The 137380-nt window shown below is 43.5% G+C and overlaps 3 protein-coding genes across 3 annotated transcripts; all 3 read left to right on the top strand.

Moving 5' to 3' along the window:
• Nucleotides 1-22167: 22167 nt before the first annotated feature.
• LOC306977937 (putative ferric-chelate reductase 1) lies at nucleotides 22168-101572 on the top strand (the record flags this gene model as incomplete). Its single annotated transcript, XM_079576375.1, has 16 exons — nucleotides 22168-22357; nucleotides 24519-24655; nucleotides 28881-28969; nucleotides 29043-29190; nucleotides 34564-34758; nucleotides 44127-44228; nucleotides 64564-64720; nucleotides 68770-68877; nucleotides 83544-83659; nucleotides 83802-83888; nucleotides 83998-84089; nucleotides 97786-97844; nucleotides 97931-98074; nucleotides 101069-101170; nucleotides 101374-101393; nucleotides 101464-101572. The coding sequence occupies 16 exons, from the start codon at nucleotides 22168-22170 to the stop codon at nucleotides 101548-101550; spliced, it is 1833 nt and encodes a 610-aa protein (XP_079432501.1). The 3' UTR covers nucleotides 101551-101572.
• A 10819-nt stretch (nucleotides 101573-112391) lies between these two features.
• Nucleotides 112392-124165, top strand: LOC306977936 (protein ITPRID1-like; the record flags this gene model as incomplete). Its single annotated transcript, XM_079576374.1, has 7 exons — nucleotides 112392-112501; nucleotides 117699-117896; nucleotides 121681-122171; nucleotides 122867-122924; nucleotides 122995-123107; nucleotides 123733-124044; nucleotides 124145-124165. The coding sequence occupies exons 2-7, from the start codon at nucleotides 117704-117706 to the stop codon at nucleotides 124163-124165; spliced, it is 1188 nt and encodes a 395-aa protein (XP_079432500.1). The 5' UTR covers nucleotides 112392-112501; nucleotides 117699-117703.
• A 658-nt stretch (nucleotides 124166-124823) lies between these two features.
• On the top strand, nucleotides 124824-134107 carry LOC306978153 (uncharacterized protein). Its single transcript, XM_079576644.1, has 5 exons — nucleotides 124824-125283; nucleotides 129446-129573; nucleotides 132376-132487; nucleotides 133014-133250; nucleotides 134057-134107. The coding sequence occupies exons 1-5, from the start codon at nucleotides 124834-124836 to the stop codon at nucleotides 134078-134080; spliced, it is 951 nt and encodes a 316-aa protein (XP_079432770.1). The 5' UTR covers nucleotides 124824-124833; the 3' UTR covers nucleotides 134081-134107.
• The last annotated feature ends 3273 nt before the right edge of the window (nucleotides 134108-137380 follow it).

Here is a 137380-nt window from a genome sequence, read left to right as displayed (position 1 = left end):
TAATAGTTTTTTTTCTCAAATGTCCTGCCTATTTGCACACCCTGTGTGTTTCTAAGAGCTGAATGTAATAAGTAAATGACTCCATTGTGAAATCTATAAAGGCGATCTTGTCTCATAAGATCAGTTTCTGCACGAAAACAAAGCCGATTTTAGGCCGAACAGAGATACGGTGCAGTATTGCTGTTGGTACAAGTGAACATTGGCCATTTTACACAAATCAATCTACTAAACATCAGATTTCTCCATTTAAATGAACGGGTTTGCGCTCGACTGGAAGTGTCAAGACAATGGAAGTGCTGAGGCAAAGCAAAAAGAGGCAAAAGTGGGTGGGGCGAAATAAGGTGAATATTAACTGTAATAGGATGTTACAATCCATGTTGTATGTGACAGTTGGCTTCCCAAAGAGTTGTTTGGCAATAGACACAATGCCAGCTCTCATTTTGGTGGAAAACCAGTCAGCAAGGAACCAGCCCGGCTCCAGCACCAGCTCTGAACCAGCACCTTTGTGGAAAAGCCCTATTAATGTCTACATAAAGGACTTTTTTCTGTACTTGTTATCAAATTTAACTTTTTTTCTTTATGCCAGTTTGCACCTCAAAGCTGTCGCTGTAGTAACTGAACTGCTCCACTGACTAATAAAAAAAAAGTATATTCTCGTTGGGGGTCCAGCCCATCTTCCAAAAGCTGCCTGCATGGATATTGAGAGTAAAAGTGAAGCATAAAAGTATAATTTCAAATCAATACCAAGAAATGTGTTTTAATGGACCAATAATTAACAACTGCAAGTCTTTTCAGATATTTGTATTTGATTAAGAACATCCATCCATCTTTTTCCACTTGTCCGTTACCGGGTCGTGGAGGCAGCTGTTGGAGCTGCCCAAATCACATTGCACCAGCCCCTAAGGCTCCTCCTGCAGGTGGTGGGTCCACAGAAGGACGGCCTCACGATGTAACAGGCCTGTCTGTCTCTCATAAGAGGCTTCTGAACCGCTCTTTGTCTGACCCGTCACCTACGACCTGTTTGCCATGGGAGACCCTACCAGGGGCACGAAGCCCCCGACAACAGAGCTCCAGGATCATGCGGGTGCTCAAACCCCTCCACCATGTTAAGGTGGCGGTTTAAGGAGGGGTGACTAAGAACATATATTTAAAACAAAAACTGCAAAACTATATACAATAAAATACAATAAAACTATACAACTATACAAATTCCAGTGGCGGGAGGAACCCAGTATATTCCCCGTCTTCTGGGAATTCGAGCCTGATCCTGGTCACCGCACAGGAGGGGATGACCACGCAAATGTGCTGCCCTAAATAACCCCAGCACCACCGGACAAAGTTCCTGTATGCCATGTGCCTGTACAGCTGTAATAAAGATGATACATGTGTGTTTTTTATTTATTTAATAATGAGCCAACACATTGTCATGCTCTAACTCAAACTAACCTGTTGATCACGGTCTCTGGCATGTCTCCAAACAGCTGCACATAGGTTGCACACACTGCTTGGAGAACATATGGATTTAGAGACACTGGCTCAAATCCGGGGTGCTGGGTTATGCAGGTGGCATGACCCACCTGCTGACATCTGCGTCTGACAGACAACATTAGAATAAATAAGTCAGGGCTAAGACTTTAGTGTAGTGTAGTCAAGATGTTTGAGTGTGTGTTAAATTCATGTTTCTTTTGTGCACATCATTTCTATCAAAAATACCTTGGGGTACTTTTGGGGTCTTCTTGCAGCACACGTTTTCCCTTGGGGACAAACGGGTGCAGTGGCCGCAGGTGCACCTATTGAGGCAGAGTCTACAATATTATAACTATATAATAACACAACATATAGTTTATCTTGGTCTGGGTTCATTTATTACATTTAAAGGCAAAAAGGTCAAGCAAAGGACCGCAACATGAGGGGTTACTTTATAATTGTACGGGAATGTGTTAGGCTATATAATTGCCCACTCTTGTCAAAGGTTCGATTCAGACAGGTTAGCATTTCGGTGTCCGGATCCCTACAGGATAGCTCTTCAAGACCTGTGACAAGCAGTTTGTACTTTTTATTCCACTCTAATATATATATATACCATTCAGAAACAGGCCCCATTCTGTGGCCCTGCGCTGCCTCCTCTCTCTCAACCACCGGTGAGGACAGTGGAGAGAAGTCCTCCACCTCCCAAGACCGCACAGAAGCTGTAGAGCTGGCGACGCTGTGATCCCCCTCCATCATCCACTGCCAATGTCAAGTGTCAATCACAGCCTTGACCCGCCCAACATTCACCCCCCCGCCTGTCCCCTTTAGTCCTCCAGGCTACGCCCATTTGGAGAGAGATTTGAAAAGAGAATGTGAGTGACGTAAGCCTCGAGCAGCGGGGGTGAGAACTTATTAGAGACTTATGGGCTATATGCACAGTGAGACGTGACGTATTTCCGGTTTAAAACAAGCCAGACGACGTCTTTCCGGTTGCCGCGACGCTAGCTCTCGGACCGTCAAAACAGTGTTGTTTTTTGTGTGCCTGTTTGTGTGGTTGTGTGTCTACACGATGACATCAAAAAAGACGAAGTTTACCTTCCAATCAAGAGAAGATAGCACATCAAGAGAATCCTGTTGTGTTCCTAAGTGTCCAGCTTCAGCCAGATGTAGCTCTGCTTTGAGTTTTTTTACGTTCCCACAAGAGGAAGAGCTGCGAAAAAAGTGGGTTGTCAACATCCGGAGAGATCATTTTCCGATTACAAACCATACTCGGGTCTGTAGTCGTCATTTTTTGCCAGCTGACAAAAAGGAGCCATCACATCCACAAGGGCGTCGGCGTTTAAGAAGTGGAGCTGTCCCCGTTCTTTTTGAATGGAATAATTTCTCCCTTCCTGCCCCTCGTCCTGGTGTTTGGGAGCGAAGAGAGCGACCGGACTCTCCCTCTGATGACCCCGAGGAGGAAATGGATGTACGACGTCCTGACCACGACTACTGCTCCTCTGCTGAGCCGTGTGCGTTGGACTTAGCCCTTGGTGTTATTGCGGAGGTCCGGGCAGAGAACGCTGAGCTCCGGAGACAGATGGAGGAGATGGCCATCAGCAATAAGTTTGGCTTGGAACGCTTTGCTGCTTCAGATGAGGACATTAGGTTTTATACAAGGTAAGGAATGCTATCAACACATAACTGTAGCTATTAAAGTAGCATTAGCGCCTAGCTAATCATAAAACAAGAGGAGCAACTCTGAATAAACGAGGAAAGCTGTTTGTCAGTGAAAGGCCAGTAGTTTATGCAAATGTCTGAGATGTCCTCTGCAATTTACTACTGTTGTTGAGTTGCGTGAGATAAATATGAAAACTGTAGTCATATGTCATAATACCGTAGGCTATGTTCTTATTTACTGTCTTGTTTGCTTGAGTCAAAATACTGCAGTGTACTCTTGACAAGTATTCAAAAAATGACGATCAAATATGTGGTGTCAACACAGAAAAATACTATATATTTTTTTTCCATTACTCTAGTTATTTCCTTGTGTTCTGAAATCCTAAAGTATACTTTGAATGTTTTTGACTAAGCATAGTATTTTTTCCATGAACAGGTTTGCAAGTTATGCCCACCTGATGTCATTCTGGAGCCAGATTGAACCAGCCACACATGACATTGTGAGTGTTACCAGAGCTCAGATTATCCGCCCTTCTCTACCAACGGTAATTTTTACATCATTTTTATTTTTTTATTTAAAATCACAAGCTACACTGTAGCCATAATCTTGGAACAGACTAATGCAAAATAAATAATCCTATATTTTTGTATTTTTCTCGCAGTCTCTTCAGCCAATGAATGAGTTTTTTCTCTTCATGATGTACTTGTCATTGGGCCCAGCGCAGAAAGACCTGGCTCAGAGGTTTAAGATTCACCAATCCACCGTGAGCCGCATCATCACCACCTGGGCCAACTTTCTATACACGGTGCTTGGAGCAATTGGCATTTGGCTGGATGAGACGACCATTAAGCAGAATCTGCCTGAGGTCTTCTCTGACTACTCCGACACACATGTCATCCTGGACTGCACTGAGCTGCGCTGCCAGACCCCAGACTCCCTCCTTCTGCAGAGCGAGATGTACTCCAACTACAAGTCCCACAGCACCTTCAAGGGACTCATTGGGATGGCTCCTCATGGTCCAGTGATGTTTGTCTCCCCACTGTACCAAGGCAGCATCAGTGACAGAGAGATTTTAAAGCAGTCAGGTCTGGTCCCTCTTCTTCAGCCCTCAATGGCTATTATGGTGGATAAGGGATTCCTTGTAGAGGATCTTGTTCCCTGCAAGGTCTACATACCTGCTTTCTTGAGGAAGAAGCAGCAGCTGTCAAGAGAAGAGGTCAGGGAGACTCAGTCCATTGCGAGGCTAAGAGTCCATGTGGAGCGTGTAATCAGAAGGGTGAAGGAGCACAAACTGTTCAGCACTGAGATCCCCTTGTCCCTAACTGGCTGCATCAACCAGCTTTTTGCTGTGGCCTGTGTCTTGATTAACTACCAGAATGGACCCCTTGTCAAAGCCTGGGCCAGAAAAGAACTTTGAAGATTCACTCTGTTTTACTTAATTTATCCATTAATGATTTGTATGTAGTAAATGTCTATAATCTAAAAGCTCCCACACACTGTATCACCCTTTTGGTCAATTATTGTTACAACATTTCGATCAAACTGACCATCATCAGGCTTCAGGGAAGCCCGACAAAAGTCAGTTTGATTGAAACGTTGCAACAATAATTGACCAAAAGGGTGATACAGTGTGTGGGAGCTTTTTTCTTTCTTTTTTTAGAGTTATGTCTATAATGAATACAATCATTTGTATATAGTTGTCTATAATGAATAATCATTTGTATATAGTTGTCTATAATGAATATAATCATTTGTATATAGTTGTCTATAATGAATATAATCATTTGTATATAGTTGTCTATAATGAATATAATCATTTGTATATAGTTGTCTATAATGAATACAATCATTTGTATATAGTTGTCTATAATGAATACAATCATTTAGAAATGTAGATGTCAAGACAATTTGTGTGTAGTGTAATTAAGACCAACAATAGTGTGTAAATAAAAGTGCTTTATTTGTAATTTGATCCAATGAAACTTGGACTGTTAAAGATTTGTTGTTCAATATTTTTGGTTTAACTATATACATTTTATTTACAGAAACAAGTCTATCAACAATTATTTGGGGATTTTCCAAAAACAACAATGAAACCCATTCTCAAACATGAAATCAGTAAATACAATTACAACCAAACGTGACATAAGTTTCCTTATGATGCATATTGAGGATCAAACAAGTTTTACTTTCAAATTGGATAGTTGTTAAAGAACAAACAGTAAGAGTAAGATTAATTGCATTGTACAGTTTTAATTTGTGGACAAGTACTTCAGGAGGTATGTATAAAAGAAAAACAAATCACACTTCTGTTTCAGAGTGATCAGAAGTGCCTCATCCCTATGAATGCGCTGCACAAACATATCATCATTGGCACACACAACAAAATCACACCATGCCATTCCAGTGATTAAGAGTTGCCCCTGTACCTGCCAATAGTAGGAGTGGCTCTCCTTTAGCTTGTGCTGGCCTTGCTGTGCTGTAAGGTACGCACAGTCAACAAAGCTCTGAACATTGGGACACTTCACTTCCACCAGGCCGAACACTGGCCTCTCCAGCGGATCATACACCAGCCCATCAGGTGACGCCCCCAACCATGGCGCATCTGGATGCACAACCAGCCCACATTGTGTGAGGTTGACATTTTTCATGGTCGCATAGTCTTTTAAAGCTCCTGCTTCCATGTCAAGCCCCCTCTTCATGTGTGCCGTTTGTCTCACCCCCTGTATGATCCTCGCAGCCAGGTTGTCAGCAGATCGGTCTCCTCTCACATGACACACCTCTCTGAAGTGAGATGCAGTCACCCTCTCCTTCCTCAGAAGATGCCACTCAGGTGCTGCACTTTGACCTCTGGTTGAGGCTTCAATGAGGCGAGACTGAGACAATGTTACACACAGAGAGTGCAGATGAAGCTGTTCCTGGCTCGTTGGTACAAAACTACAGTCAGTCGATGTCATGTGGTAGTCATCCAGTGGTAGTTTTGGAAAAGGCGGTGCATCCTGATGTGTGGTCAAAACATGAGGAGACGATGGAGGAGGATGGTGATAGGACAGAAAACTACCAGCCTGCACTTTTCCAAACTGAGACTCAACGAGGGGTTTGTCGCTCGAGATGTTCATGCAGCAGATCAAGGGCAAGACGCTTGGGTCAAATGCAGCATAGTGAGCTGAAGGGTTGAGGGTGGATGGGGCTGGAAGCTCACCACTGTATCCCTTGTAGAGTGAGGATCTAAAAAAAAAGCTGAATGAATATTGCTGTTTATACATTTCAAAGTACATAAGATTTTTTTCCCCACCAGTTTTAATGACAATACTGTACAATACTGTACTACTTGTACTGCTACTTTGTCTAATCAAGCGGGGACAATTGAGTAACTAAAGTGTTTCAACTATTTCAAAACTACTAAAGTCTCAACATAAAAAAAAAAATCTCATGTCTTCTAATGCGTGATATTTAGTTCAGTAAATTTGATAAATTGTATTTTTTCACACCAAGTGCTATGTAATAAAACATACAGCTTTTTTGTATCACCAGAAATTTAAACCATTTAAAACGTAAATGTACTACAACTAAAATATAACAATATAGTTGATAATAACTCAACTTATATAGCGCTTTTCTACCTGTATCAGTACATAAGATACCTCTATTTAATACTACTTGTTTGCTGTTGCTTTTCACCCTCTGAATGTTCTTGAGAGCCAATGTAACAAGTGAATTTTTCCATTGTGAGATCAAGTCCTATCTTATACCTTATTCCGCTAGTTGATGTAGTTCCTGCTTTGGCCTTGACAACAACCATGCGGTCCACAGGTCCAGGCTTTACTCCCTGCAAAGTACATGGAGAATGACTGATGACAAGTACTATGGAACAACAAATACTGTATGCAAAATAAAAGAATGCAAACCATAGTTCGAGGTTTGTGCCACTTTTGCTCAGTTTCAGTGCATGACAGGACAGGTGGCACAGCTGACATCCCACACTGAGAGTAATGAGCAGTTTGGTATAGGAGTGCAACCAGATGGTTGCACATTGCCTTCCCAGCTACACAAGAGCAGGAACTCCTTATAAGCACCACTGGTAAAGAATCTCGTAGCGTAAACTGAAACATACAGAATACTGTTTAAGATGAGTTTTACAAGACAATGGTGTATATTTTTGAATGAATTGTGCTAAAAAGTAGAGTAAAAGAGAGCCTAATTGGCAACATAGCTCCCAGGATCATTCGGGTACTCAAACCCCTCCACCACGTTAAGGTGGCGGTTCCAGGAGGGAGTCTGTAGGTTGGAAATCTAAATTTCGAATATGCATGTTGCACAGGAAAAAATATTGTATACACATGATAGGTGTCAAATAGTCCAACTCTCCTTTTATTAGCTGCCACTGCTTACCGCTGTTTCAGCTCGCTAAGCTTAATTTACTTTTTTGAGACAGCAAGTGATTTGCTGCAAACTGTGCCCAGCTACAAAGTAAGTATCTGCCCGACTAAATGCACCGTGGAACCATTTAATCTTAAAACAACTTCCAAAGAACTAGGAACAACAGAACAAATCTGACAGGACTGAATGTGATATTTAGAAACTGTCCCTACACTCAGCTGGTGAGGAGCTTCGGACTTCTTCATGGAGTGGTAGCACCGAGCTCTTACTGTCACCTCTCCTGACAGACAGCTTTTACCTGACACTGGAAATTACAGACATAACATTTGAAACACTACCCTACACTAGTATGTCAACCTGCTACAATAAGGTCTTAAGTAAAAACAGCAAATGCGGTTCTATCACGGAATTGTGATGCTAGTTACAAGTTAGCATTGGCATAAGTGACTTACCTTCAAAGCAGGTTATATAGGAACAAACATAAAATTTGAAGCCTTTCTCCATTAAGCTCTGTGGAGTTGAGCTACATGAACGAACTATCCGCCGTATGTCATTAATGGATAGTTTGGGAAGTTCCAGCAAACAGCGCGTAAAGTCGAGAGACTCAGCCATCGTCATCTGCAAACAGTGCTCGGCGTTGAACCGGAAGTTCTTTTTCTGGCTTGACTAAACGCGGAAGTGAAGCGTGCATATAGCCTATTAACCTCTTAACCCCCACCTGAACCAAGCACATTTTCTCCAGTTTGGCTTTATCCAAAACCTAAATGCTTCAAAAAAAAGCATCAAAATAGCGACGAAAATGCAGCAAGAAAGCAACGAAAGCAAGCTATGGAAAAAAGCAATGGAAAAGCAACACAAAAGCCACAAAAGCGTGACGAAAACATAACAAAAAGCAACAAAAAAGCAATGAAAAAGGAACCCAAAAACAAACAAAAAACATGACAGAAAGCCACAAAAAAGTGATGCAAAAATGTGACGCAGAAAACAAACAGAAAGCAACAGAAAAAGCAGTGACAAAGTAGCAAAACACAACAAAAACGCTTCAAAAATGTGCCAAAAACGTGGCGACAATGTGACACTTTTGTAGGTCTTAGCTTTCAAATGAGGCATTACACTGTTGCTCTCAGTCCAGAAGCTTTTACATTACAAAGCAACTACTGAAAAAGCTTCACACGCATGTTACTGCCAGCGTCTCGTGCCAAACACAGCGTTCAGTTGCACATGGGTAAGGCCGCGCACATGGACCACGCTCTCGCCGTATGTGTCCTTGCATGTTGGCGTCTCCACCTGCCGTCCCCGCGGGCTGTGGCGTGGGGGTTCTCCTCGCTTTGGACGAACTCAACTCAACTCAATTGACCAGGATGCGAGGAGTGCGGTCCTCACTGGTCTCACAAAGGACAACAAGGCTCTCACCATGGTAAATGGCAGAGGTGGGAGGAAGTCACTAAATGCAAGTTTCGAGTCAAGTCCAAGTCGTGAAGGTCCAAGTCCCAAGCAAGTCCAAGTCAATCGGTCATGGGCTCAAGTCAAGTCAAGTCAAGTCATAGCTTTTGTCAAGTCAAGTCAAGTCTTGCTTTAGCCGGCAAGTCACCTCAAGTCACAAACGCCAGCGTGTCGACTTTTCATGTGTTTAATCTTGAAAATAATAAGTGCTTTCTCAAGATAAAGCGATTTTGAAAATTTAGGCTAAAATCAAACTCATCAATCAATCTCATGGATTTGGATTTAAAGTCTAATTAATATTTAACAACCATAAAATTCAAACTATATATATTTTAAATGCTCCAGTCTATGTACAAAATCACTGGGACAGCATTTTAAGGAAGGGGGCCCGGGGGGGGGGGGGGGGCGACTTAAAAAGAAAAATGAAACAGTCTTTTAAACATGAGCTGCTTTTCCTTGTAGTATGAAATATAAATATAAAATAATATTTTTATTTTTGTTGGTTTCTGACAGTTCTTCTGTCAGTGGTTCCCCTGTAATGCCCCAGCCCCTGTATGCTAGGATTCGCCCCTGCTCAAAGTAGATTCCGCGTAGCCTTCAGTCCCGCTGTCACTGGGCTGTGTGCGGATGTGTAAAATAACTTCTAAGAGATAAGATAAGATGGTACTTTATTGATCTCACAGATGGAGAAATTGCATTCGATGAGAGAGCATCCGGCAGCAGCACCATTCAGTGCGCACCACTCTTTTTTTTTCTTTGGTGAAAGATGGTTGTGTCGCGGCCGCCATCTTCACTGTTTTGGTCACAGGAGGAGCACTGGTTGATGGGAAATCCGTAGACGATGACCACGGCGGTGGAGCTCTTGCGCTTGGCCACGATGTTCTTGTCCACACAGGTGTAGTTGGCCGTGTGGGACAGACGCGCCTGCTTGATGATCAGGTTGTGTCCACGGTGATGTAGAAGTTCCTGTCCTCGGCCGGGTCCATGATCTCGTTGTCCTTCAGCCACTCCACCCGCATGACCTTGGAGGATGGAGAAACTGTAGCTGCCCTCTGTCTCCTCTGATCATCTGAAACGGTGCACCACCTCCTGGGCTTGTCCCCGTCTCAGAGCGTGGTGTCCTGCACTGGTCAGCTCCACCTCGTCCTTCCTCTTCCTCCTGCACAGCTCCCTCCACAGTCTCACCATCTCCTGGTTGGTCCCTTTTGTTGTTCCTGTAGCTCCTCTTGTGACGCCTCCTCCGTGCTGCAGGTGTGGGGGCTCTTGGTGCCTCTTCACTGTTCAGTGTCTCAGAAGAAGATGTTTGTAGATCTCAAATGGGTTTAGCTGATAAGCTAGCAGTTTGTTTACCTTCAAAAAGCTGCTTTCTTCAGGACCATTTTGGACTCTCAAAGTAAACAAATCCACCAAACCTCCACAAAAACACGGTAAAGACGTACAAAAGTATCCAGAAAAACAACGTGGTTCGCTGAAAAAGGCAAACAATTCACTGAAAAAGGCAAACAATTCAGCTGCACCAGGAGAGAGGGAGGTCACTTCCTGTTTTCATGTCGCCATGGCTTAAGAATGCTGTAACTTTCGTGTGAACGCCTTAAAACATCGGAAAAAAAACCAAGATTCCTGTTGATTAATCCGCTCTTACATGGTGGTTCTGGAGGCTCCGTCTGAGCTGTAGGTCCAGCCCATTGTTTCAAACGTTTTCCTGTCTGTAAATCTCCTCCTCTTCACTGTCGTTAGAAAACTTTTAATGCATCCAAAGAAACACGTGGTATTTCCTCCTGCCTTTAGCGCTGTATTGATCAGACGCTCCGTCTGGAAACCGAACACACATGTGGATAATTACCATATGTAAACATAGATGCACCGCTTTTACGAAATGAATCCTGATCTTTCGACAGTTTCACTCAAATAATTAATAAATATAAAGTCACAGCGAGTCATTGAGAGTCATTGGCCTCAAGTCCAAGTTAAGTCTCGAGTCACAGCAAGTCCCAAGTCAAGTCAAGTCTTTTTGCAGCTTTGGTCAAGTAAGTCTCAAGTCCCGAAAATTGCGACTCGAGTCTGACTCGAGTCAAGTCATGTGACTCGAGTCTCCCACCTCTGGTAAATGGTAAATGGTCTCAACTTATATAGCACTTTGCCACCTACATTAGGCACTCAAAGCGCTTTACAGCAAGGATCCACTCACCCATTCATACTCTCATTCATACACCAGTGTACACAGACACTGGGGGCAATGTGGGTGAAGTGTCTTGTCCAAGGACACACGACAGTGTGCACTTTCAGGAGGTGGGATTCGAACCCCCGACCTTCCAATCATGAGATGACCCGCTCTACCATCAACGTGGCCCTTTACGCAGCGGCTGCTGTAATATTTCACTCCAATCCTGGTCTCCACAGAGAGCTCGGCCCTGATGCCACATTGTGTGTGGACTATTGTTAGAACATTCTGGTGTTTTATTTTATTCATTGTTTCAGTGGATGTGGATATGAATGAGTGTGAAGGCGGTTGTGTGTGAGTAACAAAAGATTCGAGGTTGTCCTCAATGTCTGCTATTGTTCCTTCTGGGAGTGAGACCTTCTGTGTGGACTACCTTCCCTCTCCTAGTCACCATCCGACCACACTTCTCTAGTCGGTATCCATAGCCAGTCTTGTTGATTATTTGGCTGAGGGGGTTCAGACCTATGCAGAACAGCAGTGGGGACAGGGCGTCTCCTTGGAATATTTGATGGAGACTTGTGCAAGTGGCTTGCCATTGGCTTCAAGGGTGGTTTTCCACAACCTCATCGAGTTTGCAATGTGCTCCCTTCGGTTAACCATTCAGGGTGATTCCCATCTCTCAGCAGCTGGTTCATTTGTGCTGCCAAGCGCTCATGGGCTGTTTCCCAATTGCCAGGATCCTCGGCGTCTCGACCACATCGGACGTAATTCACGTCATCACAGCGCCGCCAAGTGGTTCCATTTCACTCGGACCACTCGCCCCCTCGCAGCTCGACTCCTCCGTTTGGCTCATTTACGAAGGATACACCTGTGGATCCTCCGCTGCCTCGGAGAGCTGAAATTACCATGATGCACTGCAACATTGATTTCTTTTTTCTTTTCTCGCAAAATTGTATTATTTTGAACTCACTTTTAAAAAGTTTTGTTCCACATTTGTGCAAACAAGTTATTGTAATAATAAAATCATTGGTAGAAGTGTTGTAGGCAAGTAAAGATGTAAGAAAGAGGTTTATATAAAGTTATTGAAAGGCCTCATAAATAGGCCTTATTGAGAAAATAGTCGCTTTGGCCGATAAACTGGACCTGCTAAATATATTTAATATTTGAATTGAATTTCTTAATTTCTTAAAATGTTATTATTTTATTCTTTTTATTCGTATTGTTCAAACAGTAAGACATCCAACCAAAACCAATATATAAACAGTTTCCTGGCCTCTGTGATTCATAAAACAGTTGTAAGCATTGATTGACATTTTATTATATGATTTGACACGTGACCTGACGCAGCCGCTCGCTCCGGAGGCCGTTCCGTCTGAGCTCAAATGCGACGGGAAGACACTCCGCTCCGTGTTGGAGGAGCCGCCACCGAGGACGTCAACGAAATGGCCAAACGGAGGACGGATCCTCGCAATTGAGAAACAGCCATGGAGTGCTGTGAGTAGGTGTGTATAGTGTCAGGGCCTGGTGCTGTCCAGTTTTTCATACCTGAGGCTCTTTCTTGGACGTCTGTGATGCTAACTGGATTGTGTTCAGGGAGGTTGCTGTGGTCCTCTCTCAGAGTCACCTGTGCATCACTGTTGTGCTGCCTCCTTCTCCCATATGCCTTTCCAGTACTGTTCAGTTTCCAGCCTTGGTGGGTCTGCTTTGTTATTGTTACCCTGCCACTGAGCGTACACTTTCGCTGGTTGAGTTTCGAACAGACGATTTACTCGTCTGGCTTCGTTGTCTCTCGTGTACCTCTTTAGGCGGCTGGTCAAGGCTGGGAGCCCTTGTTTGGCAGTTTCCAATGCTTCAGGTATGGGCATCTAATTCTGTGCCACTTTTTAATCCTGGACCTTAAAGGGACTATAGGGAGTTTAAAAATGTAAAAATTATGTATTTTCCTCCCCCTACATGTTCCAGCCATGTCCTAATGTGTAGAATGAGCTCAGACCTGTTCACCACAACTGCCTCTAAAATCCTGCACTGTCACTCAGAAAGGTGTCACTTTGGGTCCGAAGTGCCGTCATGCACGAGCTTCATATAGAAGGTGCAGTTACACATATGGCCTGAGGTGGCAGTAGTGAGTATAACATGGCGAACTTGCATCCAGCCCCTTTAAGCCTGACTTCATGTAGGTTTCATTATGTTAACATAATGGAGGTCTGCTGAAAAAGTAAAACTATGATTTTCTTCAATCTTTATTTATGTATATAGCACTTTTCAAACATTTCATGTAACACAGAGTGCTTTACAGATTTCTAAACATTCTCTCACACTCACCTCCTCCCACAAATACAAACACATTGTCGCATTCACACTCCCCCCACCACCTCCCCAGAGACACACCACACAAGCACCACACACACTCAAGGTACAACAATGGACATAAGGCTGAGGTAACGCTGGGTACCCGTTAAGGAAACACCATCTAAAGGAGCCGTCTGCATCGGGAGCGGCACCGGGGCCGCGAAGGTTCATAAGGTAAAAGCAGTTCTGAAAGATAAGAAGGACCAAGACCATTAAGACATTTAAAAACATTAAAAGAACTTTAAAATCGATCCTGAAACACCCGGGGCCAATGCAGCGATTCTAAAACCGGTGTAATGTGGTCCCGCCTCCTGGTCTTCGTCAGGACACGAGCTGCTGAATTTTGTAAAAGTTGTAAACCTGAGATCCTCTTTTTGGGAAGACCAGAAAGCAGGGCATTACAGTAGTCGATACGACTGGTGATAAAAGCATGCATGAGTGTCTCCGTGTTGGCCCGAGAGAGAATGGGGCGACTCTGACTATGTTCTTTAGATGTAAAAACCTATCTTTGTGATATTCTTAATGTGTGGAATAAACGCCAGCTCAGAGTCAAAGATCACACCCAGGTTCTTCACCTGTGAGGAAGGATTAAAGACAGTGACTGTAGTTTGGGTAAAAGTCTCTCTCTCAGGGCCGATGACTTAAAACTTTACTTTCATCCTAGTTAAGCTGGAGAAAGTTTTCTGTTCTTCTTGCCTTCTTTAAGCTTTAGCTTTTTATATATGCATGTATTTGAGCCTTCAGTGAGCCAGCGGCTGTATGGGTGGTGCCTTTATCACCCCTCCAGGACGCTGTAGAATTGTTATTAGAGGTTTCTGGTAGGTTTTCACTGCCGATGGAAGCATTTCCATGGTTACGCATATACATTCTATCCAGAAAACCTACCAGAAACTCTAACACACAAGAGTATTTCGTGATTTATTTCTGATTGTTATTGTCTGAGACACAGAAAATGTGTCTCAACTTGTCCAGGTATGATCGGTCTGACCAACATGATGAACAAGGTCCGCATTGTGAAGCTCACCACCAAGGACCAGTTCATCACATTTATTTATGAGAGATATTTTTGTAATTTAATTGAAAATCAATAGCTCACCTCTCCTCAGACCTGACAGTAACTTTACTGGGATGTCTCCAGCTCGTCTCCGTGGAGATGCTGACTAAAAGCAGCCAGATATGAGATTTCTATAGATTAGGTCCATAACAAAATCCATAGTTTGATTACCCACTGCAGTCTAGTATTGGTTGTAGCATCCAGTCAATGTAAGAAGGCCAGAACTGGTGGTGAAATGACTTTTTTTTCCCGTCCTTGTTGTCATCAACCAACGTAAGAGCTGAATAAACAGTTTGTGTGCTTAGTGTACTTTTCTCACCTCTGGGTCTCCTATTGGAAGATCGATTGTTTCTTTTGTTGGAAGCTGTATTTTCTTTTCCCACAGGAAGTGAGGGCATGTGAGCCAATTAGATGAAAGCAGTTCATTTACAGATGTGACCCTGGATGCCACATCTGCTGGGTTTTCGCTGGTAGGCACATAATACCATTGTTCCTCGACATTATCATAGAGTAGTTCCTCTCTTAGCATGATACTTACGGCGACTGATACTGCGGCTGCGGTAAGTTCTAACCTTGGGATTGTGGTGATCTTTGTTGGAGAGACGCGTGCTTTGCCCATGACGAAGGTACAGTGAACGCCTTCCCTTTTGTTTACGAGTCTGAGATAAGAACACTGTCCACATCCTGTGGTGCTTGCATCTGAAAAGTGGATTATTTCCCTTTTTACCACTTCTCCAAAATCTGCACTAACATAACATCTGCTTATTTGCACAGTTTTTAAATTGTGTAGATCTCCTTTCCAGCACTTCCACCGTGGCTTGAGAAGTTCAGGTAGCGGGTCGTCCCAGTCTGTTCCTTGACGACATACGTCAAGGAACAGTCCTTTAATGTGATGTTGAATGTAAAGCAATCCATCTCCACAATCCATTAAACGCCAAGTCCTTTGTTTTTGTATCTGTTGCATGCTCTGAGGCTGGAATGCTTTTAAGATAAGATAAGATAAACCTTTATTGATCTCACAAAGGAGAAATTCACTTGTTTACAGTCGGCGTTCAAGATGAAGAGTTAATAAAGTGCAGCTGATACATAGATTATTGCACATGTTACTTTACAGTCCTATTGTACAGTCTGACAGCAGTGGGGATGAAGGCTTTGCGGTAGCGCTCCGTCCTGCACTGAGGGTGTCTCAGTCTGCCACTGAGAGAGCTGCTCAGCTCCTCTACAGTCCCGTGCAGTGGGTGGGAGGTGTTGTCCATGATGGAGGTGAGCTTGGCTAACACCCTTCTGTCCCTCACCTCCTCCACAGAGTCCAGGGGGCAGCCCAGGACGGAGCTGGCCCTCCTGACCAGCTTGTTCAGTCTGTTCTTGTCCCGCTCTGTGCTGCTCGGGGCACACGGCAGCGTAGTGGAGAGCAGAGGCCACCATAGAGTCATAAAAAGTCCTGAGCAGAGGCCTGCTCACTCCGAACGACCTCAGTCTCCTCAGACGGACCTCAGTCTCCTCTGAAGGTGGAGGCGACTTTGGCCCTTCTTGTACAGGGAGTTGGTCCAGTTTATTGTTGAGGTGAACACCCAGGTGCTTGAAACTGTCCACCTCCTCAATGTCCTCCCCCTGGATGTTCAGCGGTGTGTGCGGTAGTGGCTTCCTCGTGAAGTCGATCACCATCTCCTTCGTCTTACTGATGTTCAAGCACAGGTGGTTGCGCTCACACCAGTCCACAAAGTCCAGGATGACTGACCGGTTCTCCAGGTCGTTCCCCTTAGACACACAGCCCACGATGGCGGAGTCGTCGGAGAACTTCTGGAGATGACAGCTGTCCGTGTTGTATGTGAAGTCCGATGTGTAGATGGTGAAGAGAAACGGTGAGAGGACGGTGCCCTGAGGGGCCCCGGTGCTGCAGACGACCACCTCAGACTCACAGCTGCGCAGCCGCACATACTGTGGTCGGTCCGTGAGGTAGTCGATGGTCCATGCGGTGAGATGTTCATCCACTCCCGCGTCCTCCAGCTTCCCCCGCAGCAGCGCCGGCCTGATGGTGTTGAAGGCACTGGAGAAGTCAAAGAACATGACCCTCACAGCGTTCCCGGCGTGCTCCAGGTGCGTGAGCGCCCGCTCCGACAGGTAGATGACAGCGTCCTCCACTCCGATGTTGGGTCTGTAAGCAAACTGCAGCGGGTCGAGGGTGGGGCTCACCACAGAGCGGAGGTGGGTGAGGATGAGCCGCTCCATCGTCTTCATCAGGTGGGAGGTCAGGGCGACTGGTCTGTAGTGGGCCGGTTCCCTGGCGTGCGCTGTTTTAGGAACCGGGATCAGACAGGAGGTCTTCCACAGGACGGGGACCTTCTCCAGGCTGAGGCTCAGGTTGTAGATGTGGCAGAGGACCTTGGAGAGCTGGTCTGCACAGGTCCTCAGCAGCCTGGGACTGATGCCATCTGGTCCTGCAGCTTTCCCCCGCTTCAGTCGCCTCAGCTCCCTCCTCACCTGGTCCAGTGTGATGGAGAGGGGGGAGTGAGGGGGGGACTGGTGTGGGGGTGGACTACCGGGGGTGGGGCAGGTGCTAGAGGAAGTCCGTATGGTGGGGTCTGGAGACGTGGGTGCAGGAGGCAGGTGAAGGTGGCTGGGGGAGGGAAGAGGAGGGAGTGGGGGTAGAATCAAACCGGTTGAAATGTTGGTTGAATTCATCCGCCCCGCGCTGGTCTCCATCAGCTGTCCCTCTGGCTCTCTGTCCAAAACCGGAGATGTTCTTCAGTCCCCTCCACACGTCCCGTGCTTTGCCTTGCACCAGCTTCTGCTCCAGCTTCTCGCCATAGTCCTTCTTGGCCTTCCTGATCCTCCACTGGAGTTCATGCTGGACTCTCCTCTGCTCCTCTCTGTCCCCTGAGTTGAAAGCCCTTTTCTTTTGGTTCAGGGGGGCTTTAAGTTCAGGGCTCACCCAGGGGTGGTTGTTGGAGAAACACCGTACCTTCTGGGTTGGTACAGTGTTTTCCACACAGAAGTTGATGTAGTCTGTGATGCAGTGGGTCAGGCCGTCGATGTCATCTCCATGAGAGCTGCAGATCATGTTCCAGTCTGTGGTCTGGAAACAGTCCCTAAGTCTCTCTTCAGCCTCTTCACTCCACACTTTCACAGACCTCTTCTGTGCTGGCTCCCTTCGCACCCTGGGTGTGTAATCCGGCCGCTGTAGGACGAGATTGTGGTCTGAGCGTCCGAGCGGGGGGAGGGGGGCAGAGGTGTAAGCGCCCTTCACGTTAGCATACAGAAGGTCCAGGGTCTTATTGTTCCTTGTGTGGCACTTAACATCCTGCGTGAGTGTGGGGATAGTGGCAGAAAGAGAGGCGTGATTAAAGTCACCGGTGATGAGCAGCAGGGCGCGGGGATGACGCATCTGGGTCTGGGTCACGGTACTGTGGATGCGCTCACAGGCTGCGGGGGGGGATATACAAGCACAACACCACCATGTGTGAAAACTCCCTCGGTAGATACCTAGGCCTCATGCTGACGACGATCATCTCCAGGTCCCGGGTGCATATCTGTTCTTTCACGTGCGCGTGGCCGGGGTGGCACCATCTCTCATTCACAAACACAGCTACTCCCCCGCCTTTCTTCTTCCCGCTCCCCTCCACACACCGGTCTGCGCGCGCCAGTTTAAATCCGTCCAGGGAAACCACAGAGTCCGGTATATTCCCGTTCAGCCACGTCTCCGTAAAGCACATCAGTCCACACTCCCGATAAGCCCTCTGATGGCGGGTTAGTGCGGCCAGCTCCTCATTACCCAGGATGACTGAGGGTAGCCATCTTCTCCTCTTGCGTCCACCTCTGCAGCCTCTGCGTTTTCTGCGTATCTCGGCGGGGATCACCGGCCTCTCCACATGCATGAGAGCTGAGTCCTTGAGTCCAAGAAGCTGCTCCCGTGAATAAACAAGAGGACCGTGTGTGTCACCGTGGCAACGAGAACAACAAGAAGGAAATCCTCTTAGAGACGCGGATCCCAAAAGTGCAGAAGACATCACAAATAAAAGGGAAAAGTGCAACAAAAGCAGCTTCCCATGTGCAAATGCACAATGTATAGTCTACTTGAAGAAAATTTTAAAAACACGTCTATAAATAAAGATAAGAGCAAAAAGTAGGAGAGAGGTAGCTGAGCCGAAGTAACTTGCAGCCAGCAGGGGCTGGCGCCATAGCAAGATACCTGGCCAGCCCTCACACCTGTCCAACAGAGCCGCACGGCCTGATGACATCATCACACAGCGCTAATGTTTTTATGTAAGACCAAAGCCTGAGCCTCTAGCATGTGAAATACGAAGGGAACAGAAACAATCATCTCAGCAGCGTGAAGTAATAAGCTTGCTTTGAGCTCCGTTGATCTGCTCCTGAAGAAGTTTTAGACTCTTCTACTAAACAAAACCAGGGCCTGGACCAAGGAGATCGAGGCTTCTAAACAGCTGTTTTCCTTCAGCACAAGGTGAGCAAAAATGATTAGTATGATATTATTAACAGTTCTATCACGCTGCGCTGGTATTTCAGCTGATCAGACGCGTCACACAAACCTTTTGCGCTTTGGATGGACGAGCGGGAGGGCATCCTTAATAATCGTTTTTTCTCTATTTTTCTCTATTTTTGTGATCATCTAGTGAAATAATCGAAATCATCATTGAATTTCATCCCACACTCTTGTCCATTGTGCTTACATTCCTAAGGACACTTTTGTTGTGGTGCGGTCCCATGGTGATATCGACCTATAAAGCAGAACTAAGTAACTCATGCCCCTAGAGGCCATAAGTGCAACTGCAGGTGTCATAGCCTTTTGCGTTTTTTAAATCATTAATTGTCCATGAGTGTAAATACTACGCTGACAGAAAAGACAAAGGGACAGAGGGATATTGTACTTCCAATTACACATTGGATCATTTTTTCACTCACACTTGGCTGTAAATACTGTTTAAGTGGTGCTAGCCTGCAGTTAGCTTTGCCCGCAGTTAGCCGTTTTCTTAGTGATTCCATTAGTATGTATTAGTGGCTTTAACCCAGAGGCAGGGAAGTTGCAAGTGTGGTTTTCTGGCCACACACCAGGGGCAGATGAAAGACCCCCTAATCATCCCTTTAACACTTGTATTAGGGGAGCGCGGGGTAATGTGATACAGTTTTTACATTCGCTGAGCTTAAGTTATTTATCAGTATAATGAACACATTTCCCATTATTTCAGGATGTTTTCCAGCTATGGAAATGATCAGCAAATCTTCAGGACAAATGCAATGAAAACATGATTGTTCCTAAAACAAGTGTCCCTCACTTTACCTCACCTGTGGGGTAAAATGAGACAGACAAGAGAAATCAGTGGGGTAAAGTGAACCACTTTAGAAACACCATAATAACACATGTTATAGCAATAAAACACACATTCACAAACTAATGTTCGACGAATAAAAGAATCATGGGGCCTGGTCAAATAAGCATTTTTAATATGTTTGAAGGTGATCAAAAGTGGCTACCACATCACAGTGTGGGGGTCAGAACAGTTAGTGTGTGGGGGTCAGCTCAGGAAAATAGTAGTAGCTATTGTAACTAATACACAGTCTCGGGGTCACATTTTTTTTGAAAAGTGATCCAAAGTAGGCGACTTTAAAAGTAAATGAAATACAACATAATGTGACTCAAATGTATTAATTAACATTCACAGTGCGGTGGTCAGAACAGCTGGTGTCTGGGGGTCAGCACGAAGAGCTTGGACTCAGGACTCAGGACCATCAGAACCAGCTAGAGGAGCCTGGACTCAGGACACAGAACCATCAGAACCAGTTAGAAGAACCTGGACTCAGGACACAGGACCATCAGAACCAGTTAGAAGAGCCTGGACTCAGGACTCAGGACTCAGGACCAGTTAGAGGAGCCTGGACTCAGGACTCAGGACCAGTTAGAAGAGCCTGGACTCAGGACTCAGGACCATCAGAACCAGTTAGAGGAGCCTGGACTCAGGACTCAGGACCATCAGAACCAGCTAGAGGAGCCTGGACTCAGGACTCAGGACCATCAGAACCAGTTAGAGGAGCCTGGACTCAGGACTCAGGACCATCAGAACCAGTTAGAAGAGCCTGGACTCAGGACTCAGGACCATCAGAACCAGCTAGAGGAGCCTGGACTCAGGACTCAGGACCATCAGAACCAGTTAGAGGAGCCTGGACTCAGGACTCAGGACCAGTTAGAAGAGCCTGGACTCAGGACTCAGGACCATCAGAACCAGTTAGAGGAGCCTGGACTCAGGACACAGGACCATCAGAACCAGTTAGAAGAGCCTGGACTCAGGACACAGGACCATCAGAACCAGTTAGAAGAGCCTGGACTCAGGACACAGGACCATCAGAACCAGTTAGAAGAGCCTGGACTCAGGACTCAGGACCATCAGAACCAGTTAGAAGAGCCTGGACTCAGGACTCAGGACTCAGGACCAGTTAGAAGAGCCTGGACTCAGGACTCAGGACCATCAGAACCAGTTAGAGGAGCCTGGACTCAGGACTCAGGACTCAGGACCAGTTAGAAGAGCCTGGACTCAGGACTCAGGACCATCAGGACCAGTTAGAAGAGCCTGGACTCAGGACTCAGGACTCAGGACCAGTTAGAAGAGCCTGGACTCAGGACTCAGGACCATCAGGACCAGTTAGAAGAGCCTGGACTCAGGACACAGGCCAGGCCCACCTGGATTACTGTCTCACTTTACCCCACAACCACCATTTTAGAAATAATGCATTGGTTTTATATAGTGCTTTTCTGGACACTCAAAGACGCTTTACATTGCACTATTCATTCGCTCCATACTCGGTGGTGGTAAGCTACTATTGTAGCCACAGCTGCCCTGGGGTAGACTGACGGAAGCGAGGCAACCAGTCTGCGCCATCGGCCCCTCCGACCACCACCACTCACTCACTCACACACTACATTCGCTAGGCTTCCTGGTGTTACTAAACGGTCTCCCATCCAAGTACCGACCAGGCCCTTCCCTGCTGAGCTTCCACGTCTGACGGGACTGGGCAGAGAAACGCGGTATGGCCAGCTATGAACTATAACTAAAATGTTGGTTGAAACAACAAAGAATACATGTTTTTGTTATCATTAACACTCAGATGGTGATCACTGTCCTATTCGCTTCTGTTAAAGATTTGATTGTTGTCCAAAGTTTTACAGGATTATACACTATACGTATTTTTGATGTTTCACATAGAGTGTGAAGATTTAGTATTTTGAATATTCACAGTGAAAGCTTTGCGATATATGTCTATACTTAAGCTAATCTGAATCAAGCCTTGTCTTCCCGAGTTGATAAGTAAAAGGTCAGACAATTATAATAAGCTTGCAAAGCTAAAATGTCCCTGGACTTTCACCAGGTCGTACTATCCTTGACCCAAAAAAGAGAAAAGAAAAGAATTATGTTAATTATATCATATCCACCTCTGATTCTGACTGGCTTGTTTTCTGTTTTTCTGCAACGTGACCTGATGCACTAATTCCTTGTTTCTCCAAAGCATTCCCCTCGCAGGTGTCCCAGGGGAAAGCCCCGGGCTCAGGTGTGTGCTAATCTCCTCCCTCTTTGTTTGGCTGAATGCTTTCATTGTGCATATACGTGTCGGCTGTGGGAGCGAAGCGGTCATTCTTGAGCCATGCAGAGTGTCCGGCTGCTGCTGTTGGGCTGCTTGGTGATGCGTGCTGAGGGCTACAGTAACGGGAAGGTGGTGACCAGCTGTGTGGACATGAAACCAAGGCACACCGGGAGCAGCCCCCAGACGAGTGAGAGCCCGTTTATGGTGAGCACGGAGCGGACCAGCTACAGCGCAGGGCAGGATGTCACAAGTAAGGTTCATTATGATACATCTTTATTGACATAACTTTACAAACATTATTTTTCTGGAGAAATGAGGGTGAGAGGTTTATAACTCAGTCGTCTACAACCTTTTTCTTTCAAATGACAGTTAATTATTTCCGAAAGTACTGTATGTTACTGGTGTAACGGGGTTAAAATGACGCCATTATTAAATCTCTGAAAATGTGACCTCGTCGACGACGCACATGGTGAGAGAGCAGATGGAAGATCAGACAAGTCAGCAGCCAGGACCAGGAGAAGAGACTAAATTGGACATTTTTCTTATTTTATATATTTCACTGCTGAATAAACAGTGTCAGTGCCCTTGCCTCCTCCAATTGTACACTGTGTCCTGCAAGTTCCTATTTTTTAAACACAACGCAGAGCGAACACCACTGTTACACTGGTAAGATCCAAAAACAAATTTAAGTATATTTATTGTGAAAATTAAACCAGGGCTAAACAAAGGTCCAACAATTTCTTAGATTCTGTCTTTCACTACAGCCCAAGAGCCACTTTATAAACTGTTTCACCATATGCCAATAATATTCATCGTTGTTTAAATGCCTTTTTTTGTGTGTGTGAAAACATTAGTCTTGGTATTCCCATAAATTAGAGGTCCTACGCTGAAGAGGAAGCTGCTAAATTAAAATGGTAGTTGTGGTTATCCTCATTCCTTACACATTTGTAGCCACCCAGTTGTTCACATGGACGGGTTTATAAGCTCGTTTCCCAACTTCCAACTTCCCAACAAGGTCACTTTTCAGGGTCATGGTCACAGAAACACTAGTAGACTAGTCTGCAACTTCAGTTAACAGATAATAGTTAGTAATAATAGTTAATATAATAATATATATTATAATTAGATACACTAATTGGTATGGTGGCGCAGTGGTTAGCGCTCGTGCTTCACAGCAGGAAGGTCGATCCAAGCTTTGTGACTCTGTCTGTGAAAGGTGCTAATCTTCTGCCACGAAAAACATGTACAATAGGTCAGAATGAAGGACAGTGCATTTGTAAGTGTGTTTACATGTATGAGACTCATGTGTCCCAACTACATAAATATAAAAGTGTCCACACATATCTGCGTTTACAACACAATTTATTTATTAATGTATTTATTTCATAGGGACAGTGCATATTATTGAACAGATTACAAGACAAATGCTGGTTTCCATCTGTAGTCCCTAGGTTCAAAGGGACTAGATGGAAATTGACATTTTTATGCTCACTACTGCCACCTCAGGTCTTACGCGTAACTGCAGCCTCGATATTAAGCTAATGCATGACGGCACTTTGGATTTAACATCTGTTTGGGTGACGGTGCAGGATTTTAGAGGCAGTTGTGGTGAACAGGTCTGGGCTCACTCTACACATTAGGACATTGCTGGAACATGTAGGGGGTAATTTTCACATTTTTAAACTCCGTCTAGTCCCTTTAAGGAGAACAAAACAAAAACTGTCCCACTGCTGTTGCTGGAACATACCTCTTGGACGTTCTGCACGGTGCAAAGTCAAAGTCATAACACAGATGTTTGAAGGTCAGCCAGGATCTGAACAGGGCTGTTAGTGTATGAAAGTACTGCATGATCCAGTAATGTAATTGCAGTTTATGTTCTTAAAGTGAAGATTCAGTCCACTGTTGATGTTTTACCTACAGGAGCTCTAACAGACTGCCTCAGGTTAGCACTGTGCCATACCTGAATCTGATCAATACCAAGTAAATACTGAGCTGGTATTTCAGATTCTGACAATAATACTAAGTACTATTGTGTTAAATGGGAATAAGCACTTCTGTTCTGTGTGTTTACCATGATGTGTGCACCCAATGGAGCACGCCAGATATGACCCTTCGCCGTCACTGCACACGCTCCATGTTTAACACAAGCTGGTGTCATTACTTCAGTGATACTAACTTTGGTATCAATTCTATCAATACTTGGATCAATCTGCACAGCCCTATCCCTTCCTGCCTGACACACTGAGGGAGGGGAGCAGTAGACCATCGAGAGTGTGCTCCTCCTGCAGTTGGAACAGAGCCCTGACGCTGTAGTGACTTCAAAACACAGAGCAGGATTACAATGATCGGACCTCAGTCAATGAGGGGCACATGTTTTGAAAATGCTATGAACTTGTCTCTCTGTGTTGCAGTTGTCCTGAGCGCTCCCTCCTCTCGCTCCTTTGAAGGTTTCCTATTGCAGGCCAGAGAGGTGGGCAGTACCACTGCTGTGGGCTCCTTCATTACCAAGCCGAGGCTGACCCAGACCCTCAACTGTGGGGGGGCAGCGGTCAGTATGGTGCACCCTACACCAAATACGTACATTAACCTCTTAAACTCTTAATGCATGTTGTGAGCGGGTTCAGCTGATGTTTTCTGCCCTGTTTCACAACTGTCTCCTCAAACATCTCCAGCAGAGCACAGGGAGAGGGGACCCAATCATCTGCCCAACAAGTCCTTATCCTATTCCACAATTTGTTTAAGTCTCTCCCGGTCCTATTGCCAGTCAGGTTGCGTAATATGATGTCCTGACTGTAGTATATCTACATTATGTTAAGTGCCATTTGGTGCATGAATCTGTAAGTGAAGTTCGAAATGTACATAAACTCTGCCACAGAGTGTGTGGATTGTGCTGTTTGATGTACCTGTCACTGTGTTCTTGTTTGTACCTGCTGTCTGGTGTGTCAAAGACAAATTTCTCCCCAGTAGAAAATGAATATTCTCATCTAAATGTCTCCCCCTAACCACATCTCTATAATTGCTTCCATGAGATAACAAGGCCATTTTACTAAGACAATTATGGAAGAATGATTGAAGGTTTCCATAGCGTGACATGATCGCTCTTGTGGATGCTGTGGCCAAGAAAAATGCCAAGAAAAATGCTAAAAGCAAAGCAGTTCTTAGAGCCTTTATTAGCACAAGATGACAGCGTGCTGACAGTCGCAGAGAGTCTGCAGGTTTAAAAGAAGACCCAGCTTATAGGTCTACATCAAAGCATTCTTTACCAAACAGAAAACAAATGAACATCCTGCTTCAGATGACTACTATATACATTTACAACTACTGTATAAGTTTACAACTGCAATTGCCTAGTTAGCAACCTCCTGAGTTCCATGGTCACCCAGAAGGCCAACTTAGGTCAGCAGGAGGTCACAGGAGATAGCAGAGAAACAACTGTTATTTCACTTTAAGCTAAGAAATTATATTATTTAGAAAACAGAAGACAAGAAGACACATATTTCCAAACTCTGCAGAAATAGACGCACGAGGTGAAGCTGGCGTCTTCTTTGAACTGAGTGGCGCTAACTGCTGAGTCACCTTCCTCAGTCACGCTCTAAAACCTGACCCTATCCACACATGCTGGTTCAGTTCGTACTGCCCACACTCTGTTACTGGCAGTGGATCATTTTGCAGTCAACATTGTAGTATGCCGGTAACAACATACAGGTGCTCGTCATATAATTAGAATATCATTAAAAAGTGCATTTACTTATGTTATTCAACTTAAACTGTGAAGCTAATATATGATTACGTGCAAAGTTATGCAGCCTTTATTTGTTATCATTTTGATTATTATGGCTCAGCTTGTAAAAACCCATCCATCCATCCATTTTCTTCCGCTTTATCCGGGGCCGGGTCGCGGGGGCAGCAGTCTCAGCAGAGATGCCCAAACTTCCCGATCCACACACACCTCCTCCAGCTGTTCTGGGGGGACCCCGAGGCGACACCAGGCCAGCTCGGAGACATAGTCCCACCACCGTGTCCTGGGTCTTCCACGAGGCCTTGTCCCACAAGGACATGCCTGGAACACCTCCCGCGGGAGGCGACCAGGAGGCATCCGAAACAGATGCCCGACTCTACTCCGAGCTCCTCCCGGGTAACTGAGCTCCTCACCCGATCTCGGAGGGTGCGCCCAGCCACCCTGCGAAGGAAACTCATTTCGGCCGCTTGTATTCGTGATCTTGTCCTTTCGGTCATGACCCAAATCTCATGACCATAGGTGGGGGTGGGAACGTAGATCGATCGGTAAATCGAGAGCTTTGCCCCGACTCAGCTCCCTCTTCACCACGACAGACCGATACAGCGACCGCATCACTGCTGACGCCGCACCGATCCGTCTGTCCATCTCAAGCTCCATCCGTCCCTCACTCGTGAACAAGACCCCAAGATACTTGAACTCCTCCACTTGAGGCAAGGACTCCCCACCGACCTGAAGAGGGGAAGCCACCTTTTTCCGGTGGAGAACCATGGCCTCGGATTTGGAGGTGCTGATCCTCATCCCGGCCGCTACACACTCGGCTGCAAACCGCCCCAGTGCGTGCTGAAGGTCCTGGTTCGTTGAAGCCAACGGAACAACATCGTCCGCAAACAGCAGAGATGAGATCCTGAGGCTCCCAAACCGGACACCCTCCGGCCCCTGGCTGCGCCTAGAAATTCTGTCCATAAAAGTAATGAACAGAACTGGTGACAAAGGGCAGCCCTGGTGGAGACCAACACGCACCGGGAACAGGTCTGACTTACTGCCGGCAATGCGAACCAAGCTCCTGCTGCTCATACAGGGAACGGACAGCCCTTAACAGAGGGCCCCGGACCCCATACTCCCGGAGCACCCCCCACAGGGCACCACGAGGGACGCGGTCGAACGCTTTCTCCAGATCCACAAAACACATGTGGACTGGTTGGGCGAACTCCCACGAACCCTCGAGTACCCGATGAAGGGTATAGAGCTGGTCCAGTGTGCCACGACCAGGACGAAAACCGCATTGTTCCTCCTGGATCCGAGGTTCAATTATCGGCCGGATCCTCCTCTCCAGCACCCTGGAGTAGACCTTACCGGGGAGGCTAAGGAGGGTGATTCCTCTGTAATTGGAACACACCCTCCGATCCCCCTTTTTAAAGAGAGGGACCACCACCCCGGTCTGCCAATCCAGGGGCACTGTCCCCGACCGCCACGCGATGTTGCAGAGACGTGTCAGCCAAGACAGTCCTACAACATCCAGAGACTTAAGGTACTCAGGGCGAATCTCATCCACCCCCTTGCCACCAAGGAGCTTTCTCACCACCTTGGTGACTTCAGCCCCGGTGATGGGCGAGCCCACCTCAGAGTCCCCAGCCTCTGCTTCCTCATTGGAAGACGTGACGACGGGATTGAGGAGGTCCTCGAAGTACTCCTTCCACCGCCCGACGACATCCCCAGTCGAGGTCAGCAGCTCCCCACCCGCACTGTAAACAGTGTTGGTGAAGCACTGCTTCCCCCTCCTGAGGCGCCGGATGGTTTGCCAGAGTCTTCCTCCATGGCTTCTCCGAACTCCTCCCAGACCCGAGTTTTAGCCTCCGCGACCGCACGAGCTGCAGCACGCTTGGCCTGCCGGTACCTCTCAGCTGCCTCAGGAGTCCCACAAGCCAATAAGGCCAGGTAGGACTCCTTCTTCAGCTTGACGGCATCCCTTACTTCCGGGTGCCACCACCGGGTTCGGGGATTGCCGCCGCGACAGGGGAGGGTAAAAACCCTAAATTAAAAAATCTCAGAAAATGACTTTCAGAATATTCTATAAATGGACTGTAAGCCATAATCATCACAATTATAACAAACAAAGGCTTGACATATGTCACTTTGTGTGTTGTTCTGGTGTTTACCCTTTCTTGCCTCAATGACTCGGCAGACTTTGTGTATCTCAGCAGGTTTATTGAAGCTTCAAAATGGTAAAACAATTTTTCAAAAAAAGGCAGAAGAAACAATGCAATTACACAATGCATGCGTGCATAAAATGCATGTACTGCACTGAGTTTACCACATGTAACACAAAATAAAAAAAGTAAGCGCCCGAGACGCCATTTTCGCGGCAATAGCACGCTACAAAAGTCTATGTTACGATTGCTCGTATCAACCTTAACAACTAAACACATCACAGATAATGCATGGACATGAATACATTTTTGAACAAACGTACCGGCGATGCAAACACAAGCTAACGTAAAAACAAGACATAGTGGTCTTAAAACTGTGGACCTGTTTGCCTCCGTGGTCTGTCTGCTGCGCTGCTAAACAAGCAACTTCCGCTAAAAGTTCTCTTCAAAGTAAAACGCTAATAGTTGCACTGGCCAGGCTTGTCCACTAGATGGCACTCAGCATATGCAAACAATAAAATAACTAAAGGGGAAGCACATATTAATCAAAGACAGAACACTTTGCATGTCATGAGTCTATCATAGTTTCACATTTTAAATGGCTGAATTACAGTAAATGCACTTTTTCATGATATTCAAATTATATGACGAGCACCTGTAGAATTCCAGAAAAGCCCAAGCAAAGACTGCACTAAGTTGGAATAGTTGGTGATAGGAGTTACTCTGAATACTATATACTCCCAATACTAACATTTTGAACCAGATGAACAGTCAAGTTAGTGTCTGTAAGAAAGTTTTAGCTTGTGAACCACACGGTGATTTTTTGACAAGTAGAAACAAGGACTTTTTATTATGAATATACTTACTTGAGCATTGCTCCACTTTAGGACTCGGCGGTGTCCCATACCTCAGATGACCATCGGACCTCGCTGGAGTTCAAGTGGAGACCAGCGAGTGAGCGATCAGTTCAGTTCCAGTAAGCCTCCTCTGTTTGATTCTACTGTCCTAGCTCAGGCATCACTTGTAATCACTGCCACATGGTTCTCTAGTGCCACGTTTGTGGAGGGCTTCAATACATACTGGGTGGCTGTGGCCAGTCCTTTGGTAAAGTTCCAGTCTGCAGGCTCCAACAGCACTGAAGAAACATCTACCCCAGGCAATACAGGCGCCTCTACAGCCCGGCCCTCCACCGCTCTGGTGAGTCCCAATCAAACTCAGAAAGTGAGAACCAGATGTATGCATACACTTTATGAAAAGACAGACAAAATTTACATTTTACATTTACATTTTTTTCTCACTGTCGGACACCATCAAACATTCACTCAAACACATTATTCATCCTGGCCTATTGTACATGTTTTTAGTTAGAGGGGGAAACCGGAGTACCCGGAGGAAACCTACGCAGACACGGGGACAACATGACACACAGAAAGGCCCCGTCCAGGTACCCAGTGAACAAAATGAAAAGGATGAACAAATACAGGACTTTGAGGGAGAGACAGATGAAACAAAATATGACACAGCAGAAACAACACAAACTGAGCAAGAAGGTCAACAGGAACATTATCCAAAAGGGAAACAAAACCTCCAAAATACTGCATCCAAGTGGGAACAAGCTATGGCAGAAGAGATGACCTCCCTAAAAGAAAATGAGACATTTGAAAAACATTCCCTGAAGGTAGAACCACTGTAGGTGGAAAATGGGTGTACGCACTTAAAGAAAACGACCATGGAAAAATGTTGAAAGCTAGATTTGTAGCAAAAGGATATAAGCCAAACAGAAGGAATAGACTACTATGAAGCATTTGCACCAACAGCTAACATTACATCTGTACGGGCTCTTATGCAGATAGCGGCTCAGAAAGATCTTGTTGTTCATCAAATGGACGTCAAGACGGCATACATGCCCCCATAGAGGAAGAAATATTCATGGACCAACCTGAAGGTTTTGAACATACAGGGTCACGAGAAAAAATGGTGTACAAGTTAAAGAAATCTCTTTATGGCTTGAAACTATCTGGTCGTAATTGGTACAAACTCTTAAATGATTACCTCGAACAAAATGGTTTTGACAGAAACCCCTCAGACCTTTGTGTGTACAGGAAATGTGTTGAGAATGAAACTGTACTTGTAACCATTTGGGTTGATGATTTAATCATCGCTGCTTGCAACCTAGAACTACTTAATGCATTTAAAGAAACAATGAGATCAAAATTTAACATGAAGGACTTGGGGAGAATAACCTATTTTCTAGGGATACAGTTTGAATAAAGAGAGAATGAAATCACAATGAACCAGAAAAAGTATATTGAAAGAATGCTAGAACGTTTTGGCTGAGTGCAACCCAGGTCTACACCATGTGAGTTGAAAATGGACACTACCAATAGTGAAGAAAATGACAAACATGAGACTGTAAATTCCAGAGAGTACCAGGAAATGGTGGACAGTCTTATATACGCCATGACTTGCACACGATCAGATATAAGCTGGGTTGTAAGTAAACTTTCACAAACTTTAGCACAACCAAAAAGGGAAGATTTAGTGACTGCAAAGCATGTCCTCAGATATCTTAAAGGCACAAATAACTATGTGTTTCTTTAAGAAAAGCAGTGGAGAACTTAATCTTGTGGCATTTAGCGACTCTGACTGGGCATCTTTGGTAGAAGACAGACATAGTACAACAGGGTATTGTTTTGCTCTTACAAAACAAGGTCCAGCGATATCTTTGAAAACAGGGAAGCGACCAACTATGGCTTTATCGACTTGTGAAGTACATAGGGCTCACAGCTGCTACACAGGAAAGCATGTACTTAACCCAACTGTTAAATGGGATGGACAATAAAATGTACTCTTGTACCACCATGTTTGGAGACAATCAAGGAGCAATTGCTCTGACCAAAAATCCAGTGAACAGACAGAGGTCAAAGCATATTGGTGTAAAGTATGACTTTATTCGAGAAGCTTTAAAAGACGGAAAGATCAATATTGTGTACTGACCATCAGAGGATTTGACAGCCAACATATTGACAAAACCCGTAACAAGAGCAAAAATACAGTGCCTCTCGTTAGTATTCATACACCTTGAACTTTTGCAGATTTTGTCATGATTACAACCCTAAACATAAAGATTTTATTTTGATTTTTTTTACTGAACGTTCACACACAAGTAACAGACAACTGTGAAGTGAAAGCAAAATGATACATGATTCTGTTATTTTTCAAAAAATAGAAAAGTGAAAAGTGGGGCGTGCATAAGTATTCATACAGCATTTTCTGAGTGCATTAAATTGCCTTTAAAACATTCCTAATGACTCCAGAATGTTCACACCTTGGCCTTACCATTAAATAGAGGCCACCTGTGTGTAATCTACTCTCAGTATAATTACAGCTGTTCTTTTAGGCCCTCAGAGCTGTGGTCAGAGTGTATTGGTCACTAAACAGCATCATGAAGGCCAAGGAGCACCAGAGAGGTCAGGGATAAAGCTGTGGAGAAGTTTAAAGTAGCGTTAAGTTATACAAAGATTTCCCAAGATTTGAACATCTCCCGGAGCAACTGTTCAATCCATCGTTCAGAAATGGAAAGAGTAAAGCACCACTGCCAACAATATCAGAGCGAACAAGGAGAACACTGGTCAGAAATACAACCAAGTGCCCCAAGATAACTCTGGAGGAACTGCGAAGTGCTGCTGCTGAGCTGGGGGAATCTGTACATGGGACAACTATAAGTCGTATCTACACAAATCTGGCCTTCATGGACGAGTGGAAGAAGGAAGCCATTATTGAAAGGAGGCCATAAAAAATCCCGTTTGAAGTTTGCTAGAAGTCATATGGAGGACACAGCTCCATGTGGTTTGGTCAGATGAGACAAAAATTGAACTTTTTGGCCCAAATGCAAAACGTTATGTATGGAGAAAACCTAACACTGCTATACAGGGGGGAGCATCATGCTGTGGGGCTGCTTTTCCTCAGTGGGGACTGGGGAGACTGTAAGAATAGTTGGGAAGATGGATGGAGCCAAATACAGAGACATTTTGGAGGAAAACCTGCTGGAGTCAGCAAGAGAACTGAGGCTGGAGCGGAGATTCACCTTCAGCAGGACAATAACCCTAAACACAAAGATAAATCTACAATGGAATGGTTCAATAAAAACATATTAATGTGTTAGAATGGCCCAGTCAAAGTCCTGACCTAAATCCTATTGAAAATCTGTGGAAAGATCTGAAAACTGCTGTTCACAAACGCTCTCCTTCAAATCTGACAGAGCTGGAGTTGTTTTGTAAAGAGGAATGGGCTAAAATTTCAGTTTCTAGATGTGCAAGTCTTGTACAGTCATACCCCAAGAGACTTGCTGCTGTTATTGCAGCAAAAGGGGGTTCCACAAAGTATTAATTCATGCTGTATGAATACTTATGCAAGTCCCACTTTTCACTTTTCTATTTTAAAAAAAATAACAGAATCATGTATCATTTTGCTTTCACTTCACAGTTGTCTGTTACTTGTGTGTGAACGTTCAGTAAAAAACTCAAAATAAAATCTTTATGTTTAGGGTTGTAAACATGACAAAATGTGCAAAAGTTCAAGGTGTATGAATACTAACGAGAGGCACTGTAGTTAAGTTTAAAAAATGGTTCTTTGGAGAGCTTTAAGTTAGGGGCAACAACATGAGAACAAGGGGGGTGTTGGATTTGTGTTCTCATTATGTACTGTTAGTGCGTTTTATTGTGAAATGTATTCATATTTTAAGTTGAAGCAGTACTGTGCAGCTACTTCCTGTTTGTTTTTCATTGCTTCCTGTGCCCGCTCTAAAATGATGCGATGGACAGTGCTCCCTAACGCACATGTTGGAAAAATAAAAGAAAACAACTAAAAGTGATCCGTCTACTGATTCGACTATGGCAAACGAAGCTGAAGATGCTCCAAACGCAACAAACAGGCGTGTCCAGAGTAGATTAGAAAGAGCTCCTTCTTCACATCCTGCAGTGCAAACATGACATCTGTTCAGACACTCAGGGGTCGTTTGATTTGCGTTTGTTTACAGCGCTGACCTGGAAGCGCTTCCTTTTTTAATTTTTTTTTTTTTTTTTTCCTTTATCATTTTTTTTAAGCTGTTTTATAAATTAAAATCAGGCTGTAAGGCAGTACATTACAGACGTCATAGTGTTTGACACTATGACGTAAAAAACGTCAGAGTTTCACAACGCAGTGGTTTTCCAGCAGAGCAATATAACAAGCCCCAGGAAAATAGCATAATGCCAGCATTATTTAATTATTTTATTGACTGTTATTTAACCAGGATAGTTGCACTGAGATTAAGAATCTCTTTTTCAGGGGAGTCCTGGCCCCAGAGGGGAATCTATTGTACATGTTTTAGTTTTTAGTACATGTTTAGCAGACACGGGGAGAACATGCAAGCTCCACACAGAAAGACCTCGTCCAGGTGGGAATCGAACCCGGGACCTTCTTGCTCTGAGGCGTGAGCGCTAACCCCTGCGCCACCATGCCGCCCTAAGAATGCTAGTCAGAACTTTAATGTCTCGTTTTTAACTTGCTGGAACATTTGTAAAATGACTAAACTGTGGTGTCATTACTTTATTTTTATAACACACAAGCTCTCCCTTATTGTGAAGGGCTGTTTTTTTCCGTGAGAGCAGAAGTGTTGTCGAGTGACTGGCGCGAAGTTGTCCCGCCTGAGTTGTTGTTCGGAGTGGATTAAAAATTGTAGACTCCATATATTGTCGTCTCTTTATTCATCCTCCACAACACAATCTTAAATGCACGCTTTGTTAAGGATGTTCCTCTCATGACTGCAACACAAATAAACTTGATGATCCGAGTGTAGATTAAGGTAATGAAATGGTAAACTCACCACAGAGTTATTGAGGTGTAGAGTGAAAATAGAAATCCCAAAAAGGCAAAACATTGTAGATCCTCTCAATGGAAACCAGTTTGGAAAAGTTGTCTGTGCACTTTTCCAAATTGCACTGACAACTCCCAACATGCACTTACTGCATACATCTGTCCAAAATGCATAAAAATGAGGTTATCTGGGTCCTGAGGGGTGATACAATAAACTCTTTTCACTTGTATTTGCAAATATGATGTGAGGGGTGAGCAATGTTATATCTCTGACGCCCATTATCTGGAAAACATAACTCAAGAAAGCAAGCAGTGTAAAAGGCGTCAGATAAATCTGAGGGATGAGTTGTGCAATTGCATCCAAATAATGACTTGAACGTCAGTGTCTATTGTGGGCCAGTGTGGTGAGGTACAGGTCTATTCACCAGCCCTAAACGTCGGCCCACCGGGAAACTCCCGCACTCCCGACGGCCAGTCCCGGTCTGGAGCATATGGCGCTACTCGTCAACCCGCAGATGACTCATTAGAAACTTAAGCACTGAAGAGGACTTCCATTTGAGCTTTTCTAGAAAGTTGAGGTCATATGTTCAGAAGACGGCAACATTTCCAAACGATTTGTGTAAATAGGCTTGAATGATTCAGTAGATCTACAAAATATTTGAATTTTACTGGGAGGTTAGAGTCCATTGTTGGTACATGTGGTCTCCCCTGCAGGACATCTCGGCCAGGGGGTGTGGAGAGTCCAAGGTGTGCTTCAGGGAGCCCTCACACTGTGACCCGGCTCAGGACATCTACTGCTTCTTCCTGTCGGCCGTGCTGGTATCCCCTGGCTCCTCTGCTGTTCTGTTCCAAATGTCTGGCCCTTCAGATGGATACATCTCCTTTGGCTTCTCCAACGACCAGGAAATGGTAATATATAATATCATTATTCCACACATAATTTACAAAATGTTTACCTCACCGTCAGTTTATCAATAAGTGTCAAAAGTAAAGGTGTTTTTATATGTTTCCTGCCTTTTTACCCACACACACATTGAAACAAATAATGAAATATACCGTAAATGCTCTAATATAGGCCGGGGCCTTTATTTACTCAAGGGCATCAGGACCAGGCCTTTATTTCTTTTTGAGAAAAACGGACGACCAGGAAAACGAAGAAAAACGAGATTTGTGTCCATTTTCACCTAAAATATTAGGTTCATTTATTAATGAACATTTCAAACCCTCTCCCAGTGGCTGGAACATTGACGCCTTTTATTTTGTCGGGACAACAGGAAGTGTTTCGTTGCTGTTAGCGGAGCTTTGACATCAATGTCACTGCAGGTTTCTGTTTCGTTTTTACCGGACCGGATTATTTGTTGTTATCTTGTGTAAAAGGCGAGTTTAGACGGAGCGTTTGTGTTTGTGATCGATCATGAGACTGACCCGAGAGAAGACGAGACGCTCGCGCTGATGGGAGGAGTTATTTTGAGGCGTGGGACTGACCTGCACACGGAGCAGCTGGACGTGCGTTGAAGACGCGATGGAGACTTTATTAAAACCCTGGAGGGTCACACAACATTTGCCCTGTTTCCAAATATCGTCACAGGAGGTTTGAAAAGTGGCTAAATCTGTGTCAAAGTTACGCTCGGATCAGCTCCTCCGCAGCGTTCCCCATGGCCCGGGTTCCCGTTTGTTACTTCCTGCACGTGAGTTTTCATTTGCACGAGTATGAGACAAATTCCTAACATGGGGAATATTTCTACTGCTATAGTTTCTAATAAAAGCCCCGGCCTGTTTTAGAGACCGGCTTTAATTTGCCTACGCCAGCCGCGAACCTGGCGGAGACCAGGTTTTAGGATTTTTGGAATGCGCTAATGTGCCCTCTTGGTATCTGTCAACGTTTTTGTCGGAAAAAAAAATGTGTACACTATACAGAGAAAATATTTTTAATTATTATGCAAATGACATTTTTCTCTGATTTCCTAAATTGTCAACTCAAATGAGAGTCAGCATCATTGGTAGAGGATCATTTAAATGTGGTTGAAAAAATCTCCCAGTGATAACAGTATTTAAAAAAAATATAAATATAGTAAAAAACTCAAAATCTACTGAATTATTAAATTATTATGCAACTCATCGTTTCAATACATTTTAAAGCTTGTAATTAACTGAAAATGGTCATTTGTTGAATTTGCAGCATTAGGAGGTCATATTTACTGAAATCCAATCCTATTTCAATCAAAAACATCTAACAGGTCAAGTTATATATTTAACATAGGACCTTCTTTGAGCAGCTTCAAAATTCTTAAATCCATTAAACTTGTGAGTTTTTGGACAGTTTCTGCTTGGATTTCTTTGCAGGATGTTAGAATAACCTCCCAGAGCTGCTGTTTGGATGAAAACTGCCTCCCACCCTCATAGAAGTTTTTTCTTGTTGAGGCTCCAAAGGTTCTCAATAGGGCTGAGGTCAGGGGAGGAGGGGGTCCACATCATGAGTTTCTCTCCTTTTATGCCCATAGCAGCCAGTGATGCAGAGGTTTTCTTTACAGCAGGACATGGTGCGTTGTCATGATGAAGAGGATTTTGTTCGGGAAAACACGGCTCTTCTTTTTGTAGCATAGAAGACAGTGGTCAGTCAGAAAGGTCATTTTCACACCTTCAGGGATCCTAAAGGGGCCGACCAGCTCTCTCCCCATGATTCTGGCCCAAAACTTGACTCCGCCCCCTCCTTACTGATGTCACAGCCTTGTTGGGACATTGTGGCCGTTCACCAACCATCCACTACTCCATCCATCTGACCATCCAGGGTTACACGGCCTCATCAGTGAACAAGACTGTTTGAAAATGAGTCTTCATGTATTTCTGAGCCACTGCAGCCGTTTCTGCTTCAGCTTCAATGAACAGTTTAGGGGAGGCCGGATAGAAGGTTTATGCACAACTGCAGCCTCTGGAGGGTCCGACACCTTGATGTTCGGGAGACTCCAGAGGCACCAGCAGCTTCAAATACCTGTCTGCTGCTTTGTAGCTGCTGTTCTCTTAATCTGATGTGTTTTTCTGGCAGAAACCGTCCTCATTGTGCCTTTATCTGCAGTGTCCGAGTGTGTCTGAATCATCCACAAATCTCTTATCAGTGCGATGATTACGCTTCATGAAATATCGAAGGTTTTCATACCTAGACCAAGGTATTCAACTATTTCACTCTTTTCATCAGCAGAGAGATCCTTTTTCTTTCCCTTATTGCTTGAAAATGATGATCTGCTTAATAATGTGGAACACCCTTTTTCAGTAGTTTTTCCCTTAACTGGGCTTAACCTGAAAACGAATCATCCCAGGTCTCTGAGATTAATGTCAGTGATTCAAAGAGCCCGAGACACAAAACCATCCATGAGTTTCATTGAGAAACTTTTTTTTTTACCTTTTTAATACTGAAATACAATTTGCATAATAATTTGGAGTGTGGTGTATGAATTTGTATCACACTATATCTGCAAACTGAAGCATATTTTTAAATTTTACTTAGGGTTGAAAATACTTAGTTTATCCAAGTACTTTGGATAAGCTTTGGTTCCTCACTTCTCTAGATCTTCTTCACCAGGTTTTCCTCGGAGGAGATAGAAAAAGCACATGTTGCTGAATTATGGAGTTTCACATTTTTCCATCAGAATAAAATGGGACGTTCTGGTCATCGCTACGGCAACACTGTGAAAAATATGGCATAAACACTCTCATTAGGCAAAATTCAAACTTGGCGCGATAGCGCCCCCTATAGGAATTACATGGTGAGTACAAATGTTTGTTTTACGAAAATTAAAATAATTTGGCACAAAATTGGATTTGGTCGCTCAGAAAACTCAATCGGTGTGATTGACTTTTCTGATCGGAGCGACCAAATCCAATTTTGAATTTTGCCTAATGAGAGTGTTTAGGACGGACTTTAACACCTGACAAAAAAAATGATCAAAATTGGGCTTCATGTATGCGAATGGGAGCCATTTATTGTTTGCAAAAAATAGCAAAATACTTTGTCCAGTTTGCGGCTTTGCTGCATAAAAACCGTAAGAGTTAGAAAAGTAATTTGGATAACTTTTAAAGTGATAGTCTGGAGTTTGTCAGGAATAAAGAGAGAGAGCTCTCTTTTTTGAAAAAAACGGCTCCAGCTCCCGCCCCTCCCCTCCTGATTTGTCGGGGAAGCCACGCCTGTTTTCCCGTGCACGCGCGAGGTTCAATGGGCCAAGAAGTGACGAGGAGAGACATTACGGTGACATTGTCAACAATGGAGTTTTCCAAGGTAACAATGCATTTTATGTTAGAAAATCGTTGTGTTTTTGACGGCGATAACACGTTTATGCAGCTAACTTTGTACTGAAATGTCAAATAAACTGGTATAACTAGTAAACATGTAGTTTTGACATCGTTTGGCATGGTTTATAGCACGCGACATTGTGTTTACTTCTTTGATATGCTAACAGCTAGCGTACGATTTATTGTCCTGTCGTCTTTTTGGTGTGTTTTAGACCACTTCAGATTTAGTCCATATTGCTTTTGTTTTTTCTAATTATGTTATCTTTCATCTTCTGCAAAGCTCTGTAATGGGAGGATCCTCCGATGATGAATAAACCCCACCTGCAGCATCAAGCAGACCATCTCCAAAAGCATCTGTGGCCAGGGTCGTGGAAGCATGCTGGAGACCCAGCTTTAGACCTTAGTGAAGAGGATTTAGCCCCTGGTCATAATCAGAGGCTACACTTCGAACGTGCAAGTCCCTTCAGAAGTCTGTGTAGCCATTTACAGCAATTGTAATAAAAACTACTCTTTCTTTTGGTATGCACATACAGAATATGACTCTGGAGGTCAGGACGGTGGACAAAGACCCTGGTGTTCTGTTTGACATCATCTCTCACTCTGCACCTCCTGGACACACCCCAGTGCAGAAATGCCCACTGATATTGAAAAAAACATGCTGCCTGCAGCCTCCAGTGAACTGCATTTCTAAAGTGTCACAAGTAGAGACTAAATCAGACACACTGATCCTAGTGGGCCCTACATTGGATTTATGCCACATGTCGAGTGTAATTAACATTTCAGTTGAAGTCACTTTGCTTTGTTTTCATGAGAATAAAGAATGCAATGTAATACAGTTTGTAATTTCAAAGCACACACAGCAACACATTACCTAAAAAAAAAACATGCACAGAAATACCATCTCATAACTTGTCAGGGAAACATTTGGTTACACATAGAATCAAACAATGGTCAAATATTTTTCAACAACTATTTATTTATTTATATATAAAAAAAAACATCATGATGTTTTTTCTGTGGCAATTGTTGACCTGTAAAAAACAAGGATAATGTTATGGATACATAGACGTATGCAATTTCTATAGTCAATATTGTGAGAAGAGTAAATGAGTCCATACCATCTCCTTATGTGCTGGTGTTGGAGTAACTCCTGGGTTGTTGGGTCAGTTTACAGCAAACCCAGTTGTCTGAGGATCTCACTTTTGCACGGCGTGCAGCAACAATCATTGTCTGGAGCTCTGGAATATATGAACTGTCCATCTCAACCTTCACTGTATAAATCCTGCGGCACCTGGACTTTTTATTGAATACTTTCCGGTATCTGAAATAGAGACAAAATAATGCTAAAAAAGTAAATCGTAGAAAAGCAATGAAGATACATAGTTTACAAAATGTGTACATACTGTATGCAATTATACATCCATCAGTATTCCTCTTTGCAGATCTGTGTACACGGTGAAGGCTGAGAGTTGCATTCTTGTATCCATAATGGGCGAGTCATCTGTATCTTTTGCGGGCGTACATAAGATGTCTCCAGGCGTGCTGTTGATCTACAAAAATAATGCATACTTTGAAGCTTCTATAATTTACATTTAAAAAGAAATTGTAAATACAATACCTAAACTTCACATACTTTAGTACTTCTTTGAACCAACGTTCTTTCAGAATGACCTCACGCCGTTGAACCTTTCACTGTACACTCGTTCACTTTCCAGTGCGTTACGTTCATGCAGCAGAACCAGACATGATCACAGATGTCTTAGTTTACTGTAGTGCTGTGAAACATCCCTTTTGCTGACCAGCCTACACAGAAAAGAGACAAAAATCAAATACATGTACAGTATAATGCACAATAAGCATCTTTTACAAAGCTCACAATTTTACTTACTGCATGTAACTTTTTGCCAAAGTTCTTAGTCCCAGCCACATCATCTGTGCTCCACTGTCTTTGTATATGCCATTTCCTGTGTCAGGATTATAAATTTAAAATAAAAATTATAACTGCTTTAGATGTGTCCAATTATAAGTTTCATAACAAAAAAACGATGACACTGAAAAGAGCAGAAATGTGTGAGTGGGCATCAGTACTCACTTCTGTAATGTGGACCTCTGCCTCCTGCTCATGTATGTGCTGAAGATCATTCAGGTCTGTTGTCCTTCTCAGAGAGGCCCCTGAACACAGTGTGAAAAATTAGTATTATGTACAAAGGTTTACATGTTCTGTTGCGTGTCTATATCTGCATGTATTTATGTGGAACAGGACTGGATTGGTTTAAACTTGTTTTTGTAAACACAAGCTCAAATCCTCACAGTGTGGCTGTTCTCCTTCTCAGGAATACCAAGTGATGGTAAACTAAACAAAAAACAAAAATATTATTTTCATTTCAGTGTCAATGACCAGTGTGACAACTATAAAGATACCAAACATGTTTTACTTACTCTCCGGTTCTTGAAGTAGAAGCTTCCTCTTGCTCCAAGATGTTCACTCTCTCTTCAAAATCATTATCTCTACAAATACAGGATAGTGGCAGTTTATGAATTATGTGTGGTGTTTGGGTGTCTGTTTTTCCATGGCTAGCATCAGCAAGGCTTACCTGTTTTTAGTAAGTAATGCACACCATTTGATTAGACTATTATCCTCAATCCACTACAGTTCACACGTCTATACTTTGTTTCTGTGTAGATTTTTTGGGATGTGGGGCTTCGAATTTCAATGCACATTTTTTTCTGCCCTTTACCTTCACTGTCGTGTTGTGTGATAATCTAATTTACCCCAAAACATTCTTACCTCTCAGAGAAGTCCCCGTGGACACTTGATAGTGCTGACACAGCAATATGAGCAGGATAGTGGTTGTTTTTTTTATATTTTGGGAGTTGATATTGGAACTCCTGATCCGGTTTGGTAACTGGAAACATAAAGTTATGTATATTTACACAGAATGTAACAACGACATTGTGCAAGTCTAATACAATTCTTACAGAGTAAGCTATATTTTGAATCACATTTTCTTCAATAACGCACGTAGCCCACTGGCCCTCATTTATTTATCGTACAATAAAGTTCAGACTCAAGCACTATATTTAGATTTTGACATTACATATACTCATGGATCTATTATAAACACTGCGTGTCTGCACGTCTCCAAATCTCAATGCTACATTTGATGTAACGCCAGTTTGCACAGAAATATACATGGTCAATTCACGTGCATGTAAAGTAGTGAAAACATCGCGGTGACCAGTGTCAGTGTTTACAGTAGGCTAACCTTATAGCTTTATAACGCCATGCAAACAGGTCATAGTTAGCTAGCGTATTAGCGCTTAGAATATGCAAAAACCCTAATCATGACGGACTAAATTCAACTAATTATCGTCATGAAAACTTCAAAATGTCATGCATTTACCTGTAGAAACTTTGCCATCTCTCTTCCTCCGTGCTGAAGTTGGGCTCACGTAGCTCCGTCCATCTGTTGAACAACTCTCCGATATAAATTCCACATCTGTCTTGCCCTCGTTTTCCTGCTAGTTTAGAAGATGGACTTTTGAACTGTTTACATGTCTAAAGAGAAGGAGCAGGCAGTCGTAGCTTCTGGCTGTTGTTCTCCATAGCGGCGCTCGGGCGTAATGGCGGATCCAGGTACGAGAAACTCTCTCTGCGCGTGCTCAGTTCTCGGGCGCGAGCCTGCAGCGCGCATGAAGTGTCAATCATCGTCTTGCTCGCATTTTATTGGTCTACGCAATCGGCGAACGGGCTCTTGAGTAGTTGCTGAGATCAGGGAAGGAGGGACTTAAAAAATATATAATAATATATATTTGTACTCACTATATATCAAAGTTTAAGGCCAGGAGGTAAATTTTGTGCAATTCTTAAAAAATGTAAAACATTTAGACATCCAGACTATCACTTTAAAGTTCTGCTTCTCAAGATTATTTTCCACCCAAAATTAGCATGTTCCGCGGGCTGTCATCCAAAATGGCCGACATCCAATATGGATGTATATCCATGTGTATCCATATGTATAATATTTTTTGCTCAACTTGTCATTATGCACGTCTGTACCGATTTTTAGGATTCTACGACAAACATTTTTGCCCACGTCCTATCTCGCAATGTTGAAAAAAAACTGAGGTGGCGCTATCGCGCCATTATTTAGAAATTCAAAATTTGGAAATAGTCAAAAGTTTCATCGGATCGGGTTTGAATTTTGGGCCAAAATCTGGGATGTTTCAATCAATGTTCACTGGGTGAAAACTGCGAAAGAAAGAAAGAGCGAAAGAGCGAAAGAGCGAAAGAAAAAAAGAAAGAAAGAAAGAAAGAAAGAAAGAATAATATTCCCACACAAAAACAGTGTTTCCGCTTACGCGGATACCATAAATATTTTCGGAAAGTGCTCGCGCATTCCTACCTCATGGTAGAGGTCCTGGGTCACTGACGGGCACTTCGTGCTTGAGCCCCTGCCCCTTTTGCTCCATGCCCCTGAAGAGCCCTTTTCCCTCCATACCTTTTATTTATTTGTATTATAGCCTGTTTATCCAAAGCTTTGCCAGGGTCCTTATCATTGGTTTTGTCCCAACAATCCTCATTAGCTTATATTAATAAATGAAATTGGAAATGAACATGCCCTGTGAGCATGTTAGTTCATGGTGTGTTTTCAACGCTCCGCCCTCCGGCCCTGCAGCAGCAGAGAGCGGCCTCAGACAGGAGGAAGTGACAGCAGAGGTCTCTCCTGCCTCACATGACAATGATCTCCACACCTTGTGCTTCAGATTGCTCTTTATTTTGCATCAGTCGGCCTCATAATCACGGACCAATGAGGTCAACAAGCCGATCTAAAAAATAAAGCTTGTGTCAGACGCGAGCGCCGTTTAGTGCGGCTCAGCGCCACATCCTCACCATGTATTTTTATCAAAATAGTTCAGCTGTTTGTTCTCTTAAAACAACGTGAAACCCACGGCCAGACATTCTCAATAGTTTATGTTCTTTTCTTAAGCCCCTGTTTTCAGAGAAGAGAGAGACATGAGGGAGACAGTGTGAAAGTCTGTGTTTCTGCAGGGGCGCTGCTAACACACTTGTGGCCTGGGGCAGATGCCTCTGAAAAGTACCCCACTAGCAAAAGATACTGGCAAAAAATAGTGTTAATAAACTGAAATAATAATAGCAGTTGGCTTTCCCCAAATCTATATTTTTAGCTCCAATACAGCTCCTCTTAATTTTGTATTAAATAAATAAATAAATGACTAAATGGATTATAAATAAATGTGATTGTGATTAGAATGTAAGAGGAGCGGGAAGCGAGTGTATTTTTCCTCGGATAGTTGGTAGATCAACCAGTCACAAGTCATGAGAGTGAAACGTCACACAGACATCAACCAATCAGCTTAAGGTCTAACACCTGAACACACCTTCATCATTCGCCTGTTTAATGACAAATAAAGCACTTACTTACTTGTAAAGTGCTCTAGAAATAAAATTTAATTGAGAATCTATTTTCCTTGCACAAAATGTATTTCGTCAGATTTTTAGCACATCTGTTGCTAACAACATGCAGGGTCAGTTAACCCAAGCAGTGGAAACGAAGGGTTATAAAAAGCCTCAACATTACAATTCAAGCAAACTTCCAGGAATTAGTATTACATTAGTGGCGTGTATAAGGAGAAATGTTTGCCCTGTGGATCACTTTAACTCTCTTACAAACACATTTTCTGAACCCCCATGTATTTTTCACCTCATCTCCAGTAGTCACAGTCAAATTCTCTGTGTGAAGTGTTAAATGTAGAGTACAATATTCTGATATTAAATGATGTTAAGAAAATGTGTCTCTCTGCATGATCCCTTCAGTTAAAGTCCCTCTCCAGTAGAAACGGGTTAAAATCCCTCTGTGGAATGTCATATTTTTCAATCAACTGGCCCAAATAAAGTCCTTTATAAACCGTGCAAAAAACATTCATTTTTAAATTCAATGAGCGTGTTTGTTTTTGTTTTATTTCCACAGGGTGACGATGACATTTACATCTGTGTTGTGGACAGCAGTGGCCTGGTGCAGCTACAAAGGGCCTTCTCCACTGGGACAACCACACCGCAAAGTGTTCCTCTGGTAATACACTTCAATTTTATCTTTCAGTAAGTCTCCTGGAGAAATAAATAATTGTACTGCGTGAGTGAAGTAAAACAACGGGTGCCCTTCAAGGATGAAGACAAAAGTCATGTCAAAATGGGCAAAAATCCGAGGCACTCTGAGGTGAATTTAAAAGTCCTTTATTAAAGAGGTTTGCCTACGCGTTTCCATCCCACAACATATACTGAGAGTAGATTACACACAGGTGCCTCTATTTAACCGTTAGGCCAAGGTGTGAACATTCTGGAGTCATTAGGAATGTTTTAAAGGCAATTTAATGCACTCAGAAAATGCTGTATGAATACTTATGTGTAACCCAGGTAATTTTCCGCTCCTGGTTCGTCTCTGTTTTAGCACTAGGCCTAAACTCTCGTGAGATTTCCGCCTGTGGGTTGAGATTTGCGAAGTTGTCAGTCTAACAAAGATGGCTGCGCCCTAGTACGCAGAGTAGGTGTGGGACGCGCCGGGTAGTGAGCTGCTGCAGGTATGCGTTTTAAAACTCGTTCTTTGCTTGCTTCATTTTACTGATCGCTAACTGTTATGCCTGTCAAACCCTTTAGACGCCTCCGCCGCTGTGAACCAGTGTTTCTGTATGATTTTGAGCACTTACGAACAGTGGAACTGGTGAGTGTTACGCTACCTCTTCCTATTGTTTTTGAATCAGTCAGCTGGTGCTGGCGCTGGCTCGGCTTATTCATTATGTGTATCCACACTGGTTATTTTGTATTGAATTGTTACGTACGTATTTTAAGAGTACTCGTGATTTATTGACGTCTATATTGCGGTTGTGCTATATAGCTGTAGACATGTACATGCATGACTTTGCTGTTTGATGTAAAGATGGTTTGGTTGTTTGTTATTGATTGCTTGGTCCTGTTTTGTACAGGCCAGGTTTCCATGCTGGATGGCGAGCTAAGGCCTCGAGCCTACGGAAAAAAGCCCAAAAGACTCAAGCATCTGCTGGTGCGGTAGGAGGCGCTGCAGCCGCTCCCCCCCACACACACAGCTACGCTCAATCGTCCAATACGGACAATCTACCAATGAACTTTGGACTCGGTTTTAATGGTTTAATTCAAAACCAATGAACTCTTGATACTGAATGTGTCAACCCACTATGTGCACTGTGTACATATGTTGTAAATACTTCCCCCTGCACTGTAAAAACAAATACACTACAATTAAGAATTGCAACACTGTGTCTGCTTCCATTGAGCACCTCATTTTCCTCCGAGCCGAACCTTGTCTTCTGAATAACCTAGCCTATCATCACATCATACCTGAGTACTATTCTCTAACTGCAGCATCATACATACTACACACGCCCTACTTTTCACTTTTCTATTTTTTGAAAAATAACAGAATCATGTATCATTTCGCTTTCACTTTACAGTTGTCGGTTACTTGTGTGTGAACAAAATTTAAAAAAAAAAAATGGGATAAAATCTATGAGTTTCTTTTTTTTTCAAAATCCATTTTGCACATCATATGACAGAATGACTAGTACGTGTGGCCTTGTGAGAGAGGATGAGGAATTAAGATGATCACTCATAGTCATGTGTTGTGTTTGACGGTCATTGGACGTACACATCCAGAACTGTGCAGCCAGGATGCTGATGAGGAGGCGCAAATATGACCACATCACCCCTGTCCTCTGGTCTCTTCATTGGCTGCCCATTCACCACAGAATCCACTATAACATTTGCCTCCTCACAGACCAGTGTGTCCATGGAACAGCCCCGGCACCGCACTGAGCTCCTTACCCCACACACCACCACAAGGCGCTTACGGTCCACTTTCACCCACACCCTTCACCAGCCCGTGACCACGCTCTCCACAAAGGGAGACAGGGCCTTTAAGGCAGTTGCCCCGAGACTCTGGAACGCCCTGCCAGAGTCCCTGAGGGCTCCCCAGAGTGTTGAGGCCTTTAAAAAATATCTGAAAACACATTTAAAAAGGCCTATTTTGACTCATTTGTTTGTGCTCTTGTTCTTGCTTTGTTTTGCTATGTCAATGTTCATTTTGTTTTTATCTGATTTTATTCTGTTGTAGCACTTTGAGGTTTCTTTGAAATGTAAAGTGCAATATAAAAAAAAAGTATTATTATTATTATTATTATTATTATTATTATTATTAATATTAAAATTAAAAGACAAACCATACCATATCTGATCTAGCTGCAAAGAAGCACCAAGCTAACCCTGCCGGTCGGCCCACAATCAGCTCCCTTTTCTGCATCTTGACAAAGTTTTGGTCAATGATGAAATGAATCATTGATCTTGTGCTACTTTAATATTAGCTGAAAGTGTTTATACCAAAGGAAACATCTGTTTACTTGGCTTCATGCAGAAACAGAAAAGCGTCAACAGTGTCAGAGGCAAGTCCAGTCCTCCTCTCCTCGATGACCCGTCCACACTCGCTGCTGCTGCCGGGACACATGTGTTCATTTCGTCCACTCAAATATTTACTCTTAATTTTAGTCAAAGTATTGTTTTTGTGACTAAAATTGGACTAAAACTAAATTAAATTTAAAAAAAATTAAGAGACTAAATCTATGACGGAAATGTCCAGATATTTTAGTCGACTAAAATCAGACTAAATAAAAATGAAAAGGAGAGACTAAAATCATCCAAACTTGTATTGAGCGTCTGAAAGAGCCTCAGATCATGTAAATTCTCTGTTAAAGGATCAGCTCTGAGCTTTGTTCATGTGGAGCAGCTCCATGAAGCAGAGGAACAACATTAAATATGATTATAATCAATATTATCAATGCAAAGGGAATTTACTTGCAATTTTAGTCGACTAAAAGTTGACGAAAACTTAAGATATTTTCAAAAGACTAAAACTAAATTAAAATATGCTGACAAAATGAACACCGCGGGACACTAAAGCAGGCCAGACGTGCCAGTTCCAGCTCAGGACACCACGTCCATCCGCCGCCGCCGCTGTGGTTAAGGCGGAGGTCTCCCTCGTTCTGCTCTCTCACATTCTGCCACACTTCCTCAAACTCGGCCAGTGCTCTCCTCTGTGGTGTGGGAGTTGGCGGGTCAAGACGGGCTGTGAGAGAGCAGGTGGGCAGGGAGAGAGGGAGTGTTGCATTCAAATGTCACCATTGGTGAAAAAAAAAAACAATGGCACAACTTTAATTGGCAGAGAAAAACAAAGCCTGGGCCCGGCCTGTGTCCGACACAATGATATGGTAATGGCCCGAAGCCTGGCCCACGGGCCTTGGACTCAAATGCAGGGCTCTAATAACAGCCAATTCCACCCAATCTCAGAGAACCTGTCAAAACTCAAAAATCCCATGGACAATCGAATTCATTTGACTAATTCATGTTTTTTTTTTAAAAGACGATGTGGAAAATGGCTAAATGGTAAAATTGCGTCCGCCGTTGAAGGTCCTCCTCACGTGCACAGTGCTGCCCGCGGAGAGCCCAGTGACTTTCTCACCATCTCTGCTGCTTTACAAAGGCCGCCGTTCATATTTCACTGGGATTTTTCTAACAAGTATGGTGGTCAACGGTCTCGCCCTCCTTCGTTCCTGATCTGGTTCAGGAAGTACAAATCCCATTCGAAATCTCTTTTTTCAAAACATTTTTCTGTTGGAGTGGATACAGTGGATACGGTAACTAACTAATGACCATATGTAGCAAAAAAGACAATACCACGTAGCCAAATACAGCAAAGAAATGGCTTCCATAGATTTACGCTTTGTATGGTTTTGGATGAATATTCAATTTAACAATTTCAATTTATGTGTTTTATGTTCATCAGCTATCACATAGCGGATTATCATGTCGTAGTGTCTAAATAATTGCAGTTTTTGCAATTGTTGTTGATGTGGATTGTATTTAATTGCAAGTGCAGTATCACTAAACTGTTGTCAATGAAGGAGCAGCCAGCCAAAAATATCTCTATTCCATTATTGCCTGGTATGAAACCACATTGCACATGTTGACTGTTACTTTCACTCCCCTGTGCCCAAGAGGAGGAGTGGAACAGTCGCCCGTTTCACAAGCCTTGGGCCGGTGGGACATAGTTATATAGATCTAATCAGCTGCATAGCCGCGCAATCAAGTCACACCCACTCACATTAACAAACATTCTCTGGAGCAGAACGAGTGGTTAGAAATTAAAAATATCATTTACTCTAACAAAACAAAGCCTACAACGCCAGCTTGAAGGAACGAGCACTAAAGGACACACAGATTTGTCATTGAATAAGAGGCACAGACAGCTCCAGTAAGAAAAATGTAGTATTTCATTTATTTATTTTGTGTTTAGTTCAATAAATTATTTAGGATGCATTTCATTTCATGTACTTTGTTCACCTGATCAGCTACTCATTTTAAACAGCAGTTTCCATAAGTAGAATAAACTAATTACCTGTGACCCGCTCACAGCTAACGCTCCGTGACTACCCTGGAAGAGGGGCGGGGAGGCGGCGTGTGTGGGGGCGGTGACAATGAAAGCAGAGGACGAAAGCTACTCAGCTTCTTCCGGAAGGTCCTGTGGGTGGCGCCATGAATTGTGCCCGCCCCTTCTCTCCTATTAGTTTACGTAGGACTGAAGAAGTCAACTCTCCCCAGGCTACAACCATACCCAGTCTCCCCTAGTGATGCGCGGGTCAGGGTTTTTTCAACCCACGGGTCCCGCATTTGGAGCAGGTTCTAACCCGACCCAGCCCACCCCGCAACGTTGTTCTATTTTTACAGCCCGAGTGCACGCCCCTTAGAGATGTACAAAGAGGCCCATTCAGAAGATATCACTGAAACACTGTGGTACTCTCATGCCATCTCACTCCACAGTCCAGGCAGAGGCCTGCTGTAAACAAGGATGTAAAGAATTCTTCTTTCTTATGTGAGGTCCACAAAGTCTCCTGTTAGGTAGTTACTGTTGATATTTGTTTTTCACAGGATGTTAGGGGAGACTCCGAGAGACCTCAGTATTTACGCATCGAAGAGCAGTTAAAACTTACATGACACATTTTTATATTCATGTTTTATGACTTTAAAAAAAAATCCAACAAAGCCAATGAAACAACCTTTATTTACCAAATCATAATTTGACATTACATTACAGACACAAAAACATAGGTATATATTTAGCTAAAACAATACACAGGTCATTTGACTAAAAATCCTTTTTCTGGATGTGCCATATGTTTGTCGTCCTCATTGTCTGGGTGGTGGAGGGGAGGTCTATAGTAGGCTATAAAAGCACAAGGCTCCAGTGAAGGGCCCCTCAGGGACGTGGATAGCCGCTGACATAGAGTGCAATGACGATGACCAGGAGGATGATCCCACACACCAGGCCAATCACGTTCAGGATCTTAGCTGTCCTGGACGCGTCTGCAGCGTTGACCTGGTCCCCCACAGCACTTGCCTTCTGTGCCTATAACAGCCATCACATGCCTTTACTTGTAAGTTCTTAAAGTCAATGAAATAGTCTTTAACAAACCACAGAGTCAGGATAATGTAACCAGCATCTTAAGTCATGAACAATAGTCTGTAGTCTGTTACCTTGCAGGAGCAAACAATCGCTGCAATCCCTAAAGGCAGACAGCAGCACAGCGTGTTGAAGACTGACCACCCCAGGTAGGATGGGACGCCGGCCCGAGGTGACCCTGCTTCCATTATTCCTCTCGTCACAGTCTTCTCTCCTCCGCTGCAAAGCTAGGCAAATGCAGTGAAAAGTGGAGGATGGGCATGCCTTTATGTCTAAGGGGCGTCACTGACACTGGTTCGAGCGCCTGCAAACAATATGAGATGTTACATAACATTGTCCATCAGACTCAGCTGTTATGTGTTGAATGCAAGAGGATGTGTTTTTTGCATCATGTCAAAATATCAAAGACAGAGTTTTGAGTAGAGTTTTGTCGCCAAAGCTAATAAAGTCACAGGCTTTTTGAAGAAAGAAAATGTTTTTCTTTCTCAATAAAAAGAAAAGCCCCTCCACACAGGCCAACAATCGCATATACTGCCCTATGCAATACAGCAACCAGTCAATATTAAAAGAACTATAACAAATGTGAAGACTCCCTGGGTCCCATGTTTCACAACCACCTGTTTTTTCTTTTAGGCGCACCCCCTCTCTCAAAAAATGAGGAGCCATCTCCCACCTAAAAAAACTATTTTTTTCTTCAAAAGACCAATTGGCACATACAGATGTGGCTCCTGTAACCACTGCTCCCAGATAAACAGAGCTACCACCGTCACAAACTCAAGCCACACTCTGACCTTTCAGTGCCGCTCATTTGCGAACTGTAACACGACTTTTGTCGTCGACCGTTTGGGTTGTATTTGCGGATGTTTCTATATCGGCAGAACAAAAACAATTAAAAGAGAGACTTGCAGAACACAAATACGCCCTTAGAACACAGAACCTTGACTATCCCATCGCTAAACATTTCAAGAACATGGGACACTCCAACATACAAGACCTTAAAATCATGGTATCACTAGGGGCCACAACCTGGACTCAATGAGGAAATAGATTTTTCCCCCTTTCTTTGACTCCACAGCCCTCTGTCTCTCTTCTTTTCTTTTCTTTTTTTTCGTGAACACTGCCCGTGCTTGTATTCAACAGTTGCCCTCTCTACAAAGTACTTTGTTGCATCCTCGTGACAGTGCAGCTGTTTACTGCCTTAACCATTGTTTTTATCCAGCGGTGTTGTAACAGACATTGTTCTCATGTATCTCTCTTATGCACTGTTTGTCATACAGTTTATGTGGTGTGCACACCCCTCTAATTGTTTCTGTATGTTGTATTTTATTCTGAAAAATCGTTTACCTTGTACAGCCCTCTTCGATCACATGATCTAACCAGCTGTTAAATAGGTACCAGCCCTTGTTCATTCAGAAACCTTTTGCTTTGACAAAGACACGTCCACACGTGTTGGCTGTCAGTGTCCACATGTTAGAATAAAGGACTTCTCATTTTTGTACACGGAAGTGCCTCGGATTTTTCTTTGACTGCTTCTTTAATTCCAGTGCTTTGAGACACTCTGCATGTGTGAATAGCGCCTTTGTTTATTATTTTATTGCCCTTCATTTAACCAGGATAGTCCCACTGAGAACAAGAATCTCTTGTTCAGGGGAGTCCTGGCCCCAGAGGAACTCTATTGTACATGTTTTTAGTGGTAGGGGAAACTGCAGTACCTGGAGGAAACCTACACAGACACAGGGAGAACATACAAACTCTACACAGAAAGGCCCTGTCCAGGTGGGAGTCGAACCCGGGACCGTCTCGCTGTGAGGCGTGAGCGCTAACCGTTGCGTACCCGCGCCGCTTTACAGATATATTGATCGGTTGATTGATTGATTGACCTCACAGATATCCATGTCCATATAGTCTAATGCTGCTATTAAATCAAGCATGAAGCGCTGTGGAAAGTGGAGGGCTTTGCTTTGTTGACCTTGTGGGCGCGGAGGTGGCAGGACGTTCAGCCGTGAGCGCAAAAGCCAGTGGGCGCAGATTCAGACCGCAGCGTGATGGAGGTGATACATATCATTCAGGTGTTTAGGCTATAATATCGTTAATAAACCCCTGATCTTCTTTATATGCAAATGTGCCAAAATGCAACAGGCTCCGCTTGGCCTGAAACTGTGCTGTGTTCCGACAGTCGAGGGAGAAGACTTGTGCAGATTATAAGACAGATAAAGCAGTGTCATAGCAGTGTCTGCCAGTAGCCTATCAGTAATTATCACTGCACAAAGCTATAGAGGAGCCAGCTGCAGGTTTATATATTCATTCCTTTTAATATGCCTATAATAGCCTGTTAAGTTTGATGAAGGCCTATACAAATTGACACAAGCGACCAATTGTATGAATGTTGACAGCATCTTTGAACATTCTGGTCAGAAGTGGTCATCATTTCCCTCACGGTCTGGTCAGCATCACACTGTCACTGTTGTCTGTGATCTAGATTTCCTCGACTCTCTGACACACACGTTCACCTGGAGAGCGTTTCAGCTAAAGGCGGTGGAGTTTGTCTCTACAGTAACGGTTGCTGGTGCTCTGATGTGACTGTGCTCTCCTGCTCTGGAATATCTCTTCTTTAACTGTAAACCATTTTAATCCCCGCACCATTTTGGTTCATTCATTCTGGCCACTACTTACATTTCACCTACTGCGGACGTGCACTCAGCTCAGTGCACGCTCGCTGACCAGATAGAGCATGTGGAGCAGACCTTCCCGGACTCTCTTGTTATTGTGCTTGGTAACTTTAACAAGGGGAACATGAGCCAGGAATCAAACCGTTTATTAAATGCCCTAGAGAGGAGAACACGATAGATGACTGTTACACTACAGTAAACAAGAAGATGGTTCACCAAATCCCTGCATAAAGACTGAGGCTGACACTCACTCACAAGTTCACCACTGAGGCTGTGGAGGAGCTGGGCTCGTGTTTGGAGACAGCAGGGAAGTGTATTCGAATGGTCTCCAGCAGCAGTATGACCAGGCCTTAGGAACATCACCAATCACCAAGGCCCGTTTATTATGTATCTAAGTTATGTGTTATATGTTTTATGTTGCACGATCGACCAAGACAAAATCCTAGTTGTGAACCAGGTTATAACCATGGCAATAAACACAATTCAGATTCTGGGGTGTAGCCCTGTAAACACAACACATCTTTAGATAGACTACATTTTTATTATTTGATTTGCCTTTAATATGCACTTAAAAGTGCACTGCTAATGTGCTAAAAACTTGACTTCACAGTTAAGTATGCTAAATACATTTTTCCTCAAAAAATCTACATGACATGTTCTTAAGTATAGCACTATTTGAAAAGTATGCAGCGCCTTTGAAACGACAGACACATCCTAAAGCCTACATTCTCCTCTCTGTAAAAAATACATTGTTCTTCTTAATCATTGTAATGACTCTACACGGTTAGTTGTGTCATATAGCCTACTTCACATAGTGCCCTTCTGAAATGGTCTGACTTTAGATAATGTTCGCTAAACAACAGTGTGACAGATTTGACCCCCTTTAACCCAGGATCAGGACAGCAGTCTGAACAGCTTCTTGCATTGTTAAGAGAGGGTACAGTCTGGTACAAGCATCTTTGTTCACGAGCATAATGTAACTGTACATTATAAACTGATAAATAAATACACAACATAATACATAAATGCACCTCTATGGGCTTTTTCTGGTCCTTTATTCTGACAAAATGCCCGTAATGCATTTATCTGTGGAAAAAAAATCAAAATCAAATAAAAAAAGACTAGTCCAACATTGCAACCACACATTTAAGTCTATTCCTTTATTATCTTACCTGTCAGCTTCTCTAGATGTGTATGCTGTGAAGGATCATGGGTGGGGAATGTTCACCCCTTCTGTCTGTGGAGGTTTCCACTGGATGCCCCAATTTCCCCAAAGATCAAAACATGCATTGTGGATCACGGCCCACAGTGGTCAAAGCAGCACATTGTTGTAGTCTGACTATCCCGCCTCAAGCTCTTTTTGCAAGAATAGATCGCATGTTTCTGCAGAGGCGTCGAAGACTGACTATCCCATTGGATACAGTTATGAGCAGTGAGAAGAATTCTGTTCCAAATTCTGTGCGCCCTTTTGTCTCCCTCAATCTAAATTTACAGTATTGCTCCTGCCTTTATGTTTGTTTGTTTTTTAAGTTTTCTCCCAAGGGTCTTAGTTTTAGGATTTTTGGAATGCGCTAATGTGCCCTCTCTGACAAAGTTTTTGTCCGAAAAAAACAAACACATTTTGACAATGCCCATAGCAGCCAGTGATGCAGAGGTTTTCTTTACAGCAGGACATGGTGCGTTGTCATGATGAAAAGGATTTTGTTCAGGAAAACACGGCTCTTCTTTTTGTACCATAGAAGACAGTGGTCAGTCAGAGAGAGGTCATTTTCACACCTTCAGGGATCCTAAAGGGGCCGACCAGCTCTCTCCCCATGATTCTAGCACGGCTCAGCGCCACATCCTCACCACGTATTTTTGTCAAAATAGTTCAGCTGTTTGTTCTCTTAAAACAACGTGAAACTCACGGCCAGACATTCTCAATAGTTTATGTTCTTTTCTTAAGCCCCTGTTTTCAGAGAAGAGAGAGACATGAGGGAGACAGTGTGAAAGTCTGTGTTTCTGCAGGGGCGCTGCTAACACACCTGTGGCCTGGGGCAGATGCCTCTGAAAAGTACCCCACTAGCAAAAGATACTGGCATAAAAATAGTGTTAATAAACTGAAATAATAATAGCAGTTGGCTTTCCCCAAATCTATATATTTAGCGCCAATACAGCTCCTTTTACTTTTGTATAAAATAAATAAATAAATGACTAAATGGATTAGAAATAAATGTGATTGTGACTAGAATTTAAGAGGAGCGGGAACGGCCGGTTTGTCAGGGGTCACGGGAGGAGGGGTTGGGTGTAGTGCTCTTTTGATTTTTGAGCCCCTGCCCCTCTGTAGCTCTCTGCACGGCCCTGCCATCCAGGGTCACACGGCCTCATCAGTGAACAAGACTGTTTGAAAATGAGTCCTCATGTATTTCTGAGCCACTGCAGCCGTTTCTGCTTCAGCTTCAATGAACAGTTTAGGGGAGGCCGGATAGAAGGTTTATGCACAACTGCAGCCTCTGGAGGGTCCTACACCTTGATGTTCGGGAGACTCCAGAGGCACCAGCAGCTTCAAATCTGATGTATTTGTCTGGCAGAAACCGTCCTCATTGTGCCTTTATCCGCACAAACCCGTGTGTGTCTGAATCATCCACAAATCTCTTAACAGTTCGATGATTACACTTCATCTTTCATGAAATATCGAAGGGCTTAACCTGAAAACTAATAATCCCAGGTCTCTGAGATTAATGTCAGTGATTCAAAGAGCCTGAGACACAAAAACCATCCATGAGTTTCCATCCATCCATCCATTTTCTTCCGCTTTATCCGGGGCCGGGTCGCGGGGGCAGCAGTCTTAGCAGAGATGCCCAAACTTCCCGATCCACACACACCTCCCCCTGCTGTTCTGGGGGGACCCCGAGGCGACACCAGGCCAGCTCGGAGACATAGTCCCACCACCGTGTCCTGGGTCTTCCACGAGGCCTTGTCCCACTAGGACATGCCTGGAACACCTCCCGCGGGAGGCGACCAGGAGGCATCCGGAACAGATGCCCGAGCCACCTCAGCTGCTCCTTTCGACGTGGAGGAGCAGCGACTCTACTCCGAGCTCCTCCCGGGTAACTGAGCTCCTCACCCGATCTCGGAGGGTGCGCCCAGCCACCCTGCGAAGGAAACTCATTTCGGCCGCTTGTATTCGCGATCTTGTCCTTTCGGTCATGACCCAAATCTCATGACCATAGGTGAGGGTGGGAACGTAGATCGATCGGTAAATCGAGAGCTTTGCCCCGACTCAGCTCCCTCTTCACCACGACAGACCGATACAGCGACCGCATCACTGCTGACGCCGCACCGATCCGTCTGTCCATCTCACGCTCCATCCGTCCCTCACTCGTGAACAAGACCCCGAGATACTTGAACTCCTCCACTTGAGGTAAGGACTCCCCACCGACCTGAAGAGTCCATGAGTCACTTTTTAATACTGAAATACAATTTGCATAATAATTTGGAGCGTGGTGTATGAATTTGTATCACACTATATCTGCAAACTGAAGCATATTTTAAAATTTTACTTAGGGTTGAAAATACTTAGTTTATCCAAGTACTTTGGATAACCTTTGGTTCCTCACTTCTCTAGATCTTCTTCACCAGGTTTTCCTCAGAGGAGATAGAAAAAGCACATGTTGCTGAATTATGGAGTTTAACATTTTTCCATCAGAATAAAATGGGACATTCTGGTCATCGCTATAGCAACGCCGTGAAAAACATGGCATAGGTGTGATTGACTTTTCTGATCGGAGCGATTAAATCCAATTTTGTGCCAAATTATTTTAATTTTTGTAAAAGTAAAATTTGTACTCACCATGTAATTCCCATAGGGGGCGCTATCGCACAACATTTTTAATTAGGCTTCACATGTGCGATTGGGAGCCATTTATTGTTTACGAAAAATTGCAAAACACTTCGTCCAGTTTGCGACTTCATCGCATAAATTTGGATAACTTTTAAAGTTCTACTTCTCAAGATTATTTTCCACCCAAAATTAGCTTGTTCCGATAAACGGTCTAGGAGGAGATAGATTTTGTACGAAGTTAAAAATAGAGGCATATTCCCGTTTCGCGGGCTGTCATCCAAAATGGCCGACATCCAATATGGCCGACGGCATTGCCGTAATAATATTTTTTGCTCAACTTGTCATGATGCACGTCTGTACCGATTTTTAGGATTCTATGACAAACTTAATTTTTGCCCGCGTCCTATCTCGCAATGTTGAAAAAAAACTGAGGTGGCGCTGACGCACCAATATTATTATTATTTTTGTTTTTATTTCTTTATTGTGTGGTTTTACATTTCAGATGTGTACATTTTTACATTTCTGTTATTACACACAATATTTAGTCTTTTTTTTTTTTTTTTTTTTTCTCCCCTTGTGTAGCAAATAAAATCAACAAACAAAAGGAGCTATTACATACCTGATGCGCTGTGACAGTGGTTCGAGTTCATACATTATAGCTAGAGAAGAAAAAATGAAAAATAAAATAAAGTAAATAAATAATAATAAATAAATAATAAAAAAAATAGAAAAAAAAATACAAAATACAAAAAAATAAATAAATAAAGTAATAATAATTCCTTGTTTTATAATACATCAAAGCTGCCATGTATTTGGAAAAAATGGAAAGGGACTCCCCATCATGGGATTCTAATTCTTAAAATGTGTATATTCTAATATATACACCTATATACACATTTTTTATTAACATTATTATTTTTTTTAATTATTATTATTTATTCATTTATTTTATGTTACTATATGAATCTGTCTTGGTTGAAGAGAGACCATTTGTTTTGGAACTCAGCTTCTTTGTTATTTATTACATGGGTCAATCTTTCCATACGTTGTATGCTTTCTATAGTTTCGAGCCAGTTCTTAAGGTTTGGGAGTTTTATTGATCGCCAATTCCTTGTAATTTGTTTTAATGCTGTGATTCTAAAGATCCAAAAGAGATATTGCACACTTTGTTTTGCTCTTTTTGATGGTATGCCTATTAATAGATGTTTTGCGTCGTATGTAACTTTATCACCCATCATTTGCTTTATGCTTGATATAATTTTGTTCCAGAAGTTTACTATTTTTGGGCAAGTAAAGAAAATATGCAAATAGTCGGCTTTTTTCTCCCCGCACTTCCTCCAACAAAAGGCCATGGGCCAGATCTTGTGGCGGCGCACGGGGCGGCGCAGGCTCTTGGCAAATTATTTTCCGAGTGGCGGAGCTGTATGTGCCATTCGCCTCCGCCACCTGTGAGGGGGCGTCACAAGAGGAGGCGACTGCACTGATGGAAACACGGCTGACATTTACTTCCTCGTTTACATTGCGCTGTCTTGCGTTCTTTCTTAAGCCTTAGGCTCTCACAGGTCAAACTAAAAACTTTATTTACCCCATCGTGAGCTAAACCATCGTGAGCTAAACCATGTTCACGTCTCCAGAGAAAAAGAGCTACAGCGTCCGCTGTGGCGCGGATCGGCCGCGCTCGGCGTGAACGCGAAGCAAAACAAAAGCACATGTTCACCACCCACTCCCACACAACCACTCTCCTGGACGCGGAGTCGATCTGGTTGGAGGAAAATGTGTGTGTCTCAACCCACTTAAATGCGCCAAGTCTGGAGTGGCAAGATCACAAAGTGCTGCTACTGAGGCAAAATGTCACGCTATCGTCTCCGTTTTGATGCACAAGATCGGGCCCTAAATCTTTATTTTTTGAAAATTTGGATATCATGTGGGGTGTTTTGAAGAACCTTCCAAGCAAACTCTTGCCAGAATGGCGATCGTATATGGATAAAATTTGCTTTGCTACTTTGGTACCAGTCATCCTCGTGAATGGTTTCCTTCAAGTCTTTTTCCCATTTGCCTTTATTGCTACTGCACCTCTTGTTACTCTCCTGTAATACTTTGTAGATTCCTCCAATTACTTTTTGTGATTTTGCATTTTTATCTGCATTTATTATGTATTGAATAAGTGGGTGAATTTCTTTTGACTTTAACTTATTTAAGTAACTCCCTATTTGGAGGTACTGGTAGAAATGTTGACTTGCTAGGTTATATTTTCTTGTTATGTTTTCAAAACTATTGATTCCATCTGCTTCATACAGTTGGTAAAATCGTCTTATACCTTTCGCTTCCCACACTTTGAACCCTTCATCAATTTTATTAGGAGTAAATTCGGTATCGTGAGCTATTTCTCTGAGAAGAATTGTATCTTCATTTCTAATCTTATTTTTTCTGCATATTGTCCTCCAGATCTCAAAGGTATTGTGAACTGTGTAACTGCTCTCTGCAGTTCTTTTCACTTTTCCTTTGGAAAAAATTAGGGTAGTAGGTTTTTTTACCAACTTTAATTCTATCTGTTTCCATTTAGGGTTCTTTTGCTCGTTAAGCCAGACTAACATTGTTTTTACGTTTGATGCAAAGAAGTAATTTTTCAGGTTAGGTAATGATAGACCCCCCTTCTCTTTGTTGTCCTGTAGTACTTTCATTTTAACTCTTGGTTTATGGCCATCCCACAAAAAATTCCTCAACTGTGATTCCCATAATTTAAAACTCTTTTCTTTTATATGGATAGGTAAATTCTGGAAGAGAAATATATAGCGTGATAAGATATTCATTTTTGTTATTCTTACTTTTTCAAAGAGAGTAAGAGGTACAATTTTCCACCTCATTAAATCTTGTTTAATTGTATTCTGTAACTCCCCATAATTGTATTGGTAAAAATTCTCTAAGTTACTGGGTATTTTAATTCCCAAGTACCTGACCTTGTCTCGTGTCCATTTTAATTTAAATTGTTTCTTCAGATCATTTTCTAGATGTTCCCCTATTTCCATTGCTTCAGTCTTATTGTGGTTTAATTTATACCCAGAGATCTCACCATATTTATTTATTTCTTCTAGTAGCGCCGGTAGAGTTCGTTTTATGTCAGTAATATAAACTATGATGTCATCAGCGTACAGAGCTAATTTGTGTTCATCGTCCTGTACCAAGACACCTTTAATCTTCCGATTATTTCTTATTTTTTCTGCTAAAGGCTCAATGCAGATGGCGAAAATTTGAGCTGATAGAGGATCGCCCTGTTTTGTGCCTCTTTTTAGGTCAAAGCTCTCCGATAGCATTCCGTTAACTTTAACTCTAGCCGTTGATCTTGCATACATTATCTTAATAACGTCAATAAAGGTTTTGTGAAAACCAAACTTTCCTAGCACGCTAAACAGGTATGGCCAGGCTACGCGATCAAATGCTTTTTCTGCGTCTAAGGTCACAAGTAATGTTTGCTGCTTTGTTTTCACGGCATGATCAATTACGTTAATTGTCTTTCGTACATTATCACTTAGCAAGCGGTCTTTGACATACCCAGTTTGGTCTAGATTTATAATTTCAGGTAAAATATCTGCTAGTCTATTGGATAATATTGATGTAAACATTTTGTGGTCTACATTTATGAGGGAAATGGGACGATAAGAAGCACATTTTGCAGGGTCCTTTCCCTCTTTGGCGATAACTGTGATAAGAGTTGATTTCCATGTATCGGGCCATTTTCCTGTTTTCAAAATTTCATTATAGGCTCTACATAAAATTGAGGAGAGTAAATCTTTAAATTCTGTATAAAATTCATATGTAAATCCATCGTTTCCTGGGGCTGTTCCCTTTTTTGATTTTTGAATGATTTTTAATATTTCTCCCTCAGTTATTGGTTTCACTAAAATGTTGTTTTGTTCGTCATTCACTTGAGGGAGCTGCAGTGTTCCCAGATAGTTTTCAATATTACTTGTATCAAGTTTGTCAATCTCTGGGGAGTACAATTGTTGATAATACCGCTTAAAACATGACGCAATTTCGACTTTTGTTCGCATATAGCTTCCTCCATCTTCTATTACTGTTACTGCTCTATTTTCCTGTTGCTTTTTTATTTTTGCGGCTAACATTTTTTGAGCTTTTGGGCTATTATCATAATATATTTGTTTACTAATTAATATTTCTTTTTCAATTTCGTATTGTTCTATAATTTCTAAAGATCTTCTCGTTTCTTTTAATTGTAGTTCTACTTCTTTATTGTGTGTGATCTGATGGTTAAGCTGCAAGTATTTTATTCTTGCTTCTAATACCTTTTTCTCTCTTTGCCTTTGTTTCTTTTTCCATGAGGAGTATGTGATTATTTCTCCTCTTAGTATGGCTTATGCTGCTTCCCATAATATAATTGAGGTAACTTCCCTGTTATCGTTAAGTTCTAAATAGTTTTTAAGGTCAGACCTAATTTTCTCATTAAAGTCTTTGTCTCTCAAAAGAGAATTATTTAATCTCCATGGGTTATTTCCCCTATCTAACCTTAGGTTTATCTCTAAGCTCACTAAGGCGTGATCTGAGATGGTTATGGAGTGGATTTTACAATTCATTACTTTAGAGATGTCAGTTTTAAACATGAAAAAATAGTCTAAACGGGAATAAACTTTGTGGGGTTCCGAGTAAAAAGTGTATTCTTTGTCATATGGGTGTAAGTTACGCCATACATCTATTAAGCCCAATTCCTGTTCTGCTTTCTTCATTAGTTTTGCTGCAGGTTGTGACTTATGTGTCATTTTACTTTGCGTGTCCATTTTGGAATTCATTACCAAATTAAAATCTCCACCCATTATTGCTGTGCCTCTTGCTTCTGTAACAAAGATTTCCAGTATTTTACCTAGACAGTCTTTGTGTTCTCCTGGAGGATGGTACACATTCATAAGTTTTACACATTTTCTTAGTATTGTGTTATAGTATAATTGTTCCACTGTTGTCTTATTGTTGACTGTTATTTACCTTGTATGTTTTAACAGGTCTCTCTTGCAAATGAGACATTGAGTCTCAAGAGACCACCTTTATAAATAAAGAATAATAATAATAATAAGTGTTATATATTGTCCCTCTATTTCACCCCTTACCAGTACATATCTCCCGTCTCTGTCTACAACGCATTTCTCTTTATTAAACATACAACTTCTTTTTATTAAGATTGCTACACCTCTCCTCGCTGAATTGTAGGATGAGGCAAATACCTGTGCTGAAACTAACTTTTCAAGTTTCTTATGTTCTAGCTGGGTCAGATGTGTTTCCTGGAGAAAGCATATTTCCCCTCCCTCCTTTCTAATATTTTGCAATATGCGTTTCCTTTTGATGGGGTTATTCAGTCCCTTTGTGTTCAGTGTAACAACTTTTATTTTATTCATCTTTGCCTAATTTAGTGGTTAATGGATTATTGCCAAGGCAGACGAAAAAGACTAAACTGAAGAGACAAGGAAAAAAATAAAATAAAATAGAAATGTTTTAAAAAAAAGTGAGAAAAAATAACAACTCGCATTTGTGCTATGTAAAGAAAACCCATAACAAAAATTGATTCATTTAATGTTCCTCTAAGTTTTCCCAACTTCCAAGGGTTGTAACCTCTTATGGTTACGGCATTCCTCCACTGTGTTTCAACTGGGTGGAAGAGTGGGCCTCTCCTGGTGGACCATTGCCACTTGATTTTATTTGAGGCTTTTCCAGGGCCATTACGGCTCTTTCTGAGTATGTGGTAAGCCATCCGCAGACCTCCTATCTCCTAGCTATCCTTCATTTCTAGGACCTTGTGAATGTGTCAAATTAAGAACCCCCCCTCCCTCTTTTTTGTTTTGTTTTGTTTGTATTATTATTATTATTTTCTTTTCTTTTTTGGCTTATTCAGGTGAACTAGCGCAAGTCCAAACTTATAACATGGTCATTTCGCAATATTTTAAACAAATTCTATACAATGTATTTCAAGTCTTGCTTTTATTGGGGTATTATATCAACAACTTAGAAAGTCCAATAAAATCATAGTCATGACCAATAAATGTCTCTTCTGCATAATTACTTGCAGGTTATATGTCCATCACTTGTAAATCAAACATGAAGTGTTCCACTCGTACCTTGTGGTCAGGTGCTCTTTCTTCGATAACGTTGACTCTCTTGTCTCAGGGCGCTTTTTGGAAAGTCGGGGCCGTGGCCTCTGCTCCGCGCGTCTCCGTACTCTGGTCACTCAGCGCCTCCGTAGGCAGTATTTCCAACTCCTGTAGCTTCTGTGTTGCTTCCTCCGGGTTGTTGTAGATCGTCGTGTTGTCATCGAGGAATACTTTGAGCTTTGCTGGATAGATTACATGCGACTTCACCCCCTTTTCACGCAGTTGTTTCCGTATTGGTGCGTATTTGTTCCGCTCGCTCTGGATTTTGGATGTGAAGTCTTGTGAGAAGAAGATACGGTTCCCACCTACGATTATCTCCTTTTTGGACCATGCTACTCGTAGGACTCTTTGCCTCATGTGCCACTCCTGGAAACGAACGACAAATGATCGAGGGGGCCGCGTGGATGAGTTTTCTGACACCGATCTCTGGGTAAGTGAACGGTGCGCTGCGTTTATTATGACATCTTCTATTTCCAGTTTCTCCCGTATCAATTTCATAATAAACGCGGTTGCGTTGTCTCCTTCTAGGCCTTCTTTCACTTGGTATATTCATATGTTATTTTGTCTAGATTTATTTTCGAGATAGTCCACTCTTTCAGACAATCTCTTTTGCTCTAGTTTCATATCATTAATTATGCTGTTTAAAGTCACCTCTCGGTTCTCCAGATGGTCAATCCTCTGCTCCGCTTCAGTCAGGTCCTCGCGCACTTCGTTTACATCCTTACTTAAATGAGTCATCTCACTTGAGTAGTTTTCGATGTCTGTGCGCAGATTTTGAATTTGACCTGTAATCTCCTCTTGGAGACTTGTGAACATTGCTTTGAGGCTGTTTTCCAGAGAGGCTGATTCCATAGTTTGTTTGGAGGCGTTTGTCACCTGTCCAGGCATTCTCTTTGTCTTCGGTTGATAGCGTTGTTTTTGAGTGACTGCACCCGATCTTAGATTCATATCACTCCGGGGTTCTTTCCAGATGTTTTTGCGTTTAATAGATCCTCATTACATTGACCGATTTGGAGATATTTGGAGGTTTTTGAGGTTTAAATCACCGCGCCATGCTTGCGCGTGCCTGCATGCGCTCACCGGAAGTAAGCACCAATATTTTGAAGGAAAAAAATTGGAAATAGTCAAAGGTTTCGTCGGATCGGGGGCCAAAATCTGTGACTTTTCGTCGATGTTCACTGGGTGAAAATTGCGACGCGCGAAAGAAAGAAAGAAAGAATAATATTCTCAAACGAGAACAGTGTTTCCGCTTACGCGGGCGCCATAAACTATATATTTTCGGAAAGTGCTCACGCATTCCTACCTCATGGTAGAGGTCCTGGGTCACTGACTGGCACCAGTCGCCCATTGACTTTTATGGGTTCTGTACAATTACAATGTTGATTTTTGCATTATATATGTATGTGCACGGGACGTGCACGACAAGAAGAGCGCGTTAGTGAGTGTTTGAGAGGAGGCGAGCGCTTTGCGCTTGTTTTGGGCACTCCGCGCACTATACGATTACAAGAGGCCTTTCGCCAGCCCTGAGGGCGCTCGGGCCTAAAAATGATGCAACTGAAAGTAGGGGGGTAAACATTTTGAAAGGAGGTCGCAATGCCTCTCGATTGAGCATAGATAATATCGAAAATATTCCAGCTGTTATCCACATGTCTGCATAGGTTTCCTCTGGGTACTCCGGTTTCCCCACCACTAAAAACCTATGATCACTAATTAATGGGTTGTTGTGGCTGAGAGGTTAAGGCGATGGACTTGAAATCCATTGGGATCTTCCCGCGCAGGTTTGAATCCTGCCAACAACGGCAGGTGTTGGTCAACCCATGCTTTGCATTTTATTTTGGCTTTTACGATTTAACGTGATGAAGCGATTGTTGTACTTAAGGACCATCAGACTGATTCATCAGGTTGGATGGTTGCAGAAAGATTTGGATTTCAATGTGTTTCTCAACACAAAGATGACGAGATGTCAGTAAGAAGCTCTGGGTTTAGACCAGTCCTCAGATGTGCTTTGACCTTCATCACATCTCTCTCTCTTTTAATCAATGTGCTCAGTTTATTTGATAATCATACTTGTTTGAAACACCCCAAACGGGCCCCTTTGTTCAACAACACAATGTGGCCTCGCTTCAAAAGGTTTTCCCTTACAGCCTGGGTATTATTTAGTTCTAGCCTGTGTATAGGCAGATTGACTTTGGCTTTGCATCACACAGATTAATGTTATTTTTCTTCAGGGCAACGTTTCAGATGTGAAGACCTCAGTACAGAACAACATTATCAGGTGTTCGTTCACCTCCACCAACAGCATCTCCAGCAGAATGAGCAGGGGGAGCATCCAGAGGAGCAGCCAGCGCTACTACCTTCTGTTCGCTCATGGGCCCAGCCACAATGGTAAGAAATGTACTGTACCTCCATCCATTTTCTTCTGCTTTATCTGGGACCGGGTTACGGAGGCAGCAGTCTCAGCAAACATCCATCCATCCATCCATTTTCTCCCGCTTTATGCGGGGCCGGGTCGTGGGGGCAGCAGTCTCAGCAGAGATGCCCAAACTTCCCGATCCACACACACCTCCCCCAGCTGTTCTGGGGCAGCTGGCTCCTTTTGACGTGAAGGAGCAGCGACACTACTCCGAGCTCCTCCCGGGTAACTGAGCTCCTCACCCGATCTCGAAGGGTGCGCCCAGCCACCCTGCGAAGGAAACTCATTTCGGCCGCTTGTATTCGCGATCTTGTCCTTTCGGTCATTACCCAAATCTCATGACCATAGGTGAGGGTGGGAACGTAGATCAATCGGTAAATCAAGAGCTTTGCCCCGACTCAGCTCCCTCTTCACCACGACAGACCGATACAGCGACCGCATCACTGCTGACGCCGCACCGATCCGTCTGTTCATCTCACGCTCCATCCGTCCCTCACTCGTGAACAAGACCCCGAGATACTTGAACTCCTCCACTTGAGGTAAGGACTCCCCACCGACCTGTAGAGGGGAAGCCACCTTTTTCCAGTGGAGAACCATGGCCTCAGATTTGGAGGTGCTGATCCTCATCCCGGCCGCTACACACTCGGCTGCAAACTGCCCCAGAGCAGCTGAAGGTCCTGGTTCGTTGGAGCCATCAGAACAAAATCATCCGCAAACAGCAGAGATGAGACTCTGAGGCTCCCAAACCGAACACCCTCCGGCCCCTGGCTGCGCCTAGAAACTCTGTCCATAAAGATAATGAACAGAACCGGTGACAAAGGGCAGCCCTGGCGGAGACCAACACGCACCGGGAACAGGTCTGACTTACTGCCGGCAATGAACCAAGCTCCTGCTGCGTCATACAGGGAACGGACAGCCCTTAGCAGAGGGCCCCGGACCCCATACTCCCGGAGCACCCCCCACAGGGCACCACGAGGGACACGGTCGAACGCTTTCTCCAGGTCCACAAAACACATGTGGACTGGTTGGGCGAACTCCCACGAACCCTCGAGCACCCGATGAAGGGTATAGAGCTGGTCCAGTGTGCCACGACCATTGTTCCTCCTGGATCCAAGGTTCGACTATCGGCCGGATCCTCCTCTCCAGCACCCTGGAGTAGACCTTACCGGGGAGGCTGAGGAGGGTGATCCCTCTGTAATTGGAACACACCCTCCGATCCCCCTTTTTAAAGAGAGGGACCACCACCCCGGTCTGCCAATCCACGGGCACTGTCCCCGACCGCCACGCGATGTTGCAGAGACGTGTCAGCCACGACATTCCTACAACATCCAGAGACTTATGGTACTCAGGGCGAATCTCATCAACCCCCGGAGCCACCGAGGAGCTTTCTCACCACCTCGGTGACTTCAGCCCCGGTGATGGGCGAGCCCACCTCCGAGTCCCCTCTGCTTCCTCATTGGAAGACGTGACGTCGGGATTGAGGAGGTCCTCGAAGTACTCCTTCCACCGCCCGACGACATCCCCAGTCGACTGTAAACCCGCACTGTAAACAGTGTTGGTGAAGCACTGCTTCCCCCTCCTGAGGCGTCGGATGGTTTGCCAGAATCTCTTCGAGGCCGACCGATAGTCCTCCTCCATGGCTTCTCCGAACTCCTCCCAGACCCGAGTTTTAGCCTCTGCGACCGCACGAGCTGCAGCACGCTTGGCCTGCCGGTACCTCTCAGCTGCCTCCGGAGTCCCACAAGCCAACAAGGCCAGGTAGGACTCCTTCTTCAGCTTGACGGCATCCCTTACTTCCGGGCGCCACCACTGGGTTCGGGGATTGCCACCGCGACAGGCACCAGAGACCTTACGGCCACAACTACGAGCAGCCGCATCGACAATAGAGGAGGAGAACAGGGTCCACTCGGACTCCATGTCCCCAGCCTCCCTCGGAATCCGGGTGAAGCTCTTCCGGAGGTGGGAGTTGAAGACCCCACTGACAGAGGGATCCGCCAGACGTTCCCAGCAGACCCTCACAACACGCTTGGGCCTGCCAGGTCTGACCGGCTTCCTCCCCTGCCAGCGGATCCAGCTCACCACCAGGTGGGGATCGGTTGACAGCTCAGCCCCTCTCTTCACCCGAGTGTCCGAGACACGCGGCCGGAGGTCAGACGACACAACTACAAAGTCGATCATCGACCTCCTGCCTAGAGTGTCCTGGTGCCACGTGCACTTATGGACACCCTTGTGCTCGAACATGGTGTTCATTATGGACAAACTGTGACTAGCACAGAAGTCCAATAACAGAACACCACTTGGGTTCAGATCGAGGAGGCCGTTCTTCCCAATCACTCCCATCCAGGTCTCACTGTCGTTACCCACGTGGGCGTTGAAGTCCCCCAGCCGGAGCACTATCTAGTACCCCTCCCAGGGACTCCAAGAAGGCCGGGTACTCTGCACCGATGTTGGGCCCGTAGGCCGAGACAACGGTGAGAGACCTGTCCCCGACTCGAAGGCGTAGGGACGCGACCCTCTCGTCCACCGGGGTGAACTCCAACACGTGACGGCTGAGCTGGGGGGATATAAGCAAACCCACCCCAGCCCGCCGCCTCTCCCCGCGGGCAACTCCAGAAAAATGGAGAGTCCAGCCTCTCTCCAGGAGTTGGGATCCGGAACCCAAGCTGTGCGTGGAGGTGAGCCCGACTATATCTAGCCGGTATCTCTCAACCTCCCGCACAAGCTCAGGCTCCTCCCCCCCAGCGAGGTGACGTTCCATGTCCCGAACGCCAGAAGCTGTGCATGTGGACCAGGTCGTCGAGGCACCCGGCCTCGACTGCCACCCAGTCCTCTCCGCACCCGACCCCTACGGATCCCTCTGCGGGTGGTGGGTCCAGTTATGGGTCACGTCTGCAATCTCTTTTATTTGTCAAAAGGTAGAAGAAAAAAAGACAAATTAAACAGCATGCTTTGGTGTAGGTATGTGTAAAGTATCTATAAATTACAATGGATGCATTTCAAACACATGAAACAACAATAACAGTACGTATGAATTGCATTTCATCACACAATTAAGAAGAAATGATATTTGGTACTTTGTGTTCTTTACCTACTGACAAGACATGTCACGACCATCAGCATGCTAACAGGAGCGCCCTCTGCTGGAGGGGTCGTCGAATTGCGCTTAATGTTTTAATCACATGAGGTCCATGCTCCGCCATCTTCAACATCCCCGAACGACCTTGTCCTTTTACTCCTACAGGGAGCCATGTAGCATCATGGTGAAAATGTGCACATTTACTTCAGAAGTACAGGTTTGGGTTTTTTTCTCTTTCTTTCTTTCTTTCTTTCTTTCTTTCTTTCTTTCTTTCTTTCTTTCTTTCTTTCTTTCTTTCTTTCTTTCTTTCTTTCTTTCTTTCTTTCTTTCTTTCTTTCTTTCTTTCTTTCTTTCTTTCTTTCTTTCTTTCTTTCTTTCAGAAATAATGAAAAAGCTTTTTTCAAATTAGAATCGGGCCGTAAGGCATTGCATTACAGACGTCTGACGTCAGAGTGTCACAACTCAGGACTTTTCCAGGACAGGGCAGAGGGTGATCAACACATCACTGTGCAACTGGCTGCTGGACTTTCTGACGGGGAGACCACAGGCTGTATGTGTCGGCGGCAAGTCCTCCAGAACCAACACACTCCTGTTCACTCTGCTGACCCATGACTGCACTCCAAAGTACGACTCAAACCTCTTCATCAAGTTTGCAGACGACACAGGCTTCATCAGCAACAGAGACGAGTCAAACTACAGGAGTGAGTGAGCAGTCTGGCCATGTGGTGCACACAGAACAATCTCTCTCTAAATGTGGAGGGGAGTAGTGGAGTACTCAGGGAGGAGACTGCGGAATCTACGGGTCAGTTCCAGTCGACTGAGGAACAGTTTCATTCACAGGGCCATCGGGAAGCTGAACTCCCTGCCTCCAAACATCTAGCTGAGCACCCGTTGTTTTATAACATCCATTAGAAACTAATGCTTATGTGTTCATGTGTCTCTCAGGACAGATCCAAATCCACAGGGGGACCTTCGTCAGCAGAGACACGGTGGACATCTCCAAACCAGGACAGATCCAGAGAGCCCAAAGGCCTCACATCATCAAGGCCCATGGTGAGCTCTGCACACTTTAACATGATGTCACAAACATGTCAAAAAGAGTTTGAAGGCCCAAAAGGACTCAGCTCCAACTTATGTACTTTAGACTAACACTGGGCCTTTGGGCAAGACACTTTGACTATGTGCACATGTGTGAGTGAGTGGTTAGTGTTGTGGTTGGTGTCGATGGCTCAGTTTGAATGCTTTCCATCAGCCAGGGCAGGTGTGGCTACATTAGTAGGCAAGGCAAATTTATTTATACAGCACATTTCAATGTGCCTCACAACAACACCATAAACACAATAAAAACACAATAAAACAAATCAATCGATACACTCAAAAAGTTATAAGTTACAAAAATACAAATATATGTATATTAAAACTACATATCAAAAGTAGTTAAAATACCATCAGTTGCCATAGGCAACAGTAAATAGGCACGTTTTCAGCCTGGACTTAAACATAGTCAGGGTTTAGGCCTGTCTCACGTCATCAATGAGGCTGTTCCACAGTTTTGCTGCGTGAAACTGAAATGCAGCCTCACCGTGTTCAGTGGTGACTCTAGGAACCACCAGGAGAACCCTCCCTGTGGATCGCAAGGCCCGAGATGGTTCATACAGCTGTACCACGTCAGCTATATACTTTGGTGCCTGACCATGAAGAGACTTGTAAACAAGCAGAGCTGTTTTAAAATCTATTCTCTAAGCAACAGGAAGTCAGTGCAGAGACCGGAGCACTGGACTAATATGGTCGTAATTCCTGGTTCTGGTCAGGACTCGAGCCGCAGCATTTTGAATGTACTGCAGCTGTCTGACAGCTTGTTTGGAAAGGCCAGTGAACAGACCGTTACGATAGTCCAACCGACTGGAGACAAAAGCATGAATCTCTCCAAGTCCAGTTTAGACACTATGTTATTTATTTTAGCAATGTTTTTAGGTGGTAATAGGCCGCTGATGTAATTGACTTAATATGATTGTAAAAGTTCAGGTCTTCGTCCATGATTACCCATAGATTTCTAACTCGATTTTTTGGTTCAAGTGAAAGAGTTTCAAGATGACCAATAACCTCTAGACAATAACCAAAGACAATGATCTCAGTTGTATCTGTATTTAAATGGAGAAAGTTGTTTTGCATCTACACACAAATCTGTTTGATACAGTGACTCAGTGTATCTACAGGCCCATGTTCTCCTGTATCAGTGACAGAGAGTATCTACAGGCCCATGTTCACCTGTATCAGTGACAGAGATTATCTACAGACCCATGTTCACCTGTATCAGTGACAGAGAGTATCTACAGACCCATGTTCTCCTGTATCAGTGACAGAGAGTATCTACAGACCCATGTTCACCTGTATCAGTGACAGAGAGTATCTACAGGCCCATGTTCACCTGTATCAGTGACAGAGAGTATCTACAGACCCATGTTCACCTGTATCAGTGACAGAGAGTATCTACAGGCCCATGTTCACCTGTATCAGTGACAGAGAGTATCTACAGACCCATGTTCACCTGTATCAGTGACAGAGAGTATCTACAGGCCCATGTTCACCTGTATCAGTGACAGAGAGTATCTACAGACCCATGTTCACCTGTATCAGTGACAGAGAGTATCTACAGGGCCATGTTCTCCTGTATCAGTGACAGAGAGTATCTACAGACTCACCTGTATCAGTGACAGAGAGTATCTACAGGGCCATGTTCTCCTGTATCAGTGACAGAGAGTATCTACAGACTCACCTGTATCAGTGACAGAGAGTATCTACAGGCCCATGTTCTCCTGTATCAGTGACAGAGAGTATCTACAGACCCATGTTCTCCTGTATCAGTGACAGAGAGTATCTACAGGCCCATGTTCACCTGTATCAGTGACAGAGAGTATCTACAGGCCCATGTTCTCCTGTATCAGTGACAGAGAGTATCTACAGGCCCATGTTCACCTGTATCAGTGACAGAGAGTATCTACAGGCCCATGTTCTCCTGTATCAGTGACAGAGAGTATCTACAGACCCATGTTCACCTGTATCAGTGACAGAGAGTATCTACAGACCCATGTTCTCCTGTATCAGTGACAGAGAGTATCTACAGGCCCATGTTCACCTGTATCAGTGACAGAGTATCTACAGGCCCATGTTCACCTGTATCAGTGACAGAGAGTATCTACAGACCCATGTTCACCTGTATCAGTGACAGAGAGTATCTACAGGGCCATGTTCTCCTGTATCAGTGACAGAGAGTATCTACAGACTCACCTGTATCAGTGACAGAGAGTATCTACAGGCCCATGTTCTCCTGTATCAGTGACAGAGAGTATCTACAGGCCCATGTTCTCCTGTATCAGTGACAGAGAGTATCTACAGGGCCATGTTCTCCTGTATCAGTGACAGAGAGTATCTACAGACTCACCTGTATCAGTGACAGAGAGTATCTACAGACTCTCCTGTATCAGTGACAGAGAGTATCTACAGACTCACCTGTATCAGTGACAGAGAGTATCTACAGGCCCATGTTCTCCTGTATCAGTGACAGAGAGTATCTACAGACCCATGTTCACCTGTATCAGTGACAGAGAGTATCTACAGACCCATGTTCACCTGTATCAGTGACAGAGAGTATCTACAGGGCCATGTTCTCCTGTATCAGTGACAGAGAGTATCTACAGGGCCATGTTCACCTGTATCAGTGACAGAGAGTATCTACAGACTCACCTGTATCAGTGACAGAGAGTATCTACAGACCCATGTTCACCTGTATCAGTGACAGAGAGTATCTACAGGCCCATGTTCTCCTGTATCAGTGACAGAGAGTATCTACAGACCCATGTTCACCTGTATCAGTGACAGAGAGTATCTACAGACCCATGTTCACCTGTATCAGTGACAGAGAGTATCTACAGGCCCATGTTCTCCTGTATCAGTGACAGAGAGTATCTACAGGCCCATGTTCACCTGTATCAGTGACAGAGAGTATCTACAGACTCACCTGTATCAGTGACAGAGAGTATCTACAGACCCATGTTCACCTGTATCAGTGACAGAGAGTATCTACAGGGCCATGTTCACCTGTATCAGTGACAGAGAGTATCTACAGACTCACCTGTATCAGTGACAGAGAGTATCTACAGACCCATGTTCACCTGTATCAGTGACAGAGAGTATCTACAGGGCCATGTTCTCCTGTATCAGTGACAGAGAGTATCTACAGGCCCATGTTCTCCTGTATCAGTGACAGAGAGTATCTACAGACCCATGTTCACCTGTATCAGTGACAGAGAGTATCTACAGACCCATGTTCACCTGTATCAGTGACAGAGAGTATCTACAGGGCCATGTTCTCCTGTATCAGTGACAGAGAGTATCTACAGGGCCATGTTCACCTGTATCAGTGACAGAGAGTATCTACAGACTCACCTGTATCAGTGACAGAGAGTATCTACAGACCCATGTTCACCTGTATCAGTGACAGAGAGTATCTACAGGCCCATGTTCTCCTGTATCAGTGACAGAGAGTATCTACAGACCCATGTTCACCTGTATCAGTGACAGAGAGTATCTACAGACCCATGTTCACCTGTATCAGTGACAGAGAGTATCTACAGACCCATGTTCTCCTGTATCAGTGACAGAGAGTATCTACAGACCCATGTTCACCTGTATCAGTGACAGAGAGTATCTACAGACCCATGTTCACCTGTATCAGTGACAGAGAGTATCTACAGGGCCATGTTCTCCTGTATCAGTGACAGAGAGTATCTACAGGGCCATGTTCACCTGTATCAGTGACAGAGAGTATCTACAGACTCACCTGTATCAGTGACAGAGAGTATCTACAGACCCATGTTCACCTGTATCAGTGACAGAGAGTATCTACAGGCCCATGTTCTCCTGTATCAGTGACAGAGAGTATCTACAGACCCATGTTCACCTGTATCAGTGACAGAGAGTATCTACAGACCCATGTTCACCTGTATCAGTGACAGAGAGTATCTACAGACCCATGTTCACCTGTATCAGTGACAGAGAGTATCTACAGGGCCATGTTCTCCTGTATCAGTGACAGAGAGTATCTACAGACCCATGTTCTCCTGTATCAGTGACAGAGAGTATCTACAGACACATGTTCACCTGTATCAGTGACAGAGAGTATCTACAGACCCATGTTCACCTGTATCAGTGACAGAGAGTATCTACAGACCCATGTTCACCCGCTGTCAGTGAAACATAGATCTGAGTGTCGTCAGCATAATTGTGATAGGACACGTTGTTACTGGATATTAATCGACCTAATGGAAGCATGTACCACAACTATGCAGATGGCACTCAGATCTACGCGGCACTGATACAGGTGAACATGGGTCTGTAGATACTCTCTGTCACTGATACAGGAGAACATGGGCCTGTAGATACTCTCTGTCACTGATACAGGTGAGTCTGTAGATACTCTCTGTCACTGATACAGGTGAACATGGGCCTGTAGATACTCTCTGTCACTGATACAGGTGAGTCTGTAGATACTCTCTGTCACTGATACAGGTGAACATGGGCCTGTAGATACTCTCTGTCACTGATATAGGTGAACATGGGCCTGTAGATACTCTCTGTCACTGATACAGGTGAACATGGGTCTGTAGATACTCTCTGTCACTGATACAGGAGAACATGGGCCTGTAGATACTCTCTGTCACTGATACAGGTGAGTCTGTAGATACTCTCTGTCACTGATACAGGTGAACATGGGCCTGTAGATACTCTCTGTCACTGATACAGGTGAGTCTGTAGATACTCTCTGTCACTGATACAGGTGAGTCTGTAGATACTCTCTGTCACTGATACAGGTGAACATGGGCCTGTAGATACTCTCTGTCACTGATATAGGTGAACATGGGCCTGTAGATACTCTCTGTCACTGATACAGGTGAACATGGGCCTGTAGATACTCTCTGTCACTGATACAGGTGAGTCTGTAGATACTCTCTGTCACTGATACAGGAGAACATGGGCCTGTAGATACTCTGTCACTGATACAGGTGAACATGGGCCTGTAGATACTCTCTGTCACTGATATAGGTGGACATGGGCCTGTAGATACTCTCTGTCACTGATATAGGTGAACATGGGCCTGTAGATACTCTCTGTCACTGATATGTAATGGAACTTTTGGATCCTGAATCTTGTGCAAACAGTTTTACATCCACGTTAAGTAATTTAATAAATCATCACACAACTACATGGAAACCAAAACCGAAGAAGAAGAAGTGTCTCCCTTGGATCAGTGCTGATGTCCTCCAGTTAATGAAAAGGCGTGACCTAACCTTAAAACGTTCCTTGTTGACTAAAACCAATACTGACCATCAACTCTACATTAGTCTGCGGAACAAAGTTACATATGAACTGCGTAAAGCAGCATTATTTCACGCAAATAATAGATGAGGCCAAAGGAAATGGCTCAAAAATGTGGCAACAAATTAATAGATTAACCAATCCATCCAAGGACAATAATACCAAAATAAAGTGCCTTAAAGAGGGGGTATTATGCTTTTTTCAGCCACATAGCACCAGTCTATATCACACTACAATGATGACCAAACCTTCTGTCGGTCTGTCAATGCAGTAAATTAGAATAACTGCCTTGTATAAAATTGCTCTCTCAAAATGGCCGTAGCGAATGACTTGAAATAGGCCTCTGTCTCTTTAAGAACCTCTGACCTTTTCCGACACGCCCCCTCCACACGCTGTCTGTGGCATCACAACAACACTCCGCTCGTTGTCTCAACAGTATTGAAACTACGATCGGTGCATTTTATTTTTTATTGTTGGAAAGGAGCTACTGTTTATCACTTTGTGAACAATGGCCACACAGGATATGATTTGGAGACGAACCTTCCACACCGGACGCTTGGAAGGGGCTCTTGCCTGAAAAATAACTGCTGTTTGGAGGCTTCTCTTTGCATCTGCCATGCCCTATGGATCTCTAACTATACCCCCATGGACGACACCAGGATCTGCAGGAGCCCATACGATTCAAAAGACGGACATTATCTGTGCATGTGGACAGTGGTTTTTCGAGGTTACCCGTTAGCTTGTTATAATCGACTACAGCTCATTGTTGATGAAAAGTCTGCAATAAACCACAAATGTGTAAAGCCAGGCTCATTGTGTGATCATCGTAAAGGCTGCTTCGAGTAGTTGCTGCTTTATTGACGTTATTTGTGCATAATATGCTGCCTGTTTTCAATGAATGTTGTGAAGGTGAAGGTTGTTAGCTTGTCGCGGCTAATAGTGCCTTAGCTCCGGGACAAACCACTCGGCTACGACTCACTGTAGATGAAATGTGAGCAATAAACTACAAAATCAACAAGCCAGGCTCCGTGTGATCATCATAAAGGCTGCTTCAAGCAGTTGCCTGTTTTAGTGGCGTTTTTAGTGCATAATATGCTGCTTGTATTCAGTGAATTTTCCCGTTAGCTTGTCGCGGCTAGCTTGTTAGCTCCGGGAGAAAGCCACTCGGCTATGACCCATTGTAGATGAAATGTGAGCAATAAACTTCCAAATCAAGCCAGGCTCCGTGTGTGATCATTGTTAAACGGTTCTTTATGTGTGTGGTGGTTTTATTGACTTTATTTGTGCATATTTCTCGTTTTCACGTGATGACTCGAGGTTTAGCTTAGCATTAGCTTTCTCCGGAGGCTCTGTGCATCATCAAGGCCCAGCGCAGAACCAGACACTGAAATAAGTGTTCTTGTCACCGGTTTTAATCCTGGGTGTTTCGGTAACAGAAACACTGATGTGTCTTTGTAAAAGTCTGCTGTGGCTCCGGTTCACAACACATGAAGCTAATCCTCCATGATGACTCTGTTTACATCTTAGGGCTGGACCAATGGCCGCTGGCTGCCCTGCTTTTTGACCACAAACGTGGTGGCCGCCATTGCTCCGCCGTTGCTGCAGTACCTCCATATCGCCGCTAGGCCCCCATTGAAAAGCATTGGACTTTAGACACGTTAAAAACTACTTTAAAGCCTGGTTTCAATTGTTTCAACGCTAGACTAGGCTAGATCTTCCTCCTGAGATAACGCTGGGTTAATAACAATATATGAAACCAGGCTGGTTTTCGTAATATGATTTTTTGAAATCTCGTATTTAATGAGGCTCGGACTGTTAGCATTGGAGCAGCGCGAGCTACACGTCACGCAAGGGCCGAGTCTACGGTGAAAATCCCGCCCGTATGCCCTTTTTAGGAACATGCTTCGTCAGAGCTGGGGAGGGGGAGCCTGTAAATCCGCCATGAATTGCCCCACGGCCGTGGTCATTCTGGTAAACGGGGAGGAGTGAGCATAAGACGTCCATTATTTTCTACAGTCTATGGGCTGGACACTGCGGGGAGGGGGTTCTGCTGAGGGGCAGTGGTTGGTTACTCGGCTGGTGACGAAAGGTCGGAGGCGTATCCTGGAGGTCGAGGGCCTTCCCTGAAGGAATCAGGCGTTTTATCCCTAAAATGGCCGCCATCAGAGTTTTTACAGATTACTCGAAAATACGTGAATGTGCCAAGGCAACACTTCAGGCATGGTTTTAATGAGGGAATGACATCATAACATGATGTAAAGCTTGAAAAAGTCGATTTTGCATAATACCCCCCCTTTAAGGAAGGTGATAATTTAATCTGTGAAGATAGATTTATTGCATGTTCATTGAATAGATTCTTTATTGAATCTGTGCATGCCTTAGACAGTAAATTTAATAAAATAACATTATTAAATGAAAACAAAAACTCTACCTCCACTGATGCCTTCAAAATCACAGAAGTATCGAAAAATGATATATGTAAAATAATAACCAATATGAAAAGCATTTCATCCAAAGACGTAAACAAATTAAATACTAAGCTTTTTAAAACATATCTCAATTATCTGTTAGAACCCATAACTCATATGGTAAATCTTTCGATTCGAACTAACATCTTTCCAGACTGCTGGAAAACAGCATTAATAATTCCTGTATTCAAACATGGAGACAAAAATATTGCATCAAATTACAGGCCAATTGCCATCCTACCCATGGTCTCTAAAATTATTGAAAAAGTTGTTGCTGATCAGCTTGCTGTGTACCTCGAAAATCACAGTTTATTATATCCACAACAATTTGGGTTTAGACCCAAGTTCTCAACTGAAATTGCTAATTGCTAGGCTATGTCATCGGGGCAGTCTTCCTATACTTAAAAAAGTCCTTCGACACAGTCAATCACACCATCTTACTGCACAAACTACATCAATTCAATCTTTCGCCTGAAACTATACTGTGGCTCAAATCTTACCTCACAGGGAGGACTCAATGTGTTTGCGTCAATGGGGTAAATTCCAACTTTACGAACAACCCTTTTGGAGTGCCTCAGGGATCAGTACTAGGGCCCCTGCTGTTCACCATGTACATCAACGATCTCCCTCAGTATTGCCCCAGTGTGTCTGTTCAGATGTACACAGACGATACAGTTCTGTACGTGCCTGCTAAAACACCGGATGAAGCAGGCGTCCATCTGACTTGTGCATTACAAGCAGTCTCAGAATGGCTCACAATGTCACATCTCACATTGAATGTTCAAAAAACAGTATTGATTTGTTTTACTATGTGCAACAGGATAAATAGTGATTTCCAGGTGACCGTTTCTGGTGAGAACATTCACCAAGTCAACGAAATCAAGTATCTTGGTATAATTCTTGATCAAAATCTTAAATTCAATTCTCACGCAAAATACTTGGCAAAAAAAATCAAAACTAACTTGAATTGCTTTTGTTTCATTCGTAGAGATATAACTCACCATACAGCCAAATTATACATTACACTGCTCACAAAAACTTAGGGCACACTCAAAAAACACAATGTAACTCCAAGTCAGTCAAATTTCTGGGATGTCAGACTGTCCAGTTAGGAAGCCACGCTTATTGTGAATCAATTTCACTTGGTGTTGTGGAAAGGAAACAGACAACAGGTGGAAATGAGCGGCAATTAGCAAGATCACTCCAAAAGAGGAATGGTTTTGCAGGTGGTGACCACAGACCATTTCCCTGTCTTCATCCTTTGTACCGTATTTTTGGAACACTTTTGCATTTGTCCAGTGTTCTCACCACTAGAGGCATCATGAGGAGCATCTACAACCCACAGAAGCTGCTCAGGGAGTGATGCTCTTCCAAAATGGCACATCCAGTCGTGCTGTGGCAAGAACGTTTGCTGTGTCTCCCAGCGCAGTGTCCAGAGCATGGAGGAGATACCAGGAGACAGGCCAGTACACCTGGAGACCTGGGGGGGGGCGACCGAGGTCAACAACCCAGCAGCAGGACCGCTATCTGCTCATTTATGCACGGAGAAACAGGAGAAGCACTGCCCGAGCCCTACAAAATGACCTCCAGAGGGCCACAAATGTGCATGTTGGTCCTCAAACGGTCAGAAAGTGACTCCATGAGGGTGGTATGAGGGGGGTATGAGGGGGGTATGAGGGTGGTATGAGGGCGTTGGGCCGGTGCTTACTGCCCAACACCGTGCAGCCCGATTGGCATTTGCCCGAGAACACAGCGATTGGCAGATCGGCCAATGGTGCCCTGTGCTCTTCACGGATGAGAGCAGGTTCACCCTGAGCACATGTGACAGACGTGACAGAGTCTGGAGACGCCCTGGAGAACGTTCTGCTGCTGCAGCATCATCCAGCATGACCGGTTTGGTGGTGGGTCAGTGATGGTCTGGGGAGGCATTTCATTGGAGGGCCGCACAGCCCTCCATGTGCGAGCCAGAGGTTCCCTGACTGGCATTGGGGACCGGGATGAGATCCTCAAACCTATTGTAAGACCATATGCTGGTGCTGTGGGCCCTGGGTTCCTTCTGATGCCTGATAATGCCAGGCCACATGTGGCAAGAGTGTGTCAGCAGGTCCTGCATGATGAAGGTATTGATGTTCTGGACTGGCCTGCCCGTTCCCCAGACTTAAATCCAATAGAGCACATCTGGGACATCATGTCTCGGTCCATCCATCAACGCCACGTCGCACCACAGACTGTCCAGGAGCTGACTGATGCTCTAATCCAGGTCTGGGAGGAGATCCCTCAGGAGGACATCCGTGGTCTCATCAGGAGCATGCCCAGGCGTTGTAGGGAGTGCATTCAGGCACGTGGAGGCCACACACACTACTGAGGATGATACAGACTCGTTTGAAGGAATTTCTACAGAATTTGGATCAACCAGTGACCTGATTTGTCACTTTGATTTTGACTATAATTTTGGATCCAGACCTCCAGGGGCTGAGAATTTGATTTCCATTTATCATTCTTATGTTATTTTGTTCTCAACACATTGCCCTACACTATGAATAAAGATTTTCATCCAAAAAATTGAATTGATTGACATCTAGGATGTGTTTTTTGAGTGTGCCCTAAGTTTTTGTGAGCAGTGTATATGAATGCAATGATTTTGCTCTACCACTTGGTCCCAAGTCTCTTCAACTACATTGAAACCCTTATGGTCTTTATACAAAACAACTCTTAAGGTCTTTGACAAGAAACCCCGACACTGGCATCACTGTGAAATTATACAGAAGTATAAATTCTTAAATTTCGAAAATTTTATTAATTTTAACACTCTTAAACTATTTTTTAAGTGTCTGAATTCTGACTCACTCCCACATTCAGAATTTGCCGTGCATATAAACTGTACCAACAGAGCTACAACAAGAGGTGTAACCAATGGTAATTGTATTGTTCCAATGTTTAGATCGAGCTTTGGTCTGTCGGCCTCCTCAGCTGTCGGAGGCTTTGGAATCATTTACCAACAGACATAAAAACTAAAAACTAACGATACCACATTTAAGATGAAATTAAAACACTACTTAAAATCCACTCAACATTGTTCTCATAAATAACAAAAATGATTAACATGTATGATTTCTTCTGTTGTCATGACTTGCGTGTCATGCATGTCATGTTTTAATATGTACTGTTTTTGCTTTAATGGACAGGTGCACTTTTGCAAACGCACTAAAATCATTGCATCTGGTTTGCCCAATGTACATGTGATGTCCGTAATAAACGAAAAAATAAATAATACAGGAGAACATGGGCCTGTAGATACTCTCTGTCACCGATACAGGTGAACATGGGTCTGTAGATACTCTCTGTCACTGATACAGGAGAACATGGGCCTGTAGATACTCTCTGTCACTGATACAGGAGAACATGGGCCTGTAGATACTCTCTGTCACTGATACAGGAGAACATGGGCCTGTAGATACTCTCTGTCACTGATACAGGTGAACATGGGCCTGTAGATACTCTCTGTCACTGATACAGGTGAACATGGGCCTGTAGATACTCTCTGTCACTGATACAGGAGAACATGGGCCTGTAGATACTCTCTGTCACTGATACAGGAGAACATGGGCCTGTAGATACTCTCTGTCACTGATACAGGAGAACATGGGCCTGTAGATACTCTCTGTCACTGATACAGGTGAACATGGGCCTGTAGATACTCTCTGTCACTGATACAGGTGAACATGGGCCTGTAGATACTCTCTGTCACTGATACAGGTGAACATGGGCCTGTAGATACTCTCTGTCACTGATACAGCTGAGTATGAGATACTCTCTGTCACTGATACAGGTGAACATGGGTCTGTAGATACTCTCTGTCACTGATACAGGTGAGTCTGTAGATACTCTCTGTCACTGATACAGGTGAGTCTGTAGATACTCTCTGTCACTGATACAGGTGAGTCTGTAGATACTCTCTGTCACTGATACAGGAGAACATGGGTCTGTAGATACTCTCTATCACTGATACAGGTGAACATGAGTTTGTAGATACTCTCTGTCACTGATACAGGTGAACATGGGTCTGTAGATACTCTCTGTCACTGATACAGGTGAACATGGGCCTGTAGATACTCTCTGTCACTGCATCCAACAGATCAGTTTCCGGATGCAAAACAACTTTCTCCAACTAAATCCAGATGAAACTGAGATGATTGTTTTTTGGCCCACAGACACAAAGACAAAGTTTCTCAATGAAACTCATGGATAGTGTTGTGTCTCAGGGTTCTTTGAATCACTGACATCAATCTCAGAGACCTGGGATGATTAGTTGTCATTTAAGACCAGTTAAGGGAAAAATTATTGACCATCATTTTCAATATGGGAAGGAAAAAGGATCTCTGTGCTGAAATAGTTGAATGTCTTGGTCAAGGTATGAAAACCTTAGATATTTCATGAACAATTAAGCTTATTGATCCTACTCTTAAGATATTTGTGGTTGATTCAGAGCACACACGGATTTGTGCAGATAAAGGCACAATAGGGATAGTTTCTGCCAGACAAATACATCAGATTAAGAGAACAGCTGCTACAAAGCAGCAGACAGGTATTTGAAGCTGCTGGTGCCTCTGAAGTCTCCCCTGACCTCGTCACTGTTGAGAACCAACAAACAAAACATCTATGAGGGTGGGAGGCAGTTTTCATCCAAACAGCAGCTCTGGGAGGCTATTCTGACATCCTGCAAAGAAATCCAAGCAGAAACTGTCCAAAAACTCACACGTTCAATGGATTTAAGAATTTTGAAGCTGCTCAAAAAGGGCTCCTATGTTAAAATATAGCTTGACCTGTTTAGATGTTTTTGATTGAAATAACTTTGATTTCAGTAAATATGAGCTCCTAATTCTGCAAATTCAACAAATGACCATTTCAGTTAATTACAAGCTTTAAAATGTATTAAAACGATGAGTTGCATAATAATTTGGAACAGTTTTTTGAGTTTTTTACTATATTGTTTTTTGTTTTTTTTAAGATGCTGTTATGACTGGGAGGTTTTTTCAACCACATTCAAATGATCCTCTAACATTTAAAGACTTGAAAATTATGCTGACTCTCAATTGAGTTGACAGTTTAGAAAGTCAGAGAAAAATGTTATTTGCTTAATGACTTGGAACACAGTGTAGTCCAGTGCTCCGGTCTCTGCACTGGCTTCCTGTCACTCAGAGAATAGAATTTAAAACAGCTCTGCTTGTTACAAGTCTTTTCATGGTATAGCGCCAAAGTACATCGCTGATGTGTTGCAGCCGTATGAACCATCTCGGGCCCTGAGAACTTCAGGGAGGGGCCTCCTGGTGGTTCCCAGAGTCAGGACTAAACACGTTAAGACTAAAGCTAAAATCTGGCTAAAATCAAGAACTTGCCTTACAAGGCAAGTTCTTGTTGAATTTGCCTTCAACAAGAGGGGCCCCAGAATCGAACCCTGGGGAACCCCACAGGTCAATGCCATCTGGTCTGAGACACCATGTCATTAGTGACCAGTGTAAAATGTGTCAGTGTTACCATTTATATTGAACAGCTGATAGCGTTTTTAATGGCTTGAACCTTGTCACTAAAACATTTAGCAAACCCATTGCACTTGGATATAGAAATTAATTCTTGGGGCAATGAAGCTGGGGGGGTTTGTGAGTCTGCTGACTGTGGCAAACAGAAGAAATACTTCTCTCTTGCTCTACGCAGAGTCTGGTTGAACACGTGTAACTTTTGTTTGTAAATTTCATGATGAACCTGGAGCTTTGACTTACACCATGTTCATTCGGCTCTCTGGCACTCCCTTTTATGTGCCCTAACCAAATCTTTAACCATTTTAACCTTAACGGGGCTATAGAGTCCAAGACATTTAAAACTCCTATATAAGAGGGAAAGACTCTTCTAAAGTAATCCATAAACTGTGGCCTTGTTTTGTCATTTATGAGTCTTTTCTGAACCACTGCAGACCCAATACTGGCTTGGGAACGACAGAAAGTTCAAAGAAAACACAAAAATGATCAGATTGTGCAACATCAACAACATTCACATTAGACATTGTAGCACCTTTTGTAATAAGGATGTCCAGTGTGTGACCCCTGTTATGGGTGGGCTCAGACACTGAGTTAAACCAAATGTGTCCAGGACAGCATTGAGTTCTTTTGTGTGCCGAACATTCAGATCTCCAGTAATTATCAAAAAGTCAAATTCTATGGCCACAATGGAAACAAATCCAATAAAATCATCGATAAAAGAAACATTTTGGAGCGGTTTATAAATAACAATAGAGTATGGCAGATGACTGTATCTTCATTTTAAATGACACATACTCAAACGATGAAAACTCCTCAAATGACAATTTGTGGAAAAACAGATTGTCCCTAAATATCAGGACAGCATTCTCTGTGGTTTTATCGAGCCACTTCTCATTTAAAAACATAAAATCAAGGTTATAAAAGGAGATAAGATCATTAATTAAAAGTGATTTGTTATTTAAAGATCTGACATTCAGAGCAGCACGTTTAAGTGTAATTGGGCTTGATGCCACATTCTGACCAGGGATGTGTTTGTCCCACTGTCCCACTCCCCTCCAGCCCACATTGCCCAACAGTAGTGACAGCAGTGACCAGGTGGTGAACACCTTACAATAAGTAACAAGTGTAGTTTGTGGAGCTCTCTTTCGGACTATTGAAGGTATACTAAAAGTCCTGGGTGTTTGATGAGGGGGACAAGTGTTATCATCTCGAAGATGTCAAAAGATGTAGCTTGCCACTGCCATGGAGTGAATGATTAATCACTGGTAAATCACAGTCAAATGTAAGCTGTTATTGATATAATCAATACAAAGCTGATCAATCCTATGTTTGTGCTCCTCAGGAGCTCTAATGCTCGTTGCCTGGATGACCACTGGCACTCTGGGCATGATGGTGGCCAGGTTTAACAAAGGACTGGCCAAAGGTCACACGCTCTGTGGGAAGGACTTGTGGTTTGTGGTGAGTCGACTCAACACAGATCAAGACAATTCCCTTTCTTCATATTGTGTTGCTGTAAATCAAGGATTGCTTCGTTCTGAGCTAAACTCCCCCTTGAACATTCGTCCGTCTTCATGGAGGTGCCATTTCCATGTGTTTCCAGGTGCATGTGTCAATGATGTGTTTGACAGTCGCAGCCACCATCATCGCCTTCATCCTGGCCTTCTCGTACGCTCGCACCTGGTCTGGGGTCAGTCTAGCCACACACTCTGAAACTACTCACTGAACTGACTCAATATACAGCAGTTAAACATCGTCACTCAAGTGCCCGTACAAGTGTTGATAGTGTGTGCCTGCAGGGGGCGCACCCTGTGCTGGGCTGTCTTGTCATGATCCTGTCCCTCCTCCAGCCACTTGGGGCTCTGCTGCGCTGTGGGCCTCAGCATCCCAAGTAAGTCAGGATGCATCCCAATCGAGCAAATAGTAAATGGTCGAAGCCCAAACTGGATGTGCATCAGCGTCCGCCATGACAAGAAGCGTCTGAATAGTGTTGTTTGTAGGACAGGAGACTCAAGGCTTCCTATCATACCTCCTTTAGCATAGGGACCTCTGGTGGTTCCTCATCAGCGATTAGGAGCTAAGTGCCGTCACATAAGCCACCGCACCCCCAATCCCACTGTTGATTGACAAGTGCACATTTGATTCAATAAATCAAAAAATTTTGCACAAGCCAAACTTTAGAAAAGTGATGAAAATACATGTCACCACATCTCAGTCACTGTTTAAAGTCACTGTTTAAAGTCACTGTTTAAAGGCACTGTTTAAAGGCACTGTTTAAAGTCACTGTTTAAAGGCACTGTTTAAAGTCACTGTTTAAAGTCACTGTTTAAAGTCACTGTTTAAAGTCACTGTTTAAAGTCACTGTTTTAAAGTCAATGAAGACAGTTTGTGCTTTTGCCTTCATTTAGAAGGAACTTAAGTGCTGGTTTAGCATCATAAAGTACCGTAAATTCTCCTATATAGGCGGGGGCCTTTATTTACTCAAGCACATCGACGACCAGGCCTTTATTGGAATTATTGGTATTTGTGATCAATCATAAAACAGACTAATGGTTATTTTATTAAAACCCTGGGGGGTCACACAGCATTTGTTGTTTGCCCTGTTTCCAAAAATAGTCACAGAAGGTTTGAAAAGTGGCTAAATCTGTGTCAAAGTTACGCTCCACAGCTCCACTCCGCAGCGTTCCCCATCAGACCCATGTAAATGAAAACGTCAGTTATCATTTACACTAGTATGAGATGAATTCCTCCGGGTAATATTTCCACAGGTAATAATAATAATAATAATAATGCATCGGTTTTATATAGCGCTTTTCTGGACACTCAAAGACGCTTTACATTGCATTATTCATTCATTCCATACTTGGTGGTGGTAAGCTACTATTGTAGCCACAGCTGCCCTGGGGTAGACTGACAGAAGCAAGGTAACCACCACCAACCACTCACTCACACACTACATTCTCTAGGCTTCCTAGTGTTACCAAACGGTCTCCCATCCAAGTACCGACCAGGCCCTTCCTTGCTGAGCTTCCAAGGTCTGACGGGATTGGGCATAGCATAGGCGGTATGACCACAATAGGTAAATTATCACCCAACCCTAGTTGCTAATAGTTGCCCCGGCCTAAATTAAAGCCTCCGCCAGCAGCGATCCCGGCCACTGTTAGAGACCCGGCCCTAATGGAATACAGACCAGTATTAAGAGAATTTACGGTAATAGTGGAAACATTTTAATTTCAATCAAAGTGACTTTAAAATGTGTGATCCAGTTCTGTCAGTTTACACTTAAGTTGAATGTATATAAATGTATAATGTCGTAGATATTTAGCTTAATTGACCACTCCAACCAACAAAAACTCCCCTCCATCATCTCTCGACGCAGAAAAAGCTTTTGATAAGGTTAACTGGACATTTCTCATTTCCACCCGAAAACAATTTGGCCTTGGAGAACCATTCATAAACTGGGTAAAAACCCTCTACACCACACCTTCAGCAAACATACTCACAAACTGACTAATGTCTCAACGCTTCTCACTGCGCAGAGGGGCTAGACAAGGATGCCCACTCTCTCCCTACCTTTTCACACTATTCATTGAGCCATTGGCAGCATCCATCCGACAAAATACTCTGATCCAAGGTATCCAGACCCCCAGTATACATCATAATAGTAGGGTATACGCAGCCAACTCACGAGAAAGGACACAGGTCTGGACCTGGTCATCATGTATGGCCTGTCCACTACTGTGTCCTTTGTCGTCCACCTGGCTGTCTCTGGCCATTACTGCGTGTTTTTTAATGTCACCAGTTTGATTCAGCGAAAGTGATGCTTTACAACAAATTCCTCCAGTGACTTTACCTGCTAACTGTGATTTTATTGTTGACAACTTTAACAGTAAACTACTCACTGCCCTCGATACAGTTGCTCCATTCAAACTTAAAAAGATTCATCCTAAACCCCTTCCCCCTTGGAGAAACGGGGAACTAAAACAACTTAAGGGAAATTGCAGGAAGGCCGAGAGGAGATGGAGGAAAAGCAAAATAATGATAAATTATCAAATATTCCGTGCCCAACAAAAGACCTACAATACAGCAATAAGAAATGCAAGAAACAAATTATTTTCCACAATAATCACCAATCATAAAAATAACCCAAAAGTCTTATTCTCAACAATAGAAAATGTTTTAAACCCTAATTTAAACAAAACTCCTTTTAACCCCACAGACGCCTCTGTGAGGAGTTTGCAGACACTTCAGAGGAAAGTAATGTAATATTTTATCTACCCAAAGTAACACAGTTCTAAATACATCTGATGGTCTATTTGTTCCAGAGGAAACACTAGACAGTTTTGTCCTGGTTAATGCTGAGATGCTTGATAAAGCTTTCTCCTCAGTGAAGCCCACCACATGTCTTTTGGACCCGGTCCCAACGCTGTTTTTTTAAAACATTTTATGGATCTTTTAGAGACGAGCTTCTAAACATGATGAATTGCTCTCTTCAGATGGGGGTTTTCCCTGCTGCGTTTAAAGGGGCGGTGGTGAGGCCCCTGTTGAAGAAGAGCAATTTGGACTGTAAACATTTTAACAATTTCAGACCAGTATCCAACTTACCATTTTTAAGCAAAATCTTAGAAAAACTTGTCTTTATCCAACTTAATGATTTTATAACTGCATAAAATGTCCTTGAGAAATTAATTTCAGTCCAGCTTTAGGGTAAACCACAGCACCGAGACCGCCCTCTTAGAGATTTTAAATGATTTTAGATTAAATTATGACTCACAGAAGGTCACAGTGTTGGTTCTTCTGGATCTGAGCGCTGCCTTTGATACAGTCGACCACACTATTCTTTTAACTCGTTTAAAACACATCGGCCTCTCTGGTGCTGGACACAAATGGTTTACTTCCTACCTCACAGACAGGACGTTCATGGTGAGTGTGGATACTTGCTCCTCTAAGGTGCATGGAATTACATGTGGTGTGCCCCAGGGTTCAATTTTAGGCCCAGTGCTTTTTAATCTGTATATGCTCCCTCTTGGTGATGTCATCAGGAGACATGGAGTCAACTTTCACAGTTATGCTGATGATACACAGTTATACATCTCCAGGTCTCCAGATGACACCAGGCCAATAGATGCACTTTTTAACTGCATTTTAGAATCAAATTCTGGATGGCAGAAAACTTTCTCCAGCTTAACCAGGACAAAACTGAAATGTTAATCATCGGCCCTGAGGCCCAGAGAGAGAGACTTTTACCCAAACTACAGTCACTGTCTTTAATCCTTCCTCACAGGTGAAGAACCTGGGTGTGATCGTTGACTCTGAGCTGGCGTTTATTCCACACATTAAGAATATCACAAAGATAGGTTTTTACCATCTAAAGAACATAGCCAGAGTCGCCCCATTCTCTCTCGGGCCAACACGGAGACGCTCATGCATGCTTTTATCACCAGTCGTATCGACTACTGTAATGCCCTGCTTTCTGGTCTTCCCAAAAAGAGGATCTCAGGTTTACAACTTTTACAAAATTCAGCTTATCTTTCAGAACTGCTTTTACCTTACGAACCTTCACGGCCCCTTCACTCCTCCGGCAGGGGTCTCCTAGTTATTCCTAAAGTCAACAAAAAGACTCATGGTGAGGCGTCTTTCCAATATTACGGCCCTCGCCTCTGGAACCACCTGAGGAGGAGCTCAGGGCTGCAGAGAACGAAAATGTTTTTAAGAGCAGCTCAAGACCCAACTGTTTATCTTAGCCTTTAACTGACTAATCTATTCATTTAATCCTAATATATAAAATGTATATATGGGAGGTTGTCCCAGGCGCATTGTTTTAAATGTTGTAATCTGTAAAGCACTTTGTGATACCTTTTGGTATGAAAAGCGCTTTATAAATAAAGTTTGATTAATTGATTGAGTTAAAATGTCAATTCTCCCCAAAATAAATTACTTATTCTCAATGATCCCTGTGTCCCCCACTACCTCCTGGTTTTAATCTCTCGACTCGGTAATAACAAAATTCTACTGGGAAAATAAACCGCCCCGGATCAAACTTTCTACATTGCAAAAACCCAAAAGCCAAGGTGGCCTAGCGGCCCCAAACTTTGCTCAATACTTCCCGTCAAACCAGGCTCTACATACACTGCGTTCCAAATTATTATGCAAATCGTATTTTTGTGTCAAAAAGGTCAAAAAAAAATAAAAATGAATGAAACTCATGGATGGTGTCGTGTCTCGGGGCTCTATGAATCACTGACATTAATTTCAGAGACCTGGGATGATTAGTTTTCAGGTTAAGCCCAGTTAAAGGAAAAACTACTGAAAAAGGGTGTTCCACTTTATTAAGCAGATCACCATTTTCAAGCAATATGGGAAAGAAAAAGAATCTCTCTGCTGATGAAAAGTGTGAAATAGTTAAATGCCTTGGTCTAGGTATGAAAACCTTCCATAATTCATGAAAGATTAAGCGTAATCATCGTACAGATAAGAGATTTGTGGATGATTCAGAGCACACTTGGGTTTGTGCAGATAAAGGCACAATATGGACGGTTTCTGCCAGACAAATACATCAGATTAAGAGAACAGATGCTACAAAGCAGCAGACAGGTATTTGAAGCTGCTGGTGCCTCTGGAGTCTCCCGAACATCAAGGTGTAGGACCCTCCAGAGGCTGCAGTTGTGCATAAACCTTCTATCCGGGCCTCCCCTAAACTGTTCATTGAAGCTGATGAACAGAAACGGCTGCAATGGCTCAGAAATACATGAGGACTCATTTTTAAACAGTCGTGTTCACTGATGAGGCCGTGTGACCCTGGATGGTCAAATCAATGGAGTAGTGGATAGTTGGTGAATGGCCACAATGTCCCAACAAGTCTGTGACGTCAGTAAGGAGGGGGCGGAGTTATATTTTAGGCCAGAATCATGGAGAGAGAGCTGGTCGGCCCCATTAGGCCCCTTTAGGATCCCTGAAGGTGTGAAAATGACCTTTGAAATATATGTGGAGTTTCTGACTGACCACTGTCTTCTATGCTACAAAATGAAGAGCCGTGCTTTCCCGAACAAGATCCTCTTGATCATGACAACGCACCATGTCCTGCTGTAAAGAAAACCTCTGCATCACCGGCTGCTATGGGCATAAAAGGAGAGAAACTCATGATGTGGACCCCCTCCTTTCCTGACCTCAGCCCTATTGAGAACCTTTGGAGCCTCAACAAAAAAAACTTCTATGAAGGTGGGAGGCAGTTTTCATCCAAACAGCAGCTCTGGGAGGTTATTCTGAGTCCTGCAAAGAAATCCAAGCAGAAATTGTCCAAAAACTCACAAGTTTAATGGATTTAAGAATTTTGAAGCTGCTATCACACACGGGCTCCTATGGTAAAATATAACTTGACCTGTTAATACTTTTTTGATTGAAATAGCTTTTGATTTCAGTAAATATGACCTCCTAATGCTACAAATACAACAAATGACCATTTTCAGTTAATTACAAGCTTTAAAATGTATTGAAACGATGAGTTGCATAATTATTTGGAACAGTGGATTTTGAGGTTTTTACCACCACACTTAAATGATCCTCTACTAGTTAAAGGCTTGAAAATGATGCTGACTCTCATTTGAGTTGACAATTTAGAAAATCTTAGAAAAATGTCATTTGCATCATAATTTGGAACACAGTGTATATACAAATGGATCCATAATCAACCTTCAGACACCATATGGCTTGATATTGAACAATCAGCCTCTAACATTCCCATATCTGACCTACCATTCACCAGTCTGTCTATAAAATAGTATAAAATACTTACAACTCAGATCTGCAAATCAAGCCACATTCAAAAACACTATTCAATTAAAACCCCCTCCCCCACCATTGTCCGAAATAATAATCATAAAACTCCTCTCTAAAATATACAAAATACTCTCAAAGTCAGATAACAGTGTCTCAGTCCCCTCAGATAAATGGGAAATTGACCTCTCTCTAGCTCCCGATGCCACCTTCTGCACCCAAATATGTAGTCAAATATGTTGTCTCTTTTTCCTCCAAGCTCGGGTCCTCTACCAGAGGCCTGGGAGCATGAGGGTTCTGCGTAGTATCTTTGCTGTTCCTAGAACTGCACTTTTCTGGACCGAGATGTCTGATGTATTTCCTGGGATCTGCTGGAGCCACTCCTCCAGTTTGGGGGTCACTGCCCCGAGTGCCCCAATGACCACGGGCACCACTGATGCCTTCACCCTCCAGGTTTTCTCCAGCTCTTCTCTGAGCCCCTGGTATTTCTCTAGTTTCTCCTGTTCCTTTTTCCTGATGTTGAAGTCACTTGGTATTGATACAGTGCCTCTCGTTAGTATTCATACACCTTGAACTTTTGCACATTTTGTCATGTTTACAGCCCTAAACATAAAGATTTTATTTTGATTTTTTTACTGAACGTTCACACACAAGTAACTGACAACTGTGAAGTGAAAGCAAAATGATACATTATTCTGTTAATTTTCAAAAAATAGAAAAGTGAAAAGTGGGGCTTGCATAAGTATTCATACAGCATTTTCTGAGTGCATTAAATTGCCTTTAAAACATTCCTAATGACTCCAGAATGTTCACACCTTGGCCTGACCATTAAATAGAGGCACCTGTGTGTAATCTACTCTCAGAATAATTTCAGCTCTTCTTTTAGGCCCTCAGAGCTGTGGTCGGAGTGTATTGGTCACTAAACAACATCATGAAGGCCAAGCAGCACCAGAGAGGTCAGGGATAAAGCTGTGGAGAAGTTTAAAGCAGCGTTAAGTTATACAAAGATTTCCCAAGATTTGAACATCTCCCGGAGCAACTGTTTAATCCATCATTCAGAAATGGAAAGAGTAAAGCACCACTGCCAACTTACCAAGACATGGTCGTTCACCTAAAATATCAGAGCGAACAAGGAGGACACTGGTCAGAAATACAACCAAGTGCCCCAAGATAACTCTGGAGGAACTGTGAAGTCCTGCCGCTGAGCTGGGGGAATCTGTACATGGGACAACTATAAGTCGTATCTACACAAATCTGACCTTCATGGATGAGTGGAAGAAGAAAGCCATTATTGAAAGGAGGCCAAAAGAAATCCTGTTTGAAGTTTGCTAGAAGTCATATGGAGGACACAGCTCCATGTGGAAGAAGGAGCTTTGGTCAGATAAGACAAAAATGTAACTTTTTGGCCCAAATGCAAAACGTTATGTATGGAGCAAACCTAACACTGCTCATCGTCCTGAGTGCACCATCCCCAGTGTCAAATATACGGGGGGGGCATCATGCTGTGGGGCTGCTTTTCCTCAGCGGGGACTGAGGAGAGTGTAAGAATAGTTGGGAACATAGATGGAGCCAAATACAGAGACATTTTGGAGGAAAACCTGCTGGAGTCACAAGAAAACTGAGGCTGGGGCGGAGATTCACCTTCAGCAGGACAATGACCCTAAACACAAAGATAAATCTACAATGGAATGGTTTAAAGACAAACATATTAATGTGTTAGAATGGCCCAGTCAAAGTCCTGACCTAAATCCTATTGAAAATCTGTGGAATAATGTGAAAACTGCTGTTCACAAACGCTCTCCTTCTAATCTGACAGAGCTGGAGTTGTTTTGTAAAGAGGAATGGGCTAAAATGTCAGTCTCAACATGTGCAAATCTTGTAGAGTCAGAACCCAAAAGACTTGTGCTGTTATTGCAGTAAAAGGGGGTTCCACAAAGTATTCATTCATCTGTATGAATACTTATGCACGCCCCACTTTTCGGTTATCTATTTTTTGAAAAATAACAGAATCATGTATCATTTTGCTTTCACTTCACAGTTGTCTGTTACTTGTGTGTGAACGTTCAGTAAAAAAATAAAAATAAAATCTTTATGTTTAGGGTTGTAAACATGACAAAATGTGCAAAAGTTCAAGGTGTATGAATACTAACGAGAGGCACTGTATGTCACCACAACAGTCGACATAGCACTTTGTCCACCACCACGATGTTGGTTCGCCATTACCATTGTGTCCGTCTGTATCTGGAGGTCCCACAGGATCTTGGCTCGGTCATTCTCTATCACCTTTGGAGGTGTTTCCCACTTTGACCTTGGGGTTTCCAGCCCATACTCTGCACAGATGTTCCTGTACACTATACCAGCCACTTGGTTATGGCGCTCCATGTAAGCTTTCCCTGCAGCATCTTACACCCTGCAGTTCTGTAAAGCTGGATTGTCTCATTGGCCTCTTTGCACAGTCTACACCTGGGGTCTTGTCTGGTGTGATAAAACCCCATTCATATTCACCTCCTGGGCAAAGAAAAGAATCACCCAACTCCAACACGTCAATAGCAACTCGCTGGTCTCTTTCCCCCACCTGGGCCAGAAGTACGGCATCGGGAGCAACAAGTACCTCAAATACTTACAACTCAGATCTGCAATTCAAGCCACATTCAATAATACTATTCAATTAAAACCCCTTCCCCCACCACACAATCCTGTTCCTGAAGGATCCCTCAAAGGGTACAGTCCCATCCAACTATCGGCCAATAACCTGCCTCTCCACAACGTGGAAGCTCATGTCCGGCACCAGAGCGGATAAGATAAGCGGGCACATGGATCAATACATGAGCACAGCTCAGAAGGGAATCGGTAAAGATACCAGAGGTGCCAAACACCAGCTCCTGGTAGACAGAACAGTCACTCGAGACTGCAGAACCCGACACACTAACCTGAGCACTGCCTGGATTGATTACAAGAAAGCCTACGACTCAATGCCACATACTTGGATCATTGAATGCTTGGAGCGATACAACATCAACAGGACTCTAAGAGCCTTCATTGCAAACTCCATGAGGTTGTGGAAAACCACCCTTGAAGCCAATGACAAGCCACTTGCACAAGTTTCCATCAAATGTGGCATATTCCAAGGAGACGCCCTGTCCCCACTGCTGTTCTGCATAAGTCTGAACCCCCTCAGCCAAATAATCAACAAGACTGGCTATGGATACCGACTCAGGAACGGGGCCACCATCAGTCACCTCCTCTACATGGATGACATCAAGCTGTACGCTAAGAATGAGCGAGACATCGACTCACTGATCCAGACCACCCGGATATACAGTGCAGACATTGGGATGTCATTCGGACTAGAGAAGTGTGGTCGGATGGTGACTAAGAGAGGGAAGGTAGTCCACACAGAAGGGGTCTCACTCCCAGAAGGAATAATAGCAGACATTGAGGACAGTTACAAGTACCTCGGAATCCCACAAGCAAATGGCAAACTCGAAGAGGTGACAAGGAAAGCGGCTACGGCCAAATACCTCCAACGAGTAAGGCAGGTCCTAAGAAGCAGCTCAATGGCAAGAACAAGTCCCAGGCAATAAACAGCTACGCCCTGCCAGTAATCAGATACCCTGCAGGAATAATAAGCTGCCAAAGGATGAGATACAGACCACAGATGTTAAGACGCGAAAGCTCCTAACCATGCACGGAGGGTTCCACCCCAAATCCAGCACTCTGAGACTGTACGCTCGCCGTAAGGAAGGAGGCCGAGGACTAGTGAGTGTGAGAGCCACTATCCAGGATGAAACATCCAAGATCCATAAGTACATCAAGGACAAGGCTCCAACAGATGACGTGCTCAGTGAATGTCTCAGACAATGGGGAACAGAAGATGAGGTGCTGGAGGTCCCGTCATGGGAGGCCAAGCCCCTACACGGCATGTACCACCCAAACATAACTGAAGTGGCGGATATACAGAAATCCTACCAATGGCTAGACAGAGCTGGACTAAAGGACAGCACAGAGGCACTCATCATGGCTGAACAGGAGCCTTGAGCACCAGAGCAATAGAGGCCCAGATCTACCACACCAGACAAGACCCCAGGTGTAGACTGTGCAAAGAGGCCAATGAGACAATCCAGCACATAACTGCGGGGTGTAAGATGCTGCAGGGAAAGCTTACATGGAGCGCCATAACCAAGTGGCTGGTATAGTGTACAGGAACATCTGTGCAGAGTATGGGCTGGAAACCCCAAGGTCAAAGTGGGAAACACCCCCAAAGGTGGTCGAGAATGACCGAGCCAAGATCCTGTGTGACTTCCAGATACAGACGGACACAATGGTAATGAACCAACCGGACATTGTGGTGGTGACAAAGAGCAGAGGAAAGCAGTTGTGGTCGACATAGCAATACCAAGACTTCAACATCAGGAAAAAGGAACACGAGAAACTAGAGAAATACCAGGGGCTCAGAGAAGAGCTGGAGAAAATCTGGAGGGTGAAGGCATCAGTGGTGCCTGTGGTCGTTGGGGCACTCGGGGCAGTGACCCCCAAACTGGAGGAGTGGCTCCAGCAGATCCCAGGAAATACATCAGACATCTCGGTCCAGAAAAGTGCAGTTCTAGGAACTGCAAAGATACTGCGCAGAACCCTCAAGCTCCCAGGCCTCTGGTAGAGGACCCGAGCAGGAGGAAGAGTTTTTTTGTTTTTTTGTTTTTGTTTTTGATAGATAGATAGATAGATACAGATAGATATAGATATATGTGTATATGTATATACATTTAAAAAATAAATAAAAATACAATAAAATCTGTTGTTATTGCTGTTATTGTTATATATGTGCGTATATGTATGTGCAAATGTATATGTGTACGTGTGCGTGTGTGTGTGTGTGTGTGTGTGTGTGTGTGTGTGTGTGTGTGTGTGTGTGTGTGTGTGTGTGTGTGTGTGTGTGTGTGTGTGTGTGTGTGTGTGTGTGTGTGTGTGTGTGTGTGTGTGTGTGTGTGTGTGTGTGTGTGTGTGTGTGTGTGTGTGTGTGTGTGTGTGTGTGTGTGTGTGTGTGTGTGTGTATGCATGTACACTGCTCACAAAAACTTAGGGCACACTCAAAAAACACATCCTAGATGTCAATCAATTCGATTTTTCGGATGAAAATCTTTATTCATAGTGTAGGGCAATGTATTGAGAACAAAGTAACATAAGAATGATAAATAGAAATCAAATTCTCAGCCCCTGGAGGTCTGGATCCAAAATTATAGTCAAAATCAAAGTGACAAATCAGGTCACTGGTTGATCCAAATTCTGTAGAAATTCCTCCAAACGAGTCTGTATCATCCTCAGTCGTGTGTGTGGCCTCCACGTGCCTGAATGCACTCCCTACAACGCCTGGGCATGCTCCTGATGAGACCACGGATGTCCTCCTGAGGGATCTCCTCCCAGACCTGGACTAGAGCATCAGTCAGCTCCTGGACAGTCTGTGGTGCGACGTGGCGTTGATGGATGGACCGAGACATGATGTCCCAGATGTGCTCTATTGGATTTAAGTCTGGGGAACGGGCAGGCCAGTCCAGAACATCAATACCTTCATCATGCAGGACCTGCTGACACACTCTTGCCACATGTGGCCTGGCATTATCAGGCATCAGAAGGAACCCAGGGCCCACAGCACCAGCATATGGTCTTACAATAGGTCTGAGGATCTCATCCCGGTCCCCAATGCCAGTCAGGGAACCTCTGGCTCGCACATGGAGGGCTGTGCGGCCCTCCAATGAAATGCCTCCCCAGACCATCACTGACCCACCACCAAACCGGTCATGCTGGATGATGTTGCAGCAGCAGAACGTTCTCCAGGGCGTCTCCAGACTCTGTCACGTCTGTCACATGTGCTCAGGGTGAACCTGCTCTCATCCGTGAAGAGCACAGGGCACCATCGGCCAATCTGCCAATCGCTGTGTTCTCGGGCAAATGCCAATCGGGCTGAACGGTGTTGGGCAGTAAGCACCGGCCCAACGCCCTCATACCCCCCTCATACCCCCCTCATGGAGTCGGTTTCTGACCGTTTGAGGACCAACATGCACATTTGTGGCCCTCTGGAGGTCATTTTGTAGGGCTCGGGCAGTGCTTCCCCTGTTTCTCCGTGCACAAATGAGCAGATAGCGGTCCTGCTGCTGGGTTGTTGACCTCGGTCGCCCCCCCCCAGGTCTCCTTGTGTACTGGCCTGTCTCCTGGTATCTCCTCCAGGCTCTGGACACTGCGCTGGGAGACACAGCAAACCTTCTTGCCACAGCACGAATGGAAGTGCCATTTTGGATGAGCATCACTCCCTGAGCAGCTTCTGTGGGTTGTAGATGCTCCTCATGATGCCTCTAGTGGTGAGAACACTGGACAAATGCAAAAGTGTTCCAAAAATACGGTACAAAGGATGAAGACAGGGAAATGGTCTGTGGTCACCACCTGCAAAACCATTCCTCTTTTGGAGTGATCTTGCTAAGTGCCTCTCATTTCCACCTGTGTCTGTTTAATTTCAACAACACCAAGTGAAATTGATTCACAATAAGCGTGGCTTCATAACTGGACAGTCTGATATCCCAGAAATTTGACTGACTTGGAGTTACATAGTGTTTTTTGAGTGTGCCCTAAGTTTTACATATATTTTGTATTGACCCTACTTTTAAACAGCTTTGTTTACCTTTGGTCCCCACTCGTGAGTGCGATGGTTTAAAGATGTGTGTATGATAGTTGTGAAATAAATAAAAACAACAGAAAAAACAGATAAACAAGTCACAGTGGATACACATACAGTACATGGGTAGGCTAATGGCAATAATAATATTCATGATTACATCAAAATTAACCTAATATGGCACAAACCCAACCCCACAACACATTATCCCTCAGCTTTTAACCCACCACAAAACTCTCACATGGATAACACACCACTAAGGGAGCTGGTAGTAAGCCACTTTCTTAATGCATCACACCCGAGCAGGCATGCACTCACATGTTAATCGAGAGGGATCAATGTGTTGCCAATCAAATGCTAATAATCAAAACTAAATAATGATGGAAATAATAACAATGATAATAATATTGACATAATCTAATATTGCTTACATGTATGTGTACCTACTGTGTGGATATGCATGGGTATGTATGTATGTGTGTACGTATGTATGTATGCATGATGATAACGATTATTACTAGGCTGTAGTAATGATTAAAATCAAAACAAAATGTATAATAATGTTAGTAACAATAGTGAAAATAGTGAAAATAAAGATGATGATAATAACAGCGACAGTAATAATAATGATAATAATAATAATAATAATAATATATAATAATAATAATAATAATAATAATAATAACAATAGAGATTTGCATTTCGATTGCCCCTCCTCTTCTGTTGTTCTATAGTTATTCATTTATATCTTAAATCTATGTGTCCACTATCTCTTTTATTTGATGTTTTTCGTTTCTGTATTCACTGCACTTCAAGTACTTATTTACCTTATCATTTTTTGTATCTCTGTACCTTTTTCCCCCCAACATCCCTTTACAGCTGTCTTGTCCCACCATGTTGATCCACATTAGCTAACCCTCAAGCCACCTAGCTCCCCATACTGTAAGAACTGCATTACCTTGCACCCCCAAATGTATGCAGAACCACACTACACGCACCCCATCACACACTACACTTCCACACTTGTCTTGTCAACATAAGGTTTGTCTTTGTCGAATGTCACATATTGTATGTATGTAAATGAAAAAACATGTAAATGAAAAAAACAATAATAATAAATAAATAAATGTATGATGTCATTTTTCTCTAGGCGCTTCCTGTTCAACTGGTCTCACGCACTAACCGCTCTGCTTATAAAAGCTCTGTCTGGTAAGCGTTTCTAAGCAAGACTCTTATTACTTTGTTACCTTATTATTACCAACATTTATGCTCATAACTGCACCTTTTTTCTGTAGTGGCAGCCATTTTCACTGGGCTGAAGTTGATTGACAGCTCAGAGAGCCAATGGCTGATGAAGGTGATGGGTGGGTTCGTGGGCTGGGAGGCTGTCTACGTCGGCCTGTCAGACCTGAACCTCAGATGGACTGACAAACGTGAAGGTAGAAAGGTCTATAGATCAAGAATGTGCATATCTTTAAGCATAGTATAAGTATAGTGAAGGTTCTCTAAAAGTAGTAGACACTTTAGCTCCCTTCCAAATACATACATACAAGTTGCACCAGTTTGAACACTGATGTAAACTAAGGACACAGTTTGCACCTTGTTCAGCAGTATATCTCCATCATAAAGGCACACACCACAACCTTTAACAAGCACAAAAGATGGCATACCAGAAGGGTAAAGTAGGCAGTGTCTATATTCAGAAACAGAATCTTTCATTCAAATAGAATAGCACACAAAATACATAACCTTTACCTCTCATTTACGCGAAACCTGTCATGTCTGCCACAAGTCTCAGGTGACACATTCTACTTTACAGTCTGCCACATCGTTAATACTTTCATGAGAAACCACTTTAAAGATAAAGGTACAGCAGAGGAGCTCATTTCCACTTGTAAAACACAGGGTTCACTTATCGTAATTTCGGATTTGAAGGCGCTACTTTTCTCACAAGCTTTGAACCCTGAGAACATACCCCGCTCATCTGCACTAATAACTCAGACATACCCCGCTCATCTGCATAAATACCTCAGACATACCTCACTCATCTGCATAAATACCTCAGACATACCTCACTCATCTGCATTAATAACTCAGACATACCCCACTCATCTGCATAAATAACTCAGACATACCTCACTCATCTGCATAAATACCTCAGACATACCCCACTCATCTGCATAAATAACTCAGACATACCTCACTCATCTGCATTAATAACTCAGACATACCTCACTCATCTGCATAAATACCTCAGACATACCTCACTCATCTGCATAAATACCTCAGACATACCTCACTCATCTGCATAAATACCTCAGTCATACCTCACTCATCTGCATAAATAACTCAGACATACCTCACTCATCTGCATTAATAACTCAGACATACCTCACTCATCTGCATAAATACCTCAGACATACCCCACTCATCTGCATAAATACCTCAGACATACCTCACTCATCTGCATAAATACCTCAGACATACCTCACTCATCTGCATAAATACCTCAGACATACCCCACTCATCTGCATAAATACCTCAGACATACCTCACTCATCTGCATAAAAAACTCAGACATACCTCACTCATCTGCATAAATACCTCAGACATACCTCACTCATCTGCATAAATACCTCAGTCATACCTCACTCATCTGCATAAATACCTCAGACATACCCCACTCATCTGCATAAATACCTCAGACATACCTCACTCATCTGCATAAATACCTCAGACATACCCCACTCATCTGCATAAATACCTCAGACATACCTCACTCATCTGCATAAATAACTCAGACATACCCCACTCATCTGCATAAATACCTCAGACATACCTCACTCATCTGCATAAATAACTCAGACATACCTCACTCATCTGCATAAAAAACTCAGACATACCTCACTCATCTGCATTAATAACTCAGACATACCCCACTCATCTGCATAAATACCTCAGACATACCTCACTCATCTGCATAAATACCTCAGACATACCCCACTCATCTGCATAAATACCTCAGACATACCTCACTCATCTGCATAAATAACTCAGACATACCTCACTCATCTGCATTAATACCTCAGACATACCCCACTCATCTGCATAAATACCTCAGACATACCTCACTCATCTGCATAAATACCTCAGACATACCCCACTCATCTGCATAAATACCTCAGACATACCCCACTCATCTGCATAAATACCTCAGACATACCTCACTCATCTGCATAAATAACTCAGACATACCTCACTCATCTGCATAAATACCTCAGACATACCTCACTCATCTGCATAAATACCTCAGACATACCTCACTCATCTGCATAAATACCTCAGACATACCCCACTCATCTGCATAAATACCTCAGACATACCTCACTCATCTGCATTAATAACTCAGACATACCCCACTCATCTGCCGGAGCGGGGCAACAGATGCAAACTTTTCAAAGAAGATCTTGTCGTTTTGACCTCTGCAGCGATAACTCCATTATCTGAGCAAATAAAGGTTTGTCTGGATTATAACTGCTGTTAAAGAACTCCACTAAAATCATCAAACTTCAGTCTGGACAGTCAGTTCTGCAGTTGAAAATATATTTTTTGTCACATTTTGATAGTGCCTTTATTTTACCAAATAAAAAGAACAACTTCAGTTTTTACTGAAGGCAGGCTTGGGGCGGGAGATCAGGAGACCAGGGACCTAACGGTGGACTGAACTGGAGAAGTTAACACATTGACTGCCAATAACGAAAAAAAAAGTTTTTCCATTCAGACACTCAAATACTCCTTATGTGTGATTTTGGGAGCTTTGTGATGAACAGAACTGAAATAAATGACCATCAACAACTTGTGAAAAGTCACAATCTGGACATTTCATCTGAGCCTTTAATCCAAACGTGACAGAAATGCCTCTCGTCAGTTCATTGTGTGTTTTCAAAGCCCTGCCCAGCGGTCCTGCAGCAGCAGCGCTTAGAGAGAGAGGAAGTGAGAGCAGAGGCATCTCCTGCTCAGAACAATGATCTCCACACCTTATGCTTCAGGTCGCTCTTTTTATCAGTCGGCCGCATGATCGCGGATCAATGAGGTTAACAAGCCGACACTTTTGTATGATCTAAAAGTAAACCCTGTGTCAGACGCCACATCCTTGTGACGTCTTTTTGTCACAATATTTCAGCTCATGCCCAGACACTCTCAATACTCGACGTTCTTTTCTCAGCCACAGCTCAGTGAAGAAAGTGAAATTAGAGAAACAGTTGTGTTTCATAAAACACGTGATGTTTAGAACAAATAACAGTGATTTTGATCAAAACTAGCCTCTGTTTAGCTTAGGATTTCTCAGGAGCTGAGTTAAGTGAATTAAACGGTTTTCACCAACTGAGAGCTAGCTAGAACACAGAATACGCTGTGGTCCAAAAACAGCGCAGCATTCAACGTGTTCAAGGAGCTGGTAAGTGAGCTGAGTAGGAAGCAGATTTACATCTTAGCGGTGGGCATGTATGTGGACCGTGAGGTTCTGGGCAAAAAAGGTAAGTACAATATACAAACTGTGCAAAAACCAGAGCCAAAACACTGTTTCTGAGGGAACAACACGCTGACCCTGCACAGTGTGATTCCCACGGTTTTCCTTTATGTCCACTTTAAAGCAGACTGCTTTGTTTGTACCACTGAGGCTTTGTGATCTAGGCATAACACTACTATTGTTTATAATATGCTTGTTTTTGTTTTGCAGGCACACATCAGTCGAAAATGGTAAGACAAACAGAAATGTACAACAGAATGATAGAAAGTCCGACATTTATGATGTGAACTTGTTGTCCAGGCGATGGAGGCTCCTCTGGCTTGGCTCTTCTTCCTGGGAAACGTGTCCTTCCTGGTGGCTCTGCTGGTGGGCATCGGGATGTCCTGACCAGGGGAACTGCTCCATTTTAACATCAATTTGTTCTGTGTCTGAAATGTCGATTGTTTTGTATGCTTTTCATCCATCAGCAAATAAAACTTATGAATAAATTGTCTGAATAAGACACTTCTTTTCCGCCCTCCGTTGGTGACCTCCTGCTTCTCCTTGGTAGCTGAAGATTCAGAGAGTTATGTGTTTCACACCTCCTGATTTTAATGAGCATTTGGAAGTTTTGGATAAGTAACGCGTGATGGAAACATTTTGTAATTAGAATCTTTTATTTGCAAAAAAGGTTTATCGACTTGCTTGCTTTTTTTTTGGTAATTTCTGTTTGGAAGAAAGAAAAACAAATGTGTGTGTAATGTTTGGAAAAGCACTTAAAAAGAACACGTGACTGTTAGCGGAGCCAAGCGTTTGACAGAGGAGAAGAGGAAAAGTAATACAATCACAGTCACAGGTTGTCTTGTCCTATATTTTCCTAAATGTGCAGGAGTGTCAGTATGTGCCCAATAAAAAGTGTGCATGCACAGACATACACAACCCCACAATCAACGTGTTAAGTGCTGCAATAAATACATGAGAAACCATAGGCCTGTAACAGTCCACAGTGAGAGCACAACTGTTACCATATAAGTTATTACTTATACACTTCTCACTCTGGCATGTCCCGCCTCCACTGTAAGTGCTCAGAGGCTTCAGAGTCTACACACATTTATTCATGACCACGCAGTTCAAAACTGCTAACTTATTCCCACAAGAACATGAATGAATGAACAAAACCACAACAGGAAGAGCTGGCACACAGCACACACACACTGTGCGCCCTCTGTTGGGTCAATGCTGCAATAGCGCCATCCAGCTGAAAGCAGGTAACTTTATTGAGTGCATTTTAGACAGATGCACATTTGCTTTGATGGAAACACAGTTTCTCTTTCACTGTGCGTCTGTGATCCTTCACTATCCGTCTGACTACCACACGAGCTGCCAAAACATGCCCTGTTCACATCAGTGGTAAGCTGCGACATCAGGAGGATGCTCAAAGTCATGTGTTGTGTCACAATTCCTCTGTGTTATGGGTGCAGCGTAATGATCGGGACTGCTTAGATTTGAAGACCTAATCCTAATTCTATCACCAAACCTTTGCTGCATCTCGCTTTATTTAAAACCTGTGCTCATTCCCATTCAGGTCCTGATCCAGAGCCACCCTGACCCACTTTCATGCTTTTCAAAACAAGTGGACGAGGACGACAGTGTTGGCGCGGTTCAGGTTCAGGTTCAGGTTCAGGTTCAGGTTCAGGTTCAGGTTCAGGTTCAGGTTCAGGTTCAGGTTGTAAATCTCTGCCCCACCTTCACCTAAACCTGCCGAGGCTCCAGGACACATGCAAATCCTGCTTGACAGAACAGAGAGAGCCGTCTGAGAGCGCACATCACGGTGAGTCCCTTTGGGCTTGTTTAAGACACAAATTAGTATAAAAGACACAGATTAGTATACTTTTATTAGTATAAAAGTACTTGAATATTTGCTCCAAAATGTTTCAATTCTAAAGTAAAATAGCACTGGAGTAAGTTACAGTTTATTTGACTGCAGTCACCTCCTCCTGTGTAAAGAGTCAAATATGAAATAATCATTGTGACACTTAAGTTCACTGGATTTGTTATAGATTTGGACAAAATCTTTGAATTCCTTGTAGACAGAGCATCTATTTAACTGTTGATTTTGAGTTGGTTTAGTTTATTTAAAGATATGATTTTTGTTGGTGTGATTTTGAAAAGAAATATATTCTTGTCATTTAAGAATCGATCCACTTCATGTGCCTGTAGTGGGCCCTGCATATTCATATTGAAGATGATGACTTTCTTATATGACATGAATCAACAAAGCACATTTTCTCCAGTTCAGCTTAACTCAAATCAGAAAGCTTCTTGACTGGAGGCCTTACAGCCTATAGGCCAGTGTAACGCTTCATTTGAAAGCTAAGACCTACACAACTGATCTAAGCTCTTTCTTCATTTTGGCTGTCATGTTTTCATGTTGGTTTGGGAGCCTCAGGATCTCATCTCTGCTGTTTGCGGATGATGTTGTTCTGTTGGACCTTCAGCTGCTCTGGGGCGGTTTGCAGCCGAGTGTGTAGCGGCCGGGATGAGGATCAGCACCTCCAAATCTGAGGCCATGGTTCTCCTTCCCCTCTTCAGGTCGGTGGGGAGTCCTTACCTCAAGTGGAGGAGTTCAAGTATCTCGGGGTCTTGTTCTCAGTGAGGGGCGGATGGAGCGTGAGATGGACAGACGGATCAGTGCGGCGTCAGCAGTGATGCGGTCGCTGTATCGGTCTGTCGTGGTGAAGAGGGAGCTGAGTCGGGGCAAAGCTCTCGATTTACCCTTCGAGATCGGGTGAGGAGCTCAGTCACCCGGGAGGAGCTCGGAGTAGAGTCGCTGCTCCTCCACGTCGAAAGGAGCCAGCTGAGGTGGCTCGGGCATCTGTTCCGGATGCCTCCTGGTCGCCTCCTGCGGGAGGTGTTCCACGCATGTCCTAGTGGGACAAGGCCTCGTGGAAGGCCCAGGACACGGTGGTGGGACTATGTCTCCGAGCTGGCCTGGTGTCGCCTCGGGGTCCCCCCAGAACAGCTGGAGGAGGTGTGTGTGGAGCGGGAAGTTTGGGCATCTCTGCTGAGACTGCTGCCACCGCCTTTTTACCCTTTTAAGGAACAGGCTTCGTAGGAGAAGCCATGTTAATTTCACAGACCACTCGAGATGATCACTATGAATGGGGCTGAATGGAACATTGGTTTTCTCTTCGATCTTATGTCTATGGGCATTACCCTGACCCTTCCCCCTGGAATTACACAATGTTGGACCTTAAGTTGTCATTAAAGTAGAGTATTTGAGAAGTATTTGAAATTGGTTGACAAACGTTAACACCGTCTGCAGTTGTGAATTGTAAAATACCATTCTTTCTTCTTTCTTTCGATAAGATATAGAACATAGAACATATAAACACACATGAGTCTTATGTAATGCTCCACCCACAGCCAGGCCTTCAAACATTCACACATTCAAACTACATGCAAATACCTCAGTGGAAAACACTGGGATCTGTCCTCTCAGGGCAGTACAAAATCCTCCCCTTTACTAACCATGATGTTAAGAAGAAACGGGCCCATCTGTTAGTTATAGATGCTGCAGAAAATCATCATCACAAAAATCAAGGCTCTCACGAATTTCATGTTTTCTCCAATTGTTTATATATGTAAATATAGATCATCCCATTGAGGCAATAAAAGGCAGAGGAGCAGTGCAACCAACGCATTAGTTCTTTACATACCCTGGCTGATTTTTAGATACATTTTTTTTTTCAGAGAATATGAATTCTAACTTTTTTTTTTGTCACTCATAGTTAGTGCAAAGCCAAACCACTGAGTTTGCAATTTTTAAATCATAACAAATAAACAAAAAGTACCAAAATGACCCTGATCAAAAGTTTATCCCAGTTTTTAATACTGTTATTGCCCCTTTCACATCAACGACTGCTTGGATTCTTTTGCGGTAGTTGTGGATGGGTTTCTTTATTTCCTCGGATGGTAAAACTGGCCTTTCTTTTTGGCAAAAAGCCTCCAGTTCCTGTAAATTCCGGGGCTGTTTTGCATGAACTGCACGTCTGAGGTCTCTCCAGAGCAGCTCAATAAAGCGTCAGAATCCTTTGAGACCCTACGCACCCATCACACAGTCTCTTAAGGGTGTGGCTTCAGGGAGGAGACTGTGGTGTCCATGGGCCAGCTCCAGTCGACTGAAGAACAGTTACATACACCCGGCTGTCAGGAAGCTAAACACAACAAGGACGAGAAAATGAACCATTTCCATTCATTGTCAAATGAATTGAAAAAAAAGTTAAAAATGAATGAATGGATGAATGAATGAATGACATTGAGGTCTGGAGACTGAGATGGACACTCCAGAACCTTCACTGTATTCTGCTGTAGCCAATGAGAGGTCCACATGGCCTTGTGCTTTGGATCGTTGTCATGTTGGAACGTCCCATGTGCAGCTTCCAGGCTGATGAGGGACACTTTTCCTCCAGTGTTCTTTATAACATGTTGCATTCATCCTGAAATCAGTTTTGACCAAGTTCCCTGAAGCTCAAACATCCCCAAAACATGAGTGATCCAGCTCCGTGTTTCACTGGAGGAATGGTCACCGTTCATCACACGACGTTTATGGTTATGGCCAAAAAGTCCCATTTTGGTTTCATCTTTCCAAAAGACATTGTTTCAGAAATGTAGAGGTTTGTCTCTGTGCTGTTTGGCATATTGTCGGTGGGTAGTTAGTGACATTTGCCAAATAATGGCTTTCTTCTGGTGACTTGGCCGTGCAGCCTATTTTTCATCAAGTGCCTCCTTATTGTGCTTGTTGAAACAGCTACACTCTTTACACCACACTGCTGATTGATGCTCTCAGTGCTTAGATATCTTTTTATGTCCTTTTCCGTCTGAAATCCAGAAGTTAAACGCTCTGCTCCATTGTCTAGTGGAAATAAAACAATGGCTCAGCGATAACTCTCTGCAGCTCAATGCAGACAAAACGGAAACCCTGGTAATCGCACCTGATGATTCAATTCCAGGGATTAAACATTTCCTGGGTGACTTAGGCCAGTCTGCGAAGCCAAGGATCATTCGAGTGCTCAAACCCCTCCACCACGTTAAAGAGACTATAGGGAGTTTAAAAATGTTAAAACTAAGTATTTTCCTCCCCCTACATGTTCCAGTAATGTCCTAATGTGTAGAATGAGCTCAGACCTGTTCACCACAACTGCCTCTAAAATCCTGCACTGTCACTCAAAAAGGTGTCACTTCGGGTCCGAAGTGCCGTCATGCACGAGCTTAATATAGAAGGTACAGTTACACATTTGGCCTGAGGTGGCAGGAGTGAGTATGAAATGGCTAACTTGCATCTAGCCCCTTTAAGGTGGCGGTTCCTGGAGGGTGTTTAATTAACCAGTTAAAGGTGCTATGCGCAACTCTAAATGTTAAAAATAACAGTTTTCTCACCCATTCATGTTTAAACAATTGCCTGATGTGCTGATTGAGCTCCTCTCTGATCACTGCACTCGCCCCTATAATCCTGTGCAGTAAAATAAATAAGACGGATTCGGGACGGAATCTTAAGGTTTTGAGCCTGGGCGTGACGTCATGCGCGTTCACGCGCACCTGGCTCTGGGGAGTTTGTGGATTCGCCGCCATTATCCGCATCAGCGAAGACAACTCCGCGACTTTTGCGAAAGTAGAGGGTGGATTGTAAGAGACCGGACACTTGTTCATCCCAAACGCAAACGCAAACTCAACGTACGATAAAGAAGATAAAAACTTTGTCTAGTGTGACCGAAAAGGGGCAATTTGGAGTCAAACAGGCGCCGCAGAGAGACGAGTCAACATCGGACAAACTACCTCCGGTCCGCTCTCGGGCTCACCCGGACCTCAGCTGCTTTCTTCTGACTACAAGGGTAAGACACAGTCTCTAATGTCTAATACGAGGTCTGATACGGTAGATCCATGTCAACAAATGACGACGCGTAACATGTGTAATGTTACGTCTTTAGTTTGTAGCGTTAGCTAAATGTACGATCAGAATTGGTTGTATTGCCATTGTCAATGAGCAGGTTCACAAACTTGGAGTTTTCTTCAGCTCAATCGTACAACATGAAACATAACATAAAAGATGAACACTATGTTTCAGTCTTTGGTTTACCGGGAGCCTTTTACGTTTCGCTCACATCTTCAAAATGATGCTAATGCTAAACGGTGCTCATGTCCTTGACCAACACACCGACTCAACTTTGTCTCATATGTTTTCTTTTGGGGGAAATCAGTCAATTGTTCCCAGAAACGTGGCTGTTGCTGTGCACTGATTGTAATACATTATTTGTGAAGAGCACATGCAACCCATATAAATGTTAGTCATTGTTTAGTCCTACTGGGTTTATGTCTAGACCTAGTTCAGACCTGGTGTAGTCCTTAGTTGGTCCTGGTTTAGATGGTGTGTAAATTGCTAATAAATAAATAAATAATAATACCGTAATAATGATAATCTCTTCCAGTCTTTACTTCGTTTGGGGTCAATAATTTATTGATGTGCATTTTGTTGGCTAAGATCTTGTATGTTTTCTTCTGCACAGGATAGAGTTTGAGCGAGAACTGGCCACAGACACACATGTCTCTGAATATGTCGCCCTGTGTCTTTGTGGTATGTTTGTAATGCAGTTCCCACTGTCTTTTCCTTGTAAAGCTGTGAATAAAGTGTGTATGTTTTTGTTACACAGCCCTGGTGGTTCAGAGCAGAATCAATTGGATGAACTTCCCATCATTGGGCTTGAGGAAGCCGTCATGGACTGCAGTTATAGTAGACTTGGTGAGGACTAAATGTCTGTAGTGTTTTTAAAAAGTCATGAACAGGATGTAATGTAATATAATGTAGGTGCATTTGTAATACTTCTGCATAGTTTGCCCACGCGGACACAAGATGTGGAACAGCCATAACCTCTTCAAATAATGAACATGAGAATAGTGCATCTTCTACTATGGGATACATCATTTCTACTGCGTACCAGCTGTAAGGGAGTTTTGGACAGAGAAGAGGGCTGCCATTATAAACCCATTACAGACTAAAAACAGTGTTGTTGGCCTTGGTAAGTTATAAACTGCAGATATTTGCAAATTCTCTAATAACTGACATGCATCTGTGTTTCTATTTTAGCTGACGGACAAATGGACTCCAGGTAATTCGGTGGTTTATATGCTTTGTCTCTGGCCTTTTTTGTTTCATTTGTAAATCAGAATATTTTCTGTATTTGAGATAGTGATGGGCATTTTCTAATGCAGTGTTTGTGTTTTATAAAAGGAGAGAATCAACGAGAGGCGTTTCCCATTCCCTCCACGTCTGGCTGCAAAGCATCTCACTAAGAGACTTTATGCTGTAAGTGACATGGTTTTCATGTGAGAGTGACGTGTAGTAACGAAACATGAATTTCAGATTTTAACTTGTTCCACAGGCCTGGGTGATGTCGCGACATAAAACAATACTTGGCTGGATAAAAGATATTGTAATTGTATTGCTTTTCAACATGCAAACAACAGAGGAGTTTATGGTGAGTATGATCATTGAAAATGTATGTAAAGTAAAGTAAAGTACTGTAGTAGTAGATGTCAATGTTGCTTCTACTATTACATTCTAGAGGTTTATTTTTGTATTTTAGGGTGTGTGGTGAGGTGCACTCCACTGACATGGTGGAGTCCATGGGTCTTTGGGTGATAAAAGTAAGGAAAGAGAGGTCCTACGCCCGGGATCTGCCTCTTCATATGAAGCCGGGACAGACGACGGCCACGACCACCATAACCACCGACCAGTGCATGTCAACAACAAAGGCCATGTATCGTAAGTGATCGCTTTATGACTTCCCGATATAACGCATGTTTTGAGAACTTATGTCATATAAATTGTTGTGCAGGCAAAAACGAATGTACTGCAAGAAGTCACAGACCGGGCAGAAGACTACAGTTACATCCCTGACCTGCAGACAAAAAATCTACAAATACGACTTCAGTCTGCAGGACTCCCCCAAGAAAACGAAGCTTCAGAACATATGACCCCTGTCTGGCCTTGTTCCCCCTCCTGTAGCTGATCTGGTGCAGTCATGTGTCCACAGAGGCAGGTATGTTAGTTTGTCATTGTTTTACAATGCATGTCTGTTATCTGTTCCATGAAAACACATTTGTTCTAATTGCTAAAAATCATGTTTTGTTTTTCTAGATGCCATCAGCTCAGCAGTGCATATATATTTATTTTTACAAACATGGAACAAAATATTTACAATAAAGCCTTTTCTTCCCTAATTCGTGGACATATTTTCTCATGTGCTCACAGCTTGTTTATTGCCTGAATGGTGCTTCTTTACAGTCAACATAAATGTCCTCACTGATCAATCTTGCTCATGATTGCACCTGCCACGAGTACTTCTGCCTCCCCCCCTGGTCTTCCTCGTGGTCTCCCCGTCTGCTCTGCCCCTTCCACTGCTGCCACTTCTCTCCACAAGAACATCAAAATGACCTGAGCTGGAATTCTAAAGGGAGAACAATATTTTGTTATTGTGATAACATACATGCTGTAGTCTACACATCGCAGGAAAGAAATACAATGATGAAGGGCTTATTTTACTTCCCTCATATTGTACAGCAGGCTGACTTTTTCCAAAACAAATAACTGTATTCGTCTACATCAAGTTTGCTTCTGAACTGCATAACTACCGGCCCATGCACTTTCTATTTCCCAGCTAATATGATCTTGTACTGTGTGAATTAACTCCATGTTATGTGCATAGGGAGCCTTTTTTTCTCTTCTAAATGTATAAACTAGTGACTTTTGGCCGCTACACACCCTACCCTGGTAAAGTAGCTGAAAAGTATTAGCACATTTCACAGATACATGTATATCAAATTACTGTCTAATAAGAATATATTGCTGTTGGAATATGTTACTAAGCAGATCAATAAAACAGGCTAAACCCCCACAAATATTCGGAGGATCAGGCTGTTTTAGCTAAAATGGTAGCATTATATTTCAGTCTACTTTGTTGACCAACTAATATGGTATTTGGTGTGTCACTCACTGATTATTAGTGAGTGACACTTATACAAAGTATAATTTATATTATAAGTATAATTTATATTATTCATGAACGCATTACAATTATAATCCAATCATCAGTGAACACACAAAACGGGTAGAAATGGGATTATTATTATTTTTTTTAACCTTTCTCCTACCCCCGTTTTTCCTCTCAAACATCAATGTTGTTTACTGAAATGCAAAATCCTTTCACATAATTCAAAATAACTTTCTTACCTCTGAAGACATTACGACTCTCAACAAAAGATTTGTGCAATCACGAATGACGCTCCTTTGGTTCTGATCGGCTCGTGCTCGTGCAAGCGTGCGTGTGGTTCAGGAGCGTGCACAACTCTGAGTGCAGTTCCGCTTTTCGCCAAAGGGGGCATAGTTCTGCGAAAACTCAGAGACTTGCGTTGTGCACCTTTAAAGTAATATAATTTAAATTGAGCAATTAATTATATAAAACAACCAGTTTTAGAAATGTATATTGATTGAAATACATTCACCCATATGAAATGACCAGTATCGTATCGATTCCAATGACCCTTTTTATATTGTATGTAATTTCTGCTTTTTAACTGTGTTGTGAAGCACTTTGTGGCCTTTGTCTGTGAAAGGTGCTATAGAAATAAAGATTACTTACTTTTTATACAATTGCTTTCCTCGTGACTCAGAAACCAGAAATGTCAGTGCACACTGGATGACAGATGAAGGGTCTGTCAGGCCCAAAACCTCACTTTATACTTTATACACACAATAATTACAAACACAGGTCACAGGCTAGGAGGCGTACCTTTAGTAGTCATTCAAACCTGTTTGTGCATTTTATCAGACCAAGATCACCAGGGTATGTATACTTTTGATCAGGGTCATTTTGGTACTTTCTTTATTCATTATGATTTAAAAGAGTAAACACAGTTTAAACTCAGTCAAATGGCTTCATACAACCACTAACCATGAATAATATTCTCTGAAAAACAGTAATCTAAATTCTGCCAGGGTGTAAACGTTTGAGCACAACTGTATATAATCTCCCGTTGGCCTCCAGGCTCCCTCCTTTTAGCATATTTGTTTGTGTATTTTTCCCACCATGTAAACTTGCTGCTGTGGTCCTGGGCGGCGATTGGTGGAGTGCATTGGGAGTCCTGGCTGCTGGTTGGGTCTCTGGCTCTGCTGCCGCCTGCCTGGGGGAGCGCTTCTACACCTGGGGAGAGTCCACCTCGGCTCATTCGGGGCTGCTGGTCTTTGTGGCCAGTACGCCATTTTGTCTGTGTTCTTTTGTGTTTAGAAAGTAGTTGTTTTTGATTTCCTTAAGTTGTGTCTCCAGTTGGTGTGTTTTGTGTCACCCGTTTTGTTTAGGCCGTTTTGTGACATTTGTTTTGAGACACTTGGTTGACCTAATTCATTAACTTTGTTCTGTGCACATTTTGGTTTTCTTAGGTTTAGTTCCCTTCTGTAAAGTTGTATATATTGTAAATAGCCTTTGTTTGGTTATTTTTGTTACCTTTTGTTAAGACTACCTTTTACACTCCTTTCATTAAATTACAACTTGATTTATCCATTTTACATCTTGGTTTTTGTTACAACTTTTATCTCGCAGAGCCGGGTTGTAACACCCGTCACCCAGGCTGGTTTGAATGATCCGTTTGCTTTTCCCCTGAGCAGCAGAAAAGCCTCCATTTGGATTTCATGCAGATTGTTGCTGTTCAGAGCCGATAAACCACCACGATGGCCTTGACGTGTGAGCACGGAACCCGCTGCAAAATGACTGCTTTTATTATATTCAAACATGGAGCATTCGCACTGTTCTGGCCCAGCGTCCCCACACTGAGTCAGGCTGCATTCCAGTTTCAAAGGAGCTAAGCTGGAATGTATCCCGTGACAGACACAGTAGTGAGGGACAGTGTTGAGTTCAGTGTGTACGGGCCGTCAGGTCGCCAGTCTGGATGCACAGACATACATAAAGCACTCCTGCATTTTCTACAATATCGTGCCACATTATTGGGCAAAATACAATTCCAGCAGAGATGGATATTGTTCCAGCAGTATTTGGACTTCCAGCAGAGCCAAAGCAGAGCATGTTGTTGACACTGGCCAGTGTTGATCGCAGGCCCAGGCAGGACAGGACAGGAGTGGGGGAGATGGAGCCTTTCCTAATATAGCCGTGTGCTCTGTGTGGGACATCTGCAGACGGGACATGAACCGTTTTACTGATCTCATCTCCTCTCTGTGCTCACAGGCTGCAGTGATGGCCGTCCACAGCAGGGCTCATACCTGACAGACATGGAGTGAAGAGGAACCTCTGAGGTATGGATCTCCATCTGTTGACAGAGAGCTTAGTAAGGTTGTGTTTTTGACAATGCAGTGAGTTGGTTTGTAAACATTAAAGTCTGCTTAGTTGAGGCTGATTTCTGGGATGACAGAAGCGATATTTCACCTTTTTGTCGCCCTGCAGGGCTCCAGAGTGAGACCAATTTGGAACTAGGGATGGAAACACCAAATGTTGCATTTAAAACACTTAATTTTTATCCGATCACTTGAGGTTTTTGACTTTTGCAAAAAAGCGTTCAGGCACATTTTGGAAGATGGAAACAGATTCACATAGAAAATAACAAGAAGACTTGTGGTGTATAACATGGTAGGCACGTTGTCTCTACACATGTGACTTCTTGCCAGTGTCCAATAGATACAGACAAGGGGTCGCGGCTACAGCCGAGGGGGAAGGAAGTATGTTTTGGGAGTCCCAATTTTTCCCTCTTTTTAGCCATTTTCTTTTGGACTATAAAGTTATGTATCACACACAAAGAAAGTCAAGTCAAGATCGGGTCCATGTGGATGTTTTCAGTGGAAGCAAAAAAAACGCAATTGTAGCTAGGGTTAGCATATAGCATGAATAATAATATTGTAATGACATTTCTTACATTGCATTATTCATTCACCCTGGTGTTTCCCATTGTCTGTTTCTTCTGTGTTTATGGGCTGATTGTGAAGGCTCTCATTGGGAAGTATTCATTGCTCTTGAACCACTTTGCTCCCTCTCCATGCCTCTATATTTGTATTTAGTAGAATAATCATGTATAATTCAGCATTTGTTAAAGTACTGGTGGAGTATTGTTTCCCCCTTGTGGCTGCTTGACCATATATTGACAACTCTAAAGATGCCGTCTGTATCAACAAGGACGTGATCAATAATCACATAAAACATGTCAAACCAGGCAATATTTTTTTATCAAAATCTGTAATATTACTGTATTGGCACTGAACTGTGATTTAGAGGCATTTCCAAACCGGTACGAAAACATTTTGACCTGATGCACCAAAGTGTGGCCAGTGTGGCTGTATAATAAGCTGTACCCAACTGTCAAGAGTTATTGAAAAAGTATAGTATCTTAAAAATACTGGCTATAATAATATGCTAACTGCAGTATACATATTTCTTAACATTATTTATTATTATTATTTTTATTATTATTTAAATGATGAAAACATTTTATTGTTCCTTAATATTTTGCGCAGAAGATCAAGATTGAGGCAAAGTTAATGCTGGTGCATTGCTCAACACATCCATTATTGTAAATCAAATGTTGGAATCCATTGCAGAACTGATTTTCCCCCAACAATATGGCACACCCACTGATATTGGCAATTTGACTTGTAATATGTTTTTATTCAAATGAGTCTTTCCCAAAGTGGTAGTGATGTGTGATGGTCTGCCCATAGGCTGATTTACCAGGCAAATCCGACTGTAGCCACGCAGAGTTTTGCATGAGGCTCGAGCAAACATAGGCGTGTAAGTTGTAAGTGTCGTACAATCTTCTGTCCTGATAAGTGCTTTGATCAGGTCTCAACATACACAATGACGTAGTCAAAGTATTTTAAAAATGAATTCTTTGCTGTGGTTTGTGATCACGTTAGGACTCAATCCAGTCTGATCCTACATGCTCTACATGATCCAGGCCCTGTAATTACCCATCACTGCTACTCCTGTCCTGTATCTAGAGTTTAATCAATGTGGAAGATGTTAGCTCTAGCCTAGAGGTAAGATTGGGCCCAAACAATCATGTTGAGGCCACTTAAAGGCCCTTTTATACTTCAGTGACCGCTCCTGGACGCACGAGGGAGCCAATCAGGGAGTTTACATGAGCTGGAGCTTTATCATCAGTGACTTTGTGAGAGGGTCATTACATAGCTTTACATAGATAAGGCGGGTATGTAGGTGTGTAAGTACATGGTCGTCACTGCATTACTTTTAAATATCTATTTGTCACACCATTCAGATGCTAATTTAAAGCACTATTCTATAATAATAGTATAGTATAGTATAGTATAGTATAGTATAGTATAGTATAGAATAGTATAGTATAGTATAGTATAGTATAGTATAGTATAGTATAGTATAGTATAGTATAGTATAGTATAGTATAGTATAGAATAGTATAGTATAGTATAGTATAGTATAGTATAGTATAGTAATAATAATAATAATAAGTAGAAATGCAATGGCTGCGCCATTGAGATTGACTGCGGAATTGCGGGAAGCGAATGCAGAAATTGCATAAACTGTTCAAATTGCTTAATCAAATTAGCATAAACTGGTAAAATGCATACAAAAATTTCCGCCCCGCTCACTTTTGCCTCTTTTTGCGTTGTCTCGGCACTTCCGTTGTCCAGACTCTTCCGGTCGAGCGTGAAGCCCGTTCATTTAAACAGAGAACGAGTGAAAATATTCTCCGCTCAAATCTGATGTTTAGTCGATTGATTTGTGTAAAATGTTCAATGTTCATTTGCACCGACATGTCGACACTGCAGCGTTTCTCAGCGCGGCCTGAAAATGTCTTTGTTTTCGTGTAGTGACTGATTTTATGTGGACTTCTCCAGCCCCATGTTAACACATAGGAGAAAAGGGGCGGGCACAATTCATGGCGACGCCCACACGAACCTCCGGAATAAGGTGGATAAACTGCTTAAACTGGTAAAATGCATGAATGGGTTAATTTGCATAAATTGTGTAAATTGCATAAGCTCTTTAAAATTCAAAAGTCCTAAATGGCATAAACTCTTAAGTTGCATAAACGCTTTAAAATGCATAAACTGGTTAAATTCCATAAAGTCGTTACTTTGCATAAATTATTAATATTGCATAAACTTTTTAAATTCCATAAACTGGTCAAACTGTTGAAATGGCCTCAGTGCTTGATTGGCAGAAGCTGCACAAATGGCTGAAAGGCCTGGAGTCTCATTGGCTGGATTCCCCCATACACACTAATGGGCCAGGTCCACATACACACCAATGCAAAAATTTCAAACTCCCGTATAAAAAAACTGGAAAACTGCAGAAGGCCAATTTTTTCTCAAAACCCACAAGTTGCAGAAGCTGAACATCCACAAAGTGCAGAAAAGCATGGATTTGTGACAGCCCCATTATAAGTCAATGGGAAAAATCTCAGACATTTTGGCCGATTGCGGAAAAACCGTAAGTTGCAGACGTCCCAAAAGTAATAGCACCCTTCTCCTCAACATGCGGAACGTTTTGATGCATAACTTGCATAAATTGCAAAAGCATGAAAGTGCTGAAAGCTGACGAAAATCCAGAAAAAGATGGAAGAGGAATAATAATAAAGAACATGAAAACCAATAATTGTCATAATAATCAATAACACATTGGTTTTGTGGACACTAAAAGGCGCTTTACATTGCGTTATTCATTAACTCCATATGTAACGCTGTAGGGCTAGGCGCTGACTGCAGCCGAAGGTGCTGATGGCCAAACAGAGATAGGTCCGGCCACGGAGCCAAGCGTGCAAATAAACATTCAGAAAAACAAAATTAAGTTTCAAGTAGTTGTATTATAGAAAATAGGTATGGATAATAGGTATTAGATATTATAATAAATAGGTAATATATAAATAACACAACATGGGAACAAAACGGAAAATCATAGCAAAATGCCAAGTCCATTGGTTTGCAAAGTTCGTGGGAAAAAAAACTGGTTATAATCCAACTGAAAAAAAAAAGTGTGACTGTCCTACCACACCACGTAGCAGGGGCAGTGGGGGTTATAGCTCGCCATCCATATTTCCATAAAAGGGTCCAAACGAAACGCGGTTCCAGCGTAGAAGGTGGACACAGATGGGGGGAAAAAAACCCTGACCTAAACAAGGCCGAGGAAAAAAATCTTATTAGTCAAATTGTAATAAATCAATAAAATGATAAGTAAATAATAAATAAAATAAATACAGCAATACATGCTATAATCATTACAATACAAAACACATAAATCAAAGAGAAGCTTCAGGTATCAGGTATAAGTGCACTTAAATCAAAATCATTAGCACAAAAGCTAAGGTCTATATCAAATATCAAAAAGTGTGCAAAAGTGTCAAAGTGTCAGTGTGAATAAATAATAATGGTTGCGCAACAGGGTTCAGATCTGCAACAGTTTGAAGCCAGATTCAAAAACACATAGCCTCGTGGGCATTTAAATCAAAAGGACTACAACAATGGCCACAAACGGCCAAAATGGCCAATAATGAGTATTATTGAAGCTAAACACTGTAGCGTAGGATTCGGCTTCAATAATACATAGATTAGAGCGGACATTTCAATACATAGGCGGAGGTAACTGCGCGGACCGTGCTTGTTTACAAGCTATATTAGCACTAACTTAGCACCGGAGCTACGGGGACACTCGTGGCACCATAACTCATAAAATACGAAACAGATTAACTCACCGACGAGTAGCTATTGCAAATCAGGCACCGGTAGGTCCTGATATGGTGCGTCGGGAAAAATCTGAAGGGTTATTTACAAAATAGCATTTAGTAACGAGTACGGCTGTCAGTAAACAACTAAACAGGGCACGGTTCAACTCACCGAGTGAGGCACGGAAAGGGCGCAATCCGCCGCTGTAAAAGGAATCGCTGATGTGAGAGGCTCAGTAGGTTTCGGCTTTTGGGAGCAAAACACTGTTCCTGGCCACGCCACAGCAGTAGCAGCTATTTGTGGAATAGCAGTAGTAGAGTAGGCGGAAGTGACGACGGGGAGAGAGGTCTTCCGGGAAATTGGCCTTTCACACTAAAGGCACAGGATGTTGGGCCGCTACATTACGTGGGTTACACATACTTAGTGATGGTAGGCTACTATTGAAGCCACAACTGCCCTGGGGTAGACTGACGGAAGCGAGGCCACCGCTCCATCGGCCGTCCCACCATCAACACTCAGTCACACACTGCATTCACCCAGGCTTCCTGGTGTTCCCAAACACCCGCAATGGCTGAATGGCGATACATCTTCATGTGGAGCTCTTTGCTTTGTGCGAATATGAATAGAAGCTGTAGAAGGAGGTTTGCCTGTCCTGTTTTGCTCATATACTTTATTGTCCCCAAAGGGAAATCTGTCCTCTGCATTTAACCCATCCTTCGATGCCCTGATTGAAGATGGGCTGGAGGTCACAGAGACTCTCCTTATTACCTGTTTGGTGCCTAAACCCTTATAATTGTTACAGAAAGAATGGAGCACTTGTGGAACGATGACCCGGAGGAACTGCTCTTGGATCTGGGCTTTGGCTGTGACGAGCCAGACCTGTCAGGACGGATCCCAGCCCGATTTATCAACTACCAATCTCATGCCAGAGGGATCAACCTGCAGGTGTTCCTGGAGGCCCAGAGGAGTCGCATTGACCTGGAGAACCCCGACGTCAGCAGTAAGTCTACAGGCCGACAAGCTGACGACTGGCAGAGAGGCCCAGTACAGGCAGTACAGACGGACCACAGACAGACCACAGACAGACTACAGACAGACCACAGACAGACCACAGACAGACTACAGACAGACCACAGACAGACCACAGACAGACTACAGACAGGCTACAGACAGGCTACAGACAGACCACAGACAGACTACAGACAGACCACAGACAGACCACAGACAGACTACAGACAGACCACAGACAGACCACAGACAGACTACAGACAGACCACAGACAGACCACAGACAGACTACAGACAGGCTACAGACAGACCACAGACAGACTACAGACAGACCACAGACAGACCACAGACAGGCTACAGACAGGCTACAGACGGACCACAGACAGACCACAGACAGACTACAGACAGACCACAGACAGACCACAGACAGACTACAGACAGGCTACAGACAGACCACAGACAGACCACAGACAGGCTACAGACAGACAACAGACAGACCACAGACAGACCACAGATAGGCTACAGACAGACCACAGACAGACCACAGACAGACTACAGACAGACTACAGACAGACCACAGACAGACAGACAGACAACAGACAGACCACAGACAGACTACAGACAGACTACAGACAGACCACAGACAGACAGACAGACCACAGACAGACAACAGACAGGCTACAGACAGACTACAGACAGACCACAGACAGACCACACACAGACCACAGACAGACAGACCACAGACAGACCACAGACAGACTACAGACAGACTACAGACAGACCACAGACAGACCACAGACAGACCACAGACAGACAACAGACAGACTACAGACAGACCACAGACAGACAACAGACAGACCACAGACAGACCACAGACAGACAACAGACCACAGACAGACCACAGACAGACAACAGACCACAGACAGACAACAGACAGACAACAGACAGACAACAGACAGACAACAGACAGACAACAGACCACAGACAGACCACAGACAGACAACAGACAGACCACAGACAGACCACAGACAGACAACAGACCACAGACAGACCACAGACAGACAACAGACAACAGACAGACCACAGACAGACCACAGACAGACAACAGACAGACAACAGACAGACAACAGACCACAGACAGACAACAGACAGACCACAGACAGACCACAGACAGACAACAGACCACAGACAGACAACAGACAGACCACAGACAGACAGACTACAGACAGACAACAGACAGACAACAGACCACAGACAGACAACAGACAGACCACAGACAGACCACAGACAGACAACAGACAACAGACAGACAACAGACAGACTACAGACAGACAGACTACAGACAGACAACAGACAGACCACAGACAGACCACAGACAGACCACAGACAGACAACAGACAGACCACAGACAGACAACAGACAGACCACAGACAGACAACAGACAGACCACAGACAGACAACAGACAGACCACAGACAGACAACAGACAGACCACAGACAGACAACAGACAGACCACAGACAGACCACAGACAGACCACAGACAGACTACAGACAGACAACAGACAGACCACAGACAGACCACAGACAGACAACAGACAGACCACAGACAGACCACAGACAGACCACAGACAGACCACAGACAGACTACAGACAGACCACAGACAGACTACAGACAGACTACAGACAGACAGACTACAGACAGACCACAGACAGACCACAGACAGACCACAGACAGACTACAGACAGACCACAGACAGACCACAGACAGACAACAGACAGGCTACAGACAGACTACAGACAGACCACAGACAGACCACACACAGACCACAGACAGACAGACCACAGACAGACAACAGACAGACTACAGACAGACCACAGACAGACAACAGACAGACCACAGACAGACCACAGACAGACAACAGACCACAGACAGACCACAGACAGACAACAGACAGACAACAGACAGACCACAGACAGACTACAGACAGACAACAGACAGACAACAGACCACAGACAGACAACAGACAGACCACAGACAGACCACAGACAGACAACAGACCACAGACAGACAACAGACAGACAACAGACAGACCACAGACAGACTACAGACAGACAACAGACAGACAACAGACCACAGACAGACAACAGACAGACCACAGACAGACCACAGACAGACAACAGACCACAGACAGACAACAGACAGACAACAGACAGACTACAGACAGACAACAGACAGACCACAGACAGACCACAGACAGACCACAGACAGACCACAGACAGACAACAGACAGACCACAGACAGACCACAGACAGACCACAGACAGACAACAGACAGACAACAGACCACAGACAGACCACAGACAGACCACAGACAGACCACAGACAGACAACATACCACAGACAGACAACAGACAGACAACAGACAGACAACAGACAGACAACAGACAGACTACAGACAGACAGACTACAGACAGACAACAGACAGACCACAGACAGACCACAGACAGACAACAGACAGACCACAGACAGACCACAGACAGACTACAGACAGACTGCAGACAGACAGACTACAGACAGACAACAGACAGACTACAGACAGGCCACAGACAGACCACAGACAGACAACAGACAGACCACAGACAGACAACAGACAGACAACAGACAGACAACAGACAGACTACAGACAGACAGACCACACACAGACCACAGACAGACAGACCACAGACAGACAACAGACAGGCTACAGACAGACCACAGACAGACAACAGACAGACTACAGACAGACAGACTACAGACAGACAGACCACAGACAACAGACAGACTACAGACAGACAGACAGACTACAGACAGACCACAGACAACAGACAGACTACAGACAGATAGACAGACAGACTACAGACAGACAACAGACAACAGACAGACTACAGACAGACCACAGACAGACCACAGACAGACAGACCACAGACAGGCTACAGACAGACTACAGACAGACAGACAACAGACAGAAAACAGACAGACTACAGACAGACCACAGACAGACATGCTACAGGCCGACCACAGACAGACTACAGACAGGCTACAGACAGACTACAGACAGACAGACCACAGACAGACAACAGACAGAAAACAGACAGACTACAGACAGACCACAGACAGACAACAGACAGGCTACAGACAGACTACAGACAGACCACAGACAGACAACAGACAGAAAACAGACAGACTACAGACAGACCACAGACAGACAACAGACAGAAAACAGACAGACTACAGACAGACCACAGACAGACAACAGACAGAAAACAGACAGACTACAGACAGACCACAGACAGACAACAGACAGAAAACAGACAGACTACAGACAGACCACAGACAGACAACAGACAGGCTACAGACAGACTACAGACAGACCACAGACAGACAACAGACAGAAAACAGACAGACTACAGACAGACAACAGACAGACATGCTACAGATCGACCACAGACAGACTACAGACAGACCACCCACAGATCACACACAGACTATAGACTACAAGCAGACCACAGACAGACAATAAGGAGACCACAAATTAACTATGGACTACAAGCAGACAACAGGCACCCAAACAAACAGACTACAGACTACAGGCAGACTGAAAACAGACTATAGACTACAAGCAAACAACAAACAACAGAAGGCTTTCCTTTGTGGAAAAATAATAATCATGCAGACCCCTTTTCTGCCCCAACCAAATCTCACTGTTTTTATTGCATTTGCTCCTATATGTCCTCTCAGACCGTTTCAGGCAACTAGAAGTTCTACAGGAGGTGTCCGTCGCCTTCTCTTCGCTGGCCGGGCCCCTCAAAGGTCGCAAAGACATGTCCCCTGAAGCCCGCGAGAGACGCAGACGGATGGGTATGCTCTTCCGACGAGCATCCAAGAAGTCTCTCAGCCAGCTCCACAGTCCCATCCCCCAGGAGCTAACAGTGGCTACTGTTGTGAATCCTTCTGTTGTTATGCACACAACACGAGAACCAATGTACGGGCCCGAGGAGCGGAAGGTCCCATTCAGGAGGGTGAAGCTTCAGGATACTGTGAGCCTGAGCCCCTTTGTAGAGGAGGAGGGAGACGGGATAGAAGCAGAGGTTCATGATGGCCCCAACAATAGGACTGCTCAGAGCCCAGAAGGAGAGCCGAGGGTGGGGACTTCGAGAGAGCGGTTCCTAGAAAGAGCTCTTCAGAGGAAAAAGAGTCTACAAATGAGAGACTCCTTTGAGATGGAAGAGGTATAGTGTGTATGTATGTTTGAATTTGTGTGCCCAATTCCGTCAGACCTTGGAAGCTAAGCAGGGAAGGGCCTGTCAGGACTGGAATGGGAGACCATTTAGGAACACCATGAAGCCTAACGAATGTAGTGAGTGAGTGGTTGGTGGTGGTCGGAGGGGCCGATGGCACAGACTGGTTGCCTTGTTTCCGTCAGTCTACCCCAGGGCAGCTGTGGCTACAATAGTAGCTTACCACCACCGAGTATGGATTGAATGAATAGTACAATGTAAAGGGTCTTTGAGTGTCCAGAAAAGCACTACATAAAACCAATGCATTATTATTTCAATTATTTTTTTTATATATAGTTTTTAACAATTTAATTAAAACTGGAATTATGTATATTTATGTTACTTTGCTCATATTTATTTTAATATAAAACCCACCGAAGTATCACTGTTCTCTGTTCTAAGGCATGGCCAGTCTGACAGTCCAGACAGGTCAATCAGACTGACCATGTCACTAAGTTTTAATACAGGAAATACCAGGGCTGAGTGCTAAGATGTTCAAATAGCCTGAGTGATGTATAGGATGTTTCATCTAATGAAATAACTTTGTGCAGTACACACACAGAAGGGACATAATTCCTCTCACAAGTCGTGACATTGCTCTTGGCTGTGCTAATATAAACCTCTGTTCTCTCTGTGTTCTGATCCAGCTGTGCAGTTTTGATGAGGGCAGCCCTGCTGGAGTGGACTCTGTGGGGACACACTTTGGTGAGTTATGTTTGGAAAGGAATGTTCACTGTTCATTTGTAAGCACAGGAACTTAACTGACTGTGTCCAGCGAGGGGCTTGATCCGGGTCAACAGCTGCCAGTCCGACAGCAGTGGTTTTCTGGAGGATCCTCTCATCCCAACTCTCCCTCAGGATCCCTCACCTGCACCTGATCTGATCAAGGTCAGATGTAACATTTGTCAGTTAACACCGAAAAGCATCTGCATTAAACATGTGCAGTACTGTAGCTCCTTAAATTAAACAGTACTTACTCATAGTCATGGCTCTTGCTATTGACAAGGCCATGCATCAGATACTCCATGTCAACCATTATGTCCATCTACATTTTCTTCCGGCCCACCCAAATTCAACTCAGCTCTTTATTCTGATAACATAGAATATGTTGTAATAAGATATGAATAAAGGATTTTTAAGAATGTCTAGAATGCCTGAAACAGCCAGGCAAAGTCTGAAATAACTACTCTGCCAAGAGGAAGCAAAGTAGAGTGGTTCAGTTGGCCAGGGAGCACCTTGGGATCTCCCTGGAAGAGCTACAGGACAGGGACACAGAAGTCTGGGCATGTCTGCTCAGACTGCTGCCTCCGCCATCTGATTCTGGTTAAAGCAGAAGGAAATGTGTTGATCATAGTATGCATAGGCATTATCTACTTTGCCTGTAACTATGTATAACTAAAAGAGTAGTTACATTACTCATGCAGATAACTTTAACGGTTCCAGACACATTTTTAATTTTTTTATTTGATCTGATATTTAAATTCACCAAATGACTAACATTGTTGTGTTTCAGGCTCTCTCGGCTCTTTCTGGAGGAAGCACAGAGAGCCACTCCAGTGATTTGCCACCACTGAGTTCTGTTTGCTCCCCTAATGCTGTGGACCACACAACAGAAAATCTCACCGGAACATCTTCAAACCTTTTGCAGATTCCCACAGCAACCACAGACTGTAGTGTTTCTCCACAGTCCAAACAACAGACTCCACAAGAGAATGGTATCTTATCAACTTACAAGGACTTGTCTTCTTCTGAATCAGTAGCATTTGAACAAGAGGCAGGAGTTAACTGTACCTCATCCGACAATGACACTCTGGAAGCAAAAACGGTGTATTTTGTCTCTTCTCTAAAAAATCAAAAGCCCTTCCATTCAACTGATTTTGATGAGTTTCCTTTGCCAAGATCCCAGAAATCTTTGTCTTCCAAAGAGGTGTACCAATGTCCGGTAAAGAAAAAACCCATTGTTGTCACCCACTTTCTAAGTCGCCAAGATTCAATAGATGACCTAAATATGAACAATGAGAAAGAAATGTTGCAATATAATCAAGATGTTATGGAAGTACAGAGTGTTGTAAGCGATTTGGATAGTTCAAGTTTACAAACAGAAGATGTTTATATGGAGACGGAAATTGATTGGTTGGATATGACTCAAGAATTCAAAGAAAGTCAAAGTGAAATCCTTGAATGGAATGGTATTAAAGATGACCCAATTTTAGAAAAGTTGGTCCCAAAAGTGTCAGAGTTGATTGAGATCGAGAGTTTGGATGATGTCTTTGAAACATCTGTCGATGCTTCTGAAGTTGACACCGGCGATGTGGAGGCCTTCTTCCAGGAGATGCACTCGATTGGACAAGTATACTGGGCAGAACCAATCCATATTGACCATGATGACCAGAGTCCCCAGTCAGGGAGCCTTGAGGACCAAGACACCTTTCAAGAACACAATAAATCAGCAATGGAATCTGATCAAGGTGTTCTTCCATCAACACCCAAAGCTCATTTGGCAAATGAACGATCGTTCACTGATTTCAGAAACCGTAACGTTCAACAGAATACTTCCTATTCAGTGTCCCTCACTAGCCTGGAGGACACACCTGAGCATTCTATTTCAGTTCAAATGCTGTCCAATTCTTCATCTCACATTGTGGACAGAAAGGACATCCCTTACATGGACAACCCTAGACACAAGGCTCTTCCGAAACACTTCAAACTGGACACCTCAAACCCTTTCCGTGCAGTGCAGTCATGGACAAATCTCCATATTCAGTACCACTCAAATGTAAAGGCCAGCAAAATGTCCAACAGCGCGGGGGGTAACCTGAACAGACCAGCAGAGAGTTATTGGCCACCGTATTCAGCGTTGGCTCATGAGTGGCAGTCTGATGATTGCCTCCACAAGACGTCTCGGGAGGAGGGGTCCCCATTCGTCACTGTGGATATGGGACTCTGGGCGGACAATGAGGATGAGGAGGTGGACAGAAGAGTGGGACAGTCTGGGCAGAATAAACAAACATGCTCCACCTGTGATCAGAAGTGCAATTGCTGCATAAAGGACAACCAGCGCCTGGTAAGCATTGTTTTTAACTTCTTTAAGACATTTAGCTCCCTGTGAGGGGCACCACTAAAAATGATGCCTTCATATCGAGATCAGAGTTCGAACAGAGCCGTTCTAAGACATCTTTATCTTAAGGGCCTAAAATATTTGTGGAAATTCCATTTTCACCAGGGAAGTCCCACTGAGATTAGTCCTGGCCCCAGAGGGGCACCTACTGTACATGTTTTTAGTGGTAGACATGGGGAGAACATGCAAATTCCATAGTTATATCCTGTCCAGGTGGGAATCAAACCCGGGACCTACATTTTTCTTCTTGGAAAGTCCATCCATCCATTTTCTTCCACTTGTCCGTTGCCGGGTCGTGGGGGCAGCTGTTGGAGCTGCCCAAATCACATTGCACCAGCCCCTATGGCTCCTCCTGCAGGTGGTGGGTCCACAGAAGGACGGCCTCACGATTCTGACCGGGCCTGTTGGTCTCTCATAAGGGGCTTCTGAACAGCTCTTTGTCTGACCCGTCACTTAGGACCTGCTTGCCATGGGAGACCCTACCAGGGGCACGAAGCCCCCGACCACAGAGCCCCCAGGATCATTCGGGTGCTCAAACCCCTCCACCACGTTAAGGTGGCGGTTGCAGGAGGGGAGGTGGCGGTTCTTGTTTTAGAAGATATTTTGCCTCACATCCAAGAGACTTCCTCGTTTCTTCAGGTTCTTTTGTTTCAGAGCAGATTTTGGGTTAAGCAAAAGGAGGAACATAAATACTTTTTTGTTTTAAGTTGAAGAACCGGAAGGAAGGAAAGAAAAAAACTGAAACATCTTTAAGTGTAAAACAGATCAATACATATGACAGTTATTTGGAAGCTTAATTGACTAATAATGTGGCAAAAGAAAATATTAATCATAAACAGTGCCAGCTCCACTGGGCCATTCTGTGCAGAGTCTGCAAGATCTTGAGGTCGTAAATAAATGGTCACATTTATATCGTACTTTTTCTTACAGAATCATTCACCCTTTCATACTCTTATTCGTACACCAGTGCACGCAGACACATTAAGGATGATGCTGCTTACAGTTTCGAGCGACATGTGCAACTCCAGCCATTATGCAATAGAGTATGAGAGGGTCTATATAAATGCACATGAATGAACAGTTCTCAGGCAGTGTTATTGTCTTGGAAATCATGTGGATGTAAACAGCCCTATTTCAGGACACTCTGCCAAACACAAGGTGAGACCCTGACAGAGGAGGGAGTCACGACGCGGTCTCTTCTGTTGTCATGTTACCGTGGTGACCATGACTGAGACAGAAGAGCTCAAAAGCCACACTTACACTCCATTTCCATGTGAATAACTCATTTGCATCTTTCCTTCTGTCCTGCCTTTAAGTACATGAAGCTACTAACATCTTTGTGTCCCATCCCCGAACACTCTGTGAAAAAATAAGAACACATACAATGTGAGATTTCAGGGTTCAGACTGTAATCTGCTTAGTTACAAGCCACGGGGCTAGCTGAATTTAGAAGGTCCTGGGTTTGATTCCTGGACTGGGTGAGGTTCTTTTCTCCCTGAGTCTGTGTGGGTTTCTTTTGGGTGCTCAGGTTTCCCAGGACTCTGACCCTGAAAAAGAGATAATGAATCTCTGTTGGCCTTTCCTGGTTAAAAAAAGGTCATAGGAAATCTATGTGGGAGGAGGCCTTGTGGATGGCCCAGGACACGCTGGTGGGACTATGTCTCCGAGCTGGCCTGGTGTCGCCTCCGGGTCCCCCCAGCTGGAGGAGGTGTGTGTGGATCGGGAAGTCTAGGCATCTCTGCTGAGACTGCTGCCCCCGCGACCCGGCCCCGGATAAAGCAGATGAAAATGGATGGATGGATGAAAATCTCATCTCATTTGTCAAAGTGATGGCACCGGGGATTCTGATTAGTTGCTGGAATCAGCAAAGAGAGGGACTTTATAAAACATATTATTATTTGATATTATGTTAGGTCAAAATGCAGGCCCGAGCAGTCAATTACAGTGCCTCTCGTTATTATTCATACACCTTGAACTTTTGTACATTTTGTCATGTTTACAACCCTAAACATAAAGATTTTATTTAGATTTTTTTACTGAACGTTCACACACAAGTAACAGACAACTGTGAAGTGAAAGCAAAATGATACATGATTCTGTTATTTTTCAAAAAATAGAAAAGTGAAAAGTGGGGCGTGCATAAGTATTCATACAGCATTTTCTGAGTGCATTAAATTGCCTTTAAAACATTCCTAATGACTCCAGAATGTTCACATCTTGGCCTAACGGTTAAATAGAGGCACCTGTGTGTAATCTACTCTCAGTATAATTTCAGCTGTTCTTTTAGGCCCTCAGAGCTGTGGTCGGAGTGTGTTGGTCACTAAAACACATCATGAAGGTCAAGGAGCACCAGAGAGGTCAGGGATAAAGCTGTGGAGAAGTTTAAAGCAGCCTTACGTTATACAAAGATTTCCCAAGATTTAAACATCTCCCGGAGCAACTGTTTAATCCATCATTCAGAAATGGAAAGAGTAAAGCACCAGTGCTAACTTACCAAGACGTGGTCGTTCACCTAAACTAACAAACTGAACAAGGAGACACTGGTAAGAAATACAACCAAGTGCCCCAAGATAACTCTGGAGGAGCTGAAGTCCTGCCGCTGAGCTGGGGGAATCTGGACATGGGACAACTATAAGTCGTATCTACACAAATCTGCCTTCATGGACGAGTGGAAGAAGAAAGCCATTATTGAAAGGAGGCCATAAAAAATCCCGTTTGAAGTTTGCTAGAAGTCATATGGAGGACACAGCTCCATGTGGAAGAAGGAGCTTTGGTCAGATGAGACAAAAATTGAACTTTTTGGCCCAAATGCAAAATGTTATGTATGGAGCAAACCTGACACTGCTCATGGTCCTGAGTGCACCATCCCCAGTGTCAAATATACGGGGGGAGCATCATGCTGTGGGGCTGCTTTTCCTCAGCGGGGACTGGGGAGATTGTAAGAATAGTTGTGAAGATGGATGGAGCCAAATACAGGGACATTTTGGAGGAAAACCTTCTGGAGTCAGAAAGAGAACTGAGGCTGGGGCGGAGATTCACCTTCAGCAGGACAATGACCCTAAACACAAAGATAAATCTACAATGGAATGGTTCAATAAAAACATATTAATGTGTTAGAATGGCCCAGTCAAAGTCCTGACCTAAATCCTATTGAAAATCTGTTGAATAATGTGAAAACTGCTGTTCACAAACGCTCTCCTTCTAATGTGACAGAGCTTGAGTTGTTTTGTAAAGAGGAATGGGCTAAAATGTCAGTCTCTACATGTGCAAATCTTGTAGAATCATTCCCCAAAAGACTTGTGCTGTTATTGCAGTAAAAGGGGGTTCCACAAAGTATTCATTCATGCTGTATGAATACTTATGCACGCCCCACTTTTCGGTTATCTATTTTTTGAAAATTAACAGAATAATGTATCATTTTGCTTTCACTTCACAGTTGTCTGTTACTTGTGTGTGAACGTTCAGTAAAAAAATAAAAATAAAATCTTTATGTTTAGGGTTGTAAACATGACAAAATGTGCAAAAGTTCAAGGTGTATGAATACTCACGAGAGGCACTGTATACAGGATTTATTACATTTATAAAACACTTACTTTTACTTCAGTTCTATCCACATTGTCTACACGTCCATCACGAATCTGAGCAGTTCCACACTTAAAGTAAGTTCATCTGCTATTATGCCATTTACTAAAAGTTCAATCAGGTTTGCCACTACTGCCTACTGATCCAGATCAGTTTGAAATCCTGACCAGCCAAACCTTTCACACCTTACTGTCTTCAAAATGAAAAGGAACAAATATCAATGCTGAGATATTGTTTTTTATGCCGACATTATGTAGGATATGTGAACTTTAAAACATGTCATAGCAACCCCTTCAAATAATGATCACAGGCTGTCAGATTTAAAAGCTGGTGAAAAGGTTTTACAGTGATTGGAGAATCTGGAGACGGGTCCCCGCCCGGGCACGGCACTGCTGCTGCTGCTCCTACGGGTCGTCTCAGGATGGGTCAAATGCAGAGGACAAATTTTGTTGTACAGTGTTGTATAATCACAAAATAAAGAGCCTGAAAAAGTGTGTGTGCGTGTGTGTGTGCGTGTGTGTGTCAGTTTTCTCAGAGGGAGCTGGAGGGTCTTCTCCTTCACCTGCAGAAGTTCTGGTCGCTCCTCTGCCTGATGGAGGAGCAGGCCACAGAGGAGCAGGCTGCAGTCTACAGCGCCCTCACCCAGCATGACAGGTACTGCACCACAGGTGACATGTACTCATTATTGTAATACAATAATAAAGGTTTGAGTTGAATCCTTGTTAGGACGAGGAGTCGTGTGATCACACCAGGCACAGGCAGTGTCGGAGCTGCATGAATATGCACGACATCATCATGTATCGATCTCTATCGTATTGTGACGCTAACGATTTTGATTGTTTATTCATTTATTTATCAGGGACGATACAATCAACATAGTTACACTGAATATTTGCAGCTGATGCGATGCATGAAGAGCTTGTAGCTAGTGCTAGCTAGCATGTCCCTGGTTGGGCCTTTCTACACAGTTTACAATAATAAAATACATAAATACAACATTTGTATAAAACTGTGTCAGTCACACTCACACACTCACTGTATGCACTCACACCTACGTTCAAACAGACTCAGTGCTATTTACAAACGGGTACAGCTTTGGTTTGTTTTTAGCCAGGACTTAACCCTAGAAGTGAACATTTTAAACTCAGATATGGGTTTAAGAACGAAATGGCAGACTGACCAAATGCAGTTTTACGGTATGGAATGGTACAGTTGTGATTGATGCAGCCTCTGGTGACTCTGTTACTGTTTTGTCTCTGTATAAATGAACTGAGTGGTTCGGGTGCAAGATTATTGACACATTTGAATATTAGTTCAAGAAAACACAACTTGCCATAGTTTTCAAAGCTTAGCAGTTTATGCTTCTGGAGAACATTGCAGTGATGGTAACGGATTGTTTTTTTGTCCATGATTTTTATTGCTTGATTGTATAATGATACAATACCAATCAATTCCAGCAATTCCATTTGTTTGCATACCCCGGGTTCATAGCTGGATCTTCCTGGAGAGTATGTAAGTTGAGCTGGGCCCCACAGCCGCAAGGGCCCTGTATCTCAGTCAATGCACGGTGTTGGTCGGTCTGGTAATTCACACGTTGTTACAGCGACTGTTTCCCTAAACTTTGCCACACACAACTTTGTTGACCGAAGGCCATCCTGTCCTGCACGTCCACTTCAGGGCAGTACCCTGTAATCCCCTCTCCGCTCTCGCTCTCGCTCTCGCTCTCGCTCTCGCTCTCGCTCTCGGCTCTCGCTCTCGCTCTCGCTCTCGCTCTCGCTCTCGCTCTCGGCTCTCGCTCTCGCTCTCGCTCTCGCTCTCGCTCTCGCTCTCCGCTCTCGCTCTCCGCTCTCGCTCTCGCTCTCGCTCTCGCTCTCGCTCTCCGCTCTCGCTCTCCGCTCTCGCTCTCGCTCTCGCTCTCGCTCTCGCTCTCCGCTCTCGCTCTCGCTCTCGCTCTCCGCTCTCGCTCTCGCTCTGCCACTGTCTTCAGTGTCTCAGGTGGTGATCGCCTCATGATTTGTCGAACAGGATTATATATCACCAAACTCATGTAATGTCCATGTGTTTCTGTTCATTTAAATTTGAAAAAAAAAAAATCAAATAAGCTCTTTCTCTCTCGCCATCTGTGGATTGAGGGGAGTTTCACATCCCAAGAGTGACGCTACTCACGAACACGTGACGGCACTGATTACACAGGTCAGTGACTGACATACCTGTGTATGAAAACTACAGAGACAGATCATTCAAATATTTACTCAAGCAAGACTGAAGCTACTTTAAAATAATTTGACTCAAGTAGAAGCAAAAGGTAATACGAGCCCTGGAAGTGACATGAAACAAAAACAATTTGAGGGGTGAATTTTTTTTTTTTTTAAGAAATATAAAAACATAAAAAACAAAAAAAAATTAAAAAAAATTATCTCAGGGGAACGTGATAATTATCTCGGGCGAACGTGATAATTATCTCGGGCGAACGTGATAATAATCCGGGCGATTGTGATAACTATCTCGAAGGAACGAGATAATTATCTCGGGGTAAAAAAAGGCAAACAAATCTTTTTTTTTTTTTTTTGGAAAAAAAAAAAGTTTTGTGAAGAAATATAAAAATGATCATTTTTATTTCTTTTTTTTCTTCCAAAAAATGATCTTGGGAGAACGTGATAATTATCTCAGGGAAAGTGAATATTATCTCAGGGGAACGTGATAATTATCTTGTTCCCCCGAGATAATTTCTTAGGGATAAAAATATATATAATTTTTATATTTCTTCAAAAAAAAAATCCCATTTTTTTTTTTATGGGATTTTTTTTTTTTAATCCCTTTTTTTTTTACCCCAAGATAATTATCTCGTTTCCCCGAGATAATGATCACGTTCCCCGAGAAAAAAAATTGGGATTTTTTTTTTAACGTTTCTATATTTCTTCAAAAAAAAAAAATTCAACCCCTCAAATTTTTTTTGTCTAATGTCATTTCCAGGGCTCCGTAATGTAATGACCCAAATAATTACTCAATTATTTACTTGAGGACTGTGAGATTTCTCTTTCAGTCGTGACATAAAGGATGAGACAAAACATGAAATTATTTTTTTTAATTAAGACAATTTCCTAAAATATAGATAATAATCATTCTAAAGAACGCTTTTGCCAGATTTACTCACAGTTGAAAGAAGTAGGAGCACAGATACTTCATAATAATTTTATTCAAATTGAGTAAGAGTAGAAGTAAAAGCACAATATATATATTACTACAAAAAGTTCCTCTAGTACTCTAGTTATCAAACTGTGGGTGGGGCTGAAATTCAAGCCATGTATGTAACACTTCTGCCTCCTCTGATGAGCCTTTGGTTTTACAGTAGGGGCCCTTGCTTTGCATCAGGCCCCAGTCGGCTAGCACCTGCTCTGCCCGAGTGTGGCGTGTTACCCACACATATGTACAGCAACATGTGATTGTGTCCTCCAGGCAGTGTGTGGAGGAGCTGCTGCAGCTCAGGCAGGATGTGCGCCGCGAGGTTCAGGAGCTGGAGCTGCAGCTGTCTGACCTGGAGCACCACCATGACCACAGCCTCACTCTGGTAAGGCCAGCTCTCCACAGGAATGGCCACCTCGTGAGCTTCCATGATAGTGTCCAGGACTCCCCAGTCCTATGGTAATGTTAGTTTACATTATAACGTAACTCATTCTAACTCAGTGCTGTGATGTTAGCCTCACACTCATGTCATTTCACCATTAGGTTTTGTCTATAATATTTAGCACAATCAATTGTTTTGTATAGCTCAATATCATAACAGGAGTTGCCTCACAAGACTGCACAAACATTAAGACAATGAAACAAAACAATAAACAAGACAATGTAAAGTATCCAGGCAAACGTAGTGTGGGCAGCAGGTGGTGATGAGCTGCGTGGGTGACCTCTGTCCTCAAAGGAGTTTAATTTAATGCTCTTGGCATTCCTCTCAAAACATTCAAACTATTGTTTGAAAGTAACTATTCGAAAAAGGTTGGGTGAACCCTGGACTAAAGTAAAGTAAAGTTGACCGTACCTTTAAGCCGTGTATATGTGGCACATGCTGACCTTTCGCTGCCCTGTTCCCTGTGCAGGACATGCTGCGGCTCCTGGATGAACAGTCCCTCCTGTGCTCCCAGCTGCAGCTTTGCTCCCCGGGGCCCCACACGACTCTGTCAGGGCCGGTCCACAAGAGGACAGTGGCCACACAGTGCAGTCCACAGGGCGGGGCCCCCAGCCCTCCACAGCTGAGGACGGCCTCCTCTCATGAGGGCCTAGGCTGTGCTCCTGCCAAAACTGACAAACGACACCTGGTGGGATTTCTACACAGAGTAAGCACGACTCAAACACGTTGTATGAGGGTCCTGTGTGTAGCACTGGAAATGAGCACAAGAATGGACATGTCAAAGGCGTTCTGTACACAGTAGTGGGCAGCAGAGTCTGCTCTCTGTGCAATGGGCCTGACAGAACCACAGGTGGTAGTGTAGCCCAAATATTTGCAAAGTAAGAGTAACTTTAAAATAATTTTACTCAAGAAGAACTAAAAAAGAATGAGAGTACTGTGAGTAACTGAGTAACTGTTTCAGCATAAAAGTCTGATTCACGACATCATGCATGATGAGAAACTAAACATGAAATAAATGTATGAACAGTATGAAAAAACTACGTTCAAAAGTACAGTGACTTCAAAAAGTTACTGGGGTACAAGTACTTAAGTAAGTGCAATTGAGTACTACCCACAGATGCACCTGTCCGCTCTGTATATCTATAGATTGTGGACAGAGTGTATAGTATATTTAAAGTTGTAGTTTGTGAAACTGATAACGCTGATGGTGCAGTCTGTATTATACTGACTTTTGACTGAAAAAGTATTTTTATGAAAATGTGTTTAGTCGTAATCTGACATAAAGTACATGTTAAATATGAGGAACTTAATTATGAAGTCTTGTGATTGCCGTTAAATTTGCAAAATACACTCACCACAATACACCACACACTCTAATGTGTGCCTTTAGCTTTGACTCCCCCACACAGTCACTGTTTCAGTACTTCTTCTGCAGGGACATTTTTATGTCTCCTTTGTCATGCACCAAAGATCAGGAAATTCTAAGATGTTTGTTTTTTGATGTTTTCCTAGTTGAGAGATTCCATGCGACATTAGGTGCAGACCATTCCCGAGGCGTGGCAGGTGGGTCCTGATGCTTCAAGCTGCCGCACATTTATACTTGGATTTTTAACTTGTTTTTAGATCCGTTTCCATGTGGTCACCTGGATGTGAGGGACACAACAAATCTCTCGATCGATCTTTATTTTTTCTCTTATGAGCTGTGCATTGAATTGAACAGGCAGGATAATGTGTAGGGTGTGAAGATGGAGGGGACAGAGAGTGCATTTACATAAAGGTCTGAAGGAGGTTGAGAGAAAATAACACGTTGAGGGCCTTAAACCTTTTTGTCTTTTTTGAAAGATGATACAAAGTGGACACACCACAGACTTAAGGCATGTTTGTTCTAGAAAGATGGACCGTCACAAACTGGAATGTGAGGTCAGGACTAAATGACCATGTTATCCATGCGATGCCCAACATGGAGCGTTTTAGACCATGTGTGTCAGTCACTAAGTATGAACTCGTTAAAAAGCTCTCGGTTCTCTCAAATTCTCATTGTGTCCCAATTTTGAAATAGAAAAACTCCAGATGAATAAAGGGTGTCAAAGGTCAGCACTCTGAGCGGTCAGTCCTGATCGGCTGTGTCCACATTACCCATCCAAAAGGCCAAGCAACTATCATGAATGTCAAACATGTTTGTCACTTGTGATCTGACGTTTGGGAGCAGAGACGCATCGATCCAGCTTTTTTGCCTCCGATACTGGGGGTTTGTGTATCTGCCGACATCCGATTTTAACCAAGAGACTTTCTTAAAAGTGGCTGCTGTGAATGAAAAAGTGAACGGTCCTCTGTTTTCCAGTTTGAGATCAATAAAGTCTTGTCTTTTCATGCAAAAAAAAGTTGTTACCTGATTCATAAATAAAGATTTGAATTTATCATGAATAACGAATTTTTCTATGCTCAACACCATACTTTCAATGTCTCTCTTTGGTTTGACTCAAGTCATATTTGACCAATTTAACTATATATATATATATATATATATATATATACATACCGTATTTTTGGAACACTTTTGCATTTGTCCAGTGTTCTCACCACTAGAGGTATCATGAGGAGCATCTACAACCCACAGAAGCTGCTCAGGGAGTGATGCTCATCCAAAATGGCACGTCCATTCATGCTGTGGCAAGAAGGTTTGCTGTGTCTCCCAGCGCAGTGTCCAGAGCCTGGAGGAGATACCAGGAGACAGGCCAGTACACCAGGAGACCTGGGGGGGGGGGGCGACCGAGGTCAACAACCCAGCAGCAGGACCGCTATCTGCTCATTTGTGCACGGAGAAACAGGAGAAGCACTGCCCGAGCCCTACAACATGACCTCCAGAGGGCCACAAATGTGCATGTTGGTCCTCAAACGGTCAGAAACCGACTCCATGAGGGGGGTATGAGGGGGGTATGAGGGTGGTATGAGGGCGTTGGGCCGGTGCTTACTGCCCAACACCGTGCAGCCCGATTGGCATTTGCCCGAGAACACAGCGATTGGCAGATTGGCCAATGGTGCCCTGTGCTCTTCACGGATGAGAGCAGGTTCACCCTGAGCACATGTGACAGACGTGACAGAGTCTGGAGACGCCCTGGAGAACGTTCTGCTGCTGCAACATCATCCAGCATGACCGGTTTGGTGGTGGGTCAGTGATGGTCTGGGGAGGCATTTCATTGGAGGCCGCACAGCCCTCCATGTGCGAGCCAGAGGTTCCCTGACTGGCATTGGGACCGGGATGAGATCCTCAGACCTATTGTAAGACCATATGCTGGTACTGTGGGCCCTGGGTTTTATTTTATTTTATTTTTTTATATCTTTATTTGAATTGGGACAGTGCACAATAATCAACATGTGTTTCTTCAACATGTAAATGTGTCGGAGTTAGCCATATAGGCTCATTTTCATCCGTAGTCCCATGGCAGGTTGATGTCATGACAGGACAAACACAGGCACAAACATACAGCAAAAACACCATCACAGAGACATAAAGAGACAGTGAATGATGAATGACAACATTAAATATGTAAAAAATAAGTAAATTCACAGATAAAAGATCAGAAAGGGACAAAACACAAAACACCACAATCTTCCACACAGCAAGACATGTATCAGTGGTTGGTGACTCTAGACCATGTTGTGTTCACACGTCTGATTGTCCAAAAGCAACTTCTTCACAGAGTTTCTCAAAGTGTGGAGTGAGGTCAGGTTCCTCAGTTCTGTTGGGATCAGGTTCCAGGAGTGAGCTGCTCGTACTGAGGAGGCAGATTGTGTCAGAGTCTACTCCAGGCTCGGTTTTCCTGTGCCGGTCTCCTATTCCTCTCCCCCTTATTTGGAATCTGGCTGGGTGTGGTCGTGGCTCCTCCTCCTGCTCCAGGGCTGGCTCACACACCTGTCTCCAGTCTACTCGTCATCAGCTGTATGAAAGACTGGCTTCTCCTCAACACCTCTGCCAGATCGTCAGTCTTCCTACGCGGTGAACATTGTACCCACTTAGGCTTAGTTTTTGGTGATATTTTGTAATACTTACCTTACTTTTTTTGCTTCAGCTCCAGCCTCAGCCCTGCCGAACTCCAGCCCCAGCCAAAGACTCCAAGAAGAACCCCCCATCTGCACATTTTTTGTAAAAATAAATACTTACCTTTTTTCGGCCTTCGCATCTGCAATTTGGGTCTTCATTCTTGTTGAGCCGTGACAGTTTGTCCAAAAGAAGTCTTTCTGAATGGGATTTTACAGTCTCCTCTGCTTGATGAGCGAGTGTTTGTATTTACATTCAGCTGAATAAACTCCTGTAATGGGGGTGGGGAAAGTCCATTTAGGGTTTTATAGACCATAATTACATCTGAATACATTAACACATTTTCCCACTTTAAAAAATTATGTTTGGTAAGGACTTTACAGTAATAAGAATTGTTCTTGCTTGTCTTGTCTGCTTATAAAGTCTTTCTACAGGCACAGTGTGGAGACCAGCTCGTCAAACAGTCATTAAGATGTGAGAGAATTGGGGCATTTAGGTATAATTTTGAAGCATCAGTTGTTATGTTATTTCTAATATTTTTAAAATTCACTAAATTGAATTGAATTTTGTTCCGCAATTTCTTAAAGAGGGGGTATTATGCTTTTTTCAGCCACATAGCACCAGTCTATAGCACACTACAATGATGACGAAACCTTCTGTTGGTCTGTCAATGCAGTAAATTAGAAGAACTGCCTTGTATAAAATTGCTCTTTCAAAATGGCGTTAGCAAATGACTTGAAATAGGCCCCTGTCTCTTTAAGAACCTCTGACCCTTTCCGACACGCCCCCTCCACACG

The sequence above is a fragment of the Gobius niger genome (assembly GCF_951799975.1).
Source record: "Gobius niger genome assembly, chromosome: 18".
NCBI classification, from domain to species: Eukaryota; Metazoa; Chordata; class Actinopteri; order Gobiiformes; family Gobiidae; genus Gobius; species Gobius niger.
Note: the sequence above shows the minus strand (reverse complement) of the source record. Positions and strands in the feature narration are given on the sequence as shown.

Excerpts from the sequence above, each read along its gene's own strand:
- LOC306978153 (XM_079576644.1), top strand. The coding sequence starts at position 124,834 with ATGCTGTCCAATTCTTCATCTCACATTGTGGACAGAAAGGACATCCCT. Across the intron at positions 125,284-129,445 it reads TAAAGGACAACCAGCGCCTG|TTTTCTCAGAGGGAGCTGGA; the intron begins GTAAGCATTGTT and ends TGTGTGTGTCAG. Across the intron at positions 133,251-134,056 it reads TGGTGGGATTTCTACACAGA|TTGAGAGATTCCATGCGACA; the intron begins GTAAGCACGACT and ends ATGTTTTCCTAG.